This window comes from Camelina sativa, chromosome 15 (genome assembly GCF_030686135.1).
Source record: "Camelina sativa cultivar CO46 ecotype springtype chromosome 15, ASM3068613v1".
NCBI classification, from domain to species: domain Eukaryota; kingdom Viridiplantae; phylum Streptophyta; class Magnoliopsida; order Brassicales; family Brassicaceae; genus Camelina; species Camelina sativa.
Window position 1 is genome coordinate 26565795 of NC_141894.1, and position 130954 is coordinate 26696748.

Genomic DNA, 130954 nt, shown 5'->3' on the forward strand with positions numbered 1-130954 from the left:
CAAAAACAGTCACTAAACAGTCGCAAACTACTTAGGTACGACTGATTGGCGACTGACTTACGTAGTCGTTAAACAGTGTGTCGCTAAAATAATCAGTCGCCAAATAGTCGACACGGAGCTACTAATTAGCGACTGATAATTGTGGTCGTTCTTCCCTCGCCAAACAGTCGCTAAAGTTGCGACTGAATTTGCAACTCTTTAGCGACTGATCTGGTTACTCATTTGCGACTGTTTTGGTTACTGTTTTGTGTACGTTTCGGTGACTGTTTTATTATCATGCTTTTTAAAAAATTCTGGTAAAAACGAATTATTTGATTTTGTAATAACAAAACTGATTATTAAAACTATAACTAAAACATAACAAACATGAAACTAAACAAACACATAAGTTTAATTTTACATCCAAACATAACAAGAGTACAAGTCACAAATATTACAAAAGTTTTCATAATCATAAAGGAAGGAGGGATTGTGAAGGAACCTAACTTTGAACATCAAAAAAGTTTGGGTCATTGGTTTGAGACTCGAGGAAGGCGACATAGTTTGGGTTAGTCTTGAGGAAGCTCACCAAACGTGAGATCTCTGCTTGTTGCTCAAATGTAACCCAAATCCATAATTTTTTTTTGGAAAATGTCTAATTCTGTAATTGATCCAAATTTTAACATCCCTAGATCTTGTATTCTAGTATAACTGATAATCTTTATACTTCAAATTTTTCTATTTACAAATCTTGGTTTTTTTTCACCTTTGTGTAGTCATTTTTTCTTAGAGGGATGAAAGAAGACAACTAAAGAGAGATCAGGGACAAAAAGAAAGTAAGGAGAACTTTAATAAAACTGATTATAGTAATAAAATATGTAGTAGCGCTTTAAGAGGAAGAAAACAAATATCTTTTTAATGTGAACCATATGCATTTTTTTTTTGTTTACCTTTAAAATTAGAGTACAACTATTTGATATTCGTTGATGTCTATTGACTTATGTTCTAAATTTAGATAAAAATAATAACAAAAAAACAAAAAATGAGATGACAAAACTTAAAATATATGGTCGTTTTACTGTAAATTGTCAATTTTGGGACAAATCTTGTAGATTAAAGTAAAACGTGTGTCTCTTGATCTTCTAATATGATTTCTATCCTTGAACCTTTGATGTAACCATTTTCTATAACTGATTAATTAACTAGATGCTTGTTTGTTACCTTCTAAAATATATCATTTTAGTTGGCTTCAATCGTGAGCGTCACACATCTATTTAAACTCGCACAGTAGATTTCATAACTCACAAGAAACTTAGATTTTCTGAAAATAACACTCTCTTCTCCTTATTAATTACCACTGTAGGTTTTACAATCACGGTGGACACAATGAGTTCCTCAGGAGAAGAACGAGGTGTTGTTGTTGCAGAACCCGAGCCACCAAGAGGAAATAGAAGCCGATATGCTTTTGCTTGTGCAATCTTAGCATCCATGACGTCTATCATCCTTGGTTATGGTTCGTCTTTGTTATGAATTCTTATCATGCACTAACAGCCCATGTCGAGGTTTGTTCGGTTTTACGGTTTAGATTATCATCTTTACATTTTATGGATGTTGCAGATATAGGAGTGATGAGTGGAGCTGCAATCTTCATAAAAGACGATTTAAAACTCTCAGATGTACAACTTGAGATTCTTATGGGGATTCTGAATATCTACTCCCTGATCGGTTCAGGCGCGGCCGGTAGAACTTCAGATTGGATTGGAAGACGATATACCATAGTGTTGGCAGGAGCCTTCTTCTTTTGTGGTGCTCTTCTCATGGGGTTTGCCACAAACTATCCTTTCATCATGGTTGGTCGTTTCGTAGCTGGTATCGGTGTTGGTTATGCTATGATGATTGCGCCTGTTTACACCGCTGAAGTCGCTCCTGCCTCTTCACGTGGTTTCCTTAGCTCTTTCCCTGAGGTAAACTAGACTCCACCTTTCTTATTATATACTCCCTCCGTTTCAAAATATAAGATGTTTTAAGCAAAACACTCAGATTAAGACGTTTTTACTTTTAACAAGTTCAACCAATCATAAACAATACTGCATAATATAAAATACTAAACTAATCTAAAAGTTGCATTGAAATTTGAAAGCATCCTATATTATGAAACAAAAAACTTCTCCAAAACATCTTATATTTTGAAACGGAGGGAGTATATATTATATATACATGGAGGTTGATGATACTATGTTTCTTTTTTATGCAGATATTTATCAACATTGGTATACTTTTAGGATATGTATCAAATTACTTCTTCTCCAAGCTTCCCGAGCATCTCGGTTGGAGGTTCATGTTAGGGGTTGGAGCGATTCCCTCGGTAATCCTAGCCATTGGAGTGTTGGCAATGCCGGAGTCTCCACGGTGGCTAGTCCTCCAAGGTCGCATTGGAGATGCTTTTAAAGTTCTTGACAAAACCTCAAACACTAAAGAAGAAGCCATCTCGAGGCTCAATGACATAAAACGTGCAGCTGGAATCCCTGATGATATGACAGACGATGTTATAGTCTTGCCGAACAAGAAGACTGCCGGTAAAGGCGTGTGGAAGGACCTTCTTGTCCGACCAACCCCTTCTGTTCGACACATCCTCATAGCATGCCTTGGCATCCACTTCGCCCAACAAGCCTCTGGAATCGATGCGGTCGTGCTTTACTCTCCGACCATCTTCTCAAAGGCTGGACTGCGATCCAAGAATGACCAACTCTTGGCTACAGTGGCTGTCGGAGTTGTCAAGACCCTCTTCATCGTGGTAGGGACTTGTGTGGTTGATCGGTTTGGACGTCGTGCCTTGTTGCTTACTAGTATGGGCGGAATGTTTATTTCGTTGACCGCGCTTGGAACTAGTCTTACAGTAATCGACAGGAACCCCGGACAAACTCTCAAGTGGGCCATAGGGCTTAGCGTTACCACAGTGATGACCTTTGTGGCAACATTCTCAATAGGTGCAGGCCCCGTGACGTGGGTTTACTGCTCAGAGATATTCCCCGTGAGGCTAAGAGCTCAAGGTGCAAGTTTGGGAGTGATGTTAAATAGACTGATGAGTGGTATTATCGGAATGACATTCTTGTCTCTTTCTAAGGGTCTCACCATCGGTGGTGCGTTCCTTCTCTTCGCCGGAGTTGCGGCCGCCGCATGGGTCTTCTTCTTCACTTTCCTTCCGGAGACACGTGGTGTGGCTTTAGAAAATATGGAGAGTCTCTTCGGGAGCTACAACGCAAACAAAAAGAACAATGTTATGAGCAAGGGCAAAGAAGTAGCTGATGAACAATGAAAGTGAGACCAAATTTGCTTCCATTTCATTATTTGATCAATGGGACGTCGTCGATTTCAAAAGACTCTCAAACTTCATTGGCCGAGTGTGGCCAGTAAGAAGATTAATACAGAATTTTACTTGCCATGTCTAATAATCTATCATGTTGTATATAAGTTTTCTTTTGTAAATAAATAGTAAGAAACTCTTCGTATGTAACATAAATGCAACATAGGTTTAATTACTTTGTTTGGACGATTTATTAAGGTACGTTTCGTTATTTACAAGTTATAAACAAACAGTTTAACTGTAGTAGAAGATTCCAATGAAGATCAACGATCTTTATAATCTTCTACATAAACTAGGTTTTGAACCCACGCATGAGTTTATTTTATATATTTTGATGAAAATTATATATACTCATTCCGTTTCAAAATATAAGAAATGACAATTTAAAAAAAATTCAACCAATCATAAATAAAATTGCATAATAAAAAAATATTAAACTAATCTAAAAGTAGCATAGAAACTTAGAAACATCTTATATTATAACACAAAAAATCTTCTCTAAAACATCTTATATTATGAAATGGAGGGAGTATGTGATTGATGACAGTAATGAAATATTATCTTATAAAAAAAATTTAAATTAGTATTAAGTAAAAATTTAAATTTCAGATATACAATTTTTAAAAATATAAAAATGAGTTGTGTTATACATTCAGATCAGATCAAAAAAAATCATGAATTTAACTCGACGTCCAGACAAGGCGAATCAAACTGATGACCTCACATATCCTAAACCATTTATTTGACCACCAGAAAAACGAAATAATTTTGTAATCTTGAATTTATCTCGTTTTTCATATTTAATTGATCGCTACCACCTATGTTTTCGTGTTTTTATTCAATGTTTTCTTATTTTTCATATTCTTTCTTGTCATTTTCATTGTCAAATTTTATGGTAATTGTTATCGTTACTTTTATCCAGTTCTTCGTTATACTCTTCTTCTTCTTCTTCTTCCTTATCAAATTTTTCACATTCTTTCACTGAATTTTTTTTTTTTTTAGACTACCATACAATTTGTTAACCCATCAAACTCCAAGACCAAAATCATTTCTTTTCTCATAAAATTTGTGCAATTCATAAAAAGACCATCATAGTCAACACATGCATCCAATTATTGCTAATTTCATCCATATACTTATTCGGTTTAAGATCCATATGTATTGAAACTTCTCAAACCAAAATCCTTACTCGCGGAGAAAGTAATATGAACACATTATAGTTAAAATAATATTTGTGATTTTCGTCGATCCTTCTTCTTTAAACTCAAATAACATCAACTCAAGGTCTTGCAACGTCAATCCTTATTTCTTAGACTTAAAAATAAAAATTTTACTGCAAGAATATCAAATCGTATTTCTTTGATTTCAATAAATTTTACCTTTTTCTAAAAATTCTTAATAATATAGATTACTACTATATTTCCAAAAATGTTAATTAGTGAAATATCAAATTCTTATTGGTTGTTTTAAATCCTATATGGACACCTTTAGGAGTTTATAGCTTCAACTTTTTATTAGTATAGATATAATATTTTAAAATTTCTATGGAGGTTAAGTAATTGTAATATTTTCAACATTCTATGAAGTTTAAATATTTTTAATATTTGAACCTTTTAAAAGTTTCAATAATTATAATATTTTAAACTTTTAAAATTTATAAATTATAATTTTTTAGAAACCATTTATAAGCTAATAAATTTTAAAAATTTAAAGATTATAAGATTTTGAAACCTTTTAAAAGCTAAGACTTTTAGAAGTTTCAATATTTATAATATTTTAAACTTTTAAAAGGTTTCAAAATATAATATCTGAACCTTTTAAAAAGTTCAATATTTATAATATTTTAAACTATTAAAATTAAAAAATTATAATATTTAAAAACTTTTTAAAAGCTAAGAACTTTTAAAAAGTTTTAATATTTATAATATTTAAACTTTTAAAAATTTTCAATATATTAATATTTTTTTTTCAAACTTTTTAAAGTTTTCGTTTGATCAAATAAAAGATCGGATCAAACAAATAAACTTTTTAACTTGGACGTCTGATAAATCAAGCTTTCATGTTCATTCGCTGTTGGAAGCATATTAATCTTTATTTATACTGGTTCTGAACCATTGTCTAAAAGATTTCTAGCCAATATGGGACGTTGTACATAGTTCTTTTATTTCTATAAATTTAAAATTTTCCTTTTTCTAAAAATTCTGAAAATTTAAAAAATGTTAATGAATGACATGTCAAATCCATATAGGTTGTTTAAAATAATTCTTAATATAGAAAATTCTGGAAATTTAGAAAATGTTAATGAATGACATGTCAAATCCCAATAGGTTGTTTAAAATTCTATGTGGACGCATTAAGGAGTTTATAGCTCCTACTTTTATTTAGTATAGATGTTAGTTTTTTCAATTTAGCCTTTAACATGATACACATATTAATTGTATCGATAAATGTTGACACATGTCAAATTTAAACATATTCTGAAAATAAAAAAAATTATACGCAAGTTTTCTAAAAAAAATATACTTATTTTTATTTTTATTTTTGTCACCATTCAGTCAACAAGTTCGGACGAATTTATTGAAGTATTGACTATGGATCGGAACCTATGTGATTTATTGGAGTCGAATTCTGGTAGAGTCGGTCGCATATGTGGTGTTATAACCACTTGAATAAAAACATCTCTCTTTCATAAATATTATTCTATTTATTAAACAATTAACCTAATTCAATGGGAATTTTTTACTTAAAGCAAGAAACTCCTAATCTGTACTTTCTATTAATAAAAATGCAACATAGGTTTTGTTGATATGAGAAACCAACCATTTTGTATGTTAATTAACTAGTTAAGATCTGGGTAGGTTTTTGGTATAAATCGGTACGAATAGCAAAGAAATGACGAACTGGATTTATATTGATGAACTCTTTTCCTGTTTTTGTGTTACAAGTAGTTTTTCTGAGTATGTTCTCTCCGTTTCTACATCTTTTTCGCAATATTTAAGTCGCTCAATCTCATGCCCGAATCCCGAGATTTACTCCATCGATCTCTCCTCGTTCAACATCGATCTACCGTGATTCTCTCAATCACTTGACTTCGCCACTTCTTCCTAATCACCCGAAAAGATTCTGAACTCATAAAAAACATGGCCCTAAGGCCCATTAAACCTATTATTTGACGGGCCGGCTACTGACCTAGAGTCAGCGAAACCCAACTCCAACAGGTTTGATTACTTTGTCTGGACGATTTTATTAAGGTATTTTTCCGAGTATTGCAACTTTAACTCAAAAGTGGGTTTTTCTTGTGGGACAAAAAGCAATTTAAATGTAGTAGTATATTATATTAATGGAGACCAATGATCTTTATAATTAGTCATATATATATATATACTTATATATATATGTGTTTAAGATCTTAGCGTTGTTAAATAAACAAAAAAAAATCTTATGTTATGAAATATATATAAGAAAAAAACTTTGTTAATGATAGGACTTTGATTTTATTGAAGCTTAAGTAGAAATATACAGTTTCTATTTACTGTTGGTCAGTTGGTGCATTGGCTTATAAAAATGTAGTTTCTGAACATTGCATGGGTTTTGTTGGGTTATGAGTCTAATATGTTATTTTCGGTTTGTTAGGAAAAATATAACTAGCAAGTCTACTAAAATACATCTACGTAAGTTCTTGACTTCAACCCGAATTTATAAGAATCTACAAAATGTTTATTCATGACTTTTGTTTTCATTTTATGGTTTCTATGAATTGTTTATAGATAGAGAAAAAAAAAATATTTTTCGTACTGATTACTAGCTATATTAATCATTGCAAAAGATAATAACACAAAAGCACAAATTATGCATTAAGATTTAAGAATCGTGATCCCTAAAAACCCTAAAGAGAAGACATGATGCAAAAAGAAGAGAAAACAAAATTATAGTATATAAAAGACACACATGCAAACCCTAAAGATACCATTACAAGTCACTTTATGCTAAATGGTCCTTGGGGATCGAGCTGTCCGCATAGAATAAGATAAGTTGTGTAGAGAACACGATCCTTACAACCGGTTCGATGCTCAACAATTGCCTCACAAAAGAACTTGAGTTGCTCCAAAGTACAACATCCCAACATTTGCCCTAACAAAAGAAACAGCCAGTTAATTTTTTCCGTGCTCTCGTTTATCACAGGCCTCATGTCAGTCTTGCATGTCCCGCACGGAATCAGTTCCGGAGCTAACCATTTAGCCGGTGCTCGAGTACGCATCACCTCCTTGTTATCCCTAATGTACACATACAATTCGGAAAACTTCTCCATCAGATTGTAAGATATCGTATGAGTCCTATCGCAAGGATTGCAGTGGACTTGACCAGAGATCACGTTTATATTATTGGCAGTCAATTCACTGATGGTATGATGTACGGCTAGCTTGTTCGTAGCCCATGGATACGGTGGTATGATCACCTTGTCATCCACAGCCACAGCCACAGGCACAGCGACAGGCACCTTTTTTTTAACCGCACCCGCTTTTCTTAATTTACGACGTGCTTGCCCTCCTGGTTTCCGACCTCTGCGGGGAGTTTCCAAGGCCACGGTTTGAGGAGGGTGAAGGAGTTGTCCGGAAGGTTGATAATGCAACGGGACCGCTAATCTGGGAGTTTGCAAGGCCACGGTTTCAACCTGGTTCAGTTGAGGGAGGTGAAGGGTTTGTACGGAAGGCGATGAATATAGCGGAAGAGTCTGTTCGGGAATATTCCTAGGGTTTGTACCGTTAGTGATCAAGTCTTCAATTAAAGACGTCATGTGAGGTGGTTGAGTAGGAGGAGAAGGTTGGATAACTCGTGGAGGACCGAATGATGTCAAGAGTTGCATGAAGGACATATGGCCTTGTTTCTCCACGGGATCTTGTTCTTGAGGAACCAACCGGCCTTGTCTGTTCACAGGATTTCTTCGTTGAGGTAACCCTAAGGACAGATCGAGATTGAGATCAAACTCAGGATCACTATTTTCGTCAGCCATGATGGTGCAGAAGTGGAAAAGAGAGATTTAGGTTAAATCTGTTGTTAGGGTAAATTGGGAGATATGAGTACAACGTAGGGAAACAAGGATGTGAGATCTGGAAAAGCTTTAGTTGACATTTACATTAAGGGGTATATATATAGTTGTTTGTTAATGAATGATAAGTATCTGACAATATATATTTATTTAATTTACTATTCGCGAAAACGTAGGAGCCTGTACAATTTTCAACACTATCCACATTGACTATTAATTATTTCTTTTACTGTATTAAGTTTTTTTGTCATTGTCAAATCTTGCATAAACTTATCCATATATATTGTTAAAAGGTATATATATACTGTACGTTAATTAAAGCATGAAATGATGGTACGGACAAATAGATAAAAAAAAATAAACCCAAAAGATTCCAAAAGTACCATAAATCCTAGATAAAATTTAGAAATTAGAACCTTAAAACTTCGTACCAAAAATTATAGAATTAACTAATATATATAAAATAATTATACTCTCTGTTATATAAAAAATATCATTTTGACACAATTTACATAAATCAGAAATATATAATTATACATGTTTCTCTCTATTTAATAAATGATTAATGGTTCAATTTCAATAAACTTTGGGTTAAAGAATAAGTTAGAAAATTTAGTGTATAAAACATAATGAAATTGTAAAATAACATTCTTTGTGAAACACAAAAAAAACTCTATCATAACACTCTTTATAAAAGAGAGAGTGTATATTTTTTTTGTTCAATAACTTCAATTTCAAGTAAATTCATACATATCTTTTACAAAAAGAATTATTACCAACTTACAGTATTTTGCGTAGGCCTGAGCAAAATACCTGGATCCAAAGATCCAATCCAAACCCAATCCAAACCTGTATCCTAAAATTTTAAAATAGTCGAACAGTTTCAAAATTTTAAACCCAAAAATCTGAACCCCGTCCATAAAGTATCATTTGATTAAAAAAAACAAACTAACCATCTTTCAAAACTTTTCACTAAAAGTGAGTTATCCACACGAGCAAGTAAAAATTTCATAGATTTCTAATGAGATAAAACATGTGCTTACTAATAATGATATTTTTGGGGGTAAAAACAATTTTAGGCTGTAAATGGATACAAAAAAAATGGGTTGAACAAAATTGGGTTGAATAATATTCAACTCATTCATCTCCAAAATAGTGCCTGAACAAGTTGAAGATTTTTGTTATAGGATTAGTTATTTTTTCAACTTTTTAAGTTGAACGGGCTGAATAGTTTTTTCCAACCTCTTCAACCTTTACAATGCAAATAGTGAAAATTGGTTGAATAATTTGAAGTTTTGATATGAATGTGTTCTTCAACTGCTTCCAACATGTTACTGAAACGACCCGACCCGGTTTTTTTTAACATAATAATAATATAATTAAATATCTCATAATATTTAATTACAATCCAACTAATAAACCAACAACATAACATAATCAACCAACCATAATACCATTAACATGCACAGTGAAATACATATAACAATAATCACCAATACAATATTCTTCCTAACCATTCTATCCACCAACCTAACATGCTTCTACACAAGGTTCCAACATAAATAACATAACCAAGGACACACAATCGAGACCCTAGATCATCCTCCTTCTCATCGCCATGATTTCACGCTACACATGCATTACCTGCACCATAAACACAATGAGATGCGTGAGTATTACCAGAATACCCACTGAGACGATCCTCCCGTCTACGAGCTATACACACAAGAAAATCAAGAGTACAACCACAAAGAAAACATAACAAACTAGTCATTGAACAGATCACTCAATAACACATTCACCACACCTACATATCATCACAGAAAACAAGTCATACAACCCAATCACTCAGATAAGCTCATGGTCACGCACTCACCTTAGCAAAGTGATTCAAACAACAATACTACCAGGAACTAGACAAGACCACGATCTCAGTTAAAATCCTCGATGGTCTCAACTCGTGTCTGAAAAAACGTGTCCCATGAAACTGCCAATAACTCACAGATTTTAAACCCAAATTCACTTCTGTAAAAAGGAGAGTCTACCAAAATGTCTTAGCTACAACCCTACCAAAAATCAATACCTTCTGAAATGATTTGAGCAGTCGGACCCTCCTTCTCCCAAACCTTGTCAGTTCTTCTCTCTTTACTCTAAGGAAAAGGCTTGATCTCCTTCTCTTTCTCCTTTATACCAAATAAGATCTCTCTCTTTCTCTCCTTCTCTCTGATCCGAACAATGTCCACAACAGCCACCAAGCAAAAGAGAAAGCTTCACTTGATAAATTATAGGGTTTTTGGTTTAATTAAATTAAATGAGATTTACCTACAATGGAATTAATTAAATTATCCTTTGATTTAATTAATAAATCGATCAGGTTAATAAATCATTAGTCATTAAACCAATCTACTTCAATTCTCGATATAAAATCTAATACTCCCTCCGATCTGAAATAAGTGTCGTTCTAGGAGTGATTTTTTTTATTTATTAAGTGTCGTTCTCTCTTTTCAATGTAATAATACTAATTAAATAACTAATATAACCTTAACTAAATTAACACAAATTACTAAACCTGAAAATAACAAATCTTTAAAATACAACACCAACAAGGATATATCAAGAGACATAATATGAAGAGTCATCTATGAATATATATTGGGTTAGTGGGTTAGTCATAAACCTGAAAAGCAGCAAAAAGGAAAATCATCTACAGGTAGAAGAAAAACAAAATAAGCAAACTAATGTCAATGTGGTGCATACTTCTTTTTTTTATGTCAACAGAGTCCCTGAGGAAGAAGGAGACTTTCATTTGAGCAAGGAGAATACTGATGTGAAGCCAAAAGGGGTGCATGACTTTGATCTCAACAAACGCTTGTATTGGGAAGGAGACATTCATCCTGAAAAAGAGATTCAAGACCTGATACTGATGTTTCTTAAAATTTATTTTCTAAAATGTTTTTAGATTTTGCTGTTGAATTTTCTACTAGTAGTCTCTTCTTCATATGATCCCCAATAAGTTTTTCTATGGTTTGTTCTCCAAATAATAAAAATAAATAAATCCAGTTTCTAAATATCATAGGTTCACATCTCCATACCAGAAACAAGCAACGACAAACAGAGAAATTAAAGCAATATAATCTTACCTTAATACATGTAAAATCTGACCAATTTGATCTAGATATGATTGATATCCAAGCCATCTCCTTGAAGAACATAGAGCATCAATGACACGGCTGCAATAAAAGCAAACTTTTGCATATGTCTACATGTATCTTTAAGACCTGCAAGTACCTGCAAAATTTAATTTTCTATTCCTGTTCCAGGTTTAGACAATCTTTGATAGCATTTGTAGAGTATAAACTTGCGGCAAACATCTAGAGACTTAAAGAAAATCTATGCATTCACCTTGAGGGCTCTGAATTTTTCTCATAAGACAAGTTACATCCAAAAAAATATTGATAACATATAAATGAGACAAAAGCTAGAATATAAACCTGTAGCGAAAGCAAACCTTACTCTCTAAGCTGATTTCTCACATTTTCTACTATAGTAGAATTACATTTTATTTGCTTAGGAAGTTGAACCTCTTGCTCCAACTCTTCTTTCCTCATGTGTGGGATTTTATAATTATTAGACCCTCCAATTCTCATTGTTTCTTGCATGCAAAGTTGCAGAGTTAAGAAAATGTGGTTTATCCTTCTCGCTGGATAATCTTCATAAGCCGTTTTTACAGCGTGAATAAGCTCTTCAACATTCTTCGGACATACCTTATGTTGTAATGCTTGGATATCCCTAAAAAATCAAAGATCAAGAACATTCAAGTCTGGAGAGTTTGGCGATTGACACATCAAACGAATATCAAAACCATTCTATGAAGTTGCTGCTTTGAATTCTACATCGCTTGGATACACATGCGCTCTTGCATTATCTTGTTGAATGTAGATAACTTTATCTACATACTCACGAGGCCATTTCTCACGAATATTGGGAAGAACTTCTTCTATCAATATTCTTCTCACATCATCTCTCTTGACCTATGTAATTGGTTTTATTTCCATTGTCCCAGCTTCTCTATTTCTACTCCGTCTTGTTGCAGGTTGAATTGTAACAAAAGACCAAACCCCAATCTTTCCTAAGAAAGTTTCGTTTCCATCAGCATCAGATCTCGGACGAGCCATTGCAACGAACACCATAACTTTGCCAATGAAGTTCTTACTTTGGCATGTTCGTATGGGATCATCATCTTCATGAAGTAGATAGTAATTCTCAGTTATTTTGGTCATATAGAACCACTTTTCATCAATATGTACAACGTTGTACATATCAATAAATTGTGGTTCATGAATCAAAATCTGAGGATCCGATATTTTAAGGCAAAAGTGTAACCTTGCTACCTTATTTTCTTCTCTAAGATGTGGTTTTAATGCGTTTGAATGACGTCGCAGAAGACCTTCTTTCACACGTCTGTGTAGTGCTGAATAACTAATTCCAAGGGCTTCAGCCAATGTCCTCAAAGTCGTCCACTGATGTAGAGGTGTATTGATGGTCTGCTGTATGTAGTGGGATTTTCTTACACCTACGTATTTTTTTCCTTCTTTGAGACACATCAACAGATTCACCAGCAAGAGTGTCTATAGCTCGTTTACATATCCTTTGAACCGCCTGAATATGCACCGAAAGTAAATCCAATACCTCTTGTGTGGTCCGTTTACTCAGATTTCCTCTCACACTCCTTTCAAAAAAGCGTTATAGACTGTCCACCTTTGACCAATAGTGTAGTTCTTTTTTTTTCCAGTTGTGGCATTACCATTTGCTTTAGGTCCTGCTCCAAGCAGTTATTGATTTACAAATTAGCAGATGCATCATCAAATCATAATGCACAATCAGTATATATAAAAAAATTTACGAGAGCACTTACCTTGGTCTTCAACCAAGTTGTCATTATGTCCTGCTCCAAATTGTAGAAACAGAGATCAACAATTGTAATCGAAAGTGTATGTGCAATGCTACAAACTAGTTTTAAATCATAGTTACGAGCTATTCAAGTTAACAAGAAGACTAACCTTGTTCTCCAACAAAGTGATCTTGAGTTTCTTAATTTTTGTTTGCTCCTGGTCCAAAATGGAGAACACGGATTGACATAAATAACAGTACATGGAAAAAAAAATAAAGATTCAATTTACCTTTGTCTCCAATGTAATCTGCACTTTCTTCATACAACTCATCGGCATGTAGGTCTAAAATATCAGAAATTGATTCTTCTGTTGGATTGACATTGAGATGGATTACGACGGTACTTTCAGACGATGCTATAATTCCTACAACTGATTCTACATCTTCTTTCATTGATTCCACACCCGAATGAATAGATTCACCGTCATCTCTTAAACCTCCACATTCAGAATCATGATCATTACTATTCGCGGGAATGATATCCAAATCAAATGAATGTTTTGTATTTTCTGAAGGCGGAAAGTTTAGATCGAAGTTAGCCATGGAAGATGATCAATCAAATTCCATGTTACTCCAAATATAAAGAAACGTGAAAATATTTGAATTTTAGTTTTTGCCCCCATTAAATATCTTCTTCTACTTCTATTCTTTTTCTTTCCCCATGAATTTTTTTTCTTTCCCTCCACTTCTATTCTCATCATCGTAATCAAAAACGTGTATACTCTATTGAATTGGAGTATTTAATTTAGTAAAAGTTGTTAATTGAAATTGGGAAGAATACTAAAAGGCCAAATTGCAATGATTAACTTTGTATAATCTGTGAATTCTACAAAGGTACAGACATGAGAAGATTAAGAATCAGAAATAGAATTAGAGAAAGCAGAGACAATACCATTGATTCTTCTATCGACTGATAAAGCATCACCAACTTCTCAAAGAATCCATTCAGAAGAATGTAGACATCGCTCTTTTCGGTTAACATGCTTGATGAGTAATACATGAAATGAAATATCAGATTATTCCCTCTGCTGCATCAGACGCTCTCGAAAGGCCAAGACCGCCTAACTTTGCATTGAACTTTCCATCTAAAAATACATTTGTACACTTCATATATAAACGGCATTTTGTCGCCTTCATTGCAAGAGCCAAGCATGGTTATAAGGTTCAAATGATGAAGGTGGAAGCTCATCAGAAAATTGGCTGAGCTCGCTGGAAATCAGAGGAGGCGGAGGAGGAAAAGAAGAAGCTCACCGCCTGAAATTCAATTTCAAATAAAAATGAATGTTTTCGATTTGCTTCAGGAACCTCAAAATTTTTGCAAAAATTTTGAGTGTATGTGAAGCCGCTGAGATGCATGTGAAGGTTGCAGACGTTGTCTCGAATTGAAAGATAACCGTCGGAGAATATGTGACGGTGGTTGGAATCCGCACCAGATTTTGATTTTGCAATAGGAAAAGAGGAAACTTAATTTCTCCATGTCCAGGGCGAAAGAAATCGATCGGAGAAGTTTGTCTTGTTTAAAAAATAAAAACGGAGGAGTTGAGTTTATGACAGAGGTGATCGGAGAAAAAGAAGAAAATTGGAGATGAGAAAAGCTGAAAATTAATTTATTGAATAAAAGAGATAGCGAAAAATAAAATTGTAAATTAGTTTTAATCCTGAAGACAAAATAGTCAAATTGTACACTTACTTAATCTAAGAGAATTTTTCCAGAACAACACTTATTTCAGATCGGAAGGAGTATTATTATTTTCCGGGACACGAACGATAGATTTAAATTAAATGGCAGAATCTCTAGATAAGTGGTCTAGTTTTTTTTATAACTAATACATGTTTTCTTCATCAACGAAAATTTATTCTTCTTTTTATGTATCATTCTAAATTCTCAAACTAACACCTTAGGGTCATCTACATCATTTTTAGACACTTCTTCTAAGAATTTGTTCAGTGATCGTAAAGTCACTTATATAAATAAATAAGAGAAATACCCTAAAATAGCACAAACAAAGTTTAATGGACAATTATAGCACACATTCCATAAATTTCCAAAAATAGCACTATTTAACATATTAAAATATTTAAAATTAATTTTTAGAATTTCTTTTTATGTTTGGGTTCACATTTTCACATTTAGGGTATAGTTTTTGAGGGGTAGGGTTTAGTATTTTGAATTTAAGATTTAATTTAGAAGATTAATTAGTGCTATTTTTAGAACTTTAGAGATATTGTGCTAAGTTTGGAACAAAAACTTATTTTGGTGCTATTTTTGAGAATCTCCCAATAAATAATTGGTGAAACAAAGTAAACAAACTATTTTTGTGAAAAAAATATTTTATTGTTTATATAACTGTATCTTTTTGTTCATATATAACTGATAACTATTAAGACAGAAAAATGCAGAAAAACACATTTGATTATTGGGGTATTTCAATTTTTTTTTTTAATATCACTTAATGATTTTAAATATATAGATATATATATATAATGATTTCTGAAAATATAATGGGAGATTCTCAAAAATAGCACTAGTTTAAGTTTTTATTACAAACTTAGCACACACTCTTAAAAATGACAAACTTAGCACAAACTTATATATCACTAATAACAAATTTAAGGGATTAAAAATAAAATGTTTAAATTGGGAGAACCCGAAACTCCATGTTCTTCCGGCGAGAGTATACGGTGAGAGAGAATCGAAGAAATATGAATCTGGCGAACCCAATCGAATCTGAAGCGGAAGTGAAACATAATTTGAAATCAAGGAATCAGAGGTGAATCATTAGTGAAAAATTTGCGTTGGCGACATCAGAGGCGAACGACGAGCTCTGGTTCAGATCTCGTCGAAGATCTTCGAGCTCTGGTTCAGAAAGATGATCAAGCCAAAGCTTCGTTTTCATCTGGTTTTGAGATCATGCTTCTTCAAGTGTTTTAAGGATGATGATAGTTTTGTGTACTGATTAGTAGAATGGGATCCAATTTGGCTCGATTTCTATGATTCTAAGGCTGCCAAGGTTGTTTAGATTTTTCATTTCATAGTTCCCCATAGAAATGATAGTTCTGCTGTAAGATTCTCCGAGAATTTGATGTTGAAAGTAACGTTGCTTGATCACAGTCACATTACAATTTTTTTTTTTTCATCTAGGTTTGCTTTAATCACTAGTTGTGGTTGAATCTGGTCACATTGGTAGATGGGTTGCAGAAGTCTACTAGATAATTTATATTTTTGGTTTCTTCCTTACTGTTGGTAAGAGGATCCTCGAAGGTGAACTTCTAGTTTAAAGAGTTATGGGCACATGAATATTCTAAACTCTACCATGGAAAATTATTGTTGAATGCTTCATTCTTCGGTACCTTATTTCATCATGAGTGTCTCACATTTGCAGGTTTTTGACATGAACGTAAAAGTAGTTACACCAGGAGATGTGGGCGCTAGTGCAAGGGATGGGACAAGTCTAGAAGATGGGATCCAAGCCATAAGAAGGAATCCAAGCTGGATTTATTTGGTTTTGATTCTCTTGTGAAGGACATAATCTTGGTTTGAAGAGGTACTTTTGATCTTATTTTCTTATTAATAATTTTGTGTTGTCTTTACTAGTGTTAGTGTCTCTCATTATTAATAAAACAGTAAGGAATCCTCTTTTACCCAGCTACGTGGAAATGACATCTTTTACCTTAAACCACGCTTTATACTTCATCAATTCAGCAGTTTAATTTTTCGATAATGTTGATTTTTTCTTGTACATTATATATGTCATTTGCTTTGGGAAACACATTTTCTCTTACTTGCCTTACAGGTTCATCTTATGATGTGATGCTTGTTAACGAAATTGAAACCTGTAAGTTAAGATAGATGGTCAGCAGTAACTATTGCATCAAGAAAATGTATGATGTGTAGTGATAATGGTGAAATTCAGGAAGGATTACAAGAAATTCAGGAAGGGTTCTTTAAATTCATGATGAGCTTCATAACAAGTTTAGATTTCATGATGACTTTAATAAAAAATCTGGATATTGCTAAAGACCATGATAGCATAAAAATGAAACCATTACCCTGTACTAATGAAACTTTTTTTTTGTATTTTACAATTATTTTTAGTAATGCTGAGATTTTATGTTGAACGTTTCCTTGTTTTATGAATTCAAATATATTTTCATAACATCGTTATTTATAGATGCTTCCTTACTCCATTCAAACTTTTGTTGATAGCTCCTTAAGTCACTTCTCCTATTCTTGTAACTTGAAAAATCAACACCGAGCATCCATCATTACTATGAAATGTTGAAAACTCAGCATCCATCATTTCGGAAGGACATCTCATATTTCAGGAAGGCCTTCATCATGATAAAATAAAATGAAAACAAAGAAAACAAAGCATACATGCTCCATAAGGACCCGAAGCGGGATCTTTGAGTATTGTACTAGCATGTAACTAGTAAGACAAGTTTTTCATTCAAATATAATATAAAAATAAATGTATATATATGGATATTGCCCGGATAGGTGATTCTTTGAAATTTAGGAAGGTTTCATTAAACTTCATGATGACCTTCATAAAAATTTAGAAAGACACAAAATCAAATCATTAGTCATATGTATATATATATATATATATAATATCATGATGTGCACAAAAAAAATTAATATCCCTCACTAAATGGAGTAGTTTGTAATATATCAGCAAAACATAAATTAAAAAAGGGTCAAAACTCATTTCTTTAAATTTAGGAAAGATTTCACATTATTTAGGATGATATTTTTGAATTTTATGAAGGTCTCCCTAAATGTCTGATGGTCAACTTTGTATCTGCAGTTTGTATCTCTCTCAAAAATTGTAGCAACTATTGACGAATATAAGCATTAGCTATAAGTTCTACAAGTTGCTAATACGATTGGCCCCTTAAGCTGAGATCCAACATCACATTGAGTAGGAAGATCATAATACATTCAAGTTTAAAACTTGTAAATATGCTATAACACCAAACCTGCAAACTACAAGCTGAACCAAACCAAACCAAACCTTGTGGTTGAGACGTTTTTTTGATCTTGAACTTCCACGATTTGGACAGTTTCTCTTCCATCATCTGTTGATGTAAATAGTGGTCTCTAGGAAGCATTATGTCGAACACTTGGTGTGCAAAATGATTAGTCGTGAACTTTGCTTACTGCTTACCACTCTTTAACCATTTCCATAGACATTTAAAACTTCTACTTTCTCTTCTTGAGGAGTTGACGAGATATTAATACCAAAACTAGAGTGGAAATCCTCTTCACAAACAGTTGGAAATGCATTGTGAAATCAAAGGCATGGCTCCATATTAGAGATAGTTACGTGATGTTGAGATGCATCCTTTTGTGAGATAAATTGATTATAGCCAATCGATTATTTGAGATGGACCTTTCCACCATAGGCGAGAGAAAGCTCATGAAACACAGCAAAGAGAGAAGCGTCAAGGGACTCAACATGCGACTGTCTTTCTCGGCGAGAAGTTCACGGAGATCCGACGACTCCGATTCAAGAGCAAAGAGACCCATCGAGAGAGGGAAATATGTGATTGGCAAGCTACATCGAGTTGTTCAAATGGACTGCAAGGTAGAACTCGTCAGGAGATCGAAGCTTCTCGAACCACCTGTAATTGATGCAGTTGTTGTTGGTGTTCTTGTTCCTTAGAGACGAGGAGCTCGTGAATATCGACAACGAGAACCGAAGCAATTTCTAAAAAGATTATCATTAATTTTATTATTTTATTATTAAATTAATAATGCTAGTTTTGGAATATTTTACAATGTGTGCTAATTTTGGAAATGTGCTAATTTTGGAAAGAAAAATATAGCAGGGTGCTATTTGAGAGTATTTCTCCAAAAAAATGGATGGAAAAGAAAACACACATTTCTTAACCGTTGAATACTACAGATGTGACGTGGCGAACAATGATTAGATCAGGCATTGTGTACTTAATCTGGTGCTTATGCAGTGGATCGCAGCTCTCTCCCATCTTCTAAAAATTCTAAGTTGTAACCCCCTTTGGCCTTTGCTCTCTCGATCCCAGCTTCCGAGTTCTGACTCTGTTTCTCACAATCGAAACGGAGAGATCTGAATAACACCTTTGAAGATCAGAGATGGCGCAACCTCTCGTGAAGAAAGACGACGATCACGATGATGAGCGTATGCTTTTCCTATTCCTCCTTTTTTTTTCTCTTTTTCGTTCCACCATATCTGTTTCGCAATGCTCAGATCAGTTTGTTAGCTTCGAGATCTATGATTTTTGGGAATTTTATCCTAGTGTAATTGGTTTATAGATCTCGATTCTGTTAGTATTTTCTCTCTTTACAGTGTTCCTAAGTTTTTACGAATCGATTACTGCGTTTTCTGATTCCGAATTATGGCTGTAGAGTTATTATAGAATACGGGCATTATTTGTTATCATCCTGGATCCGGTCTATATGGTTGCTTATTTCGGTTGCTAATGTTTTGTGTGGCTCAGTGGAGTATTCTCCATTCATGGGAATTGAGAAGGGAGCAGTGCTTCAGGAAGCTAGAGTCTTCAATGACCCTCAGCTTGATCCTAGAAGGTGCTCGCAGGTCATCACGAAGCTTCTTTATTTGCTTAACCAAGGAGAGGCATTCACCAAGGTCAGTTTTATCCATGCTAATGGGAACTTTTTTATAGTGACATTGATCCTTTTCCCGAAAATTTGTTGTTTGGTATTGTAGTGTTAGAAGTGTGAATGCAATGTTATTACTTTATTACTGAAGTTATCATTTTCCAATGTTTATTGTTTTTTTGGGTTCGTGTGCAGGTTGAAGCTACAGAAGTTTTCTTTTCCGTTACAAAACTTTTCCAATCAAAAGATACTGGTTTAAGGAGAATGGTCTACTTGATCATAAAGGAGTTATCTCCATCAGCGGACGAGGTATGTTGTACCTATTTGGCTTAAAAGCGGCATCCTACACTTTACTGTAGGTATAATTTCTGATAAGTTGTTTGTCTGTTTATTTTTATAGGTTATTATTGTTACTAGCTCCTTGATGAAGGACATGAACAGCAAGATTGATATGTATCGTGCAAATGCTATCCGTGTCCTTTGCCGAATTATAGATGGAACTCTTCTTACACAAATTGAGCGGTACTTGAAACAAGCTATTGTGGATAAGAATCCTGTTGTTTCAAGTGCAGCTTTAGTCAGTGGACTTCACATGCTTAAGGTGTCCTTTACACGCCAAATAAACTATGCTCTCCTTTTACGCACCAAATATATTAGCCTGTTTCGTACGACTGATACAAGTGCATTGTTGTTTCCAGACAAACCCAGAAATTGTTAAAAGATGGAGCAACGAGGTTCAAGAAGCTGTCCAGTCTAGAGCAGCCCTTGTTCAGTTTCATGCCTTGGCTTTGCTCCATCAGGTACAGTGCTTGATCTCGTATTTGGAAAGTAAATTGTTTCTTCTTTTCTGATATTTGGGATCTAAGTTTAGCACTCATTGAATAGTAGCATCTTTTATGCAAAGGGTTTTGGAGCTTACTACTAAATATATTGATTATAAACATAAAAAATAAGCTTCTGTAGTTTCTTTGTAGTTATATGCTTATATATAATATGGTCAATGATATGAACATATTACATGTTTATGTATACATACGCTTTATTTTTCTGCCATTCTTTCATGGGACCATGCCACAGATGTAAAGTTCAACCCTGAGCTGCTTTTTTATCAGTATGGTTCAACCTGTATCTGAAGGCATCCTCACGGTCACGGATTCTGCATATGTAAATTACTATTAGGCTCGAGTTACTACATATCATGTGTCGCTGCTGTAGGGTCTTGTGAATGTTTGCCCTTCTCTACTAGAAGGTATTGAGAATTGATCTAATGAATTAAAATTATTAATTGACATATCCAGATACGTCAAAACGATCGCTTGGCTGTCAGCAAGTTGGTTGGTACCTTGACGAGGGGAGCTGTCCGCTCTCCTTTGGCCCAGTGTCTATTGATACGATACACCAGTCAGGTTTGTCCTTGTAATTCATATAAGATGATACATGGGTGAAAGTCTTTATGTGATATCTAACTATAGTCTCTACTATTCAGATAATCCGAGACATGTCCAACCACGGCCAGTCTGGGGAACGTCCATTCTACGATTTCTTGGAGAGTTGTCTGCGCCATAAGGCAGAAATGGTGATCCTTGAGGCTGCCAGGGCTATCACTGAGCTTGATGGTGTGACAAGCCGAGAACTGACTCCGGCAATCACTGTGCTCCAGCTCTTCTTAAGTTCCCCTAAACCAGTGCTGAGATTTGCTGCTGTTCGGACTCTTAACAAGGTTACAATGCTTTTTCTTTGTTTTCTTGCATGAAACATATCAATAAAAAGTATTCTCTTTAATTCCTAACAAACACTTAAAGCTTGTTTCTGAGCTTTTTAATATAGCCTCATCATTTTTTTTATCGAGGATAACGAGATACAAATAGGCATTGAAAACTCTTCTCTTTCTACACTGTATACTAAATGGAGGTTTAAACTACACAGGTTGCAATGACTCATCCCATGGCTGTCACCAACTGCAACATTGATATGGAGAGTTTAATTTCTGATCAGAATAGAAGTATTGCTACACTTGCTATTACCACACTCCTGAAGACAGGGAATGAATCTAGTGTGGAACGGTTGATGAAGCAGATAACTAATTTCATGTCAGATATTGCCGATGAATTCAAAATTGTGGTTGTGGATGCCATAAGATCATTGTGTTTGAAATTTCCACTGAAGTATAGATCACTGTAAGTGAAGTTTTAAGTTTTGTTATTAGTAGTTTCGGTTTGTAGCATTACTACTTTTTCTGACGACTTCAAGATGTTAAGACTTTTATGGGACACTGGTATATAATAAATCTGCCTCACCCTTTTGGATTTGTAGGATGAACTTCTTAAGCAACATTCTTAGGGAAGAAGGTGGATTTGAGTATAAAAGGGCAATTGTAGATTCTATCGTAACCATTATCAGAGATATTCCAGATGCAAAGGAAAATGGATTGCTCCATCTTTGCGAGTTCATTGAAGATTGTGAATTCACATACCTTTCTACACAGGTAATTGTTTTTTGACATCTTTAAACTAGCATTATAACTGCAGTTGTTTATGTTTTGTTTGTTATCTAAATACTTTTATCCTTTCTCTTGCGTAGATCCTTCATTTCCTGGGAATTGAAGGGCCAAACACCTCAGATCCAAGCAAGTATATCCGTTATATATATAACCGTGTGCACTTGGAGAACGCAACTGTACGAGCTGCTGCTGTTTGCACACTTGCAAAGTTTGGGTCTATGGTTGAAGCATTGAAGGTATAGTAGTTATCTTATTTAGCATTATTAAATTTTGTTTCTTGTTTATCATTCTTGATTGTTGACAAAGATAAATATCAATGAATGTCCTGCAGCCCCGGATTACTGTCTTGCTGAAGCGCTGCATTTATGACAGTGATGACGAGGTTTGTGACTAGTCCTATTGACAATTGATGGATATTTTGTATCTCATTGTGTACCGGTTGCATTAGTTTACATGGATTTCTCTGTGTGCATGCATGCTTCTACATTGGTAATACATTCTTTACTGAGTAGAGACACCAACTTCTGTTCAATAGTGCCTTTAATATGAGTACATCCTCTTTTGTATCTACAGGTTCGTGATAGAGCAACACTCTTTTTGAGTATACTTGGTAATGATGGCCTCGTTGGCACTGACAATGATAGCATAGAATTTTTATTTGGTTCCCTGGAGGCCCCTCTTGTCAACATGGAGACAAGTCTTAAAAACTATGTGAGTTTCCCAGATCCTCATTTTCCACTCGATATATAGTCATTGGGACATCAGTTATCTTATATATCATTGATTCTTCAGGAGCCCTCTGAAGAAGCTTTTGATGTTGACTCTGTGCCTAAGGAAGTCAAATCGCAGCCACTTGCAGAGAAGAAAGCCAAGGGTAAAAAGCCCACTGGTCTCGGTGCTCCACTACCTGCACCTGTTTCTGGTTTTGATGCATATGAAAGAATTCTTTCATCTATTCCAGAATTTGCTACCTTTGGAAAACTTTTCAAGGTTTGAATAGAAATTTTCTGCACATCGCATCTCTTTTCACTTTACTTTTATCCACTAATCCTGATTGGTCAAACGTGTTTCATTCTCAGTCTTCTTCACCTGTGGAGCTAACTGAAGCAGAAACAGAATATTCAGTCAATGTAGTAAAGCATATCTTCGAGAGTCACGTTGTGTTTCAGTATAACTGCACAAACACAGTACCAGAGCAATTGTTGGAGAGGGTAATGAGCATGATGATATGCCAAATGATCAATTAATTTGATGCCACCGAAAAGCCATTGTTTGTTGACGATTTGAATCTTCTGTTTTGTAGGTCAATGTCATTGTCGATGCTTCAGAAGCAGAGGAGTTCAGTGAATTATCTTCTAAACCACTAAACTCACTCCCTTACGATTCCCCTGGTCAGACCTTTGTGGCCTTTGAAAAGCCAGAAGGAGTCCCTGCTGTTGGAAAGTTCTCAAACACATTGACTTTCATTGTTAAGGAGGTATGTTAACACCTGCTTGATAAGCTTTCTCTTTCATCCACTTTTAGTAGACGGAATCACATGATCACGGTTATTCTCATGGGTTCGAGCAGGTTGAGCAAAGCACAGGTGAACCATTGGACGATGGTGTGGAAGATGAGTACCAGCTCGAGGACCTTGAAGTTGTTGCTGCTGACTACATGGTGAACGTCGGTGTCTCCAATTTCCGAAATGCATGGGAAAACATGGACGAGGAAAACGAGCTTGTAGATGAGTATGGCCTTGGACCAAGAGACAGCTTAGGGGAAGCTGTAAAAGCTGTAACTGATCTTCTTGGCATGCAGTCTTGTGAGGTTAGGCGTGCTTCTCCCTTACTTAAATACTGTTTTGTTAACATCATTGAAAGCTCTCCCCTTGTTCTCAAGTCATAATTTTTTGGTTCAGGGTACGGAGACAGTGGCGAGCAACGCAAGGTCACACACAAGCTTACTATCAGGTTTGTACATAGGAAACGTGAAAGTGTTGGTGAAGGCACAATTCGGAATGGACAGCTCAAAAGAAATTGTAATGAAACTGGCTGTTCGAGCAGAGGACCCATCTGTCAGCGATGCGATTCACGCACTTGTTGCCAACGGCTAAACATATTAAAGTGTTCTTTGCTAGAGAAAGACATCGAGAGAATCTATAACTATATGATTTGTTTGTCTTAAACCCTTTTGGTATTTTGATGTTGCCTCAACATTTTTGGTGTTTGCTACGTTTTACCATTAGTATAAATATTCTTTTGAGCATCAGTCGTTGTTGATCTTTTCTTTAATAAAGGACAACATTGATTAAGAATATTTATATGAATTGGAGAAAAAAAAACCAAAATGATTGACCTGAAAAAAAAAGAGAGTAGGAACTAGGAGACTTGTGGAATGAGGCTTTTGCTACATAATTCGCAAGGAAGGAAAAAGAATGAAACAAGAAATGAACATGATAACGAGAGGCAGATACAGCGAAGAAGAGCTTTCTGATCCGTTCTTCTCCGTTGCTTTATCTGAAGTCACATATTTATTCATTTCTCCTCTTATGCTTCCATCTCCTGCTCTTGGGTAGATGCAACTGTTATAACCTAAAAACAGAAAAAGCCAAAAATAATGAAATAACTGTTAGTGTATGGCATGTGTAATTAGACGAAATGTGTGACTCGATCGCACTCTTAATGTAGACATGAAAACTTTAGAAATATTATGTCAAATAATCTGTATCATATATTCCTATTTAACTTCTTTCTACGTACCTAGATACTGTACAAATATAATAAGTTCAGAAGAGAAAAGAAGAAAAAACAAACAAAGTACAAATATAAGTTTATTAGCTTGTATTAAGAACAAAATCAGAGGAACCCTAGCTAGATATATAATTACAAAATGAGATGAGAAAAATAAAATAGAAATATATCATTATTTGGGTTTATGGCTTTCTTATTCGTTCTTTGTAACAGATCACATGTAGCATGACTCAAGAAGATCTAATGAACTCATGAATGTCCCTAATGTTGGTTTAGATCTCACATGCAGCTTTCTTGAACCATAATAATAATAATAAAAAAATTGGCTGTCACAGTCTCATGAACTCACGATTTATAGCAAGTCGGACATGAAAGATGAAGAGGAAAATAACTTACTAGGGTTATTCGAAGTGATCCTCGCGGTTTTAGAGAAATCGCAATCCGTAGGGTTTTCAGGAGACTTTTGGAAATAGAGATTCATGGCATAGGCTGTATGAGACATGAGATTGTTAGGCTCGAAACAAAGCCCTCCTGGCATTATTGGGCCACAGTCGATTCCCTGCCCACAAACCCAATCTAGACTATCTTGCAACTGTTCTTCAGTCGCATCATCCTTTGGCACACACCATCCCATCGATGTTGCTTCACCCAATGGCGGAGATTGTGACGTCTACTATCATCACAAATAACATTCACTAGAAATGGTTGACTATCTCATAAATAAGCAATTCATGTCGTCTAGCAATTGAAAGATTCCCATTGTAGTTTCATGCAACTATGGTTGCCTTAAATAGCAAGAATATATATCCGGCTTTTCATATGCCGCGGGGGATTAGATCAATGCGGATGCGAGATCCCATGGTTATTATTTGGTTATATTATCTTAGTACCTGACTACTAGTAGTTTTAGTGAGGCCAATGTCGTAGGCCATCGAAAGGTCAGGCTTGAAAAGGCCAAAAGAACGCTCAAAGGAAGGACCCGGCTTGAGATTTTCATCAAATAGAGCAAAAATGTAAGTGTCGATGGATTTGCCGGGCATGAGCGGAGTCCCAACCATGGACCTCAAGTGAGCAACAAGGTTCCCATTGTAAGCCTTAGCATTCTCAACACTCGGACCCACCTCGTTACTGTCACCGGTCGATGGCCAACCAGTTTCAGCCACAACCACTTCCAGTTTTTCGAATCCCATCGATTTCAAAGCTGAGTGCACGGCATCAACCTAGGCAAAACCACATGTTTGTATCAGTATAACGTGTTTCGGTGTGTGCAAATGCTGGTTCTATCTTACTATAATGAGTTTGATTCTTTCTAAGTGGAAAAAAAAAAGTAAATTTAAAGAGAGATAATTAGTTCCTCAATACAAAATCTCTTTTTTTTTGGACAACATTTTAAGGGGGGATAAAGTTATTAGTAATAAATAAAATTCCAACGTTCAAATACAGACTTTTCACATGATTTACAATTGTAATAAATAATTGAAGATCTCGGTGCAGCAATATGCATGTTATATAATAAATGAACCATACCTTGAGACTGAGACCAAATAAACAAATGCATAGCTGTTTATTTAATTAAATGATTATTAATAATGTACACTATGTCATATGACGTTTGAGCTGGATTAATAATGTACACTAAGCGGTCCACCAATTTCAAAACCAAAGACTTGCCCACTTCATAGATTGAATAGCAAGTTCAAGAAAATGTTATAATAATATTGGTCATCATTTAATAAGAATAATGCTCTATTTTGTTTAGTACAAAACCGAGAATGAGAGTTTAGATATTACAAATACAAGTGTAAGTAATTTTACCTGTGCATCGAACATGTTCGTGTACTTGATTCCAGTGTTAGAGTCGACCCGTCCAGCGTTAGGCTGGAAAAGGCAAAACGCTAGCGTTTCGGGTCTCGGGTCGCTTTGATACGCAAAGAAGGGGTACGGGTTGATGGCAAAAGGTGACCCGGTATCGCTAAGGAACTGTAGAATACCCTTTAAACCAGCCTGATAACTGAGAGCAAACGAACCAGCTGATGGCGGTTCGGAGTTGCCAAGCACCGTCATTGCGTGTACCGTAGACACCTTGATTTTTCCGCCTAGTGAAACCGCCTCAAGAGAATTTTGGATATTTTGCATAGCCGGGAGAAGCTGGTTCACCAGATTCAGGTCATTCGACAATAGTAACTGCACCAAAGAAATATTTAGTGATTTAAATTACTTCCATACATTTTAATTTAAATAACACATATCTATGTGGTTGTTCAAGTCGATGGACAAAGTTTACAAAAATAACATCAAGAAAACAAATTCTTGAAAGCGGGTTGAAACCGTGAAAGATTTAGGGATTTTATCAAGAAAACTCATTAATAATTTGTGAGATATATTTGATTGAGAGGAGGAGTTCACCTCATTGCCAACATTGATGAGGATGATGTTCGAGGCAGGATAGAAAGGGAGTACGTTGGAACTAATCCACTGAGAGGCGACGTTGAGATCCGAGGCTACAGACGGGAGATCACCATTGGCTACTCCGATAACAATGCCGATGCCCGTGCCAGCCAAGGATTTGATGATGGAGGGATCGGCATTGTATAGCCTCACTTTTTGGATGGAGGTGGATTGGAGGAGTTTGGCCGTTTCGGACGGTGATGGGAGCTTGTCGGCTAGTAAGCCGTAGTTTACTCCGATAAACGACTGTGCATTTGACGGCGGAAAAAAGAAGAGAATGAAGAGGAGAGGGAAGAAGATGGAGAGAACCATGGAAACAGAGGAATGTAAGAGGAAGTGAGATTTGAAATGTTAAAAGAGTAATAATGAAGATAGAAGGTTAGGTTAGTGCAAGGGTTAGAAGAAATGTAGTTTATTAGTTAGTGTAAGGGTTTTTACAGAATCCCGAAGCTCACATGTGCTGATTTAAACTACAATCCACTTGCTGACTTCTCTGCCACGGGTTTCCCCGTTTCTTACAATATTAGGACCTACAATATTCATATTATGGAGATTTCTTTCAAATTTTGTTATTAGGTGTTTCATGTTTGGTAGGGGATTATAATTTGTGAAACAGCCAACTAAACACCAACTAATTAAAACAAAGACTGATTTTGTTCTTTATTTTACATTTTAACGGGATACAATATTAAAAAGAAAGAAGAAGATAATAATTATCGTTCAATCGTTTTCTCTCTAATCTTTGTAATTTTAAATATTTTTTGGACAAGTCTCTCTCTAATCTTTATTTGATTATATATCTTCTTCAAATTTAATTATACTTTCATTCATATATTGTTTTCAGAGAAATTTTCCTTAGTTAGATTCATTGCTAACTTTTGGTAAAAAAAAAGATTCATTACTAGATGTGGTTAAAGATTTTCTCAAATGTTACAGAGCAAAAATCGTTTCTTACAGTTAGATTGGCGCCCCAATGTATTAAGAAGCATAGAAGATGTGTCTTAACCTAGTTGCAAGAAAACATAAATGGATACGCGGAAAAAACCGTTCCAAAAGCATAAAGAGGAATTGCAGTGTATAACCCCAAAAAAATTAATAATTCAATGACTGACTATATTAACCATTAAAAACTTATACTACCTATATTTTCTGTAAGAATTCCCAAACTAACCCTCAATCACACCACCTCCTACCATTATCTACCACCACCACCTCCATCAACCACAACCACCGGCCTCCGTCCAGCCACCACCGTCGTTCAGCCGTCCACCACCAACCGCCGTCCAGCCTCCGGCCAACTCCATCCACCGGCCAACGACCAACTCCGATCACCGGCCACCGGCCAACTCCGACCACCGGCCAACTCCGACCACCGGCCAACTCTGGCCAACGGCTACCGGTCAAGTCCGGCTGTCAGCCACCACCAACTCCAACCTCCGTCCAGCCACCGGCCGTCGTTTACCACCTCCACCTCCGGCCGCCGTTCAGCCAGCCACCACCTCCGGCCGCCGGACACAAGAGATCGACGGAAGTAATGTCGGGGGCATCAAGGGCATTAGAGGAGTTTATAGTGAAGTGGAGTATTTGTGGGGAAGTGTTGTTCATGGCTGGACGGAATCAAATATTCCAGCCCACCTCTCTTGTTACTCGGTCGCTAGGGATGATTGGTTGTGCGACTCAGTCACTAGATGAGGTGGGGTTTGGTGTGTTTGTGGGAGTTTTTTTTGTAAGGAGCAATTTCTACGCCGGTTGTCTTGTCGGAATTATAGGGTTCCGGTGAGATAGTTTCCCGTGGATCCTGTGTGAGGATTGGGAATCCGGGTGCGGTCATTTCAGGACGTCCTGGCGAGACGTATAGGACATTCGAACTGTTGACCTTGCATATACTAAACCATTTCTTTTACCACCAAACAAACGAAACACTTTTAGAATCATTATTTAATCTCGTTTTCTTATATTTAATTGATCGAACCTATCTATGTCTTCGTGTTTCTTTCCGTTGTTTTTTTACTCTTCATATTCTTTCTCGTAATTTCCATTGTCAAATTTCATGATAATTATCATCATACTTTTACCGTCCGGTTCTTCGTTATACTCTTCTTCTTCCTCTTCCTCGTCATCATTCTCATATTCTTCCACTGAATAATTATTTTAAACATTTTTTTTAGATAACCATATAACTTGGTAACCCATCAAACTCCAAGACCAAAATCATTGTCTCTTTTCTCGTAAAAATTTATGGATCATCATAGTTACCACATGCACTCAATTATTGATACTTTCACATGTATACTTACTCGATTTTTGATCCACATTTATTGAAACTTCTCGAATCAAAATCTTTGATACTACAAAATTGCAAATTACTTGCAGAGAAAGTAATATGAACACATGTATAGCTAATAAATAATGTGTTTGTCGTCGATCTTTTTTCTTTAAACTTCAAAAATTCACTCAAACAACATCAAATCAAGGTCTTTCAACGTCAATCCTTCTTTCTTAGACCCAGAAATATAAATTTTGCTGAAACAATATCAAGTCACCTATAAATTTATACACAAAAACATGTTTAACAGCTCATAGGATATGTAAAGCATAAAGATAGATAAATAAGATATTTTCAAAATATTAAACTTTTAAGTTTTAGGTAACATTTTTCATGTTTCGTAGAGTTTCTGATTTCTAAACGTTTTAGAAACAAAAAACGGGGAGAGTTTCCATGGAACCTAACTCAAAACAAAGTAGCTTAAATGTACACATTATTTGGTTTTATCAGATATAAACATTATTTGATGTCATAAGGCAAAATGGTTCTATGGTCTAGCGGTTAGGACATTGGACTCTGAATCCAGTAACCCGAGTTCAATTCTCGGTAGAACCTTCTTCTTTTTGTTAAATCTTTCCTTTTATTTTCAAGCTTCCCACGTGCGAATAAAACAGTCATCATAGAGCTTCACCACACGTACGAAATCAGATCCAAGAAAAAGGAAAGAAGTAAAAGTTGGAACTGAGAAACAAATGTAAAACGAACCCAACCTTTTTCTTGTTTTCTGGTCTTTCTTTCAATAAGAAAGAAACCAAAAAAAACAAAACCCAATCTCCAAGAATTACAATTTACAAAAAAAATCCTCGTTAAACCAAAAACCAAAATTAAGTAAAGGAAAAAAAATGAACTACAAATTCTAACTCCACCAATCCTAACCCCAAGAAACATAAAAAAAAATTAAAGACAAAAACAAAGAAAAAAAAAAAAAACAAATCCTCCCTTCTAACATTTATGCTACCTTTGAGGACTCTCTTTGCCTCTGTTATTATCGACACAAAGAATCGACTGAAACGAATCATAAATTATCCTCTACTACTCCATAAGCAGCAGGTTCAGGCACAATCTCACTAGACTGCCGTCTTCTCGACGATGAGTTCCCATTGTTATTGTTCCTTCCACTGCTTCCTTGCGACCCCGAGTTCCTCAAACCATTACCACCACCACCACCATTATTACCACTTGTTGTTGCCCCTGCTTGAACCGCTGTTACATCTGACGCGCTCTGCCTCCAGCTCCCGAATATAGCAGCATTCCAAGACCCTCTTGACGAGTTTGTTCTCAACCGGGAAGAGCCTGAACCCGAGTTGGTATCTTCTCTTACTACTTTCAGTGGGTTCTCAAGTGCGTTCACAATGTGTCTCATTAACGGTCGTCTTGTTGGTTTTGGGTTTAGGCATGACTTTGCAATGATAGCCATTGCCCATACTTCTTCTAGAAGGTCTTCGTCTACCATTAATGATGGGTCTATGATCTTGGTTACTAGTTCCTTTTCGTTTGTGCTGATGTATGGCAAAGCTTCTTCCATGTACTCTCTTGCTATTGCGTTGTCTGGCGAACTGATCCCGAGCTTCCCCGTTACTAGCTCTAGTAATACTTTGCCGAAGCAGTAGACATCATAGGAACATGTTGCATTTGCTGCACCTAAAAGAGAGGAAAACAATCAGATGTCTTCGAAAAATCCCCAAACCTATTCGGTTAATCTTACAAAGCAATAGATTTGGTTTCTTTCATTCAGATACTACATCCACGAACCGGCTCCTTTGATACATTCCTAGAACCTATTAACTTAATGTTCTATTATGAAAGAAGCAATTGAAACGTTACACTTCAAAATGTAGATCGTTTTTAAACTAAAGTTCATATTATGATGGAAGGTTTTATGATCCGAAGTATATATACCTGAAGATGATGGTTCAGTTGATCTGCAATAGTGGGAAAAGAAGATGGAGACGCATTAGTAAATATTCAAATTATAACACAAGGACCAGAAGGTTTGTTAATGTCATAAGCACTTACTGTGGTAACCGAAGTAAACGAGAAATCCTGCTTTGATAAGCATCACCTTGAGCATATGCCTCACTTAGGCTTCCCAGACGTACCTCAAATTTATCATCAAGAAGTATGCTACTTGCCTGTACGTCCCTATACAACATTGAACACACACAAATGAATACTCTCGGTTTTGTGCTTACTAGGAAAACATAGCAACAAGTAATTTAGGAGCAGATAACATCAATGGGCTGCTACATCAATGTAACTTAGTGGAGGATTCAAACCTAGTTCACACATGCTACATATATATACTATGTCTTGCTATGTCAATATGCTTTAAATAGTATCAAGATTATATTACAAAAAGCTGAGAAGGAGACAAGTAGTACCTATGAACTAGAGGTGGTGAACACTCATGATGCAAATAAGATAGTCCCTCTGCTGCACCAAGAGCAATTTTCAACCTTGTTATCCAATCCAAAGACTTCAATCCATCACCTTCGTTGTCGGGTTTCCTGAACAAAGCACTAGCCAAATCACCGTTTCTCATAAACTTGTATACCAGATACTTTTGGCTCTCATTCTCCAAGCAGTGTCCTAAAAAGGGAACCAGCCTCTGGTGTGCAGCCTTACTAAACAACTCCAGTTCTGATATATACCCTTCACTTTTACTTTCCCGCACATCAATCTTTTTTATAACAATAGGTACACCATTTTCCAAGAAACCACGAAACAAACTCCCAGAGTGGCCACGTTTTATCAGACTGCCATCATTGAACTCCGCTGTTGCCTGGAGCAGCTGCTCATAAGAAAAAGCATTTCCAAGACGTGACAAATCAAAAGTCTGTGCTCCTTTAGGTGGTTGTTGTGAAGCTTCCCCTGCAGGCTTAGGCCTGTCAACATTTCCACTTTGTGCCGCTCTGCGTCTTCGGCGTATACACACAACCAAAAGAATTGGCAAGATGACAAATATCAGAATAAAACCAATCCCACCTGCCACTGCTGCAATTATAATTACAGTTCTGTGGCTTATCCCTGAAGAAGCTTTTCTTGATGTAGGTTGTGTAGAGTTAGGACGTCCAAAATCATCAAAATCTAACCCTCTAGATTTATAGAATGCTGCACAAATTGCTGACGGCTTCTGTCTCCTCTCATTTTGAAGACAATTGCTTGTAACAGACACATTTTTCCCTACCACATAGTCCGGAACCTTACCTTCGAAGTAATTACCCGAGAGGTTTATCTCCCTGAACCTTCTAAGAATCGCTGTGAGCTCTCCATAGAATGTGTTAGATGAGATATCAACAACTGTAGTAGTAGCTATCTGGTCTGGATCAGAGCTAGAATTTGGTAGCATTCCTGTGAAGTTGTTCTTAGCAATGTCAAGTATCCGTAATCTGGGTAACGACCAACAGAGATCAGGTACACTACCGGAGATAACATTCTCCCTAAAAACTAGACTTTGTAGTTGGCTCTCAGCACTGCACAAATCTACTGGTAAAGTTCCACTTAACAAGTTATCGCCAATCGCCATTAGCTGCAACTTCCTTAACTTACTCAACTCCTGAGGAACTGAACCAGACAATGAATTGATGCTGAGATCAAGGTCAACAAGATTGACAAGACCACCTAGCTCTGAAGGAATCGGAGACGAGAAACTATTACTTGAAAAATTCAGATGGATAAGCTTCGATAACGTTCCTAAACCTGGAGGGATAGGTCCAGTAAGGTAATTAGAAGAAACATCAAGAGTCAAGAGATTCTTCAGAGAGCTAAAAGATGGAGGAAGAGTCCCAGTGAGTGAGTTCTTAGAGAGATCAAGCTCTGATAGATTCAACAACTGCCCTAAACTGCTGGGAACTAAACTCGTAAGACTGTTCTGAGACAGATTCAAAGTCTTCAAACTAGTGAGGTTACCAAGAGTAAAAGGAACAGCACCACTAACAGAGCAAGAACTAAGATCCAACACTTGTAATGCCAACAAAGTAACACCAAACCACTCAGGTATACTCCCAGGAAGTGCTAACCCAGAGGCGTTGAAGTACTCCAAACGAGTAAGATTACGAAGAGGATCAACAGCGAATTGTGGGTTTTGCTTACCAATTCTTGTTCTCCTGAACCCTGAAACGTTGATCCCAGTGATACTACCATCCTCACATTGTATCCCTCTCCACACACCACAAGGATCACCTTTGATTGGCCAATCTGTTCCTTTTAACCCTAAAGAAGACCTGAGGTTAAGCAGAGTGAGTCTCTCACTAAATCGAGTCCGTGTTTGGCCAGCAACAACAACAGAGTCAAACAGTACCAAACACAAGAAAAAACCCAATGCGCTTCTTCTTTGATCAACCATTGCTTATCAAACTCAATCCAACGACCCATCAACACACACACTCATCACTCACAAACCCCAGAGAGAGAGAGAGAGAGAGATTTAAGCGAAATACCCAAATCCCACAACCCTAATAAAAATCAAGTCTTTCGATATTTAGAGAAGATGAAAGAGACAGATATCGAACTGGGTTTGCTCTGTTTCTGGATCCAAATACAGCTCCTACCTTCACAGACATTAAAGCACCTCTCTTTCTTTCTTTCTCTCTCTTCCCTCTCTCTCTAAATCCTAATTTATGAGAGAAAAAAAAAAGAATTAAAGTAGAAAAATTCACTAATCCTTAAAATCAGACAAAACACACATAAAAGTGATTTGTTTGTTCTGTGCGAAAAAAAAAAATCTTTAAAGAGAGAGAAGAAGAAGAAGAAGAAGAAGAAGAAGAAGATCGAGATTGTTGAGAAAACAACTGTAGACTGTGACACTCCTCTCTCGTCTTTAGAAGAAACTTCGAAATTAATTCTTTTTATTTATTTTAATACTGTATGAATCTGATTTGATTAATAACTTTTTGAAATTCAATATTTAAAAAAAAATAACCAAGTGTGGTTTGACTTGGTAACCCCGCTATAAGGCTTAGTTGGCGCAATTACTATTCCTATAAAAAGGTTGGGAACAAAAGTTTTTTTTTTTTTTTTTCAGATTTTATTATTATCCCTCTGTATATATTTATTGTCATCCCTTCATATATTTAAGGAGTAATATATCTCTCCTCCTAAATTTCACCATACTTGGCCGATTGAGAGAATCTTTTTTTATTGCTTTCTAAAAATCTTCTGTTAATTCCTTCAAAAAGTAATTACGAAATATAACTATACAAAATCACTGTAACGTCAATTCAATTCACAAGCACACAACCAAATCAGCTAGCGGAGTATAACATTTAACTGGCAGTATATAAATATATTCTCCAACATGGCAACATGGGTCCGCCAAGAAGTGGTTGACTCTTCCCCTCACTCAACGATTTGCTTCGTCACATTCTTAGCTAAGGAAACTTCAAATCTCTTGCTCGTCTTCAATTCATTCAACAGAAGTTTATGTATCTTGAAGGCACAAAATCTCTTATTCATACAGTTATTGATGTGGGTTTCTTTGTCAATGAAAGTAGTATACGAGTTCTATGCTAATCTAGGTAACATTGAATATCGTGAGAACGGTCTCATTCTAGCGTATGTTCATGGGATTAATGTTTAAATTTTCACCAGACATCATCAATCAAATGTTTCTGGAGGACAACTTATGCTCCGTCCAATCCAGTGATGGTACTTACACTTATGTTTCTGACATCAAAATCGATTAAACTTCCCAAGTCCAATCCACCATATCCGACAAACCCACAAACTAGAAACTGAAATTGAATCGCTGATATGAAACAAAACCAAATTATGAATCTTGGGAGAAAAAAAAAATAGAACCTTTGAAACTCGATTTAAGCTTCTACTCACTGAACATTGGAGGCGAGAGAGTGAGCAAGAAGAAAACTTGAGCAGCTTTCTAAACGAACATGATGAATTGAGAGACATTGTTTCAACAAAGAAAACTTTGGATTGAATCAATTCAAGATTGAATCAAGTTTGGTACAAATCAGGAGATTTATAGAAGTGAAAAAAAAAAACTAATTCTAATTCATAGGAAACTAAAAGATTGCAGAATGGTGCAATGAATGAATTGACAAGTCTGTCTCTCTTTATCATAGCCCAGATGGTTTGTTCCTAATCCGGCTTGAACGTCTCACTGGTGTAATCATCTCTTCTTCTCTATCACCCTGTGTATAATCCATAAAACGGGTTAGTGTTAAAACGATGCAAAAACTTTTGTATTTAAGTGATCATCACTGATTTGATGATGGTACTTACACTTTTGATAAGAAATTGGTCATGATGTTCTTCATTTTCTCATAAGTTGTGAAACTTCCGTAAGAAAAGGAGCCAACAGAGTACTCTGATGCTGAAGAAGCCATTGATTCTCTCCTCAACTTGCTACTGCTACTGTTGGTATTCTTCTTGCCTCCTTCGGCCTCGAAGTTAAGTGAAGAAAGCTTTTCTTTTGTCAGATTCTCTACTGGTACATCCTCGATGATGGTCTCAGCGGATGCAGCCACAGATTTTAACTTCTTAACGTACATGTAGGCAACCGCTGCGAGTAGAGCCAGCATAGTCGAGGACAATACTATCGTAGCCTTGACTGAATCATTATCAGACCTTACTTCAGGATGAACATCATCACTAGTTTCTGTTGCATTTTCTCCAAAAGCTTCTTCTGTTCCACTTTCAGCATCAGCTTTGGCTAAATCACTATCAGCCTTGTTAGAAGAACTTACTTCAAGATGAAGAACATCATGACCAATTTCTCCAATACCTTCACTTTCAGCAGCAAGTATCTCACTCTCTTTTTGCTGGTGGAGATTGATGGCAACGGATTCAGCATGCTGGTTAATGTAGATAGCTTCTGATTCAGCTTCTTCCAGCTCCTCCTGGTCCTTTTTGGATGATCCTGTCTCAAGCTTTTCTTCAGGAGTCACCTCAGACTCTCTCTGTTCTTCAGTGTTCCACTCGAAGCCATTTCCGGAAAGAGCATTCAAGTTCCCTTCAACTTCACTCAGCTCTATATCTGTGTTCCATCTCACCTCAGTCTGTTCATCAGATTCATTAGTTTCTGCATCCCCATCTGATTTCTCCTCTCCTCCACTCTTTAGCTCAGATCCATTGACAGAACCATCCTCTCCATAGACATCTTCTCCATAGACATTGATAGAACCATCCTCTCCATAGACATCTAAAAGATTGGTTTCAACTGTGCTCGTCTCTTGTAATGGTTCTTCATTAACAGAACCATCCTCTCCATAGACATCCTCTCCATAGACATTGACAGAACCATCCTCTCCATAGACATCTAAAAGATTGGTTTCAACTGTGCTCTTCTCTTGTAGTGGTTCTTCAATGATTTTATCTCTTGTTGGCTGGAAAACAGTATTATCCTCCAGAGTATACGTCAAGTTATGAAATTGCAACTGACCATATTCCTCATTACCTCCTCCAAGACTTGAGATCAGCTTATCCATGTACACAAGTGATGAATCTATCAAAGTCCAAAACTTTTCACTCAACTTGTCCAAGTTATTAGCTTTTGCAAACTCTGTGATTTCTTTTGGGATATGGAACTCGTTGAAAGTTGAGATCATCGGTGGAGAAAAGGTCGCTGAAACTAACAAATACGCCATGGCCAAAGCCAAAAACCAACCAAGGAACTTGAATTTCCTGAAACCAGACTGTTTTGGAATCTGACTTGTTTCTTTAACGCTTTCACAAACCATTTCTTCATCACTCTCTGCTTCCAATTGCTCCACCTCTTCAGTTTCATCTTTTACTACTGCCTCAGCTCCATCCTTGTCCTGTTCCTCACATGTATCAGATTCTTCTACAGACAATTCAGTTTCCGAAGAAGAGCTTTCAGAGATGAAAAGTTCCTCAAGCTGCTTCCACTCATCATAACGCTTCTCGATTCTTGGATTCGGCTTATAATGAAGGAACTGAGGCCTCGGCGACAGATAATTCTTCTTCGGATCATAAGGAGGCAACAATGTAGTATCAACTTCACGAGCTGCAAATTCAGGAGATGCGTATGGAACAGAAGGACGAGGACTGATCCTGAACCTTGGATCAGAATATGTAATCCCTTTGTTCTCATAAACTTCCTTCTCATCAAAATCAGTCACAGTCATGTCATGTGACCCTTCAAACTGCATCTTATCATCAATACAAATGGAGTGTATGACATCTGAAAACGAAACACATGACTTAGCACGGTGATGACTTCTTTTGTTGTCTTCCAAGATAAGACCTTTAACATCAGAGAAGGACCGAGACATTTCGTTTTTATCAGACAACACTCTCTTCCTTGGCGATGGATTTATTTTAGAAACTGCTGAGATTGTTGGTGACATGAAGTTCTTGGAAACTTTTGGAGTTGTAACAGCTTTGGTCTCGTTCTCTTTGTCTTCTCCACCAAAAGAGTTCCTCCGAGTAAACTCTGACGAACATCAAAAAAATCACAACACCTCAATCAGCAAGAACATATCAAAGATTCTGAACTTAAGATCTACAAGAACCAAGATTAGCCAATAGAATCAATCTAAGAGTTAACGAACACATCTATTAATCGAAAAAGAGATACCTTTACCTGAGAAAGACTAAGTTAAACCCTAAAAATCAAAACTTTTGAGGAATTGAGCAAACCTTTTCCAGATATAGACTAAGTTCAACCCTAATCTAAAAATCGAAACTTTGGAGGAACTGAGCAAAACCTTAATCTGCAAAGACTATGTTAAACCCTAATCTAAAAATCGAAACATTGGACGAATTGAGAAAGACCCTAACCTGAGGGGATATTGACTTTTGTATTCGCCGGAAAAGGATTGCCACCAAAGCTCCGGCGTAACGGGTCACCGGCTTCAGAGTTTCTTGGTTTAGGGTTTGGTCTGTTAGGGATTGGAGGAGAAAAAGAGGGATTTTTGTTGGTTGGAGAAGCCATTGACTTATACAAATTGTTCGGAACCCCTTAATTTGTTAACAAATCTGAAATCTTTGGGTTGTTAAAAGAAACAAAGAACGAAGAAAATTGCAAGAGAGAGGTCAAGAAAGCTCTAAAGATTGAGAGAGAGGTTTGAAAGTGGGGAGGAAGAGAAAGAGAGAGAGAATCGTAACGGCTAGTTGCAATTTTTGGAAAGATCGATCTGAGGATTTAAACGACGGCTACTCGATATTTTTGACCGTTGCTGAATATAAAAAAGGGTGTTTCAAAAATTGTTGGATCTGAGTCTGACGACCCAATCGTTAAGGCCATCTTTATAGGGACATCTTTATGGGTGTTCTTGGGCTTATATTTATTCAAAATAATTCGAAATTGGGCTTAGATCATAAAACATGTTCCTATTTCGGAACTGTTGTTAGGTGTGTTCTTCTATGACGTGTCGCAATGGTATTGGAAAGAAGTATTTGGGGGTCGAGAGTTTTATTTGGTTTCTTCTTCCAGTGAGTCTTGTTGTTTTGGTCGGTCGAGAGATTTTTCTCGTTTCATCTTCTTCCATCGACGACGACGATTTGCTCAGAAACAAAACAGTTTCTCATCGGAGAAGAATCTCGTTTACGATTCTCCTTCTCCTAATCTCGTTTAGTACAAGGGTCTCTGGTTCGATTGACGAATCTGGAAGAAGAGTGATTGAAGCGAGAACTGGGCAAGACTTGATTTGGGTTGTTCAGCTTTCCGATCTCCATTTCAGTGTTCATCATCCCGAAAGAGCCATTGATTTCAAAAACATCGTTGGTCCTGCTCTGTCTCTTATCAACCCTTCTCTCGTTCTAATCACCGGTGATCTCACAGGTTTATATCTCTCTCCTTATATGTTCAAATTTGTGGATCATAGGTTCTTAGGTTTTACTTATACTTCTTATATGCAAGTCTGAAGCTTTATTGATTTGAGTTCAATCTTTCCCCCAAAAATTATAACTTATTGATTTGAGTTCGATCTTTCCCCCAAAAATTATAACTTTAACTTTGGGAACCATTGTGGTTAGATGGTTTTGTTTCGTGAAGATTGCTGGTTGATTCTTTTTCTTAATTTGGTTAATCAGATAGGAAAAGCAAAGACATGTTAACAATGAAGCTAAATGAAGATGAGTGGTTAGAATACGAGAGTGTGATGAAAGATGTTGTGAAAGAAGTGGGTTGAATAAGAGCATATTCTATGTAGAGAAGAGAAATGTTGCATCCGCGGATTCTATCATCCGGTAATGCACCTTACCTTACTATGCTTCCTTGCAAATATTTTCTATATACATATCATCCAAATTCAAACTGATCTTCTTTATGTAAATGGTAAACCAGAGGAGCAATAGAAAACAATGAGAAACTACGAGCGCAGTTTTCTTCTGCGGTCACAACCACATTAAGCGATGTGGATTCTGCAAACAGCGATATCATCTCATCCATTGACCGTAAGTAATCTAATTCAGTTTTCCTCATTCATGTATAAATCAATCAATCAATGCTCTTATATATTTGACTCTAATCATTTTAAATTTGCAGAATCTTTACAACTCGATAAAGACGTATCAGTGGATGTTAATTCCACAATCGCTCCTTGTTCTGAAAACTTGAAAGAACTAAGAAGCCACCATGATGGCAACGTAGTAGACATCAAAGAAAAGACAGGAAAATGGCTTGGTCACGAGTACAAGGTAACACGATCTGTTCAATTTTATTTTATTCATGATAACATGATTGAATTGGACAAAATTGTTTATTTATCAAAATTGTAAATAAATAGGTGGATGAAGCAACAAGCTCAACGCCAAGGAAGAGAGAGTACAACATTCCAACGGTAGGATCAATAGAAGAACTGAAAACGCCTTCATTGGGTGCTGAAAGTACTTCCAACTGGTGGTATCAGTTTACCGACCTTTCCGTTGGATTCATGTTTTATGTCAACATCCTTTGCACGTCACAAATATGAATGATAGTAGCATGATCATAGTTTTCATGATCATAGTTTTCAAGAAGCAGTTCATTCTCAACAGTGTTTTATTGTTTCATACAAATATTATATTAATAAATCATATGATCTTACACTAGTTCTCCCTATAACTAACTTTTGAGCAAAAGATCTTAAAGACTGATCTTAGATTATTTTCCTAATTTATATAATCTAAGAACACTAAAAAAAGATATCCCTATAAAGATGCCCTAATATAAAGCTTTTAGACATCAGTCATTTGATAGATAATATTGATTTTAAGATGATCTCAGCCTCGTATGTGCAAGTACTTAAAAAAGAAGAATTTTTTTTTTTTTTTGGCAAACATTAAAAAGAAGAAATTATTTTACAATTTTACGACTTAATATGTGATGCTTCTTGCTGTCGAAAACAAATCTTTTATCTTATAAAGTACTAGATAAGGACCCGTCCGATGTGCGGGTTTAAAGTTTTATAAACAACGTTATTTGTAAGTTTTATTTTTGCTATAATATACGGATTTATATTTATTTACAAATATTTTATGTATGTTACTATTAAAAGCATATTTTTTACACCTAAACATACTGTATGGTATAAATATATTATTTACTTTCACTTTTGCATAGTTTGTAACATCACAATGGCTCCACCTTCTAGAAAAATGTTTGTATGAACACATTAAACCAATTATTACATGTCTTTTAAATTTCAATTTTGCATAGTTCTTCTAATTACTAAAATTATTGGCTCAAAAAAATTTTGAATAAAAAATATATTACATAGTATACTAATCAATGATGTAACATCACAATAGTGTATGACCAACAATGGAGAGAACCTCGGCTCCGCCCTCCTCCCATATGGAGAGAACCTTGCGTCCAACCTCCTCCACCATGGAGAGAACATTGGCTCCACCTTCCTCCCTTGGGAAGATAATTTTGCGTCCAACCTCTTCCACCTTTCTCCCTTGGGAAGATAACCTTGCGTCCAACCTCCTCCACCATAGAGAGAACCTCGGCTCTGCCCTCCTCATGTGTAGAGAGAACATGTTCACGTGTTTTTAGCTATCTCAAAATGACTTGCTCCGACAACCAATGAAACTAAAGACCCTTTTCTAACATCATAAAATCTTTTAATAGTAACTAATGTTAAATTTTCCAATGTATTCATGGAAATTTCTTTGACACACCATGATGCAGCGTTTGTCTCTGGAACGCCCGACTGCCACCTTGCTTAGTGAGCCTCATGTCCACTCCTAGTTCATGGGCTCACCTTCCTCAGTAGGCTCCACGTCTACTTCTGGCCCACTCATATCCGACGGCCGGTTTGTTACGTCCAGGAGGCTCTAAATACTTACCCCTATAAATCACTATATGATCTTTTCTTATGTTTTGTCCTCACTCGCATAGTTCCGACAATCACCCATCCTCAAACTATTTCAGCTCAAGTATGCTTAACTCTGGAGTTCTCTCAGGATTCTTGATCGAAAAGATAAGTGCACTTTGGTGACATAGGTGGCCAAATCAATTCTTTTAAACCTATCAGCAAACCAGGGTGTCACAGTCTCCGAACTCCTATTGATCTATCAACAACAATTTATGTTTTTCCAATCTATCTATCTATGTTTGTTGTAATCTTGTGTTTGATTAGTCTACTTTATCTAACTATTAAGTTGATGAGCTTCTACTCTTTATCTCCCTTTGGGATTGAACGAATGGTAACAATTATGTTTGCACAAAAAGGATCTATGACCAACCAATCAAGGTTGAAAAAATAGAAGCAAATTAATTTGACATAAATAAAGAAATAATAGAAAATTATAATCACAATAATAAATGAATTCCAAATAATTCAAAGGTGAAAAAATAAATTAAATAAAACAATCTAAAAATACTACATTAAATTTTAAAATACAGTATTCGAAAAAGAAGACACATATATTAATCTCTTTTTGGGTTAATATATTAATCTTACCTATTACAAACAGAAAAAGGAGAAAGTATGAGAAAATGTTGGTTTACAAAATAAAAAGAAATTGTCTGTCCATTAAAATTTTTTTACCAATAGAACAAAGTTGAAAACAATATTTTTGAATAAATTATTTTGTTAGATGAAAAGTATGAGTCAGTCTATGTTTATATAGAAGTGAGTATTTACAAAATTTAAAATTAATAATTAACTGTATATTTCCTTAATCTTATTTCTATCTTTTTGTAGAATTAATAAATTAAAAATAAAAATAAGTAAATAATATTATAATTTCGAATTTTATGATATATATCTATATATATAATCTCCTTATAATTATTTTAAAAAAACTATTAATTTTTGTAATTTTTTTTGATAATTATCTTTTTACATTATTAATATTGTTTAAAACAAAATATTTTGTTTTTGTTGTAATCTCAAATCCTTACTATTAAATATTAACTTTTACAAATGTCAAAATCTCAGATTGATATAAACTTAACACATGTCAAAATCTTGTTAATGACTAACTTTCAAAATCCAATTTTATATAATAAGATAAGTCACCTGGCCAGTGGATTTTGCCACATCAGATTTTGTATTTCTAAATTAAAAAAAATTACCCATTACTTTCGAACAAAGAAAACATTTACACGAACTGAAACAATAAAAAACGTTTACAAGTCTAAGAAAAACTGAACGAAAATTAAAAAAAAATGGTTACATGTTTGGGCTATTATTAATAAAGCCCAAGTCCATAAAAATGATTTGTAAACACAAAAACTATTTACTTCTTCGTCTTCTCCATGATGCTTCATCGAGTTGTATCCCTAATTTTCCGCCCACTAACACTTCCACGTTCAAGGTGATTTTACAACCGATTCCTCTTTTATTTTAAATCCCAGTTCAGTTTATTTTATCTGTTATATCTCCTCTAACCTCTCTCTTCCATCGTTTTTTTCCTGCTCATCTACACTACAGTTACAATTCTCAGTCATGTGAATGTTCAAACTTTTGTTCATATTCATAGATTTTATCTTTAACTCATATTAATTATGATTTTTATATATTCATGTCAGAGCTTTAATATCCCAGACATGGAATTATTTATCCAACAGATCAAGCTAGAGTAATTTCTCAAGGTTATTCTCATATATGGGCTGATAGATCCATATATAGAATTATGGATTTGCAGGTTCAGATTCCAAATTACAGTCTCCACTCTTTCACCTAATTTTTTATCTAGCAATTGCTTATGGATCGTGAGGTTTTTACATCTTTTGTTTATCATCTAACTGTAGGGGTTAGTCTCCAACATGAAAGAAAGAGCTTTCCGCCAATGGAGTTTCAAATTGTCTCCTAATCTCAATTTGTATCATAATCAACTCATTTTATGCCATTTACAAGACATGATATCCTGTTGGTACCTCTACCTCACATATGGACTTCTTCTTATTAATTTCCCACTGTCTTACAGGTTCTAGGAACAATTGATCTGTGTTGTTGGGTAAAATTTGATTTAGTTCCTTCATGTAACCTTTCCTCAAGTCTTCGCAGAAAAATAAAAACAAATTTAATTCTCTTTGTTTGTTTTACGCAGGAGAATAACAAGAAGAAAAGAGAGAACAACAACGGTTAGTCATTTTTACTTAATGCAATCCAATCTTTTGACGATGAGTGATGCAATTTCCAGCAACTACGAAATTGAGATGATGGAGATCAGAGACAAGGGACCTCCACCGGGAGATCCACCGGATACCCCTGGAACATGGGTAAGGAAGGCGACAGGGGGTCTGAGTGGAGATAGGCCTTCTCCGGAGGGGGTTATACCGGATGACTATGTAACAGAGAGGTTGCGTGTGGAGTTTCCGGATGGGCATCATGGAGAACCGGTGATCACCATTCATAATGATGTTCTGGTTGCCATGAATGGACTGTGGAAGCAGTATATGATTGTCAAGGTGCTGGGTCAAAATGTTCCGCTCCCAGTTCTAAGCAGGAAGTTTTGGGAACTGTGGAAACTGCGAGGAGGGATGACTGTTCTCGATCTTCCGAGACAGTTTTTCATTATTCGTTTTGAAGTTGAGGAGGAGTATATGGCGGCTGTCATAGGGGGACCATGGAAAGCGTTTGGTAGTTACCTCATGGTGCAAGCATGGTCGCCGTCCTTTGATCCACTAACGGACGATATTTTTACCACGCCGGTTTGGAATAGGTTGTCTCATATTCCGTTCAATCTCTATCATAGATCTATCCTTCTGGGAATAGCTGGTAGTCTTGGGAAACCGATCAGAATAGATCCGATGACCCTGAATGTTGAGAGAGCACGTTTTGCTCGCATATGTGTGGAGGTTGATTTGAGGAATCCGTTGAAGATGTCAGTGGTCATTAATGGTGAGCGTTATTTCGTAATGTATGAAGGCTTAACCAATACTTGTTCTGGTTGTGGGGTATATGGACATTTGGTCCATGGATGCCCGCAGAGAGAACCAGAGAAGGAGGTGGTCGCAGTTTCCCCTTCGGTGGTAAGGCGGTCTAGTGGGAGAGATAAGGACGAGGATGGGTTCACGGTGGTGCGTCGATCGGGAAATCGGTCGGAGAAGAAGAACAAGCGAGTTTCCTTTTCAGCAGGCAATTTGGGAGGAGGTTTTGGCAGGAATCTGCAGGAGATCCCAACAGTTAAGGAAAGTGCAAGAATTACGGTCTGAAACAGTTTTGACGGGATAGGGGAAAATATTTCTTTGCTACCAATAAGGGAAGGAGTTGGATCTCGGGGGGAGAATAAGGAAAAAAAATATGTTCAGTTGCCCCATAATAATGGCAAGATAATATTTAGCGTGAAGCAGGGGGATTCGAACAGGGGAATTGCTAAGGCAGGTAATGGCGCGAGAGAAGGTTTAAAAGATAAACGGGCCAGAGTCAGAAAGCCTAGTGGTGCAAATGGGCCGGGATCCATAATTAATCGGCCTGCCAGAGGTTTAATTTTTGGCCCAGTTCAGGAGGAGACCCGTTTGTCTACCTCGGGTAAACGTCCCCGAGTCGAGAGTGATGGTGCTAGTCGAAAGGATGGAATACCAAATATCAGGAGTGGAGATTCCGATGAATCGACTCCGATTGAGACTTCTGACGGAGCGGATACTTAGAGACCGTTTCAATTGGAGATGGGTTTGAATCTGGGGCAAGGGGATTCTGTTGACCGTTGGGTCTCATCAGACGGGGATGTAGAGTTGAGGGTTGATTAACGGTTGGCCTCAGTAGTTCAATCATTCCTATTTGTAATCTTGATGATGAATATTCGGATTTGGAACTGCCAGGGGCGAATAAACCCAATTTTGGAAGATTTATACGGTATATGTTGAAGAAGTTCAAGACCGATATCTTAGCTTTGTTCGAGACGCATGCGGGAGGAGATAGAGCGGGAAGAATCTGTCAGGGGTTGGGATTTGATAATTCATTCCGGGTGGATGCGGTGGGTCAAATTGGTGGACTTTGGTTACTTTGGCGTTCGGGGGTTGGTCCGGTTAAGGTTGTGGAAGCTACGAATCAGTTTATCTACTCAACAGTGGGGGAGGGTACTGATATTATGCATCTGGTGGTGGTATATGCTGCTCCAACGGTTAGTAGGCGTAGTGGATTGTTGGATAAACTGAGGGAGAGGCTACACGGGATTTTGGACCCGATTGTTTTTGGAGGCGACTTCAACACAATTATGCGCTTAGATGAGAGGACAGGCGGTAACGGGAGGTTGTCTGGACTCATTAGCGTTTGGAAAATGGGTAAATGCGTCTTCCCTTATTAACATGGGGTTTAAGGTAAGTAAGTTTACCTGGAGAAGAAGGTGTGTGGAGAGTACTTATGTGGCTAAAAGGTTAGATCGTGTTCTCTGTAATGCTCCTGCGAGACTGAAATGGCAGGATGCATCAGTTTCGCATCTCCCTTTCCTTGCCTTGGACCATGCTCTGTTGTTCCTTCAGTTGAGCCCTGAGGTAGAGGTGGATCCGAGAAGATGACCTTTTCGTTTCGAGGCAGCTTGGCTGCAACACGAAAGTTTCAAGGAGATGTTGAGGAACTCATGGGACACTCAAGTTACCACTCCGCAAGCATTATTTCGACTGCAGAAAAAGCTTAAATCTTGGAACAAAGAGGTATTTGGGGATGTCCAAAAGCGTAAGGAAGAGTTGGTGAGAGAGATCCAACAGGTTCAAGATTTGTTGGACATTCAAAAAAACGGATGCCTTATTACAACAAGAGGTAGAACTCACTAAGTAGTTTGATGTGGTCCTTGAGCAGGAGGAAACCATTTGGTTTCAAAAGTCTTGTGAAAAATGGATAGTCCTGGGAGATCGGAATACTACCTTTTTCATACCTCAACAATAATTCGGAGAAGGAGGAATCGCATTGAGATGTTGAAGAATGCAGAGCGACGCTGGGTTACGGATGCTAAAGCACTTGAACAGCTGACACTGGATTGTTACAAAAGGTTATATTCAATGGATGATGTTGACCTGATTGTTGATCAGTTGCCACAGGAGGGTTTTGTGCGTTTGTATCGTGAGGAAGTGAGAGTACTGGAGAAGTATTTCATTGAGCAGGAGGTGGAGGGTGCTATTAACAGTATGGGTAAATTTAAAGCACCTGGTCCGGATGGTTTCCAACCGGTGTTTTACCAACAGTGTTGGGAGACGGTTGGAAGCTCAGTGAAGAAAGTGTGTACTCGACTTTTTTGAAACTGGACATTTACCAGAAGGATTTAATGATGCACTTGTTGTTTTGAATCCCAATGTTGGAAATCTGGAGAGGATAATACAGTTTCGACCAATAAGTCTATATAATGTGCTCTTCAAGGTCATCATGAAAGTCATGGTGCTACGTTTGAAGCAGGTAATGCCTAAGTTAATTGGCCTGGCTCAATTCAGCTTTATCCCAGGGCGGTTAAGCATCGATAATATTGTAGTGGTACAGGAGGTGGTGCACTCGATGCATCGTAAAAAGTGTCGTAAAGGGTGGATGTTGCTGAAGCTAGATTTAGAGAAGGCCAATGACAGGATCCGATGAGATTTCCTGGCAGATACACTCAAGGAAGCAAGGTTTTCAGATAGATGGGTGGATTGGATTATGTCCTGTGTCACTGGTCCGTCAATGAGTCTTCTGTGGAATGGTGAGAAATCTGATTCGTTTAAACCGTTGAGGGGACTGCAACATGGGGACCCCTTGTCACCATATCTGTTCATGCTCTGTCCTGATAGATTGTGTCACCTGATTGACGGTCTATTAATGCGGGGGAGTGGAAGCCTATCACGTTGTCTCACATTTGCTTTGATGATGACTTGATCTTGTTTGCTGAAGCATCTGTGGCACAAATACGCGTGATAAGGAGAGTGTTAGAGAGATTTTGTATGGCTCAAGGCCAGAAGGTCATCTTGGAGAAGTTGAAGATCTACTTTTCAGGTAATGTGAGTTGAGATTTGGAGAAACTGATAAGTGATGAGAGTGGCATCAAAGCAACAAAGGATCTGGGCAAGTATCTTGGAATGCCATTCCTACAAAAACGGATTAATAAAGAAACGTTTGGTGAGATTCTCGAGAGAGTTTCATCGAAGCTACAGGCTGGAGAAACCAATGTTTGAGTTTTGCAGGCAGATTGACATTGACGAGAGCTGTTATGTAATCGATTCCGGTTCATACCATGAGTACCATATCCTTACCAAAGTCGATCATGGACAGCTTAGATAAAGTGTCAAGAACTTTTTTGTGGGGTAGTACGGAGTTAAGAAGCGTCAACATCTCGTCTGTTGGGATCGTGTTTGTCGTCCTAAGAGTGAGGGTGGGTTGGGGATACGGTCCTCGCAGAATATGAATAAAGCACTCCTCGCAAAGTTGGGTTTGGCGTATGTTACATGATCACTTTAGTCTCTGGACTAAAGTGCTACGGGATAAATACTAGGTGAAGGATATTTGTGATTGTACATGGCTGGTGCCTAAGGGTACTTGGTCCTCAACGCGGAGAAGTGTGACTACCAGTCTCGGAGAGGTGGTTGTACCGAATGTCAGGTGGGTCGTCGGAGATGGCAGGAATGTCAGGTTCTGGGCTGATATGTGGGTATTCAGATGTATCCCTTTTGTCAGTGAGTGAAGTGAATCTTCCTTTGGGGGCAGAGCTCATCCCAGTTTGTGATGTATGGCATATTTGCAGGGGTTGGCGATGGGACCAAATTGAACCGTATGTCTCTGCAGAGAGGGTTTTATAGCTGAGCTCAGTGGTTATTGATAATGTGACAGGTGCAGGGGATCATCTATCATGGGGAGGTCAGTATGATGGGAAGTTTTCGGTCAAGTCTGCATATTCCTTGTTGACATGAGAGAGCAGTCCTCGACCAGATCTTAGTAGCCTATTTTCACGAGTTTGGAGGGTGCGTGTACCGGAACGAGTCCGGATTTTCTTATGGTTAGGCATGAACCAGGTACTTATGACGAATACAAAAGGCAAAGACGACACTTATGTGGTTCCGGGATTTTTCCAACTTCGATGGTAGGTTTGCTACGTCCCTACAGATCACCACATAAAATATGTCCTTGTGTTTTGTCCTCACTCGCATAGTTCCGATAATCACTTTCTGGAAGGTCACCCATCATGAAACTACTTCAGTATAAGCATGCTTAACTCTTGAGTTTTCTCAAGACCCTTGACAAGAAAAGATAACGTAGGTGGCCAAATCAATTCTTACAAAACTCTCTGCAAACCGGGGTGTCACACCAAATTCCACACTTTAATGTCCAATATTTCCGTAGTATATATATATATATGTATATATATATTAGAAAATGAGGCATATATATTATGTATTATTTTTCTGTTATATTTGTTTTTTGTTAGACTACTATTTATTGAATAGTACATGATGTTATACATTTAATATTACGACACAAAAAGTGTACTATGTTTTTATAATTTATTATTTCATATTTAGATATCCTACTATATTAATTGAGAAGTACAAATATGAAACTAATCTTAAAATGTGTAGAAAAATACATTCAATTGCCATTAGAAAAACTTAATTAAGATTAATTAATTAAATAAATAAATATAATTAATTAAAAAATAAAAACGCTGAGAGATCAAATATAAAAAAAAATCTAGAAAAAAGAAATCTATTCAAATCAAAACTAATTTGTACTTGAGAAAAAAAATTAACTGCTAAGATTTTTTAAAGATACGGATAAATTTTTTTCAAGTAGAGTTTATTTTTTACTATAATTTTATATTGTCATGCCATTGATTTTAAATAATTATTAGTTAAAAAATATTTTCTCTCTCTAATAAATTGTGGACGAAAATTACAATTTTGTTTTTTTTAATAAACAAATCAGAATTTCAAAAACTAAGATTTTATATCCAAGTAGTCAATATAATTATTTTTAATAACTAGATTTCAAATATTTTGTTAAAATTTCAAATTATGATCTCATATCATATTTATTTTATTTTATTTACAAAGTGTTTGGAATTTTCATATAATACTTATCATTAATAAAAGTCAGAATTTTTTTTTGCATATGTTGTGATTTGAATTTTTAAAAACAAAGCTATATTACTCGATCTATGAAAATAAAATATGTGTTTTAATTTTCATATTGGTGGGTTGGTAAAACTAAATTTATATAGCTTCAAAAATAAAATACTATAATATTCTAAAATAATTAGAAATTCAAAAAACATATATAGATTTACAGAACAATTAAAAAATATTATCTTAAACAAAATAATTTTTTATAAAAAATTAACAATAACTTTTATTATTCTATTATATATTTTTTTTTTTAAATGTTGACCAGTGCTTAGTAAGATTGATTATTTGTAAAAACATATCTAAAATTATATTTATGATTTCTCATGTTTTATTGAGCATAAATATGTGGATCAAAGAGAAACATTTTAATTTCATCTTTTCACTTTTAAATTCGTTTTGAATTTGATAGAATCTTTTTCTCTTGTTTGGGCAACCAACCATAAAGGTTTATTTTAATCAACTTGTGGTTGACAAAAAAACAAATATTGTTTTGAATTCTATAAACAAATTTAGAGAAAATTGTAAATTTTTTTTATAAAGATTTTGTTTCTATGTATATATATTTGAAGCCAATAAATTATTGTAAAACTATTTCGTTAGTATGATGAAATTTGAAGACAATGTTTGATAGTAAGATTAAGATATCTAATTTTTTAGACATTTATACCCATAAGAATTTGTTTTGGATTTGTTTTACACTTAATAATATTCTTATGTAACTTTTTTTATAATGTGTACTCTTTTAATATTAGTACGATGATATGTATGCAAACACAAAAAAAAAATTGAATTAGCCACAGCGTAAGTGTAGCATGAGAATTACAAATTTTAGAAATTGAGCTTATAATTAAGGAGAAACGGAAATCAGAGAGCTTATAATATGGCCTTGAATGGTAACTAGTTTTTAAGTTGATTTTGGTTTTTGATTTTTTGAAAATCTATTTCTTTACCATTCAAGATTTTCAAAAATTGGATTCCCTAAAGATTAGGAAAACTAGTTTCTAAGTGGTTTTTCTAAATTTCAAAGAAAAACTAAAAACCATAAATTTGAGATTTTGTGGAAAACCTTTTTTTCCAGCGTAAATTTTTATTTTTGACTTTTAATTTATTAATTTTTAAATATACAGCAAAAACCAAAAAACAAAAATTTAAAAACAAAAATTCAAAAACCAAAATCTAAAAACTAAAAACCAATGAAAAACTTATTGCCATTCATAGCCTATGGCAAAACCGCCTACTCAATTAAAAATCATGTGATTATAATATAATACAGGGAAAATAGCCATTTCATACCCGTACACACTCTGAAAGTGCGAATTGCTACCTGTACAAATAAGGAGTGCCAATTTATACATGTACCCTAAGACATTTCAAATTTCATACCTATACTCACAAAATTGAGCTAATTTCACAGTCAACGTTAACAGATTTAAGTCAACCGTTAGAAATGCTGACTCAGAATCCACGTGTATATTGACTGCCATCGAAAATGCAAAACGTCGTCGTTTTGTTTTCTTCAAAAAAAATTGTGTGGTGGTTTCGAACCCACGACCTCTTCTATGTTAAACATAGGACTTAACCAGTTTATCCCACAACAACTCTCAAAAGAATCATACAAACTTATTGATATAAACCTAAGATAGCATCCATCGAAATCGAAAAAAAGTTGTAGAAATCCTCACTCCCACGGGTCGAACTCGCGTCCTCAGATACATACAGTATAGGACTTAACCAACTGTTCCCACAACAATACTTGGTTATAGCACACAAATTTATCTTTATAAACCTATAAGATATCTAAGTCCCAATTAAATGAATTTGAATTGGGGGAAAAATAAAAATCCTAGGGTTCTTCTTCTATCAAATATAACTGATAAATTTATAAATTTATATTTAAATTATAAATTTATAATTTATAACTGAGAATTAAATATAAATTTATAAATTAAATATAATTGAGAATATATTTATAAATTTATAAATTATCAGTTAAATGAAATGTTTAAAGTTTAAGGTTTAAAGTTTAAGATTTATAAATATTTCATTTAATTTTTAAATATAAATTAATTTAATTTAAATATAATTATATTCTCAGTTATATTTAATTTATAAATTTATATTTAATTCTCAGTTATAAATTATAAATTTATAAATTTAACAGTTATACAAATTTATCTTTATATTCTCAGTTATAAATTATAAATTTAATATAAAATTATAATTTATAGCAGAGAATTAAATATAAAGTTATAATTTATAATTTCATTTAATTTAATTTATAAATTTAAATTTATAAATATATTCTCAGTTATATTTAATTTATAAATTTATGTTTAATTATCAGTTATATTTATAATTTATAACTTAAATATAAATTTTTAAATTTATCAGTTATATTTGAGAGAAGAAGAAGAACCCTAGAATTTTTATAGGTTTATAAAGATAAATTTGTGTGTTTTGACCGTGTATTGTTGTGGGATCAGTTGGTTAAGTCCTATACTGTCTGTATCTGAGGACGTTGGTTCGACCCGCGGGAGTGGGGATTTCCACCATTTTTTCCGATTTTGATGGATGCTACCTTAGGTTTATATTAATAAGTTTGTATGATTCTTTCGAGTATTGTTGTGGGATAAATTGGTTAAGTCCTATGCTAAACCCAGAAGAGGTTGTGGGTTCGAACCACCAGTGTGTGGATATTCCATAAGTTTTTTCTTGAAGAAAACAAAACGACGTCGTTTTGCATTTTCGATGGCAGGCAATACACACGTGGATTCTGAGTCAGCATCTCTAACGGTTGACTTAAATCCGTTAACGTGGACTGTCAAATTGGCTCAATTTTGTGAGTATAGGTATGAAATTTGAAATGTCTTAGGGTACATGTATAAATTGGCACTCTCTATTTTTACAGGTAGCAATTCACACTTTCGGAGTGTGTACGAGTATGAAATGACCCTTTTCCCATATAATACAAATCACAATATTATCAATACAATAAAAATTAGATGTGATTTTCTCCAGTGTTGACATATCAGCATTTTGGAGAATCCTAGAGTTGACACCTCAGTTAAAACAGGTAACCAATCAAATTATAAGAATTAATACAGCTTAACTTTTATATCCAATAATATTCATATCTCCTTCCATATCAAATTTTTAAGTTAATTTGCTGCATTTAAAAAAATAGACCAAGCCTAATAGGCTAACAGTTTTACTGCAGGAAATCTATGAACACATTTGGAGGCCCAGGAGTATTCTGATTGGGACAAAATTTTGTGGAGAGATTTAAGGTATTACTGAATAGATAACAAACGGTGGGATTGCTTTTCCAACGGTTAGTTCTTCATTTATTTGTATGTTTCAGAGACTATTTGGCAGAGTAAAATAAATTGTGACAAGTTGCATTGTTTGGTTTGGCAAACGAGGTTGGATTGAGCTGAAGCTCAGCATGAGTACTGTGATGCATGAATATATGTTTTTATTATGGAGAACCAAGCTTTAAGTCTCCAACAAGTTAAGGCTAAGGTGAGGGTGGTATTTACGGATATGCAATGATCTCTTTCGTTATATACTCTTCAACAGTTGTTGAGTATATGCTCAATAATTGTCTATGTTGTAAAACTTAGCAAGTGTGAATTACTGATTTTAATAGTGATTTGTACTCCTTAGCTTTATGAGAAGGGACTACTGAAATGTCTGTCTATACATGTTGGTCTATTTGGAAATGTTCTGGATTTATAATGATAGTATATAGATTGTATGAGCTCTAATGAGAAAGCTAACACACTTAAAATTACAAACATACAAAAAATAAACATAAAAATATATAACAGAAAAAATACAAAAAACAACCCGCGGCGTAGCGCGGGTACTATCCTAATACACCATAAATCTTTTAGGTTGGTCAATTATTTACATTTAGAAAAAAATCAGAGGGGAATATATATTGCCAGAAATATTCGATTAACATTTTGGTCAATGTTCAATAGAATAAATTATTCAAATCCATTTTGCCTAAATAACAATCTATTTTTAAGTCAACAAAAAGAAAAACCTTTAAATGGCCTTTAATTTTGCAAATTTAATATTGTGATAAAATATAAGAAATATTAGAATGACAACTAAATAATATTTTGTAGGGTCTAAATAGAAACAGTGTAGAGCAATTATTGAAAGATAAAAAAGAATATTTATATAGTAACACTATATATATATTTATATTTCTTTCATTTTAAATTAAGTTTTATTTGAGGACTTAAATTTTATTTTATAATAAATATTAAAAGCTTTTGATTATTTTTTTTAATGTACCAATGAGAAAGTTTGTAAAGGATATATATTAATAAAGGGTAAACCATAAAATTGTTTGTTTTCTTAATATGTGTTTAAAAACCTTAAACGACCCTGAATTTAAATCCGAAAGAATATATTATCTGTATTTGTAGCACCTCTCACTTTTTATAACTCGTCTCACGCCTTCTTAGATCCATTTGAAACCATTAAATAATGTACACTTTAAACTTTTTAAAAAATATTCCTTCATTTCAAAATATAAGATGTTTTAAGTAAAAACACGCAGATTCAGAAATGAATATTTTAAAAAAGTTCAGCCAATCATAAACAAGATGTTTGGTTGTTGCCCTAACGAAATCGACTTTAATTCAACATAGTCATTTTATCTCAAAGGCAGCTAATATGGAAGTTGATGACCTAAATGAAATAAACTTTAGTTTCTTCTTTTTTTTTTTTGAATCTAACTTTAGTTTCTTCTCTTGTAAGACTCTTGAATTATTTAAAAAACAATGAAACAGTTTAATTTATTTCTTTCTAATATCATCTTTGAAAACACTTCTTCGTACAATTAATAAGAATGTGTTTCTTTATCACTGAAAGTAGTTGTTAATTAACATGCATATGCTTTAAGTGGAACAGAGCAAAACAGTGGTACAAAAGGATTTTAAATTGTAGTTAACATGTATATGCTTTTAGGTCACGAATGCTAACTTCGCTATATCTTGATAGATGTGAGAGATTGTGAGTATATGACATGCATGTTACATATGCGGCAAGCAATGCCAGAGTTACAAGTCATCTCTCCTACTCCAAAAGCATTATGTAGTCAGTTTCTCAGGATCCAATAACTAGCTTGGATAAATTGATCCGACTATCAACAGTTCTTGATACTATAATATAAAAACTTCCATCAAGTATTTACTGTAAATATCCCTTTAATGGATGGAAGATACTTTTCTTACGTTACATACATCTGTATCTTCCCCACACGGCCATACATGACCTACGATGTCTAACTAGATTCTTGTTTCGTTAATCATCCATCTGAACATTATTTTTGGTATGGCTCATGTATATCCGACCATACATGCTTTTCGAAAATGTTTCAATGTCTCCATGCCTTAAACTCTTCTTAGGTTACTCATGCATTGATTTTAATTTGCATAAGTACTTGACACTCTCTTTCTCGAGCATTAGATTCTTAATTTGACTAATCGCGTGGGCTTATTTTCATTATGACTTGAGCAACAAATAATGTTCAAGAAAACAAAGCTAAGTCTCATTTCTGTTTTTAAAAAATGTTGTTGTTTTAGGACCTCACTTGGCCCCGTCAATAAGGATGCCTCCCTATCAAGTGATAGTGGTTTTTTGTATGCATTATTTTTATTTTTCTTTCAAGTAGCATACTATCTACAGGCACAACCTTTTAGTTTACGGATGACAAAGATCTTTACGCTCCTTAACAGTTGAATTGCTCTCTTTTAATCCATCTGATCCAACAGTACATCTGACTCATAGGTTCGACGAATCTAACTTATATATTTACCAAAAAATATTATTAGTCATAGATACAAAACATTGTTAACTTATATAGATTAATTTTTATTTTTGAATATTTGAATACCTTATATATATATATTAGGTTATTGACCAGTAAAATACAAATAAATTTGTATATATAAAGGTGAACTATGCTTTGATGTAGAAAACAAAAGTTGGTGAGAAACATAAAAGATATAATATAAAAAAGAGAGCATTAATTTTTGACTCCTCCTCCTCCTTAGCTTCCGGCAATTATCTCTTTGTTCTCCGGTGCATCTACTCTTTCAAATCAGGTCTCAACTTATTTACGCACATCTATCCAAAATTCCATGTTACGTTAGCAAATACAGCTTCCACATTAACGTACATAGCATAAGTTCGTTTCATTTGTTCGTTTTCTTTTAAAATTTTTATCATAATAATACAATATTTTATTCAATTTTAGTTTCCCTCTTAGATCTTGATTTCTAATTTTCAGATATAATAATCTAAATTAAAAATATTTCTCTTGTAGATCCGACGTCCTTTGTTATTATAATGGATCCCCTTATGGTCACAACAGAAGCTGAGGTCGTCCCTGCCACCGTTACAGTCAAAACAGAAGCTGCGGTCGTCCCTGCTATCGTTTCGGTCACAACACAAGCTGAGGTTGTCCCTGCTCCTGCTACTGTCACAGTCACAACAGAAGCTAAGGGCATCCCTGCTAAGCGATCAAAGACTACAAGGTTTGTTGATATATAGATGTGGGATTATGGGGTATGTTAAAAGCCCCACTTTTGAAACAGAACTTTAGATCCTTAATTTCATATATCTCTATATTGTTCAAAATTTTGTATATTATGGGTCTCTACTTTTTTGTTTGACTCCAGGAATGATTTTCTAAAATTTGGTTTGGGTAGCCTAGTCTAATATGTTCCTCTTCCTTCGTTTTAACATTGTTTTTAGTGAATGTCCTTTTTCCCTTCTTTTATTAAAAAAAAATTAACAAAAAAATGTTTTTCTTCGTTTAGAAATCTCAGTTTTATTTTATTTAAAATACAATTTCCACAATTCATTTGATTTCTATTTTTAAAAAATTACAGCTATTAGATTTGATGTATTTAAATAAACATAGCTTTTATAGATAACAAAATCCTAACTATCTTTTTTTTTTTTTTTGGTATAGTGGTATAGACCAAAAAAAATGTATTATACCTCTTATAACACTATTATACTATATTTCAATATTTCATCATCAGATTTCAAATAATTTATCATAAGTTTTTGTATATTTTTTTCTTTCTTTGAAATATTTTCAAAAGCTTATAAATCTAGGGTTCCCATTTCTGAATCTTGCCTTAGGTGTCCACCCAAAGCTCTAGATTTGTTCCAATCATACATACTGTTATTTTATTTTACCATCTTATGAATTACATTTACATATTAACCGGGTAAAAATGATTTTGCAGCTGCTTACCTCTTCCTAGACGTCAATTCTATCACTCTCAAAGCGATCAGGTGATTCAAGTTCCTTGACAAACTTCTTTTGAATATTCTTTGACTTGCAAGTTATGATATTTCTCATGAACTTTTGTATATACTTAATTGGTCTCATTTAAATTTGAATATTGGTTAGTTGTGTCCATGTTGTCTCTTTTTTTATTGTCACTAACCAAGCATGTTTTTGTTGTTACAAAGCCAATGACACTTGATGAAGTACTCTCTGACCAAGATAGCAAAAATGAAGTCGAGGCTAAGGTTGAGGCTGAGGTTGAGGCTGAGGCTGAGGCTGAGACTGAGGCTCCAAATCTGGTATATTCCATGGTTAATAAACAACCAACAACAAAATGAAATATGAAGTTACTTGCTACTGACCTTTGAAATTTTGTAAAAACTGCAGAGGATTAATGATTCGATGAAAGAGAATGAAATTATGAATATATTCATTCAACTGTGGAACTCTTTTGTTAAAAAGAATAGGTAAGATTAATTTGTACGTTGAACTTATAATGTCTATTGAAATGTCTTGATTAATGGTTTTGGTTAAAAACTTTTTGGTCAAATAAAAGTTATAAATTATGTTGCAGGGTTCTGGCAGATGCTCATATTCCTTGGACATGTGAAGAATTCTCAAAATTATACAAAAAAGAGTTGCACGATAACTTAAAACTTGACATGTAAGTATTATCATTCCAAAATTCTATAAATACACCAATATAAATATACATACACTATATTAAATTTGTTTTGTACGTTTATTGGAATTTTTTAATTAATAATATCAGGTGCTGGCGATTATTCATGATGAAACAATGGGATTATGGAATTCTTGACGCAACCACCATAACCAAATGCAATACCATCATCCAGAAATATCCTGCCACCTCAGATATGGATGTTGAGAAAAATGATCATAAAAGCAATAAGAAGTAATTCAAAAATCTCTGATGATTTAAACGATGTTGTTTATTAGATTGCAACTTTATATATTTGTTATTATTTAGGAGCAAAAACATATACCATTTTTTAAAATGTTATTTTTCTGTTTTGCTAGTGAGGACAACAGAAAAACTACACATGCATCAGGTAGTGAATCTAGTATGTGTAGACACGAGGAGAAATATGAAATGGATGTGGATGTAAAAGCTCTCAACACTGAATCTTCACAAGTTGTGGACAGGGCCACCACCCTTTTTCAAAGGAGCTTAGGCAAAAGGCCGGTCAAACAAACACCGAAGATGAAAGAAATGATAGATACAAAACGGTATACTTTCATTACTCGTGGAAGTAGTAGCCGAAGAGGTCGTGGTGGTGGAGGTCGAGGTGGTCGTGGTTGCGGAGGCTCGGGCGGTCGTGAAAACCTCATCTAGTGATCTCTAGTTGGCTAGTTCTTTCGTTCTATCTTTTCTTGTTTTTTTTCAACTTTTAAGTTTATGTTGTTTCTCCATATCTAAGATTAATTGTATGCTTAATCACTTTTCTCTCTAAAATGCTCTGTTGAAATTCGAAATGTTTGACCCAAAAGTCATAGCCATGTAACAATTATTAAAAAAAATTGTTTTAATTATGAATTGTTTTCCTTCTTGTAATTTACAAAGCTTCTTCTCCACTTTTCATTTTTCAGTTAGTCTACTTTCTTTGTGTTATTTTATACAGGCTTAATATGTTAAAAAATCTTGTGTTAAAGTTACTTGTCTCTAACGTTATTTACATCAACATCAAGATACATATAGTCTTTTTTTTTTTTTGATCAAAATACATATAGTCTATGTTTTTGTTTTTGTCAATGTTCTTGAATATCCAACGGTATGTTCAGACATTAACAACAACAAAAACATTGATGATAGATATCTAACAAAAATGAAAATAACCATTGTGTATCATTTTTTTGAGGAGAAAATATAATGGGGTGTTATTGGATGGGTGATTTCTAAATTCATATGGAATTGTAAATTCTAGAAATTAAAACACATGGATTTTGAAATAACATGTTTTATCCTTGGATTTGAATCCTTCTATTTTACACTTTCAAATCCATACAAATCCATTTAAAACATAATGTGGATTTTGAAATCCAAAAACAAATCATTAAATGAATAACATGGGATTTTAACAAGTATTTGTAAATCATAGAACCAATAACACATCATTTTGATAAGTATTTTAAAATCAATGATTGAATAACACATGATTTTTGTCTGGATTTCCAAATCCATTAAAATCATAGAACCAATAACCTCCTCTAAGTGTTTAACTATTTGTATACAATGGGGGGGAGAGGGGAATCTTCTAATAGAGGAAATAAATAGAATGAAAAAATTCCATATTAAGAGGAATTAATAAAATAGACAAAAATCTTATAAGAAAAAGGAAGAAATAAAATGGAAACTATCCTAGTGCAACGGAATATCAGGATAATGAGTAGTCAAGTTGTTCAATTGAAGAGAAGAAGTGCTAAGAACTTGATGACTTGTGGAACAAGAAACAAGCTGTGAAGACTTAAAGGAAGAACAATTCTTCTGTATTTATTAAAATATCAAAGCCGCCTCTTAAAGGAGATATAACAATCCTATTTATACTTCCTATGATAGCTAGGGTAACATGCTAAGATTTAAAATAAGGAAAACCTAAGTAAGTATGAATTGGAACAAACCTCCACTCTCGAATAATAAATAAACCGACAAGTGAAATAAAAACCCATTAGTAAAAAGCAAACAAAGTCCAACACATGAGAGATGTATATATTCTACATTAGGTCCTCCAGGGTAACAGAAAAATTCATCTCAGAATTTTCCATATTGTCATCACCCATATATGGAACCAAGTGTTTGATGTGTAATACATTGGCTGTCTTCATATGTGGAGGAAGGCGAAGACGGTAAGCATTGTTGTTTTCTTCTCCAGCACGTCAAGCGAACCTATCTTATTAGCCTTGAGCTTATTATAAGTACTTGGTGGGAAACGATCTTTAGTAAGGACAGCCCCCACTTATCGCCCACCTTAAACTGAAGATCCGACGATGCAGATCCGCACTTATCTTATACTTTTCACTTGCAACTTATTTAAGTTGGATCAAAACTTGACGATGAAGCTCAACAAAGTCTTCAAACAAATCACAAGCTCTACCATGGCCACGAGTACGATCTGCTGCAATGTTCAAGTCGAGAGGGCTAAGAGGAATCAGACCATCGACAATGCAAAACAGGCTGAACCCAGTAGAACGATTTACAGCATGATTATGAGCAAACTCAGCCTGACACAAAATGTTGTCCCATGAGCGAATGTTATAACCGACCAAACACCGTAGAAGATCCCCGAGAGCATGGTTTGTGACTTCTATCTGATCGTTGGTTTGAGGATGTCTAAGCTAGTACGCAACATTCGCCATAAAGATCTCCAAAAATGACTAAGAAACCTTGAATCACGATCAGACACAATAAAGCAAAGCAATCCATGCAGCTTGTAAACTTCACGAAAGAACAAAGTAGCAACCTTTAATGTGTCTGTAGTCTTTTTGCAAGCCACAAAGTGAACCATTTTGGAAAAATGATCAACGACCACAAAGATGGAGTCATTTATGTTTGAGGAAGACCAAGAACAAAATCTATGCTTATATCTGTCTACGGCTGATTTGGTGAATTCATGTCTCAGAAAATCCTATAAATAGAAGGTTTTTAGTTTTTTTTTTCTAAATTTTTTTCCATAGTAATATATTCTATATATGTGTGTAATTGTTTATACCTTCTCGTCAAGCAAAAGTATGACAATTCCAATAAATTCCTCTTTCTTTTTATTATCATATGAAATCTCAAAATCGTAGGAGGCAGACAGACTACTTGTGTTTGTGTTGGTTTTCGGTTTTTGGGGTGAACTATTTTCATTCACCTCCTCTTAATTAATCAATTAAAATACAACAATATGTCAACTTCTGTCATATTTAAAAAAATAAAAATAAAAAAAAAAACAAAAAAACAGAAAAAAACAACACAAATTAAAAAAAAAAGATTATGCAAATTTTTATTAAGAAAACTATGTAGGTTTTGGGTGACAAAATAGAAGTTAGGAAATATAAAAAAAACCAAAAATAATTAATACTACTAAATAAATCAATTTTAAAATTTTCTGACATTATATATAGGTTTTTTATTATAACATATAAACTCTAACCACCATTTTATTAACTTAAACCGACATATAATTTTAAATTATAAAATCTAAACCTAAAACCTAATCAGTTCCTTTTTTATATCCAAACCAACATATAATTTTTTTAATTGTAAAATCTAAACCCTAAACCCTAACCACTCTTTTATAAACTCAAACCGTGTGAATGTAAAATCTAAACCCTAAACCCTAAATCTTAACCACTGTTTTATAAACCCAAATCGATGTATAATTTTTTAATTGTAAAATCTAAAACCTAAACCCTAACCACTTTTTTTATAAATCCAAACCGACATATAATTTTATTTAATTATAAAATCTTAACATAATCTCTCTTATAAACCTAAATTGATCTAATTTCCTTCATAAAAATCTACAGAAGGGAAGTATCTTTAGTCAAGTGGTTACATCACCATCTCTACGACCGATCCCACCGGAGTTCTACTCCACGAAGTCGCGTTACTCCACATAGTAGGGATTGACTATGAATCGGGTTTTGTCGATTCAATGATGACAAAAAGAAAAAAAAAATACAAAACAAAACAAAACAAAACAAAAAAAGAGATTTGAGAGTAGTGGAAGAAGATGAGAAAATGAAAGAGAATAAGATAATGAATATTTATAGGAAGAGAAATGATGAAAATTTACATTTAGAAAAATGAAAGTTACAACTCTAATTTATTGTTTTGTTTTAATACAATTGATTTATACAACTTAGTGGAGAAATAAAGTTAATGCATAATTTATAGGGGGAATTTATATGATTTCAGTTTTATATTATGTGAGGTAAATGTGAATATTAATTGTTTCTAAATTTGTGTTTTAATATAAATATTTTTTTTGTTAAAATTGCATTTCATGCCAAGTGGACCAATAAGGAGAGAGTGAAACCTTACTTTTACTTTTATATATATGATTCTGAACTGTTTTGAAATATAATTTTTTTTTGTGGGGTGTATTGTAGTTATATTTATGTACATTGTGTTTTTGTAACAATTGTGTAAGGGTTACAAAAGTAAACGACTTCAAATTGGTAGACCATATAATATTAATATAGGTTATAGCTAAGATTAATTATTTGATAGATTATATGGATTAATTATTTGATAGTTTATATAGATTTATGATTAGTGGTTTATGACCCTTCAGTGAATGTGGTGATCGTTGATAAGTCTTTGCAAATGGTAACGTGTGAAGTTTTGCTCCCAGGAACTGCTCATTGGATAGTGGTTTCTATTGTCTATGCAGCAAATGAGGAGGGCACGAGAAAAGAGTTGTGGGAGGAGTTGAGGAACTTGGCGACTTCTCAATTAGTGGGACATAAACCGTGGCTGGTCCTCGGAGATTTTAACCAGATTCTCAACCCATGGGAGTACTCAAAGTCCCCGACAAGTAATGTAAACAGCAGAATTAGAGAGTTCTGGGATTGCTTGACTAATTATGACCTGGCAGATCTTGTTTACAAAGGTAACACTTTCACCTCGTGGAATAAAAGCCTTTCAAATCCAATGGCAAAAAGATTGACAGAATTCTCGTTAATGAAAGCTGGTCAAGCTATTTTCCCTTATCCTCTGCCTCTTTTGGTGAATCAGATTTCTCAGACCATGCCTCTTGTGAAGTGGTCTTGGAGACTGTCTCTCAGCATATAAAGAGACCTTCCGGTTCTTCAATTACTTACTTCACAGCCCTAACTTTGTGCATTTGATCAGGGAGCAATTGTTCTCTGTCAACACGGTAGGTTTGGCAATGTTCAGGTCCTCCAGAAAGCTTCAGGCTCTCAAACCTTTTATCAGAGCATTCAGCAAAGATAACTTCTTAGATCTGGAAAAATGGGATGTTGAAGCTCACGATTTAGTCTTGACCTGTCAGAGAAATACGCTCCAAAACCCCTCAGTCCTTAATGCCTCAGCAGAGTTGGAAGCCACAAGGAAATGGCACATTTAGTAAATGCGGAAGAGAAGTTCTTTTGTCAAAAGTCGAGAATCTCCTGGCTGTTAGAGGGGGATAGCAATACTGCCTACTTCCATCGGATGGTGGATTTATGCTTCTCAGTGAATAGAATCCAGTTACTCATTGACGACTCTGGTGGTAAAATTGAATCTCAACAGGAGGATCACTGCTCTAGTTACTTTGAAGCTCTACTAAATGAAGATATCCTAGCTCCCCATCTTGAACAGAGTGACATGGATCTGCTTCTCCCATTAGAAGTTCGCAGGATCAAATCAGGGAATTGAGCTTAATGTTCATAGACCAGGAAATAGCGGATGCTTTCTCCTCTCTTCCAAGAAACAAGGCCAGTGGTCCGGACGGTTACTCAGCGGAGTTTTTCAAAGGAATGTGGGAGATTGTGTGATGCGAGCGCTGGACGGCTCGCGGTACGGACGGAACGTCGGTTCCTTGAGATGGTCGGTGTATCGGAAACTTTCCTCGGACCAGACGGTAGGGAACGAAAGAGGAGATGAAATGAGCGATGGAAACATAATTTGGGGGAAATCGGACGAGTGGAACGCGGATCCGGTCAAGCAGCTGCTTGACCGCGGTTGTTTGGATAGATGAACGCGGTAGCGGATGGACGGTACGGTCGGAAATGGACGGCGGCTAGCGAACCGAGTGAGAAACTCGACCTCGGTTCACTAGGGAATGATGGAGTCAAAGCGGAACACAACAAACGGTCGGAACCGAACGCGAAATGGTAGAGATGGACGGAAGGTGGATCGATGCGACGACAAACGGAAGATGGCTCGGCCCGTGATACGGTCGAACTAGAAGGTCTTGAACCCGGTTCACAAACTTTCTAGGGTTTCTCAAGAGCCAAGTCCCGGACTTGGGATAAGGAGAGAGGTGAGACTAGAAACAAAGATTCTCTCTTTGGGAAATTTAATTCTATATTCAAGTCTACCTTTACAAATGAGAGTTTAGGCCTTTATATAGGTAGGCTTACATATGGGAGACACTAAAATCCTAGACACGCGGCCAAAGCTAAGGAACACACATGTCCCTAAAAGCAAAAGCAAAAGCAATTCCAAACAAAGACCAATCAAACGGTCATAAGAGAGTTCAAAGGAAATAAAAGAAAGGAAAGGAAGGAGATAGAAACGCCACGTCATTGGTGGGACGTGGAGGACAGAATCTTCACTCTCTTGGCTCCTAAGTATGTCAATGAAAGTTTTCAAGTCATGAGCCAAGCGGGAACGAAGTGGAGATGAACTAGAAGCTTCTCAAAGTTGGTCGCACTCTAGGCTCTTCTTTGGTGATGCTAGCCATGAGCCCTTGGTGTAAAGGTTGGAGCTTGGCCTGAACTGCCCATTAGGTGACTTGTCTTGCTCCTCCTTGATGATCCTTGGGGACTGGTTGGTGCTGCACATCACTAGGAAGGCCGGTCCCAAGTTTTCCTGCGGGTGGTACGAGTGGCCGAGTGGTGTCCGAGAGGTGTCCGGGCGTTGTCCGAGAGGTGTCCGAGAGATGCGAGTGTTCATGACCGAGTGATCAATCCCATGCTCACATCATTCCCTCCCTCTTATAGAATTTTTGACCTCAGAACTTTTCTCTCCACCTGGATCAAAAAGGAAAACCAAATCAGCATCATCAAAAGTCCAACATCGGTCTAATTTTACCGGGATCAAATGGAAAAAGTAAGGCTTTAAGAGAAAAGGATAAGACTTCCCCGGTAAGGCCAGTGGCATTGGTCGCTCCAACCACTTCATGAACCTTGGTTGCTTTCTGAGACTCTCCAGGATGCCACACAAAAAATTGATCCGCACCAAAGTTGCAAAAATTTCTCGCCATAGGACCTTGTGCGGTAGTGGTCTTGGCGCTAAAGGTGGAGAAGGGTGGCACTGTATTGGCAACTCCCAGCTGGAGCATACTACTTGAAGTAGTCAAGAGTAATACCGAATGAAAAGACCCTTTGATGGCCATCTTCGGTGGCTCAACTTGCTTGAAACTCCCCATTAGCAAACTGATCACACGACCAGTATCTTCTTTGGCGTCGCGCGTCCTGGTTGGAGATTCACGCACCGGGTCCTGCTCCAAACTTGGCGGTCGATTATTCGCTCGGTCTTGATCAGGAGCGGTAAGGAGTTTGCCGCGGGTCGCTTGATGGCCTGGACTTGCACCTCCGAGCGTAATGGCTTGATGATCGGGAGGCTCGGCTGGCGTCTCATTGATTCGTCCCGGGCCAATGACTCCTTCAGGACCGACTTATTGATCGAAATCCAGCCCTAAGCTCAGCGCACGGTCAACTTGCTCCGTTGGTGTGGCGTTCTCAATCAAGTCAGATCATCTTGTTCCGGCTGGTGAGGAATTCGCGGGTCCAACGTTGGTGAAGACACAAGGGACGAGTTTTGGTTCTGTGATGATTCTCCATGGGTGTAAAATGTCTCTACTTGTCCCAACATTTCTCCAAGGTGTTGGATTTGAGATTGGATAGAGATCAACTCGTCCATGAAACTTGTTGCTTCGGGAGAATGCACCGGCTTCCTTGAGGCTCGTTGCTTTGACTTAGTCCGAGATCCCACAATGCTCGCCTTGGCTTTATCTCGGCCGCGGCTAGAATTGTTGACCGGTGATGCGCGTGGACACCAGCTTGGAAGACCTTGATTCCAGGTGCGGTAGGCACTAGACTTACTGGATGATCCGTACTATGATAAGGTCGGAAATCTACTGGTGCAACTCGGGTACACCTCTTGCTGCTCTCTGTGTTTCCAGGGTGGTGCGTAGTAGCAACCCGAGTAGTCGCCATCGGAATCTTCGTCACTAGGTTGCCATGGTTCGCGATGAGGTGCAGTTTGTGAAGTAGACGGCCAATAGTAGTCCGATGATCCATGCTCGTGTTCCTCTGGTTCCAGGCCTTCTTAATAGTCCTCCTCGTACCGTGATGCATCCTCGGTAATCTCTTGTTCCGAATCAGTGCCTTGTGGTTCTTCGTACCACGGTTTGTCCTCGGTAGCTTCTGGTTCCGGTTCACTGTCATGGTGTTCTTCGTACCATGGTTCATCATCGGAGTAAGAATCGTCATGCTCCATACTTGACCAGGGTTGAATCAAGCATTAGCTATCGATCATGGCTCGGGAACTAGGTACGGTCGACGGTACGGACGAGTACCGGTGATCAGCAATGGTACGGACGGCCAACGGTGGTCGTCCATCAGTACAGACGGCTGATACGGACGGCTGGTACGGACGGACGATGATGTATGGACGGTGGTTCGGACAGCTCGTACGGACGATCGATGGTATTGGTGGGGAACAAAAGAGGAGATGAAATGAACGATGGAAACAGAATTTGGGGGCAATCGGACGACTGGAACGCGGATCCGGTCGAGCAGCTGCTTGACCGCGGTTGGTCGAACGGATGAACGCGGTAGTGGATGGACGGTGTGGTCGGAAATGGACGGCAGCTAACAAACCGAGTGAAAAATTAAACCTCGGTTCACTAGGGAACGATGGAGTCGAAGCGGAACACAACGAACGGTCGGAACCGAACGCGGTACGGTAGAGATGGACAGAAGGTGGATCGATCCAACGACACACGGGAGATGGCTCGGCCCGTGATACGGTCAAACTAGAAGGTCTTGAACCCGGTTCACGAACCTTCAAGGGTTTCTCAAGAGCCAAGTCCCGGACATGGTTAAGGAGAGAGGTGAGACAAGAAACAAAGATTCTCTCTTTGGGAAATTTAATTTTATATTCAATTCTGCCTTTACAAATGAGGGTTTAGGACTTTATATAGGTAGGCTTACATATGGGAGACACTAAAACCCTAGACACACAGCCAAAGCTAAGGAACACACATGTCCCTAAAAGCAAAAGCAAAAGTAATTCCAAACAAAGACCAATCCAACGGTCATAAGAGAGTTCAAATGAAATAAAAGAAAGGAAAGGACGGAGATAGAAACGCCACGTCATTGGTGGGACGTGCAGGATAGAATCTTCACTTCCTTGGCTTCTAAGTATGTCAATGAAAGTTTTCAAGTCATGAGCCAAGCGGGAACGAAGTGGAGATGCACTAGAGCTCGCTGCCTCGTTAAAACCCCTTCGGTAAACCCATTGGGAAACACCCGAAGTAGGAAAAGAGTACAGCTCCTTCTAATGACTTAGGGGTATCTTCACGCTTGCGTGATGGTGAAAACACAAAAATCAAGTTTCTCAAAGCTGGTCGCACCCTAGGCTCTTCTTTGGTGATGCTAGCCATGAGCCCTTGGTGTAAAGGTTGGAGCTTGGCCTGAACTGCCCATTAGGTGACTTGTCTTGCTCCTCCTTGATGATTCTTGGGGACTGGTTGGTGCCGCACATCACCAGGAAGGTCGTTCCCAAGTTGTCCTGCGGGTTGTACGAGTGGCCGAGTGGTGTCCGAGAGGTGACCGGGCGTTGTCCGAGAGGTGTCTGAGAGATGCGAGTGTTCATGACCGAGTGATTGATCCCGTGCTCACATCATTGTGGGTCCTGAAGTTTTGGATGCAGTTAAAGAATTCTTCACCTCATGTCAGCTTCTGAAGCAATGGAACTCTACCACCCTCGTGCTTGATAACTCTCCAATTTAGATGTTTTAAGCATCTTTTTTTGTCCATATTTTGCATTTTTTATACTTTAACCTTAGCATTTTTAGGTCATTAACTGTAGGAATTCGTATTTAGGCCATTTAGGGTGTTGCATTCTTGCATTTGCATACCTTGGATGAAAACAGGAACTTTAGAGCCTAAAAAGTGCAAAAAGAAGGGTTAACAAGTTGCAGCTATCACAAGGAAGGAACTGGTTACATTTATAGGGTTTACATAGAAGCATCAAAAAGAAAAAAAGAGACACCCGACCATACCACCTCATAATTGCCACATAGCACCTGGTCGAGTTCATGACGAGACCTTCAAATATCGACTCGAATGAAGATTTTACGGTGGGATTCAGCTTCTGAGTTCTTCATCAAAGTTATAGGAAATCGAGTTCTCTTTCCAAATGTGGTGATATGAAGCCAATCGGATGTGCGGTTAAAGATTTATTCCTGTTTTAGTAAGCGTATATACATCCAGATCGAAGAATGGATCCATCCGATCACCTATCCGATCATGCACCCAAAGTGGAGCTCGAGTTCCACCTCGTGCAGAATGTCGTATAACTGCTGAGGTGGCTAGGTCAACATGTTTCCTTATAAATACCTCCTCTTAACCCTATTTTCGACAGACAAGAGGCGAAAGCCGCTTCTACTCTTTTCTTGACATTTCTTTTCATGTTTTTGTTCTTCTTTCAACTTGAATTCTGTTTACATTTTTCTATTGCTTCTTTTTAATAAAACGTTTATCTATTTCTCATCTTTATGATTATGCAATGTTTATTTATTTATGGGTTTATGTTATTTCCCATGAGATCTGAGTAGTGAATCAAAAGTTTTTAGGGATGGGATAGGCAATTTTGTGTTCTTGATCGGTAGGATGTCTTAGCTTGGCTGTTTATGTTTTATAAATTCCTTTCTAGATTGGTGTTCTTAATGCTATCAACAAACCGAGAGGGTGAGATTAGATCTATGGTGTTTTACCATTGAGAGATGTAGATGAGATGCTTGAATAAATCAATGCTAGAGATTTACTCACTTAGCCTAAGAGATTAGATGTGTAAGGAGTTTATTGACAATAATGAATCGGCTTGTATTGCATGCTTAGTCATGTTTCTCCAACGAGAGTTGGGTAGGGAAGTGATCAAGGTTGATTGTTTCTATCACGAGAGTGTTTTAACAAGATTTTAGAGATTCACTATCTAAAGAATATTTGCTTGAGGCATGTAGGACATCCATATTGGTCAGGAACACGTAGGAGTCAATTACCCCATCCTTAGGAGCTTTCGCATCTTGATTGTTTACTGTTTTTATATCAACCCGACCACCAACCCGATCTGGTACTCGATCAGCTGCATCGTGTGGTACTTCGAGTTGTTCTTGATTTTTGTTCTTTCTGTTTTCTTATTTTTGTTCACATTAGGTTGATAGATAAAACCCCCATTATTACTTGGTTTGACTTGCTTGTTTCTGATTGCATCTTATTTGCTAGCATAACAACCATTTGGATTGATAACCCTTTGTACTACAACTGCATAGGGAATTGATACCCTGGGTGAAAATCCTGTTATCAGTGCTTATCACGAAAATTCCCAATGCTTCAAGAACTTCAGACTTCAGGCCTATTTCATGCTTGAACACCCTCTATAAGGTGATCGCAAAGCTTCTGACGTCAAGGCTTAAGAAGCTGCTTGTGGAGGTCATCTCTCCAGCTCAATCTGCTTTCCTTCCTGGTAGATTGCTAGCAGAGAACGTACTTTTGGCCATAGAGATAGTCCACGGCTATAATAGAAAGAACATTAATTCTCGAGGGATGTTAAAGGTGGACATGCGAAAAGCTTTTGACACAGTCAGATGGGACTTCATCGTTTATGCCCATAAAGCATTAGCAGTTCCTTATATTTTTCATAAACTGGATTTGGCAATGCATTTCAACTCCCACATTCTCTATGTCCATTAATGGATCTAGTGGTGGCTTCTTCAAAAGCTCAAGAGGTTTAAGGCAAGGTGACCCACTCTCCCCTTACTTGTTTGTGCTAGCTATGGAGGTGTTCTCAAACCTGCTTAAATCACGATTTGATGCGGGGTATATACACTACCATCCTGATACCTCTGACCTCTCTGTCTCTCATCTGATATTTGTCGATGATGTCATGGTGTTCTTTGACGGGGGTAGTTCTTCTCTCCACGGCATAACAGAAGCTCTTGATGACTTTGCCGCATGGTCTGGTCTACAAGTAAACAAGGACAAAACACACTTGTATCTGGCAGGTACAAAACAAACAAAATATATCACCATTGCAAATTATGGTTTTCCCATCGGTTCTCTCCCAATAAGGTACTTGGGATTGCCGTTAATGAGTAGAAAGCTAAGGATTGCTGAGTAAGAGCCACTTCTTGAAAAGCTCAGAAAGAGGTTCAGATCATGGTCTGTCAAATGTCTCTCTTTTGCGGGTCGGGTGCAGCTCATATCTTCGGTGATTACAGGCATAGTCAACTTCTGGATATCAACGTTTATGCTTCCGAAGGGCTGCATCAAAAGTATTGAATCTCTGTGCTCTAGATTTCTTTGGTCAAGAAGTATCGATGGTAGCACTGGAGCAAAGATTGCTTGGTCAAGGGTTTGCTTCTGGATATCAACGATTGGAGCTCATATCTTCGGTGATTACAGGCATAGTCAACTTCTGGATATCAACGTTTATGCTTCCGAAGGGCTGCATCAAAAGTATTGAATCTCTGTGCTCTAGATTTCTTTGGTCAAGAAGTGTCGATGGTAGCACTGGAGCAAAGATTGCTTGGTCAGGGGTTTGCTTACCTAAATCGGAAGGTGGTGTCGGCTTAAGGCGTTTTACAGATTGGAACAAAACTTTGTGCTTTCGTTTCATCTGGCTTCTCTTTGACGAAAATGAATCTCTTTGGGCTCATTGGCACAAGCACCATCACATAAAAAGCGAATCTTTTTGGGAAAGTGAAGAAACCACGAGGGACTCTATGTGAAGAGAATGGTATCTAATGGTTTGAGCCCTGAGGAAGGAGCTTTGCTAACTAAGGATGTTAGTGCAATTCTATTGAACCATCCTGTTCCAAGGAAGAAAGAGAGGAAGCATGAGGTGGTTGTCTCTAAGGAAGTGAGTGCAATCATTCAATGTAGGACTGCCGAGAAGTTACCAGATCCTGGAAGCTTGGTACTTAATTGCTCTATCTCCACAGGAAGGTTTGCACACTCACTTTGTGATCTTGGTTCTAGTATCAACTTGATGCCACATTCTGTTGCTGTGAGACGTGGGATGACAGAATTTAAGCCAACTCAAATTTCTCTTATCTTGGCTGATCGCTCCCGAAGAATTCCTAAAGGTGTTTTAGAGGATATTCTAGTTAAGGTTGGGAACTTCATGATTCCTACTAACTTTGTGGTGCTGAAGTATGATACAGAGCCTAAAGATCCTATCATCTTAGGAAGATCTTTATTGGCTACAGCTGGTGCCATCATTGATGTGAAGAAGGGACACATAGCACTGAATGTGGATGGATTGAGTATGAATTTTGAGATGGATAAGCTGAGGAGGGCTCCTACTATTGATGGACAGACTTTTTCTGTTGAGAAAGTTTCTGCAATACGAGCAACAGGCTCAGTGTCGATCGACACAGAGGAGGCATCGATCGACACTCCTCCACGACCGAGACAAAACTTGTACAAAGTTGATGCTCCAAGTCATAAACTTGTTCCCAAACAGAAGAGTCACCAATCCACACTTCAGAGTCCTCAAGTAAGGCCAAGGTATGCATCTTCCTTACCTAATCCTCCTCAAATCATCAACAGGATTTTCAAAGATACAAAAACTGTTTTGCAGTTAACCAAGCCACTAAATATTGTAGAGCGTTTGTTTCTTCTGTTGGTGATTTTGCAGGGCTTAACAGAAGCAAACCCATCCCTAAATCCCGCCATGGTCCTATTCCTCGCATACTTGGCAAGCCTAATGCACCTAAAGCTTATACACCACCTTGGATGAAGAGGTCATTCACTCAGAGGCATTCACTGCCACGTTCTGATCCACGGAATGCATGAGCTTCAGCAAAGTCAAGCTAATGACTGAAAACAAGCGCTTAGTGGGAGGCAACCCACTCATAGGTTTTTCTTTTCCCTCTTGAGTCATTTTTATTCTTGTTTTGAGTCAGTTTGAATTAGTTTTGAATTATGAACTTCAATCTATCATGTTGCGTTTAATAATGTGTTTGAGTGATTATTAGCAGTGCTAACATCCAAGGATTGAGAGGGACACAAATTAACAGCAACTAACTATGGATTTCTGGGCAAAAACTCTGCAGACGCAGAGAGTGTCGATCGACACTGAAATGGGGACATTGTTGTTTAAGTCATTACAATTTTCAATATATTTTTGTTTCTTTTTGCTTTCCTCTTACATGATAACACTGGGGACAGTGTTGTTTAAGTCTGGGGGAGGTTATCTACTAACTATGTTTTTGTTTTTGAGTTTCAGTTGTGTCAGTCAAAACCATAAAGTTTGAGTCAAATTTTTCAAAAAATTTCTTTGTCTTTGGAAATTATGATCTTGATTAATGATTTCTCTTATTTGACTAACTCTCTAATGATTATTTGTTTATGCTTGATCTCAGAACTGAAGCTTAGAAAGACTATGAGCCTTATCAACAATCCTGAAAGTCCTTATTCAATGGATATCTGATTGATCTAACGTTTTTTCAACCTTTATCAGGATTTTAACCGGACTTAATCGCTTACTTTGGGGTTGGAAATCAGTGGACTAGACTTCTTCTTCGGGCCATACAAGACAGTGCAATTTTTCAAAGTATGTCTCCCCTCTCTCGTCCCTTCAGTGCTTTAAAAAAAAAGATCAGAAAAAGGGATAAAAGATGAGATGATTTTGATCAGTTTAGAGAGGTAGGTAAATTACATGTGACCTCATTATTCTACTCTTGAGTCAAATGATCACACAAAGCTTGGAAGCGAGGGGTAGGTAAATTACCAATTACCCCGGTATTCGCTTACACCTTTGATTAAAAACAAACAATTTGGGAGTAATCAGCCCTTTGGAAGTGAGAAAAGGGAGAGGAAAGGAGATGTAAGAAGAATGTCTTGGCTTGAAGAGAGTCCATATGCCACTGATCAATACACCCAAGGTAAGAATTCACCTTATTTGTGCTTTAATATTGACTAATGAGATGACAATGGAGATTTCACAGATTCCAAAGGATTGTGGGATTTGAGTAAGGAATGTTGATGCTTATCATGGTTGAGTATAAGAAGTAAGTTCTTGAGTCAGGTAAATGAAGAATGCAAATAAGAATCATCATGCAGTTGAGTGAGTTCCCTGTTTTCAAACCTCTTTCACATGTTTAATCTTATGTTTTGCTTGAGGGCAAGCAAAGGCTAAGTCTGGGGGAGTTGATATATCATGGTTTTTGTGGTTTTTAACCATGATATAAGGAGTCTTTTAGAGTCTTTTGATTTGTTTTCTCGGATGTTTTTGAATCTTTACAGGTTTTCTAGGATTTTGGTATGAAAAGAGCAAAGTGGAACAGTTTGGATCATTTTGGAGCAATAATCTGGAGGAAACGAACTTGGAGTCAGAACAGAGAGGGAGTGTCGATCGACACTGCCTTAGCATCGATCGACACCATGTTCAGCCGATGAAGAATCACAAATTTGGAAGTTTTACAAAGTTGCCCGAAGTTTTCCATATTTGCAACATAAGTCCCTGACGTGTTTTAGGACATATAAATAGTATTTTTAGGTTTTGCAAACCCTTAAGTTATTTTCTAGCAAGTTTTATTTTTTTCTGCAACCCTGTGAGATTTTGAGAGCTTTTGGGAGAGAGATCTGAACTGCTTTGAGAGAAGAATTCTTGAACTCCCTCTTTACTCTTTTAATTTCAATTGCTTATTATTCAGAATTATGTCTTGTTCTTCATTAAATATGTCAGAGTAGTTTGCTTGTTAGATTCAGGGTTTTTTCATAGGGTTTTTATGAATTATTAGATCTGTTTATTTAGGATTCATTATCTATCTAGATCTTCATCTTAGGTTGTTCTTCATATTAATTCTTGATTGATCACCTAGAATTAATACTTTAGGAAAATAAATTGATATGAGAATATAATTGATTTTCCTGATAAAACCTTTTGATGAGCAAAATTATTTCTTGCAAAGAGATTTGATTTAATAATTGTGTGAACAATCTAAACCTGATTTTATTGCTGATTTTTAACCTAGAATTTTACAAAGAGATTTGGATTTTCTGGTTTTAAATTTAGATATTATTTGCAGTGAGAACTTATTTAATTTACAAAAGTGTTTAGAGTTCTAGATATGTTCTTAATTGCCTGAATCCTAATTTATTGATCGATTTAATATTTCATAATTTCCTGAGAAATTCTCTAGACCTAGCTTTTTGATCCATTGAATTTACAACAACTTTTATTTAATACTTTGCATTGCTATTTCAATTTTAATTTAATTCGTTTAGCATAATTTAAAAATTTTATAATTTATTGTGTAGAATTTGAGTCCTTGTGAAATTCGACCCCTAAGTACTACAATGATCTCTTAATTTGAGAGAGTAGCTCAGGGTTAAATTTGAGTATATCAAGTTACAATTTATAAAATCCAGTGATATAATACGGTAACTAAGACCAATTATATAAGGGATCTAAGGACTAATTATAGTCTTCCTCTCAGGAAACAATAAGATTTGATTTATGATTTTTAATTTTATTTTTCCATCAATTATAGACACATATATTATTAAAAAAACTAATAATATCCAACTTAATATAATTCTCCTTAATAAAATACCTTATGGTATCTCCAATATAAAATACTCACGCTTTATATCCAATTTTATTATTTGTCCTTCTCTTACTATATTATTTATATTAAATTGTCATTAGTATAACTAAGGAATATTTCATTCAATAATTGAAGGAAATCTATACTATTAATTTGGGAATACACTTAAGTGTTAAAAAAATCATATCAAATATCCATGTTGCCAAACTGAACCAATTTACATATTCTGAAAAAGAAAATAAACAACAAATTTGGACAATGACTTTCCGGCGACTTCCGGCCAAATGGCTGAATGGAATTTTTGGGTCGATAGTGCAATGAAAAACTGGTAACGAGTACTACAAGATGGTATACTCATACGTCCAAAATGAAGTTGATTTGAATCAGAAATAAGAGTGTGAATTAAACTCCTTAGGGTGTTTGCGAAAAAGTCCCACATCGGAAATGGGAGTGATTTTTCACTCCTTTATATATGATTTCACACTCTTCTAGTTTCAAAAAGTGTGTAGAAGGAAGAGGGAAAGTTCCCACACGCGAGCCAAACCGAACCAGGCCTAGCCTTGGGCCTTGGGAATTCTCGCCAAGTATTTTTTGGATCGCTTTAGATCCATCTATTTTTTTGGAAAGACTTGGCGTGAACTCCAAGCGACTTGGGCAATAATGCAAGAATCTTCTGAGAATATTCTCTCGAGATCCTATCTCATTTCACTATATATAGAGTCACAGCCTCTCATTATTTCACACACTCAAAAACAGAAAGACTCGTACTTCTAAATACAGCTTCTCTCTCTCTCTCTCTCTCTCTCTCTCTCTCTCTCTCTCTCTCTCTCTCTCTCTCTCTCTCTCTCTCTCTCTCTCTCTCTCTCTCTCTCTCTCTCTCTCTCTCTCTCTCTCTCTCTCTCTCTCTCTCTCTCTGTTCTTAGCTTAGTAGTTTAGAGAGTATAACACAGATCTGTTCGTTTTAGTTCTTTTATTGGTGATCGGTTATATCGTGATAGTTTGTGATCGGTTATATCGTGATCGGTTATATCGTGAGATTCATAAACCGTAATTGTCCGAAAGCATTTAGGGCTAATTTATTGAATTAAGAAAAAATATATTATATCTTACCTGTGTAATTTATTAAACTGTCGTTGTAATTTATTTCTGATTTCTTTATTTCAGTATAATTAGTATTTTTTCTCAATTGGATTTTTGCACTCTTAACATTATTATTATCTACATTTTCGAAAGAAAACCCGAATTACATACATTCAGATAGTACAAATTTATGAATGTTTGGCCATTAAATAGCCGCAATCCTTACAAAGACTGTTCGACCAGAAGTCACATTAAAGTGTTAGTTTCTTGTCTCAAGTCGTTTTAATACCATTTATTAACATTTCCCACTTCCTACCTTGACTTGACCCCCATAACTGCCAGCTTTATCCTTTAATTGTAACCTCGCAAACCACACATTTACAAGCCTGGATAATGCTTGAAACTTGGATAATCGTCATTTATCAATAGATGCTGCATGAGTATAAAAATATGTTACTGGTGTTGTGCGTTTCAAATATGAATGTGGTTTAAGCGCCTTATGCAGAAATTATGTTAATTTAATAGAAATGGTTAATTGAAAATGTTCGATGGTAATCGTGCGGGCATTTTTAATCGTGCGGGCATTTTGATGGGAGAAACTTTCTTCATTGGAGACTTCGATACTCGTGCGTGTTTTATAATGTTCGTAAGGAATAATGAGTGCAAATGGTTGCAAGGTTGAAGGGATTGAACAGGTTGAATAATTTTTTTCAACTAATTTTCACCATTTGTATTGAAAAGGTTGAAGAGGTTGGAAAAAATTATTCTGCCCGTTCAACTTAAAATGTTGAAAAAATAAACTAATCCTACAGCAAAAGTGTTCAACTTATTCAACTACTATTTTGGAGATGAATGAGTTGAATATTATTCAACTCAATTTTGTTCAATCCAATTTTTCAATTTTAAGCAACCATTTCCACCAATATGTGTGCGCCCACGACTCTAGTGATCATCTACATATCAATTGTTTCGATTCTGCATTTTTAATTATTGGTCAAAAATTATTAAATTTTAGTTTATTCAAATTGAATTGAACTTGAAAAAATTCACATGTTCTATTTTTTGGTTTGACGTTTTGAGTAAAGCATATGGAGCGCGCTCGTTCTCAAGTGGATGGCTTTATAATCAATCACAAAAGATAATAAAAAGCTATGGATTTCATCCAAATCCTCACTAAGCTACAATCACATTTTTGCAAGAAAAAGAGAAATCTTCCTCTGTTCGCTTCCCATTCATAACTTTCCTTTTGTTCAAGTAGATTTTTTCGGATCGCAAATATTAAGTATAACTAAATATGATTTTAAATGAACAATACTTTGCAAAAACAAAAGTTTGTAGATAAACTTTATAAAAAACAATCTTGATATTTATCCTTTTAATTTCTCATAAATAATTATTAATTTTCTGTTTCTCCAAACGAAAAAAATTGGTTTAAAAGGACACCACACCACATTCATATGAACAAACAAATATGATTGGGCTATTATAGAACCATAGTCTCTAGAAGACTACAGGGAAAAAAAAACTATACTACCAAACTCTCACATTAAAGTTTTGAGTAAATACATTCGACCAACTTTAGTTTTGGGTAACAAGAAACAACATAGGTTTTTCTGATATGTGTTTAATTTCGTTTTGGATTTTGATACCCCAAAAGGATTTGAGTTGGCAAATTTATTATACTCACTTCCTCCTACTTGGACTTTGACCCTTAATAAATTGCTAGCCAAAGATCACATCACACATTTATTTACCTTTATCATTGATATGTCACTCGTGAATAACAAAAATACTATACCTTTTTGGCTGCTATTTATACACACGCACACAAACACACCACATCACACCACAAAGGTTAAAAAAAAAAAACAAATAACACAAAACCAAAAACACTTTTGTTCTTCTCTCTCTCTAAAAACACAAGTTTTCGACAGATCAACTGTTCTCTTCTTCATACGTGTTCATCAATGGCGTCACTTCACTGATTCAAAAGTCCTATCAAACCCCACTTACCCATTTCTCTCTCAATCTCTCATTACACACACACACATCTTCTCTCAATCAGAAAGGTTACATTTTTTTTTTATTGGAAACCACAAGCCATGGAAGCTGCTAACGAGCCCGTCAATGGCGGATCCGTACAGATCCGAACGGAGAACGAAAGACCAAAGCTTCCTAATTTCTTACAAAGCGTCAACATAAAATACGTCAAGCTAGGTTACCATTATCTGATTACTCATCTCTTCAAGCTCTGTTTGGTTCCTTTAATGGCGGTTTTGGTCACAGAGATCTCTCGATTAACAACTGAAGATCTCTACCAGATTTGGCTTCACCTCCAATACAATCTCGTAGCTTTCATCGTCCTCTCTGCTTTAGCTGTCTTTGGCTCGACCGTTTACATCATGAGCCGTCCCAGATCCGTGTACCTCGTTGACTACTCTTGTTACCTTCCTCCAGAGACTCTTCAGGTTAACTATCAGAAGTTTATGGATCACTCTAAGCTGATTGAAGATTTCAATGAGTCGTCGTTAGAGTTTCAGAGAAAGATTCTCGAACGTTCTGGTTTAGGAGAAGAGACTTATCTCCCTGAGGCTTTGCATTGTATCCCTCCACGTCCAACGATGATGGCGGCGCGTGAGGAAGCAGAGCAGGTAATGTTCGGTGCACTCGATAAGCTTTTCGAGAATACCGAGATTAACCCTAGGGATATTGGTGTCTTGGTTGTCAACTGTAGCTTGTTTAATCCTACACCTTCCTTGTCAGCTATGATTGTTAACAAGTATAAGCTTAGAGGGAATGTTAAAAGTTTTAACCTTGGTGGGATGGGGTGTAGTGCTGGTGTTATCTCTATCGATTTAGCTAAAGATATGTTGCAAGTTCATAGGAATACTTATGCTGTTGTGGTTAGTACTGAGAACATTACTCAGAATTGGTATTTTGGGAATAAGAAGGCTATGTTGATTCCGAACTGCTTGTTTCGTGTTGGTGGTTCGGCGATTTTGTTGTCTAATAAGGGTAAGGATCGTAGACGGTCTAAGTATAAGTTGGTTCATACGGTTAGGACTCATAAAGGAGCTGTTGAGAAGGCTTTCAACTGTGTTTACCAAGAACAAGATGATAATGGCAAGACTGGTGTCTCTTTGTCGAAAGATCTTATGGCTATAGCTGGGGAAGCGCTTAAGGCGAATATCACTACTTTGGGTCCTTTGGTTCTACCTATAAGCGAGCAGATTCTGTTTTTCATGACTTTGGTTACAAAGAAGTTGTTTAATGCTAAGCTGAAGCCTTACATTCCTGATTTCAAACTTGCGTTTGATCATTTCTGTATCCATGCTGGTGGTAGAGCTGTGATTGATGAGCTTGAGAAGAATCTGCAGCTTTCGCAGACACATGTCGAGGCATCGAGAATGACACTGCACAGATTCGGAAACACTTCTTCGAGTTCAATCTGGTATGAGCTGGCTTACATTGAGGCTAAAGGAAGGATGAAGAAAGGAAACCGGGTTTGGCAGATTGCTTTTGGAAGTGGGTTTAAGTGTAACAGCGCGGTTTGGGTTGCTCTGCATAATGTCAAGCCTTCGGTTAGTAGTCCGTGGGAACATTGCATTGATCGATATCCGGTTAAGCTCGACTTCTGATTCAGTTAAAAAACCATTAGTTTGTCATAAACGTGGTTAGACTCTGCCCTGGTTTATTGTTCTTTGTTCCTGTTTTAAAAATGGTTCAGTTCTTGTACTCTTTAAATGTGATGCTTCTTGACTATTATACCCTCACCTTTTGTTCTATGGCATCTCGAATCGATACACAGTTGCGTAGAACTTTATGTATACCAAAAAAGATTGGTACTTTATTAGAATCATGTAACAAAGTAAAAGCAAAGGTAAAAAAACTCTTTGACAAACCTAGAATCCTAGATTTGATCTCAAACACATTATTTGGACTTGATTTGTGTCCAAGCAAAAGGAATCTTTACAATAGTAAACCGACATTTCCAAAAAGAAAAGGACACTCGATTATTTGCTGGCAATCTCGAGATCCAAATGTGTGTTTTAGTGTCCCTATCTTCTAGTTGGCGATTATGATAATGATCATATGACGAACCAAACATAAAATCTATTGGGTCATTATCATCATTACTACGTCAGGTTCCCTAATATATAATAACAAGATTAGTATGCCAATTTATAAACCAAAACCTTGGGTTTAGAAATTCATTGAAATCTCTACAAATACAAATCAGAAACAAAAAATTAAAACGCAAAAGATTTGTACTATTAAGGGGATGAATTAAATTATAGTAGGTTTTATGGTTGGTATTATAAAAAGTAACACATCAGTGCCGGGGCCCTTGTACCAAGCAAGCATATCAAGCACAAACTTGTGGCTCCAAAAATATTTTGAAGATTAAAGCTACTTTTGTGAAAGCAATGCTAAAATATCTTCTTCTTTTTTTCTTTTCTTTTTTTTTTTTAATTAGAAAATAGAAAGCAATGCTAAGCTAATTTTTGAACAAAAATCCAAAAAAACGGGCAATTTTTTCTTTTAGTGGGAAAAGTTATATAATATAATGTAGTTGAGATGACCCATGTAAGGTTGTGTCTTACCGCAGAGGCTAAAAGGTCGTGTGGTAATGAATCAATCGAGTTTGGTACATGGACTTTTAAAGTCTTAGACCACCATCCATATGCAGCATATGATATGCTATAGAGAAATAGAAACAAAAGCTGGTACAGTGTTCAAATTTGCTCAAATTTCCCTTGTGGTACAGTGTTCGACTCGACGAATTGCCCTCACTATAGAACACGACTTGAGAGTTATTGCAAGTGGACTCTACTCCATGGTCGGTTAAGGTTTAAAGCATATAGAGATATACTTTCATTCAAAGGTAAGTTTTATGCGAAAAGGCTCCTTCTGGTCGATTAAAGAAAATACTGCAGCAGGTTCTTGGATGTGGAGAAAACTGTTGAAGTATAGGCACATTGCCTCCGATTTTGTCAAATATGAGGTTCGTAATGGGAGATGCATCTCTTTTTGGCATGATAAGTGGTCCAGATTGGGTTGTTTACTGGATATTACAGGCCAGCGTGGTTGCATTGATATGGAAATACCGTTACATGCCACAGTTGCAGAGGCGATAGACCATAGAAGAAGAAGGCACTGGGTGGACTATCTCAACCAAATAGAGTCTGTTCTGGATGAGATACGTTCACACGGGACAACTGATGCGGTCGATGTAGTCTTATGGAAAGGGAAAGGTGGTCGTTTCACTACGAAGTTTACGACCAAGGAGACTTGGATGCAACTTCGGGAGTCTCATGGTCATACAGACTGGGCAAGAGGGATCTGGTTCTCTCTAGCAACACCGAAATACACTTTCATATCTTGGCTAGCAACTCTGAATAAGCTCTCAACGGGTGACCGCATGCAAGCCTAGGGTGGTAATTTTAACACATCATGTGTCCTCTGCTCGTGCACTCTGGAAACAAGAGACCATCTATTCTTTTCCTGTCCTTTCTCAACTGAAGTATGGGCCGGACTCACTGCAAAGCTCTTAGCCAACAGGTTCTCAACAGTATGGGGATGCGTCTTATCGCTACTCACAGATACCACACAAAGCTCAGACACCTTATATCTCTTACGCTATACTTTCCAGGCCACAGTCCATACTATCTGGAAGGAACGTAATGGCCGGAGACAAGGGGAAACCCCAACCCCTGTTCCTCTGCTTATCAAGCTCTTGGACCGGAATGTTCGCGACAGACTGCTCTCTATCTATGCTCAAGGAAACGGCAAACACAGGGCTGCAATGGAATTGTGGCTAGGCACAAGATAAACTCCAGTTTTTCTATTCCTTTATTATAGCTGTTAGATAGATTTTAATTTTTAAACAACTTAAACACTCTCAAAAATGTTGATGTAAAAAGCTTTTTTCGAATAAATTTTACATTTTATTCAAAAAAAAAAAAAAAAAGGTAAGTTTTATGTTGTAAAGGCAAGTTTTATGTTGCTGATATGATTGGACGGGGACATCTATGTTATCGAGTCCTCATTCAGTGTTACAGAGATCAGTTCAGTCACACAGTCTCATGAAACTTTTGATGAGAAGATTGGTTGTATCAGGAGACGAGTTGTTACTGGTGCAACGGTTTACGCCAGGAAGGTATGGTGATGCATATATGCATGCATGGTGCAGATTTTTTAGGCTCGAAGAGGAACACCAAAGGCGATGGGTTCGGGTTAATGACTTGGAAATGACTGGAATCTCTGCTATTCCTCAAAGGCGCTTCCGGGAATGAAAGGGAACTGCATTGTGTTCATTGAACCAAAAAACATCTATGAGAGAATCCTTTTCTTTGACTTAGGAGCCAGAAAGACCAGTGCGGCGGTTACAGAATGCAGAGGCTATATGGGTGCATTCGGCGAAAATCAAGAATCTGCGCGGTCTTGTGGAATTGTGACGAAGCAAAATCCTGTAGTTGGCACCTATCATATATTAAGTAAATTTGAATCAGTTCATTAACCATGTGTTCACATTTATGTATCTTTGGTTTGGATGATTGTATTGGCTAGGATACTTCGTTGGAAAGTTTTAATTCAACTTTACTACCCATTTATAGAATTCTAGATTAAAAAAAAGCATCACATGTCATTTACTAAAATCAGTTCATTCAACAACGATATATAGTAATCACTTCAAGTTCTAAGTTAATTCATTTTGCTCCTTTGAACACCTTTACAATTTCTGTGATACGCTGCTAACATGTCATTTTACAAGTCCATGGTATATTTGAGCAAATATGAAGTCCTTTAGAGTCTTAGACCATTTACAGTGGTGATTCTCAAACAGTTGCTAAGACAGTTGTTCATTTATTAAAAACAAATAAACAATAATTAAAGAAGAGAGAAGACAGAAAAATAAGGAGAAAAGTGAGAAACGATTCTTACTGAGAATCTATAGAACCATTTCTCACCACATGTCACATGATTACTAGTTGAATTCTTTTTTCTGATTTAATCTTTAAATAAATAATTATATTATATTAAAATAATATATATTGAGAACTTATCTCATTTTAACCAGTGGACATGTCCTTAAACCACCATCCATATGCTATAGAGTCTTAGACCACCATCCACATACCTGTTGGATGTCTCCAATTTTTTAATAATAAAAGTAAAAAAAAAATAAAGTTTTAATCATAAACATCGGAGACCTGTGTCTCTACCCAGATAATTTAGATACTTAGAGACACGCTAACATACTTAGGGCATTCCCATCCGTTATACAGCCATTGGGTGTCAAAAAAGTTAAACAATAATATTTTTAATTTTATTTAATTATTTAATTATTTTTTAGTTTGTCCAACCAATCAAGTGATGACAGCTGTAGATGCTGTGTCTTAATTGTGCTGGGTAGAGACACTTTCCACACATCTTTCTACATTTTTCTTATTTTTTGAATTTTTTTATTCTTCTAATCCTCTGTCAAATATGTGCAATGGGAGTGCACTTAGAGACATACTTAGAGATACGGTAACGTGTCAAGAATCCATTGGTTACGTTTTGGTGTTTTTTTTTTTTTTTTTTTTTTTCTCTTTTCTTCATTTGCTTCTCTCTCTCTTTCGATACAAACAAAACAAAACAAGGAAAGGATAAATCGATTTATCAAAATTGACGAGAACAAACAAATCAAAGTTCTGATCGGTTTCCAGACAAAATGGATATCTCCTCGTTGTCTTCTTCTTCTCTGTGACAGGAATAATAGTTTGGTTTGGTTATATTTTGGTTATTATCCGGTTTAGTATGTATTTTGGTTTGTTTATCTGGTTTAGCAAACACGATATATGTAAACCTTTCTCATTAGTGAGAATCAATCAATGAAAATCAACAATCTTCTTAATCTCTATTATCTCTATATCATCATCATCATCTTCCACCATTGAATCTCTGTTCTTCGGGTCAATCCTTCTCCCTTAGTGATCATCCCCTGGGCTTTGATTTACCCTTATCTTGTTCTCACGGTGAGAGCTGATTTGGGATATACTTTTACTGTTTCATTGGTATCAGAGCAGTGAGTTCTTCGAACTGGTTTTCATGGCAGATACACAACAACAATCGATGATCAAGTCAGATTATAAGCCAAAGAAGCTTCCTTACTCATGTGAGGAGGTCTACGAAAGAATGGACAAGGGTTTGTGTATACTTTGTGAGGAACACGACATCCCTGGTCATTATCAGTTGAAGCACAAGGGAGTCAGAATTCTCATGAAGGAATGTGAAGATGATGATCAAGTTTCTGATGTCTTAGAAGAAGTTCATCAAATCCAGAAGGTTGTGAAGAATCCTGACACGTTCGCGGAAACGGTGAAGAATTCATATCCCTTAATTGAACCGTTGAAGCCTGCCTCAGTTTTACAGGGTGTAGATTCTGTTGCTGATGTGCTGAATGACCCTAAAATGGATTCATATGTTGAGGAGGTCGAGAAATTGCCTCAACAATTAACTAGTGGTAATGGCAACATCAATGCACACCAAGTGTTTGATAAAATTCCTCTAAGAATAACAAGTAAGGGGAAACGGAGAACAAGTCTTAAGGGATGGAAATTCAAGTTCAAAGCCAGTTCAAAGAGAGGAAAAATGGTGGGTTTATCATTTGAGGATGCAGCTGCTTTGGTTAACGAAGATCCTAAAGAGACAATTTGGGATTGTGTCTACAAAGAGTTCACAAAAACTATGACGGCTCATGGGAAGAAAAGAATGGACCAATTTAAAATAGCTCAAGCTGATCGTGTATGGGAGCCACGTGGTTTACCAACTAAATTGGAGCTTTGGGATTGTCCAGAAAAAGAATCAAGGTCATACCAAGCATCGCATCATATTGAAAGGTTTTCATTTCCTCAGGTACTAAATTCTGACTCGGAACAAACTAGAAATAGTGTATTGCAGTTACATATTGGTGTGGGTTTGGTTGATTCAGGACATATAAGAAAATATAGGTTGAAGTCACATGTTGGTACAAACTTGATTGAGTTTCGAGTCGGTCATGGCGGTAATATGTTTATTGCCACTAAAATGCTTGTTCATGACAAAGTGATGGTTGTAGCTCAGAGATTGACAAGTTTACAAATCCCTAGACTATCTCTAGCTAACCATGTGTGGAAACCTGGTGGAGTATTAAATGAAGATGATAAGTGGAAAGGGATAGAGAAATGTTACAATCATGGTATGCTTATGAGGTTAATGCGATGGCTTCCTAGTATGTGGTTGCAAAGAATCAAGTCCACGGAGCTTTACAAGTTAGCAATATGTTCTTTGGTTGGTCTAAAAACGTGGTCAAGGTTATGCTCCGGTGATATATCGTTAGTTGAAGGTTTTGTGAATGCAAATTCTGAGATGGAACAACAAGAATTGCTAAGCACTAGAAAGAAGAAGCAAAAGTGGTCAAAATCTTGGCGATTCAAGTTCAAAAGAAGGTCAGAGGCACACAAACTAAAAGGTAATCAACTACTTCTGGATCAAATGGCTGAAAATATTGAAGTTAACTCTAGGGATGGTGAAGAGCAGCCTCTTGTCTCTGGGGACAGCCAATCTAATCTAAAATTTATGCGCTATCAAAATTGGATAAAGATGTATGTTCTGGTTAACGTAGAAAAAGGTAGGGTACACCATGTGTGTGATGTTGCCTCTGTATGCTTATTACTAGATGAAGTTGGTCATTTCAGTTCTGAAACATTCTCACTTGGTGAAGTTGTTAAGATATGGAGAATTTTGAAAGCTGGACATGTTCATAGAAAGGGGAATGTGTGGCTAGAAAACTTTAAGCAGATGCTGGAAATTGGTGTTCGTAGAAGATGGTTCCCATTGTTGATGGAAAATCATGTTTCCCCACTCACAGTCATACCCTACGGCTTGACGTCATCTTCAAGAGAGAAGGGTTATTTTAGTGTGTACTTGGTAATGGGTTCAAATAGAGAATCATTTCTAGCATCTCAGAACATGATGGAAATCGGGGGCAGAATTTTTGAAACAACAAAGGTGAGACAGAATCTGAAAAGCTGTCAAAGTGGCTCTCTTCTAGAGTTCTTAAAGACACATGAAGCTATAGTAGACAGATCCATGCTCCCTTGCAACAACACTATGTTTGTCACTTATCTCAGAAACTTGGAGAAGAGCTACGTTGTGTCTACCCTACGAATTGAAGATGCTCTCAAAGAAGCTGCGGTTGTTAACTTCACAGTGGACCGATTTGAAAGGCATATGGTTACAATCCTTTCCTATGGAATGTTTCACTCACCAAGACAACCAGAAGATGGGAAATGGTCATGCTCGATGTGGGGTGCTCTACACTTAAAGAGTGCTGCAAAGAATGACACAAAGATCTCTATTAATTGCGTTTACGGATCACTGCCACGACCTCCAGATTTCAGGACACTAGAGAAAAGTCTTGAAAGGCTGAGCAAGCACCAGAAAGAAACTAAACTATTATTCGCCAAGAACCACAAGTTGCTGAACCCTGAAGCCAGCCTTTACACCAATTTGACGCAGTTCAGTACTGAGCTTCAAAGTCGCAAGATGCACGCCAGATACGATATGATGCGAGTTAGGTATGCTTCTAATTCTCTTGCTGAACTTTGTGCTTATGAAGTGTTCCATTTCCAAAGGCCACCAGAGATCTATATCAAGGGTTCATCACCAAATATAGAGATTATCATCCTTGAGGACAAGGATGTTCTCAACAGGGGAGTATTGTGACAGGAATAATAGTTTGGTTTGGTTATATTTTGGTTATTATCCGGTTTAGTATGTATTTTGGTTTGTTTATCTGGTTTAGCAAACACGATATATGTAAACCTTTCTCATTAGTGAGAATCAATCAATGAAAATCAACAATCTTCTTAATCTCTATTATCTCTATATCATCATCATCATCTTCCACCATTGAATCTCTGTTCTTCGGGTCGATCCTTCTCCCTTAATGATCATCCCCTGGGCTTTGATTTACCCTTATCTTGTTCTCACGGTGAGAGCTGATTTGGGATATACTTTTACTGTTTCATTCTCCGATTCCACTTACTTCTTCTCTGTTAGGTAAGAAGCTTCTCTGTTATGTGTTTGATGAATGAAGATGATTCGGAACCAAAAAGGTAACCTCATCAAACGTGTCTTTGATTCTATTTTATTTGTAATTTGTAATTTACAAATCGGAATCACTTTGGTGTTGAGATTGATTACTTGATTGTCTGCTTTGTGAGGTTTGCTATGTATTGATATTTGATACTAATCATTGTGTTTAGTTTGAGTGTTGAATTCGATTAAAGTTTTGAAATTGCTAGGGATGTAGTTAGAAATTGGGTTCCTTATGCTTCTTTTATGAGTCTTATTTCCTTTTTCGGTAGCTGATGGGTTTGTCTCTTTCAGAGATGAGCCAAACAAATGGTGATTCTATTCTCTTAAAATTTGCTTTCTTGAAATGGAACTTGTTCAGATACAATGCAAAGATATGTTATTGGAGGAGTAAGATGTGGCCAAAGCTTTAGTCAAATATGCAAATCAGGTCGGCATTGAGGTGTTGGTGGTTGGTTCCTCCTCATAAGGTGGCTTTCTCAGGTGTGTTTAATCTCTTCTCTTTGCTGTGAAATCTTTTAACTAGAAATGGTGGATCAGATGTCAAAAATTGAGTCTTATTGACTTTTACGGTTCAACAAACCTACAAAGATTCGAGGAACCATCAACGAAGACTGCACCTAATTTTTCCACGGTTTATGTCATAACAAAGGAAAGCTTTCAACAAAGAAAAGAGCTTCTCGTGCTGCACCCTCTGTTTCTCCATTACGCATGCAGCTTCAACAAGCTAGCTTAAAGCCACATCCACCGTTGCCTTCTCCTGCAACTACTAACACAAGATGTTAAAAACAACATAGCTTTTCTAAATGTTTCTTTCACTTGTCAAATCTCCTGTAGAATACTAAACCTTTTCTGACTGTATTAATATATATTGGTTTCTGGTAGCTGAGAGACACTTTCTAGTAGCAAAAGTGTCAAGGACGTGGGGATAAATTTAGCGACCGGATGCAGATCTCTAAGATAGATGGGGGTTCAATCTCGGATTTCCTGTTGTGACCGGATAAGGATCTCGGAGTTGATAGGGGTTCAATCTCGGGGTTCATGTGTGTTGACCCGTATGGTTAGTTTTGTGCTGGTCGAAGGGGGCCAGCGTTGTGTTGACCCAGAGGGTTAGTTTTGTGCTGGTCGAAGGGGGCCAGCGTTGTGTTGACCAGTGGGGTCAGTAAATTGTTAATCGGTGTGGTAAGGATTGTGTGAAACAGTGGGGTTAGGATGGTGTTGACCGGTGGGGTCAGTTTAGGCTGACCAGTGGGGTCAGGGTGGTTTGGGGCTAGTGGTGTCCTGGTTGCTAGTCAGAGGGGGCCAGCGTTGTGTTGACCAGTGGGGTCAGGAAATTGTTGATCGGTGGGGTAAGGATTGTGTGAACCAGTGGGGTTAGGATGGTGTTGATCGGGGGGGGGGGGGGGGGTCAGTTTGGGCTGACCAGTAGGGTCAGCATGGTTTGGGTCCAGTGGTGTGCTGGTCGGAGGGGGCCAGCGTTGTGTTTACCAGTGGGGTCAGAAAATTGTTGATCAGTGGGGTAAGGATTGTATGAACCAGTGGTGTTAGGATGGTGTTGACCGGTGGGGTCAGTTTGGGCTGACTAGTGGGGTCAGGGTGGTTTGGGGCCAGTGGTGTCCTGGTGTCGGTAGACCGGATGATTAGGTGGTGCGAACCATTGTGACGATTGTTGGAGGTGTATTCAGATTCGAGGACAGATCTATTGTTAGAGGGGGAGAATTGTAACACCCGTCTCCCAGAAAATAATGAAATATTGGAGTTTATATTAGAAATTGGGTGGAATCGGTTTAGTATCGGTTTAGATAAATTCTGGTTTAATTTGATTAAACCATGGAACCCTAGATTTTTCTATAACTCACGCCTCTCTACTCTCTTTTGGTGGTTGTGGTCGTTCCTGTAGAGAGAAAAAAAGAGAGCTTGTTTGTGGAGAAGAGGTGTGAGGAAGGGGAGGTTTGATTTTTGTATGTAAAGCAAGGGAGACAGAACTGTTAGGTTTTGGGGAAAATAGGTTTCGACATAGAAAATTGTACCCAAAGGTAATGAGTTTTGGTGGAGTTATCGATAAGCCTTTTATCTGGATTCTGTTTTTTATGGATCTGGATTGAGTTAATAATCGAGAAGTTATCTGCTGTATCGTGAGATGCTTCGTCTCAGACGCGAACCGAGACCAGCGGATATTGTAACTGAGATCGTGACGTCTAGGGCTAGCTTTTCACCGGAGGGATTTGATAGTTAACAATTATTTTTTATTTTAGGGTCGTCTTTGAGACTATTTTTTTTTTTTGATGTTTCTGTCCAGTTTGTTTGAAGGTTGTTTTTGGTTGTGTGATTTGTTGTATGACGTTTTTGGACTGTTGCATACACAAGGATATTTTCTCCTGGTTGTTTTTGTTGTCAGAATCAGCTTGATTAGGTGAGTGCGTGACCATGAGCTTATCTGAGCAATTGGGTTGTATGACTTGTTTTGTGTGATGATATGTAGGTGTGGTGAATATGTTATTCGGTGTTCAGTTTAATGGCTGGTTTGTTATGTTTTATTTGTGGTTGTACTCTTGATTTGCGTGTGTATAACACTCGTAGATGGGAGGATAGCCTCACTGGGTATTTTTGGTAATACTCATGCATCTCATTGTGTTTGTGGTACAGGTAATGTGTAGTGTGGAATCATGGTGATGAGGAGGAGGATGATCTAGGTTCTCGATTGTTTTGTTGTGTTTATGTTATTTTGTTGTTGGAACCTTGTTAGAAGTATGTTAGGTTGCTGGTTTTTAATTGGTTATAATTGATATGGTATTTATATTAAGTTGGTTTGGTTTGTCTTCCGCTGTGCATGTTGATTTATTATTTGTTTATTGTTTGAGTTGTAATTAAATATTATGGAGTATTTAATTAGATTATTATTATTGAAAAAATGGGTCGGGGTGTTTTAGGAACTAAGAGTGTTGAGAGTTACTCTGTATGTATACCTATGAGTAGTTTCTAACGGCGACAACAACCTTTGTTTATCAGATTTTTGCTCGCTTATACTTGCCAACAAATAATCATCTCCAAAAGAGGTCTCAAATCTCAAGAGGAAAACTGGAATCTTGTTGTTAATTGGGTTTGACAAACACACATCATTGGGCCTTATTGGGCCAGACAAAAATAGCAAAGGAGAACAAGATGATTTAGGTCCAGATGCACACTCTTGTTGTTGTTGTATCTCTTTGATCTTTGTTCTTCTTGTGCCAAATTCTATAAACTAAGAAAAACATCACAAGTTAGTGGTGTCTGTAACCTCTTTCATATAGTGGAGCTTGGGAGCAAGAGTCCTCCCCTAAGACATAGCAGTTATCCGTGAACTCGGTGATCAAATTTTTGTGTGTTGTTTCCTTTACAAGCAATTAATTCTTACTCTTTTAACTCAACACTCTTTTAGTATGCAGTGCTCTTCCCCGCCAAACCGAGGGTTGCCATTGAAAATGGGAAGAAGGCTTTTTCCCTAAGCGGCTGAGATAACATTGTTGAGACAGAGCAGACTACCACAAGGTGTAGACAGATCGGATGTGGATAATCTCAAAAAATGTCTCGAAACGACTAGAAATTAGTTCCAGTATGTCTTTGGGAAGCATCGACCAGTCTGACATGGTTAGATTCACTACTTTGAACAGTGTATATTCAAAGAAGATGAATATATAGTATAAGTCTTTTTTTATGCTCTTAACCAAGATAGTCAAGGATGTTAGAACAAATACAATTTTCTAATCTTATCTGTCCATAGTATTATATTATCTAGAAAGAGAAAAGTAGAGTAAAGCAATAGAAAGACTAAGACCATCAACAATGGAGGTGTTGAATAAATAATTAAATTGTTGAATGATTGCAATGAGGATGTTGAAAAAAGAAAAACTCTATGTGTATTAAAACTTGTTGAATTGATTCAATATGTTGGATATTAGGCTTGAGATTATTATCCGTTATCCGCGGATATTCGTATTCGTATCCGGATCCGCTCCGAAAAAATGGATATCCGGACAAACGGATACGAATACAGATAGTGAAATAGCGGATAAAACGGATACATATAGTGCTAAATTTTAAAACGAATAACGGATATCCATTTTTTCCCGGATATCATGTATTATATTCGGAGACGGATATGGATAATACTAAATTTTAAAATGAATATTTGTTTTTTCACGAATATCCGGTATTTATATACGGATATCCGGTATTTTTTGTCCAAAATATGTGGTATTTATACAAATACACTATATTTTAGTTTAAAATACGTATTATTTTTAAAAAATAATTTTTTACGGATATCCGCAGATATTCACGAATAATCGAATATTTAACGGATATCCGGATAATGGATATCCAAAATTTTTGGATACGAATACGAATAACAAATTACGGATAAAACGGATACGCGATAGACAATAAAATCTATATAAGAATCAACACAATAAAAAAATGAAGGTGTTTATCTCTAGAGCTTGACACCTTAGCTTCAACATTGAAGCAGGTGTTGACACGTCAGTAAAAAACTCTATCCTATCAAATTATAACATTAATACAGCTCACCTAATTTTACTCATGCGTGGACTAAAGAAAATCTATAATATGAAAGTAGGCTAACTCTCTCCCTCAGCATGCTACTTCAGCGTTTTAGAGAAACCTAGAGCTGACACCTAATTTAAAACAGCTAGCTAATCAAAATATAACAACTAATACAGCTCAGATTTTTAAACCAATGTTAATTATTCTCGGTTTAATGTCACCTTGTCTTTACTCTGGCGGACCGAATCAAAAAAAGTAAAAAATCTCGCTCTTCTTCTTCTTCTTCACACCATATGTTTTTCTTCCTCAACCCATAGAGAGAGAGAGACAGACAGAGAGAGTAGCGCAAATGCGTTCACGTTATATCAGATACTCCGTGTATCACCACCAACATATCCTTTATAATTGTCTCAAGCTAGAGTGTAACTGTAATGGATTTGCCATAATTTTCACCAGAGTAGAAATGCAATACATTGGCGAGTTAGGCTCTCTCTCTCATCTCTTCTTTCTCTCTTCTTCATATATCTCTCTTTGATTCTCTAATTTCAGTCAATTTTCTATCACAAAACCAGAGAAGAAGTTTTTGAGACGGAGGTAATTTGAGTAGAAGCAAAACACCAAATATGTCTCCTTTCATGTTAGTTTCCGTGATCAAAGATTTGCACCCAACTCACAAACTTGGTGAAGATGGATTTGGACCCGTCTTCAAGGTAATCTCAATTCTGACATGCCAGATCTTAAAGTTTCCTCTTTTAAGTGTATCTTTAACCATTTTGTTATTTGTTTTAAGTTCTTTGTGTGTGGTTTGTATTGTATTGATTTCTGATATTTTTGTGTAGCAACTCTTAGTACAATAGCTTGATCCAGAGTATTGGATATGATGAGATTATGTTGAACATTGCTATGGTATATTATAGTTGAGGTTCTTTGAGGATTTTTTTATTGGGGTGTATGCAGGTAGGCTCATCGCATATTAGAAGCAACTTCACTTTCTCAATCTAAAGTCAAATTAATAATAAAACACAAAAATCTCACAAATCTTTTCAAAAGCCTCTCGATGTTGGCCCGGCTCAAGGAGGTGGTGGGAGGAGCAAAATCCAAGGACCCACTCCAAAATTCAGAGGAAACCTTTGAACAAAGAGGATCCAGAAAAAAAAAAAAAAAAAAAAATCTGTGAAAGAGGTCAAAAAAATTTGGTTCACCTATGATTTAAAAAATATTGAGACGGGATGTTGGTTAGTGAAGTTTGTTTGTTTTTGTGAGGATTTTTGCTTATTATTTTCAAGTGGATTATTCTTTTTCAGATGTTGTTTTTTGTATTTGGGTGTTTTTTTTTTTTTTGTAATTTCAGATATTTTGATGATGGTTGGACATTAATGGATTTGGATTTCTAAGGTAAGGTCCTACCCAATTCCACTTTGAAGACCTCGATCAAAAATACACTTGATTCTATCTGCTACAACTTTAGTCACAAACATCAATTGGTATCCTACTACTCTTCAAACATCTATTGCAGAATATTAAACAACGGTTGAGGCGACTGCTATTAAAAACACATAATTTAAAAATCTACCCAAAACATTCTATAAACAAACGTCAAAATACAAAAATATAAAACAAAAAAATAAACAACACAAACTAATACAACAATCCGCGCGTAGCGCGGCCACCCATCTAGTAATAAAATGAATAAATGTCAACTGCAATTTTTTGTTGTATCTTTTTGTCGAAACGATGAACCAATAACCCCGAACTTTTTTCAAATGAAAATGAATATTGGAACTTAAACGAAAAAAAAATTAAGTATGATTCATACATAATAACAAATTAAGGAAAACATGATTTGCTTTCTTTTCATATGACTTGGTACATAAGTTACTTTCCCTAGCTCAATTAGTTCAAGCCAAGAATAGATTTTGTATGAATATAATCAATTTTATTAAAATTTAAAATCCACCGCCAACTCCACCACCGGCACCACCACCACCGCCAAATCCTCCACCAGCTCCTCCGCCAGCTCCCCCACCAAATCCTCCACCAGAACCTCCACCAAATCCTCCGCCAGCACCTCCTCCTGCACCACCTCCGAATCCTCCACCTGCACCACCCCCAGCTCCTCCACCGAATCCTCCTCCGGCACCTCCACCAGCACCACCGCCTAATCCCCCACCAGAACCGCCACCTGCGCCCCCTCCAAAACCTCCACCATGTCCTCCTCCAAGACCACCACCCCCACCAGCACCACCTCCGAATCCTCCACCCGCACCTCCTCCGGCGCCACCACCAATACCTCCACCGTGGCCTCCTCCTAGTCCTCCACCAGCACCTCCTCCTAAACCTCCACCATGGCCTCCTCCGAGTCCGCCACCAGCACCTCCTCCGGCACCACCACCAATACCTCCACCGTGGCCTCCTCCTAGTCCTCCACCAGCACCTCCTCCTAAACCTCCACCGTGGCCTCCTCCGAGTCCGCCACCAGCACCTCCACCAGCACCTCCTCCTAAACCTCCACCATGGCCTCCTCCCAGTCCTCCACCCGCACCTCCTCCTAGACCGCCACCAGAACCTCCTCCAGCACCACCACCAATACCTCCACCATGGCCTCCTCCGAGTCCTCCACCAGCGCCTCCTCCTGCACCACCTCCTAGACCACCACCGGCACCTCCTCCTGCACCACCTCCTAGACCACCACCGTGGCCTCCACCAATGCCACCTCCTAAACCGCCACCATGGCCTCCACCTATACCACCACCAAAACCTCCGCCGGCACCTCCACCGCCACCAATTCCTCCGCCAAAACCTTTCCCACCACCAAAGCCACCGCCAAGTCCACCACCACCACCTCCTAACGTCTCCTTTTCAAATCTCCTACACTCCACAACCCCAATTACTAACACTACAAGCATCAACCCCACAAAGCCAAACGATACTTTCCCCATATCTTTTAATAAGTGTTGTAGTATCGTTACTCGATCAGTATACAATTGTTTTAGCTCACTTGACCTAGCCAGTAACACTATATATAGTAAGTAGAGAGAGAGATCGAGAGAGAGATAGCATTTATGAGATATAGTTGAGAGACCTTCAAGTTCTTCTTCATACCGCGTTTCTCCGCATGTTCTCATGTCCCAAATCTCTCATGTTCGATTTTTCAAAGAAGCAATTAATGAGCGACACCAAGTGCCTCTAACTGGTCATCCTTTATTTAATTCCATGTTCACCTAGTTTACGTACTGAATGTTGTATATACAGCTTATATATATATAGGTTATAGCACACTCTCTCCTATTGTTCGTATAATTCAATTGCACTGATGAAACAATGACTTTTATAAATTAAGAACCTTCAGAGAAATTTCGAAACAAATAATAGTTCGAAAAAAACTACCGAGGAGAGACAGTGGAGAAGGTGGGGATCTTATATAATTAAAGAACATTCTTTTTTGACAAGTTTTAAAAATTTGTCATTTGACATTCTATTATTATGACATGTGTCATTTTCTCTTAAATATTTTTACCATATTTTTTCAATTAACTTTATATGATATACATTATATTATTTTTATTTAGGTAAAATATAATTTGATATTATACTTTTGATAAGTTCTAAAAAGTTGTCATTTGACACTCTCTTCTTGTGACAAGTGTTATTTTCTCTTAAATATTTTTAGTGTATTTTTTTCAATTGACTTTATATGACACATATTATATTCTTTATATTTATGACAACATAAAAGGATATTTTTGAAAAGTTAAACAGAAAAATGTATTTTTGAAACTCCCCAAATAGATAGATATATATATATATATATATATATATTTGATTATAAATATTTAGAGAGAAATAACTAAAGTATATATCTTATAATTTGTTGTGATTGAAATTCCTATCATATATTATTAGTCATAGTAACTATTTATATTTGAAAAAATAATAAATGTATATATTTATGAACGTTCTCACATATTTTATTAAATTTCATATTCTATCACATATTTTGTAACTCTCACATTAATTTGATTAGATTAAAATTCTTATCATATATTTATAGTTATATTAACTAAAAAAATAATACTCAAAACAACTAATAAATGTATTCTTGGTGAACCTTTTTGCATATTTTAGTAAATTTTATATTCTATTACATATTTTGTATCTCTCATATTAATAATCATATTCATCTTTAAGGTACTAAATTTCATTTTATTGAAATTATTTACTTCTGTTATATGTTGACACTTTTGTAACTTCCATAATATTATTAGTATTATAATGAATGACTAATAACAATTAGAAACATAATAAATATTAAAGTATATTAATATGTATTATTGCATTTTGTAACTCTCATATAGCTTATGTAACTTCTTATAGACATAAATTGATATAAGGATTAGTGCATTAACTAACTCCAAATTTTCCTATAAAAAGAAAGTCACACATCTCAATAACCCTCGTATCTCAAAACCTCACATAAGTTTGTAAATTTTTGAATTCAACTAACATTATCTTAGTGTATTTCTTTATTTTTGTATAATAAAATAAAGTTTTCTCAAACTCATACTTTAAAAAGCTCACAAGTGGCACTTATTCCTCTCAAGATTATATACATAAAAAAACATATTCTAAGAAAATATCTTAACATTTTAGCAATGTCCTTTTAGTTAATATATATATATATATATATATATATATATATATTTCGTTGATCAATATTTTATATACTTACCATAACATTCTCATTCCTCAAATAATAATTTGTCGATAATAAAAGAATAAAACATTAATATTAAAGTTTTGGAAAATTATAGTTATGGTAGTTTTATTTTAAAATAATTTCAAGATATAATAAGTATGAAAATATTATAATATTTATTTGTTGAAAAAAAATATAATATTTCGTTTACAATTTTTGTGCCAGAAGATCAAATCATTTTTTCTAAATAATTTCAATATTTTTAAAAATATGATGTTTTATTTTCCTTTAATTTGAATCATAACCAAAAATAATTTCAAGATATAAAACAATATGATATTTTATTTTTCCTTTATTATAATCATAATCACAATTTATTTTATAAGTATTAATTTTTTAAAATGTAACCCCCATAATGTTTGCCAGAAAACAAAAATCTAATTGATGTAAAAAAAACACTCATCATTTTAATACACTTCAATGTATTAATTGGAATACAATATATGTTTTGTAGGACAACATATTTTGTAAGTAAATATATTACGTATGAAGTATCATTTATCAATATTGTATATAATTACCATAACACTGTAATTTTCAATAATTTTTCAGTAATTCAATAATAAAATATTAGTTTTATAATTTTAAAACAAAAGAAAATTTATTCTTAAACAATTTCAAGATATTAGACAATAATGATGTTTTGTTTTACTCTTATAATAATAATTATCACAGTAATTCTACCTCTCACAATTTTTTTAAAGTTTCGTAATAATATTAATGTTAAGTATTATTGAATGTATTTTAAAATAACTAAACATATTTTGTTACGTTTATTTTATCCACGTATCGCGTGGGATTTTTTATAGTGTTAAATAGTTTTAAAATATTTTACTTTCTTATACATTTAGAGCTTCTCAACTACTTTGGTTTTGGTAGCCACATTGAATGCAAAATCCCCACTATCATTTTCATTATCCTCCGCTATTAAGTCGTAACTGCGACTCCGAGTATTCCAGCCTTATTCAGTTATTTGTATGAGAGGGAAAAAATAATAATCTTAAGAGATAGTAATGGACTTAATGGTAACCTACATTTGAATATTAAAATAATACTATAAGTTAACGTTTATGATACCTTTAAAAAAATTATCAACGTTGAATTTATATTTAACAAGAATGAGTATATCTTTTATATTTATACCTTTAAAAATTATCATCGTTGAATTTATATTTAACAAGAATGAGTATATCTTTTATTAATTGGTGATATATATATTATTGAAAAGGTTCAGAAAAGACTTCTGTAACACATATTTTAAACATCAATGTAAAAAAAATTAAAAAAAAAATTAGATAGACAAAAATTAGAATTGAAAAACAAATTTTTTATTAATGAATCGGTATTCAAAATCATTCCATTCTGCGTTGAAAACGGAAAGTGAGTCAAAATTCATCAAACCGGCTCCAAACCAAATTATTTTAACCAAACTTTAATCTGACACTCAATGATGTCACAAAGATTACAGCTGTCTAAATATTTTCTTCCCACTTACACATTAGTAAGACCACTCAGGATCGCTTAATAAATCATAGATGCTTGTTGTTGGGTCTGGCATGGTCATAACTCCACAAGATACTAGAGATTCAAGATTTTCACCGAATGCCCCCATTAAGCCTCTGCATTCACTAAAGGCAGTACTAGTCCTTTTGGTTCTCAAGTCAAACAAAAGGATTGACTCCTTCTCATTAATAATACCATTTCTCTCATCAATGAAAACAATGCAATTATCTTTAGCACCCGGAAGTTGTTGTACCGAGCAGCAGAGATTTGTCCGAGCTCCAAGAAAGATCACTTGGTCGTTCAAGTCATCAACTTGAACCCACTTCTTTCTCCCTCCTTCATCCAGCCTAAAAACTCTAAACCATGTATACATATTTTCAGGATGAGACTCTTCTAGTGGGAACAATGCGTACATATCTTCTTCATGAGACTGACCTGGTGTGAACCATTGCACCAGCAACAAATATTCTCCCGACTTCACTAGAGCCTCTTTCGTAGACTTATGAGTCGACCTTGTGACCGAGGGGTTCTTAGAAACTTGCAGAGAAGGTTCGATTACAAAGACATTTCCATATCCACGTGTATCAACCACATAATTTTTTTTTGAATGAATAACATATCTCGACATTTTTTAGGAGAGATCGAAATTTCTGTCCATCTCATGTCAAGGCTACTAAATATCATCAAATCGCTTTCTATACTAGCTAGCAATCTGAAATCTGTACAATCTTCAGTATTCAATCCAAGATATTCAACTCTTTCGGAAGAACTAGCCCATTTAACTCCGGAACGCAAACAAAACACTGTCATCACCTCCAAGTTTATATCTGCATTGAAGATCATGTAGCTTAATCGAAGGCAAGAAAAAAAAACATTTTTGTGCATTTATTGATGAGTAATATATCAAGCTCATTTACTGAATGTGATCAACACAACATAGAATTCCAAAATACGTAGTTTCGCAAGATTATCACAAAAACAGTCAGACAATGACATGAGAAATCAAACTCATGCATTAACTAGATTACATATATAGTAGAATTTTATATGCTGGACATTGAACACATTAATGTATCATGACGTTCGATGAATCAAATATCACCAACTTTGAGTAACCTCTCTGTTGGCCCTTACTATGAACACATTAATGTATTAAGTGGTACGAACATTCTATAAGTTTAAGAATTAAATTAGTCACAAACACATTAAAAGAAAAACAACAAAACATTAAAAAAAGCTCATGCAACCGATCTTATAATAGAGATCAAAACTAACCTGGTAGTGATGACACAAAGGGACAATTTGAGTGGTAAGGGAGTTAAACAACATTAGAGTTCTGTTGGGTGTGATACCACCATAGCTTACTAATGGCGATGGCAGCAACATTATATTGGTTTCCCGGACTTTCTTTCATGTATCTCTGCCAATAAATAATCATCACCAAACGGAGTCTTGAATCTCACGAGATAAATTGGGAACTTTTTTAGCGTACAATACTCATCATCGCTACCAAACCGAGGCTTTCCCCTATAGTTGTAGCGATAGAGGACAAACATAGGGATATGACTTTTGATGCCTAAGCAGCGGGAATCACGCGGGGAAGGAACAACGGTTCGCCAAGGGCTGCAGACGGATCGGAAGAGGACAATCTCGAAATACGTCTCAAAACGACCAACAATTAGTACTAGTATCGATAAGAAGGAGCAATACTTAGGAGGTCAGGAAAATGAAAACAAAGAATTATGTCAAGGTAAATTTTATTTTTCTCCTTTTAACAAAATATTATAAAACAAAAGCTGGAGTATAAATTTTATATAAATTAAAGAAAAATAGTTTATGAAGTAAAATTAAGAAACATGTCATGGTAAAATTTATTTGTTCTTTGAACAAAACCAACATACGGGCAATGTAAACTGGTCCAGGATGACTACTGTGGGGCAATGTTTGGAGGATAAAACAAATTTCGATTGAGCTGAAATTTGGTGGGGAGCTTCGTGGTGCTACAAGCTCCATATACAATAATGGGTTTTTTAAAGGAACGGTTGGTTTATGATTTAATCAAGTGTTTGTATTGTGGTATGGCATAGACGGGTTTGTGGTAAGGTTGGGGTGTGGAGCGACACAAAGGTGGTGTCGGTCGACAGCAACCTATTGTTGTGTGTTTGGGTCCTACGAAGACAGCTGGAGTTAGGTTTGAATGAGGGGAGGTCGATGAAAGTGATGTTGTGGGCGTCGGTGTCGACCGATACTAGGAGAGTGTCGATCGACACCATGTGTGTTGCTTCGCAAGTGGTGCGATGGGTGACGTTCGACGCCAGGCGGAAGTGCCATTCGATATTAGAGAAATTTATAGTAAATTGGAGTATTTGTAGGGAATTGTCCGTGGCTGGACGAAATCAAATATTCCAGCCCACCTCTTTTGTTACTCGATCGCTAGGGGTGGTTGGTTGTACGAATCAATAACTAGATGAGGTGGGGTTTTGTGTATTTGTAGGAATTTTTGTGAGGAACGATTTCCACGCCGGTTGTCTCGTCGGAATTATGGAGTTCCGGTGAGATCGTTTCCTGTGGATTCTGTGCAGGGATTGAGAATCTCGGTGCGGTCATCTCAATAATATTCTTTATATACTTGTGCAGCAAAGATCAATTTAATCATTTGATATTGTTATGGATAGCCAATGAGATAATTTGGGTGATGAAGAGAACACAACTTCAGGAAAACAAACCAAATTTGATTTGTTTAGTTTAAAACCGAAATTTATTAACCGAAAAAAGAAAAAAGGAACATATTAAAAAAAAAACGGAAAATAAAGACACAACTTCCCGGAAGTACGTAGTAAACCAAATCGGTTGAGTCTAAATCCAAATTTCTTGACAAATAAGAAAAGAAATAGGTTTTTAAAGATCAAGTTTTATGAAGCTAGAGTGATGTTATGGGAGAACTTTTCATACAAGAAAAAACAGCGTAGGAACATGTGCAATGGGGTGTTAAACTCTCAACATAGAGATAATTAAGTTTGTAATTTTTCACTTTTCTCTAGGACAATCGTTCCTGTAGCAAACTCTCTCTTCTCTCTTCTTGAAGACATTTTTCACTTTTTCAGATCTAGTTTTTTCTCTTTCGTTTGTTGAGCTTAATTGCAGGAAGTGATCCTTGGGTGAAGCACGGTGGTCGCCATCCCCTTCTCTCCGGCGGTGATGAGGCGTGGTAGATCTGCCTTTTGTTGCTCATCTTGGCTTCTCCCGTTGAGTTGAGAAGAGCTCCTTCTCTGGTCAAGGACACCTAGGTGTCAGAGAGGAGTTCTTCTCTCGGCTTGGCTCTCTGGGTTGACGGCTGTGGTGAGCGGCGGAAGACAGAAGGCGGATCGGTGGGTTTCACCGCTTGTCGCAGCGATTAACGGCGGATCTTTAGAGATCCTGCTGGCTTGTCTTGGGGTTCTGCTGTAGATGGTTTTGATTGAGCTACAATCCGTCTACACAGCCGTTTCAGGCTTTCGCTGGACCGGATCTGAGGAGGGTTTGTCGGGAGAAAGCTCCAGAGGCGGTGGTCACTGGGAATCGAGGGTTAGTTGTGGTTTTCTCTTGTTGCTAGGTAGGGGACTTGAGGAATAAGGGCGCAGTTGTCTAAAGCCTTTCCTATTCTGGGAGGGAAGTTTCGGGCTTGGCTTGCCGTTGATTCTAACACGGTTCCTGGATTCGTTTGCTCCGGTTCTGTTGTTCATTGTCAAAGGTGAAGTCACAAAGAAGTCTCCCTCGTAAACGCCAGATCTAGTAGGTGGGTTCATGTGGCTGCTCTACCCGGTCCGTTCAGATCTCTTTTTCCGGTGCTATTGCTAGTTGTTTTTTCCTTTTTGTGGCCGTGTGTAGCCGATTGTATCACTTTCCGATCTGCCCTATTGGGGTTTTTTTAATGTTAATATTAATATTTAAAAAAAAAAAAAAAAAAAAAAAAAAAAAAAAAAAAAACTCTCAACATAGTTATGCTTGCTTCTTTTATTTTTTTTGGTTTTTTACTTTTAATATTATTGTAGCGTTGTACAAGAACTAAACCACGTGATTAATCGTGTACTGTCTTAAGAAAAAAATATAAATATATTGATATTATATTATTTTTCTAGAAGTCATGTGTGCATCTGTTAAAAGGACAAAAGAGAAAAATAAATAATAATATGTGCATCTGTTAGAAGTCATGTTCTTTTCAACAGAAACATTTGTAGTAAAAGATGGGTTCTTTTCTTTTTCTTTTTCTCAGTACTCCTAGCTCCAATGGCTAACGTAAAGCTTATTTACTATTACCTCATTACCCACCTTTTCAAGCTCTGCTTGTTCCCGTTGATAACATTTGTAGCCATCAAAGCATCAAACCTCAAGCAAGAAGATGTCCAAAATCTTTGGTTCCATTTCCAACACAACATTGTAACCCTAACCATTTTCTCTGCGGTTGTCACTTTCGTGTCAGCCATGTACTTCGTGACCCGACCTAGACCTGTTTACCTCGTCGACTACTCCTGCCATCTCCCGCCCCAACATCAAAAGGTCACTGTCCAAAAGATCGTCGATAATGTCAATAAGAATCGAGAACTAGGTACTTCGACGACTATACTGGCTGAGGACTCTTCGTTGGACTTCTTTTTTAGAGTTCTAGAACGTTCCGGTCTCGGGGAAGAGACCTACCTACCAGATGCGATTTTAAACGTTCCACCTCTCCAGACCATGGTGGCTGCACGTGAGGAGACAGAACAAGTAATCTTTGACGCCATTGACAACCTCCTAGCCAACACCAAAGTCAACACGCGCGATATTGGTATAATCATCGTGAACTCAAGCCTATTTAACCCGACTCCTTCGCTCTCGGCGATGGTAGTGAACAAGTACAAGCTTAGGAGCAACATCAAAAGCTTCAGTCTGGGCGGTATGGGTTGCAGTGCGGGTGTCATAGCTATCGACCTTGCCAAGGACTTGTTGCAAGTACATAAGAACACTTACGCTCTTGTGGTGAGTACAGAGAATCTCAGCCGCAACATGTACATTGGTGATAACAGATCTATGCTTGTTACTAACTGCTTGTTCCGCGTTGGTGGAGCCGCGATATTGCTCTCTAACAAGTCAGGAGACCGAAGACGTTCTAAGTATAAGCTACTTCACACGGTCAGGACACATACTGGAGCTGATGACAAATCTTTTAGATGTGTGCAGCAAGAAGATGATGAGACTGGCAAAACAGGAGTCTCGCTGACCAAAGATATAACGTCTGTGGCTTCGAGAACCATTACCAAAAACATCGCCACTTTGGGTCCATTGGTTCTTCCAGTAAGCGAAAAGATTCTCTTTTTCATAACTTATATCCACAAGAAATTTTTTGACGACAAGATTAAGCATTATATCCCTGACTTCAAGCGAGCCATTGATCATTTCTGTATTCATGCGGGCTTGAGAAGAACTTGGGGCTATTGCCAATAGACGTAGAGCCGTCAAGATCAACTTTGCATAGGTTTGGTAATACATCTTCGAGCTCTATTTGGTATGAGTTAGCCTATACAGAGGCGAAAGGTAGGATGAAGAAAGGAAACAAAGCTTGGCAGATTGCTTTAGGGTCAGGGTTTAAGTGTAACAGTGCCGTTTGGGTGGCCCTACGCAATGTCAACCCTTCGGTTAATAGTCCTTGGGAACATTGTGTTGCCAAGTACCCGGTTAAGCTTGATATTTGATTCTCTCAAAAGTTAATAAGGTTGATCATTAAGATGCATTATATTGGTTCAAATTTATATATCAATCAGTCCTCTACTTGTTTATCTTTCTTTATGATTCGATGGTGTGGTTACGTACGGTCTCTCTTGTTCGTTATTATCAACTAAGACAGTTTAATAAATAAATAAAAACTCTTAAGCATCGGCATATTCATTTAAAACACATCAACTAAATCACTAACACAGAAATATTTCAAGTAAAAAGTTGTTGATGAAAAATCAGCCCATCTATATAATTCGTCAGTCTATGTGTTTAATATTTTTTAAAAAGAGAATATGATGATATTTTTGAGACATGAAACAACACGGTATTTATTCAAAAATGACAAATATATTTGTTAATTTAATAGTTTTGTGTTGCTTCTCGTTTATCTCAAATGCGTTAAATTTATGAAATTCGACACTGTTGACTTTTATCGTTTAAAGCAACTTAAGAGTGGAGATCTTAGTTATATTAATTAACCATTTCGAATTACCGATCGACAACATTACGTTTATGATGTCTTTCATCAACATGCACTCCACTTCTATTATGCCTAATACATATTGTTTTATGTTTGTTTTGTTTTCAAAGCAAAATGCAAAAGTATCGATTTAGTGGCAGCCGTTTAGGATTTTGAATATAAATATAAAGTTTATTTTGTGATTACATCTTTACTTTAAAGATTTTCTATTAGTAATTTAGTTGAAAATGTTATAAAGAATCAACATTGATTTTTTTTCTTAATTAATAAATTAATGATCAAGAGCTTTATATATAATGGATTGGCATATATTTAAGGGATAATTCCAACAGTTTACAACCAGCTATTACAAAACACACTCATCACACCCAAGTACAATCTACTCTATGCACGAGAGAGCCCTCCCAACTTGTGTGTATTCTACGGTTTCTCCTTTTGCCGAACTTGTGAAATAGGTCGATTGTAATCAATAATTGTAAGTTACATTAAATTTGGTTCGTCTATATGAATTATGCATGATTTAATGTGCCACACTCCTTATGGTCTAATAGGAGAACTTTTTCTACTAGAGACCTCTCCCAACTTGGGTACCCTACGGCTACGGTATCTCTTTTTGCCAAACTTGTCTAGTAGCCCGAATTTAAGTTACATGATTTTGTCAATAATTTGTCCCCAAACATTTAATCACGTGATTTGATGGTCTACACTACTTAATTACTTATTATGGTCTAACTAATAGAAAGTGAGTGTTATATGCTAACGGGACAAAGCGTACGTACCCCAAATTACAGGTCTCATGCATGTGACAAATGTGCGACATACGCTTGACTATATTTATTTGATGATTCGTGAATTTACTGTTCCAGAATATTTCATTGCATGATCTGAAATCTTCTATGGTAACAAGACCATTATTCCTTAACGAAACAATGAAACGTTCAAAAAAAGTTTAGCTGAAATAGCCTTTTTGGTTTTTAAATTTACTCAAATAACATGCTTTTATTCTTCATTTCTTAATTAGCATTGACAAAGAAAATAAATACACTGTTGAAAGAAACCTACCTCACATTAATTGTTATCACAGCTGTTTAACCCCTAAATATCAAGGTATTGGAAATGATTTCAAGTGATTTTAATTTAAAACATTTCAAGCTCGAGATCCCGTTATCATCTTTCGTAATCGACCATCTTCCAATTGAAGTCTAGTAAGCTTTGCACTACTTTTTGCTTAGGTCGATTGTTCTTTCTACGGTTTTATATCATTAAATTTCACTTGATTTTGCTAAAATTTTGTTTATGTCGGCCAATTTTGTTTATATCTAGTTATGGGTTTTTAGCTTGGTCTTAATAAATTAAGGTTCCCGCATTTCTTAAGCTCATATTTCCGATTTTATTTTACTTTATGCTCATCGCTTTCAAACTCTTATAAGAAACTATAATATTCTTGGTTTTGTAAAATTTGAGTTTGTCAAGAACAATATTTGTTCTTCGATTGAATGTGTCTCTTCCAGATGATCATAAGTCATTAATTACATACTCCCTCCGTTTCAAAATATATGATGTTTTAGAGAAGTTTGTTGTTTCATAATATAGGATGTTTTCAAATTTCAATGCAACTTTTAGATTAGCTTAGTATTTTATATTATGCAGTATTGTTTCTGATTGGTTGAACTTATTAAAAGTAAAGTCTTCTTAATCTGCGTGCTTTGCTTAAAACATCCTATATTTTGAAACGGAGGGAGTATAACATGTTTATAAATCAGGAATCTATTTAATTATAAACCAGTTAGGCCTTGCAGCTTTATTCTATAAAAGCATGTTTGTATATATGTCTTGCATGTATGTTACTTGTTGATACAATACGTTTTTATCATGATCAAAGGAAAATGGTTTCTCGATGGTCTCTGTGCCATGCGTTTAATTATCAACTTTCCTAAATTGCTTAATAATAAAGCAGTTCATAAACCGGAAAGAATAAAGATTCGATAAAAGTACTAAACCGGAAAAAAAAAAAATCTTCTCCTCTCTCTCTCTCAAAGCGCCGTTTCTACAGTAACCGTTCTTCGATCTCTATCAATTCCGACCGGCGCTGGCTTCTCCGGCGTCGGTCGGCTCTTTCTCCTTAATTCCGACGTTTATGATATGGGCGATTCAGATGATGATGCTTAAGCAAACTTCTGTTTTAATTTTCCTAATCATGCTTAGTCAAACTTTCGTGAGCTGCTATTTTCAAATAGTTCAAGTATAATTGTTGTATTGGGAAAAATCATCAATGATTATCTGGTAGTGATCGCCTGTGTTGGACCAAAAAAAGTTTACATCCATCCAATACAACACTCGCTTCTTTTCTAACGGACAGACATATCGGGATGTTATAACTCTTCACGCGTCCAAAACATGTATGTTATGTTTTGGTTAATTTTGTTAACTGGTTTGAACCAAGATGAACCGTTAAATCGATTTTACCATTATTAAATCGATATATTTTTTTTTTTAAACATAGAGAGCTAAACCCCAGTTCCCCCATCGTCTTCTTCTTCAGCTCTTCACACTTCTTCATCTCTTGAAGTTTCTAAACTCAGAATTATTGTAGAAGAACAGTTGGGTTTTGTTCCTCATGTCTAACACAATTCAAGGTATGTTCTAGAAACCCAAATCTCAAGGTTAGTTTTGAAGTAGTCCTTTCTTTTTTCAGTCAACATCAGATTTGAGATTTAAGCTGAAATATTTGGGCAATTGGATAATCTGAAAACTTGTTTCTCTCATGTATTTCCCCCTTGATGAATTCTTTCTATTGCCTTTGATGCTGTAGACTTTTCACTTCCTTAAGAAAACAACAGCACCAACCACAAGAAAGGGAAGCAAAAGAGCACCATCTAAACCAAGGAAAACGATTGTAACTAGCAGATCGAAAGGTAAAGCAACAAAGAAAGCACAACCAACTGGTTCAACTCTGATTCCAGAATCATCTCCACAAGAAAAAATGCCATGGAAAGAATGGGGAACAAAGATGGTTAAAAGTGACAACTATAGGGTTGCATGTCAAAGAGCTGTTGTCGTACCGACACTCTACTCTGATGATTTCACTCTTGGTGCGTTGAGATCATGGATTTAACCTTCACTTTTAATCTAGTTTAGGATCAATCATGGATTTCATGGATTTAGAGACACAACCACCCCCAGGGCAACCACCTGATGATTTACCACAGCTGGAAACAGATTATAACATGCCTCCTCCACTTGCTCCAGAATGGAAAAGCTACAAATAGAAATTACAAGTCATAGGTAATATTTAAAGTTGATTACTTTGATTTCATTAAATAATTGTTTTCCTTTAAACTGTTGCACTAGCCTTGACCTGCATTTTAAATTGATTTGATGGTTTTCATTTTAAATCAAAACAGTTGTTATGATCGTTTTCCTTTAAATTATTTTCCTTCATATGATTGCTTTCATTTTGAATCAAACTCACAATCTCGTTTTGTCTTTCTCCTTCTCTTTCTCTCTTAGAAGCGACCAAAGACTCCCCCCCAAGAAATAGGCTGCTCGTCCTTTTAAAACGAGACTTAAGGTTTCCAAACTAAACCAAACTAAACCGATCGATTCTGAAACAAACCAAACAACCACCAATTTAGTGGTGTCGACCGACACCCTCCTTGGTGTCGATCGACACCCACCCAAAATTGGGTTTGGGATGTTACACATATGTAGCTTAGGGAGCTCCAAGATGGCTTAAATCACTTTTTGAATTAGAAGGAAGGAATTAAATTTATGTTTGTCTCTTGTTAACAGGTTTGACTCTGTTTAAATATCTTTTTTTAAATAAGAGGTTTGATAGACATATTTCCTTGTCTTTCTTCAGATATTTTCTAGTCCTAAGTTGACTTTCTTTTTTCCTCCCCTTCTCTTATCCTTTTTCTATCTTATCTCGCTATTTCCGATCTTTTTGTTTCTACTGTAGTAGATATTTTCTTCTTTGAAACTACTGTTGGGATAAACATTGCAGTAATTTTAGAATTTTTATAACATTTTTCTAGCCTTTCTTAACCCTTTCTCCTCCATATATAAATAACCCCTTCCAGAGATTTCAAAATTCATCGTCTTTCCTGCTTAGTGAGTCTAATGGAGAAAGATCTGTGGGATGAGCTTCCATATTTAGCATTAGGGAGAGACGATCTAGAGCTTTTAATTCGAAACTCATATTATGAAGAAGTCCAAACAAGTAATAAGTTAAGCTTGATCGCCAGACCACTTAATCCTATGGATCCGAATTTGTTTGAAGTGGCTGACAATCTACCTACAGTTTGGGGTCTATCATCATCAGTTCATGGCAGAGTCTTGGACGATCGCTTTACCTAGTTTCGATTTCAATCTGAAAGAGATTTAATATCAGTCCTACAATGTGAACCATGGAGATTTAATAGATGGTTTGTAACACTGCAAAGATGGGATGACTTACCAAGATTGGATTTCTTATCATCCATAGACCTTTGGATTCAAATCAGAGGTCAGCCTTTACACTATATCTCTGCAAACAGGGGCGGATACAGAGCATAGAGGGGTTGGGCACTTGCCCGACACTGATTTTTTCAAAAAAAAAATTTATATATAATTTAGATATATTAACTTTGACTCAACTAAATAGAAAAGTTGTTCCACCGTATGTATTAAAACAAAAAATTCTAAGACTCCAAACCAATTCCATAATTAATGTTTCAGCCCAAAATAATTAAACAGAAAAAGCCCATAAATATTTTCTTAGTTGTGCAATGATAGATTAGTCCTAGTAATCTATCGTTACTTTTTTGACAACGATAATAGGCATTGACCTACTTTCTTTCTTTCGACAACTAAATTATTTTTCTGCTGTTACTTTTTTGGCTTTTCCTTAGTTCTCAAGCCATTAAACATGTCCACCGTAAGTACTTTCTTATTAATTTATATTGAAATTGCAGTAGAAGAAATTAAATTTTGTTCACTTTTAGATGAAATCTTGTTCGTTCGTTGTTTATAACTTTGTAAGGCATGTTTGCTGTCTATTATATGATAATTCATTGATATACTAAATTTGTAATCTAAACTTCGTTTTTACTATGTTAATAATTTAATATAATCGTGTTTCTGTTAGATACCAATTCATAGTTATTTCAAAGAAAGTTTGAAGCAACATCTGAAAAAGCTCTTGTAGATCTGCCTTGGGATCCAGCAGATAGAAAAAGAATATTGGAGTATCATCCTAATGAAAGAGATGAGGTAAGACGAAAATATTTGATTAGAAGTCCTTGTCAACCTAGAGGTCATGATTTTCCTAAAACACTATCAGGAGAAAAGTTAAGAAGATTCAATCCAGAATGGTTTGATCTTTATAGCAGTTAGTTGGAATACAATGTGAAAATAGACAAAGCTTATTGTTTGTTTTGCTACTTGTTTAGTGATTACACAGAAAATAAAGGTGGAAGTGATGCATTTGTTACAAAAGGATTTAATACTTGGAAAAGTCCCCAGAGTTTAAGAGATCATGTGGGATCGTTGAATAGCTTTCACAATAATGCATTAAAAAATGATGATGCTTTAATGAAGCAAAGTCAATCAATTGTTCATGCTTTTTATAAGCAAGATAACATAGTCAAAAATGAATACAAAATCAGATTGAATGCTTCAATTGATTGTTGTTGATATTTACTATGACAAGAATTGCCTTTTAGAGGTCATGATGAGTCAATGGAATCAGCTAATAGGGGGAATTTTTTAGAGCTTGTGAAATATACTGCAGGACAGAATGAGCTAGTAAGCAAAGTTGTGTTAGAGAATGCTCCAAAAAATAATCAGATGATATGTCCTGAAATTCAGAAAGATATAGTGTATTGCTTTGCAGAGGAAGTTATTAGATTTATAATTCAAGAAGTTGATCATGATGTATATTGCTTGTTGGTGGATGAATCTACAGATGTTTCTGATGAAGAACAAATGGCAGTGGTTTTTCGTTTTGTTGATAAACATGGGACAGTCAAAGAAAGATTTATTGGTCTTGTCCGTGTTAAAGAAACAACTTCTGCATCTCTGAAATGTGCTATTGATTCATTGTTTGCCAAACATGGTTTGAGTATGAAACAATTAAGAGGACAGGGCTACGATGGAGCAAGTAATATGAAAGGTGAATTCAATGGGTTAAGATCTCTGATTTTGAGAGAAAATAGTTCTGCTTATTATATCCATTGTTTTGCTCATCAGCTTCAGTTAGTCGTCGTGGCAGTTGCTAAAAAGCATTTTGAAGTTGGAGACTTCTTTGATATGATTTCTGTTTTGGTAAATGTGGTTGGAGCTTCTTGTAAGAGAAAGGATATGATTCGAGAAGAATATCAAAAAAGAATCGAGGAAGGAATCAGCCTAGGTGAAATTAAGACAGGAAAATGATTGAATCAAGAATTCTCACTGCAGAGACCCGATAATACTCGTTGGGATTCTCACTACACAACATTACTGCGGGTGGTTGATTTATTTTCTATTATCATTAAAGTACTTGAGTATATCGAAAAGGATGGTTCTGATAGTACCAAAAGACGACAAGCTAATGGTCTTCTTAAGTACTTTAATACCTTTGATTTTGTGTTCTACCTGCAATTGATGTTGATTATCCTTGGTCTCATGAAGTTTATCAGTGGCTTTACAAAGGAAAGACCGAGACATTTTGAATGCTATGAGCCTAGTGAAATCCACCAAGCAGCAATTATGCAAGCTCCGAGATGATGGATGAGATTCTCTTCTTACTAAAGTTTTTGCTTTTTGTGAGAATCATGACACTGAGTTGCTCATTATGGATGCCGAAATTGTTGACCCAAGAAAGCCAAGAAAAAGAAGCAACATGACCAACTTGCATCATTATCAAGTGGAGTGCTTTTACACTGTATTGGATATGCAAATTCAGGAGTTTAATGATTGTTTTGATGAGGTAAACACTGAATTACTTGGTTGTGTTGCTTCTTAAGTCCTATGGATTCGTTTCATGAGTTTGATCCGTTGAAGGTTATGAGATTATCTGAGTTTTATCCCGAAGATTTTACTTATGTCGATCTAATATCACTTGAACACCAACTTGGTTTGTACATCGATAATATCCGGGAAGATGAAAGATTTGCTAGTTTGAAGAGTCTGGGGGATCTTGCACATGTGATGGTAGAGACAATGAAATATCTTTCGCATCCTCAGGTTTATCGACTTCTGAAGCTAGTTTTGACTTTACCTATAGCCACCGCAACGGTTGAAAGATGTTTTTCTGCAATGAACATTGTGAAGACTAGTTTGCGCAATCGTATTGGTGATCAGTTTCTAAATAATTGTTTAGTTTCTTTTATTGAAAAGAAATTATTTGATAAGGTGACAAATGAAGTAGTGATGAAAAGGTTTCAGGATATGAAAGAACGTAGGATAACTTTATAGATATGTTTTGTTGTAAAACTTATTATTATTATTTTTTTTGACAACGACTTATTTTCATATTGTTATAATTTTTTCTTTTAAAAAATTAATGTTATTTTGTACCCTGGGTTAAAATATGTTCTGGATCCGCCACTGTCTGCAAAAACCATCTACAGTATAGCTAGATCCCTAGGTGGAATTGTGAAGCTTGACTATGAAGATTCAGTTAGAAACCAAGTTTCATTCATCAGAGTGAAAATCCAGGTTTCTATAACGGATCGCTTCAGGTTTTTTAGAAGGACGAGATTTCAGTCATAGATCTATGCTTGGATTCCAGTATGAGAAGATGGAAAAAATATGTATGAACTGTTGCAGAATCATGCACCCTACCTCTAGGTGTCCCTTTGAACCTATAAATCTAATCCCTTCATAATCAAGGTAATCAAGCTCATCAAAGGAGAAATGAAGAGCTATAAGAGTCAGATTCCGCTCCTATTTCACAACCATCAAGCCATGACACTCAAGTCCTTGTTATCAAAGAGGTGATTCAGGAGATCCATGAACCTCATCCTAAAAAGAAATCAGGTCGTTACTTTGCCATAGCCTTTCCTCATTTTGATATTTTGGGAAAAGAGGAGTTTACAAGGTCAAATTTAAATTGTGGGGATCTTCCCAAGTTTCAATCTAAATTTGAAGTAGAAGAATGTTCGAAAAGAAGGCTAGAGGTTAATCCAAAAAAAGAACTTCCAATGATGAAAAGATCAAGCTTGCCAAATCATGAAAGGGAGGTTAATCAACATCCTCCTAACCCTCCTTAAACACTCTACTTAGTTCTATCAAGAATAACTTTCTGGAGTGAATATTGTACTTTCAAAATAGGCATGATGGCCTTAGTTTTATGAATTCTTGGAGCTGCGTATAGCATCAATCTGGAAAGATTCAAACTATGCAGTAAAGCTAGATGACATATAATAGACTAGAATGAGGTGCGTTGACGTGAACTGCTTAGATGATTTGTACTTTACTGCATAGCTTGTAAGCTTTCATAACCTTTTGTTTAATCACTTTTGTTTTTCTTTGTGCTTACGTATAAACTGTATTGTCTTTTGTAAATGTACGTTAACAATAGCTATGCTATTGGGTTTTAATAAAATGTTCCTTTTGTGAAAAAAAAAAGACAAAAAATTGTAATATAAAGTATTTTAAAAGAAACTCTACAAAATTTGTAATATATAGTATTTCAATTGGAATATTCGGTTTTGGTTTTTTTTGCTTAGAGCTAGTTTAGATCTTCATAAACCACTTAAATCAAACTGGAACTGACAAAACCAAAATCAAACAAACTGAAGCAAACTAATCTGATTAGAGTATAATTAAAACTTTATGAAAATCAAATCAAACAAAACCCAAAAAATCGAAATCATAAAAAAAAAAAAAATCGAAATGCCCACCTAGTCCTGGGCGTTCGGGTATTCGGTTCGGTTCTGGATATATCTATTCGGTTCCGGGTATTTCGGATATAGGAGTTTAAGATCCATTCGGTTAATTTACTATTTCGGTTTGGGTTCGGTTCGGTATCGGTTATTTTCGGTTCGGTTCCGGGTATCCACAAAAATATAACTTTCTCTAAACTTGTTAAATTTAAATAAAAATGTGATGAAATTTTGTTAAATATATCTAAAATTTTCTGGATATTTTGGTTACTTGAAATATTTTAATATTTTGGTCTAAATTTATATGATATTGGTTCAGTTTTGGTTTCAATTTTTTAGTTTAAACGTTATTCCATTATTAATCTAAAAATGCATTGAGTTGTTAAAATATCTCGGTGGTCTAGTGGTTGCAACTTTCCTTCAATGCTGAGAGATCTCGGGTTCGAGTATCGAAAATAACAGTTTTAACATAAATTTAATTTTATTCAGGTATATTCGGATAACCGAATGGATATCGGTTCGGTTCGGTTAATAACCGATATCCATGGATACTTCAAACACTATCCATTCGGTTATTTCCCTCTAACCGAACCCAAACCGGAACCGAAATTTCGGTTCGGTTTCGGTTCGGTCCATTCGATTCGGTTAATCTGCCCAGGACTATGCCCACCATTGCAACTTACAAGCTTCTCCCCTAATAGAATGAGGTGCGTTAACATGGAAAAAAAAAAAAAACGCATTTATTAAAGTAAGATATCTCTTAAACTTTATGGACAAAGAAGATATTTACAACCTGACGACACACATAACAAAGAAAATAATATCTAGATATATATGTGATATATGTGTATGTACAGTTATTGTTGTGATATTATTGTTGCCCATTTGCATTAGACATGGTAGAGGAATGTACACGTCATTTCTCAACTAAAATAACTTTTAATCTTAAATTAAAAAATTCCAAAATAATTGTCATTCGTCGATGCAATACAAAATACGAGGTTTCTTTTTTAACACCTTCTTCTTTGTGTAGTACAAATAGAAGATTGTGTGTGTGAGAGAGATTTACATATCTTCTGCTCTTTCCGACAAAAAGCCCATCTCTTCTGTCTGATTATATTTTCTGAAGGTTCTTTTTTTTTTTCTTCATCAAGAAGATGATACTAATAAGTTTTTGTTAGGACTTTTTTTCTTTTTGATCTCTTCGGAGAATACAAGAAAAAAAAAAAATCGAACTTAGTTTTATTTCGTTGTTTGGACAGTGTACCTCCACGTATTCGTCTCTGGTAATAATAATCTCCATCACAAATTCTCTCTTATTTTCATTACTTTTTTTTTTTTTGTCTGATGATAAAGTTGTTCATCAATTGCATCGGTTTAACTGTAAGTATAATATGTGATTCTCTCACCTTTGATTGATGAAGCTTAGGTTCAATTTTCTTGTTTATTTCAGTTTTGAGATTTGTGTGAAATTTTGATGAAACTAATGTTGAGATGACTGTAAATAATCCACTTGTTTGATGAATTTTTGAATAGAAATGTAGATATTAGGGTGGAATCTATCAGCTTGATGATGCTCAAGTTTAGTGTTTTTGTTTGTTTTTGGATTATTAATTATGGTTGAAATAAATGATTTTTACTTCTCAGGTGGATTAGATTTAGGCCTCTCTACTGGAGAAGATCTGAAGGTACAATGTCTGAACAGGTTATGGTGTTGGGTAAAGGTAACAAAGGAATCAGCAAGACTTCCTCAGTTCATCCATACGAATCACCTTGGTTAGGTCGTTGGACTCAGATGGGTAATGAAGTAAAGTTTCATGATCAGAGTGATGGTGTTGAGTCCAAGTGTTGTAAGGTGTTGATTAGGCCTGAAGATGGTAATGTTAAAAAGAATCATGGAGTCGAGGTACTGCCGTTTCCTATGTTTAAGGTTTCTCATAAGAAAGAAAGCACGAAACCGAAGCTTCAAGCTTCAACGAAACAGTCTTTCTACGAAGATGTGGGTTCGAGCTCGAAATCTATGGCTAATAGAATGCCTTGGATGTATCCACAAGGAGAGAAATACAGTCCTGATTTCCCAATTCAAGAAAAGACTACACAAAACTTGCTAGAGTTGATAAGACCAGTGAGGATTTACGCAACAGTTGACTCGGTTAACCTGCCAGAAGAAGATGGTCATCAGCTATTCAAGGGCTCGACGGTTTCCATGAAACTGAAAGGGAAGATTGTTGGTGGGTACCTTGATCTGTTTCCTAATCTTGACCACTGCCATAATAAAGGAGGAGCAAGGCTTGAATCTCTTGAAAGCTCAAAGAATACTGAAGAAGAAGATGGGCCAAGAAATAATGAATCATCGGCTGAGACTGATATCTTAGAGATGGATAAACTTCAGACGATACATCTTTCTGGTATAGTGACACCTTAAGGATACACCTACTTGCTCTCTGTATCTTTTTCATACTTTTCTGATTCTCTTTCGTCATGACAGGCTCCATTTCTTCATCAACTAAGGTAAGAAAAGACGATTCAGGCATTCCAAGGAATGAAATACCTGACATGAATGAAGAACCGCCTCTGGTTCTCGATAGAGAGAATTCAGTAGAAGGGTATCAGGGAGAGACAAGCAACTCGGCTACTCAAAGTATGAATGCAGAACATTTCCTGTTCAGAGAGTGCAAACGTGTGAGATTGGAAACAGAAGCGGAACCAAGCAGTAGATGGGTCAAGCGTCTGAAGACAAACGCCTCGGATTCTAGCGGACATGATGAAACCAAGAGCCTGATGAATATTAAAGAAGCATCACCAGGCCAAAAAGGGAACAACAACCTATTCCTTGAGATCATGAAATCTGGAATCAACAATCTCCAACCAAGAAATCAAGAACCTGTCATTTCACAAATCAAGAATCTAAACCAGGGAGTAGGAGAAGAAGATATTACGCTTCTGCATCCATGGATCCAGAGATGGTGCAAGAAGAAAGCTACATTGACAGATCAACTAGGAGGGCAAGAAGCTAGCTTTGAGCCAGAGAACCAAAAAGAGATCGAGAAGAAGCATTTTCCAAGTATTGCAGCCATGGCACTGATGGGTAAGGCTCTGAGCGGTTTAAACCCCTATGCTCTCAGAAAGACCGACTCTCTCATGGTCTGGAACGCTCGGGATTTGAGGTAGAAAATCAAATCATCATCCTGATCTTCCTTGTTTATCATTACATCGTAGAGACAAGAACAAGAGAGCAAGCTTGCTACAATCAAATTCGTGTAAGATTTTGACAGGTTCCTCTACAAGTGTCAGTGTGACTATTCTTATAATAGTTTCAGCAATGTATGAATATACCTATTTGCATCATAAACCTTCTTTGTCAATCGCTACAGCACCACTATTCTGATTTGTAACTGGTTGTAAGTAAACCCATTCTCTGAAAATGTTGATTGAAGGAAATGGATCACAACATCTAAACATTTAGAACATAATGAAAGGAAACTTAGTTGTGGGTAGCCCTAGTGTAAATCTTCTGGCTACAGTTAGTAGAGACCATCTTGATCATTCCCTTAGCCATCAAATCTCTGATTGCTTTCCTAGCAAGCGATCCATTGATCTGCATAACACAAACACACACACATCTCATCAAATCTCATCAGGTCACAAACAGTAAAACAATTAATAGAACCTACAACAGCAAAAACCCATCAAGCTAGCACATCGTATAAGGAGAGCTAATCTAACAAAAAAAAAGTTTGAAACTTTATCCGAAGACGGTCATAGAGAATAGGAGTGATCAGGTTGAACTCCGGAACTTCAGAGATAAGCTTGTCGTAAGTTGCTTGATCGAAAATAACCATGGATGCTGTTAACCTTTTCCTTTTGCTTTCCCTTGCTCCACTTCTGTTGAATTCCAAGAAATTAATGACTGATATGCTCAAATTGTAATACCCTAAAAGTACTAACAGACTTGCAGTTGTAATACTTTAGGGGTCGAATCCACAGAGACTCTAGTTCACACAATAGACTTATTATTTTTTTAATTATGCTAAATCAAAATATTAAACTAAAAGACAATGCAAAAACAGAATTTAAAAGTGTTGTAAATTCAAAGGATCAAAGAGCTAAGCCTAGGGAAATTCTTAGGAATTTATGGGATATTAAATCAATCAAATAATTAGGATTCAATCAATTAAATATCAGATCTAGAACTCTAAACACACTTGTAAAATAAATCAGTTCTCACTGCAAATATTATCTAAATTTAAAACCAGAAAATTCAAATCTCTTTGCAAAATTCAAGGTTAAAAATCAGCTTTAAAAACAACTTTAGATTGTTCACAAAATTATTAAATCAAATCTCTTTGCAAGAAATAATTTTGTTCATCAAAAGGTTTAATCAGGAAAATCAATTATTTTCTCATATCAATTTATTTTCCTAAGTTATTAATTCTAGGTGATCAATCAAGAATCAATATGAAGAACAACCTAAGATGAAGATCATAGAAGATAATGAATCCTAAAATTAACAGATCTAATAAACCATAAAAACCTTATGAAAAACCCTAAACCTAACAAGCAAACTACTCAGACATGTTTAATAAAGCACAAAACATCTTTCTGAATAATAAGCAATTGATATTAAGAAGTAAGAAAGGGAGTTCAAGAATCTTCTCTCTACAGATGAAATCAGATCTATCTCTCCAAAGCTCTCAATATCTCTTCTGGTTGCAAAATAAAACTTAGGTCTAAACAATGACTAATAAAATCCTATAAATACTCTAAAACACGTCTTGGGCCTTAATTGCAAATAAGGAAAACTTGGGCTTATTTTGTAATTCTTCTAAAGCTTGTGGAGACAACTTCCGTTTGTCTTTGTGGCACCTGCATCGATCGATGCTGATATTGCATCGGTCGACGCAAAGTCTTGATCACGTCTCCAAGCTTCGTTGATCAGCCTTCATGCTTTGATTATGCTCCAAATCATCCTCTTTTAGCTCCTTTGTGTTCCATCCGTGCCAATGAGTACCTAAACCTATAAAGACTCAAAAACCACCTAGAAAACAAATCAAAAGACTCAAAAAGCACACTTATACCATGGTTAAAAACCACAAAAACCATGATATATAACCTCCCCCAGACTTAGCCTTTGCTTGCCCTCAAGCAAAACAGAAACTTAGGCCTGTGAAAGAGGTTTGAAAACATGGAATTCACTCAACCGCAGGTAACTGTTTTTCGCACTCTTCATCGCCTTGATCTTCAGAACTTACTTCTTATACTTTGTCAATTGAACAACATCAACATTCCTTACTCAAATCCCACAATCCTCTGGAATCTCTAGTCTCACCATTGTCATCTCATTAAATAAATTGAAGCAAGTACAGGTGAGTTCTTACCTTGGTGTATCTATCAGTGGCATATGGACTCTCTTCAGGCCAAGACATTCTTCATACATCTCCTTTCCTCTCTCTTTTCTCACTTCCATTTTTTTTTCTTTTCTTATCAAAGGTGTAAGCGAATACCGGGGTCATCTGTAATTTACCTACCCCTCGCTTCCAAGCTTTGTGTGATCATTTGACTCAAAAGTAGAATAATGGGGTCACTGGTAATTTACCTACCCCTCTAAACTGATCAAAATCATTTCATTTTTTATTTTATTCTCCTTTTTTTTTTTTTTTTTTTTTTTTCTGATCATTCTTTTTTTTTTAAGTACTGAAGGGAAGAGAGAGGGGAGACATACTTTGAAAAATTGCACTGTCTTGTATGGCCCGAAGAAGAAGTCTAGTCCACTGATTTCCAACTCCAAAGTAAGAGATTAAGTCCGGTTAAAATCCTGATAAAAGTTGAGACAACATTAGTTTGACCAGATATCTTTTGAATAAGGGCTTTCAGGATTGTTGATACAGCTCATAGCTTTTCCAAACTTCAGTTCTGAGATCAAGCTTAATCAAGATTCATAAGAGTGTTAGCTAAAGAACAGAAACCATTAGTTAGAGATCCTAATTCCAAAAAGAAAAATTTGAAAAATTTAACTCAAAAATATGGTTTTGACTGACACAACTGAAACTAAGAAAGAAAAAGCAATTAGTTAGTAACTAGCCTCCTCCAGACTTAAACAACACTGTCTCCAGTGTTATCAAGCCTAAGATTGACTAAGAAAGAAAAATCAAATTGAACAAGTAGTAAACAAATGAACCAGTTTCGTGTTACCAACTGTTAGCCTTTGTGTCGACCGATGCAAATGTTGCATCGATCGATGCACAGCCAAATCATGCAAAAATCCGACGTATCCTGTTAGCTGCATGTTAGTTGTGTTTCTCTCATGGTTTTCAGCACTGTTAAGAATCACTCAAACACAACATTAAATGCAACATGATAGATAATGGTTCATAATGCAATACAAGTTCAATCTGAAACAAATGACAAACTGACTCAATGAAACATAAAAATGACTCAAAGTGAAAGAGAAAAAGGATAAAAGAAACCGTAAACAGAAGTAGGATCAACCCTCAGAACTAGCATCACCATCAGCAGCGTCAGCATCGCTACCACTAGCTCCAGCAAGGGGAGGGGAGCAAGAACGGGATCTGCGCCTAGCGGGCCGGAAGCAAGCCAATCGAGAAATCGCGTTCCAGAAGGTACGCATGGTGGATGTCTGGTACTCCTAGTAGTCTCCCTGGCTCATAGTACGAGAAGGCTGCGGTGGCTCAGGAAAAGCAGGAAACTCAAATGCTGCAGTGCCAGATGAAGAACCAATCTCAAAACCCCCAGCAGGGTGATCATCAGCAGCAGCAGCACTCTCATGACGGGAAGGTGATGGTATAACAAAATCAGTGGCAGGAGGAAGAAAACGCAACTGCTCTGCATCCTCTCCAATGGTGGTGAGGTCTGGTCGCAGCAGCCTGATCAGATGAGTACCAGTAGAATCACAAAAACGCCATAGCATCTTCCTCTTCATCCAAGTAGAGTTCCTCAAATGCTTCTCATCAATAACACTCCTCTCAGTACTAACAGAGATAGAATCAGTAGCAATACGCAGTCTCTGAAAGATATGAGTAAGCTGACTCCCAACATACTCTTTCTTCCCACGCCCAAAAGCCTTGACCTTCAGAGAGATCAAGTGATCAGCAAACACTGCACCATAGTTAACCCTCTCAGGATCAACCCATCTATCATCCTCAGCCATCAAATCATAAATCCCATATGCCAACAAGTGCAACTCACTCACTCTCATCTTCCCAGCCTCCATCTTACATAAAATAGTGATCACTGGATGCCTCACATCAGTTAGTGGAAGCTCGGGAATCATAGTCACCAGTACCAAAGTAAGACCAGAGATGCGAGACATCAACAAACTCTCCTGGAAGTGAAACTCCCTCTGGCTCTCTGCTAAAACCATAAATGTCACAAAGATCAGGTAAAGAAATCTCATACCGAACTCCTCTAATGAAGAAAGACAACCTTCCTTCACTAGCTTTTGGGACCTGCTCGTCTTGGTACAGAAGGTGGACTGAGGCCATGAATTGTCGGACCAGCTCCGGATACAAGTCATAGTGGCGAGTGCACATGGTCCCAAGTCCAATCTTCTCCAGAATCCTCAATACCTCATCATGAATCCCAAGCCTCTGCATAGTTACAGGATCAACAAACCGAGTCGGCAGAATCTAAACCTTAAGCCAAGCATTGTAGAACATAGTCACATATTCTCCCCAAGCATCAAGTAGCGGTCTGTTGATGTACTCAAGCTTCTTAACCTCTTGAATTGGACGTCCTGGCCAAACATGCTGTGGTGGAATCCTTTGTCTTTCTCTTTTTGGCCATGGCTCTTGACAATTAGCTTGAAATGGTGCATCAAGAGCTGGAAGTGGTTGGATTGGTCTCAGTGAAACCAAAGGAGGAACCGCCGGCGGTGGGAGATCGGTCTGGCGCGGCGGAGCGACGCCGGAATTGAAGCGGCGAGCTCTCTTCGTTCGTGGGCCGGACGACATTGTTCCGAATCGCCAATCTGATGAGGGAATCGAATAGAGGAGTAAAAACCGAGTGGAATGGGGCTTGGAATCGTTGGATTTGAGCAAGAAACGAGTGAGATACGGTCGATTGAAGTTTGTGTTTCTCTCTGGTTCGAGTTTGGGAAAAACGGTGAAGAAGACGAAGTCGAGAGACTTTAATCGCGACTTTAAGTTATATTGCATCGATCGATGTAGAGGTTGCATCGGTCGATGCAAGTGTTGGGTCGATGCAACTGGGCTTTGGTCCGGCCCACTACCAATTTGATTATTTCAAACCCATCAGCCCGTGTAATCTTCGATCCATTAAGAGCATTGAGCTTTGCATCGACCGATGCACCAGTTGTGTCGATCGATGCAGAGCCACTTCCGTTTTGTTTTCATGCTTTCTGCATCACTTAAACTCAAAACTAAAAATTAATATGTTAGTAAATCCTAAAAATAATAATAAAAATAAAAATAATTAAATCCTACCAGTGGGTTGCCTCCCACTCAGCGATTGTTTTAATTCATTAGCTTGACTTGGCAGCGGATTAGGCAGAAGGTGCATCATCCAATCGGACAATGTGTCCGTCTGGTATCCTGGCTTCAGTCCAATAGTGTTTCACCCTCTGTCCATTGACAGTAAACTTCTCTCCCTTGGAGTTAAGCAGCACAATAGCTCCATAGGGGCGGACTTCTTGGATAGTGAATGATCCGGACCAGCGAGAACGAAGCTTTCCCGGAAACAACTTCAAGCGAGAGTTGTACAGATAAGCCTTGGTTCTCTCGTTGTATAGCTTAGAGTTCTCAAATGCATGATGTCTAAACTCATCCAACTCATTCAGTTGAACCAACCTTCTCTCTGAAGCTGTCTTGACATCAAAATTCAGCAATTTAACAGTCAAGGCTGCCTTGTGCTTTAACTCCACTGGAAGATGACATGCTTTCCCATAAAGTAGATGTAAGAAGAAGGGAATGGTCCCATAAAATCAATGCCCCAGCAATCAAAAACTTCAACTTCAAGGATGAAATTTTGTGGCATCTCATGTCTCTTACTAATCTGTCCTCTTCTTTGACAAGCATCACATCTAGACACAAACTCATGAGCATCCTTAAAAACTGTTGGCCACCAAAACCCTGCTTGAAGAACTTTGGACACTGTCTTGAAAGTAGCAACGTGTCCAGCATAATCTGATCCATGGCAATGAAATAACACATCAGGAACCTCAGTCTCAGCTAGACATCTCCTGTAAACTCCATCTGAACAATGCTTATACAAGTATGGTTCATCCCAATAGTATCTTCTAAGCTCTCTCAAGAACTTCTTCTTAGCATATCCTGTAAACTCGTCTGGTTCCACCTCTGCAGCAAGGTAATTCGCGATATCAGCATACCACGGTTGATCAGTAGAAGTTACAGCAGCCACATTGTCATCAAACTCGTAACCCGATGATCCCTGAACCATGCGTCGATCGATGCTAAATGATGCATCAGTCGATGCATTCGCCAAATTCTGTTCATCCGAGACGCATCATCGATCGATGCACCAGCTGTGTCGATCGATGCATTACCAAGAGTCTGCAAATCTTCACGAGACAAAGTAGCTTGAGAACCAATATCAACAAAGTAAACATTTTCTTCTGGCAGTGAATCATGAATTGGAACATCATCTTCTATCTTAATCCTGGATAAATGATCAGCTACTCCATTCTCAATCCCTTTCTTGTCCTTATCCTCAATGTCAAACTCTTGAAGAAGAAGAATCCATTTTAGTAACCTTGGCTTGGCATCCTTTTTCTGCATCAAGTATTTGAGTGCAGCATGATCTGTATGAACTATTACCTTTGATCCAACCAAGTAAGAACGAAACTTCTCAAAAGCAAACACTACTGCTAACAGCTCCTTCTCCGTTGTTGCATAATTCCTTTGAGCATCATCAAGTGTTCTACTAGCATAGTATATAACATGAAGTTTCTTATCCTTCCTCTGTCCTAGCACTGCTCCCACTGCAAAATCACTGGCATCAAACATTACCTCAAAAGGTAAATCCCAGTCTGGTGGTTGAACAATAGGAGCACTCACAAGCTCTTGCTTAATCCGTTCAAAAGCTAAACGACATTCATCAGTGAACTCAAACTTGACATCTTTGCATAGAAGAGCTGAAAGTGGTCTAGCTATCTTACTGAAATCCTTGATGAAGCGTCTGTAGAAACCAGCATGTCCAAGAAAACTCCTTACCAACTTCACACTATCTGGGGGTTGGAGACTTGTCATCACTTCTATCTTAGCACGATCCACTTCAATACCAGCCTCTGAAACCCTGTGACCAAGCACTATACCATCTCTAACCATAAAATGACATTTCTCCCAATTAAGAACTAAGTGCTTCTCCTCACATCTAGCTAGCACTTTGCAGAGATTATCCAAACAGCTCTTGAATGAAGACCCATAAACAGAAAAATCATCCATGAAAACCTCCATGTAATCTTCAATCATGTCTGTGAAGATGGACATCATACATCTCTGAAATGTTGCAGGAGCGTTACAGAGACCAAAAGGCATTCTGCAATATGCAAAAGTACCATATGGACAAGTGAAGATTGTCTTCTCCTGGTCATCAGGATGAATCGAAATCTGGAAAAACCCGGAGTAACCATCCAAAAAGCGGTAGTATGGATGGTTAGCTAACCTCTCAAGCATCTCGTCAGTGAAGGGCAGCGGGAAGTGATCTTTCCTTGTTGCGGCATTCAGCTTTCTGTAATCAATGCACATCCGGTGTCCAGTGATGGTCCGTGTCGGAATCAGCTCATTCTTGTCATTCTTCACCACTGTAACTCCACCCTTCTTAGGAACAACATGAACTGGACTAACCCATTTGCTGTCAGAAATTGGGTAGATAATCCCGGCATTCAGCAATTTCATGATCTCCTTCTTGACAACATCTTGCAGATTCGGATTTAGCCTCCTCTGATGCTCAATAGATGTCTTAGCTCCTTCCTCAAGATGAATCCTATGCATGCACAAGTCCGGAGAAATTCCTGAAATATCATCAAGAGAATAGCCAAGAGCTTTGCGAAACTTGCGCAGCTTGCTTAGCAATAAAGTGAGCTCTGCATTGTTTAAGGAATCATTAACAATAACATGATAGGAAGAATTCTCACCTAGAAATGCATACCTTAGCCCTGCAGGAATTGGCTTGAGATCCAGCTTAGGAGCTTTCTCAAGGCTCCAATCTGACAGTTTCTCAGCTTGTGAAGAAGTACCAACCAATTCCTCTTGTGCAACCAACTTCTTCACTTGTTCATTAGCATCAAGTAGCTTGACATACCCAGCAGCAATATCATCTAAATGCTTAGCTTCTTCAGTAGAAGCAACCAATGCTCTCTCAAGAGGATCTTCAGGATGCAGCTCTCTGAAAATCTCTTCAGCAAGATTAGACAGTGTATCCACATAGAAAGTTTGACCATCTATTGTTGGCCTCTTAACCAGCTTATTCATGTCAAAAAGGCATCTGCAAGTCTCCCACATTAAGGCCAATCTGTCCTTTCTTGACATCAATAATAGCACCAGCAGTGGCTAAGAATGATCTTCCCAAGATTAGAGGATCCTTAGGCTCTTCTACATACTTCAAGACCACAAAATCAGTAGGTATCAAACAATCACCAATCTTAATTGGAACATCCTCAAGGATACCATCAGGAATGCAAAATGAACGGTCAGCAAATATAAGAGTAATCTTGGTGGGTTGGAAATCTGTCATCCCAAGGCTGAGTGCTACTGATTTAGGCATTAAGTTGACACTGGAACCAAGATCACACAAAGATCTAGCAAACCTCTCATTGAAGATTTTACAATCAAGAACAAAACTACCTGGATCAGGAAGTTTCTCTGGGATCTTGTTCTGAATGATGGCACTGACTTGGGCTGAAATCATCATCACTCCTTGCTCAGCATTCAAATCCTTGGTTACCATTCTCTTGACATATCTCCTATGCATTGGAGAAGTCTTAACTGCATCAACCAATGGCAACTCAATAACAAGCTTGTCCATCATAGCCTTGCACTTAGCATCATCAATCTCCTGCTTAGACTTCCTTGGGTTCTTGGGAAAAGGAACTCTAGGCTTGGACACTCTCTCAGCAACTGGAATCGGAGCTTTCGTAATCTCCTTCTCGGTCTCGACGTTGCATCGGTCGATGCTATCTCGCAAAGTCAACTCTTCTACGACCACTGAGGGTTGCGTCGGTCGATGCTTTGCAGCTGCATCGGTCGACGCTGGTTCCGGATCTTCGAACTCATCATCCTCATCGATCAGGTCCTGCAATTCTTGGGATCTCTGCTTCTGCTCAGCTTCAGACTGTAACTACTTACCACTCCTTAAGGTCACAGCATTACAGGAGTGCTTAGGGTTGGATTCAGTTCTTGATGGCAAGTATCCTTCTTGTCTCTTCACAGCTCCAGCAGTTTGTGCAACTTGGCTCTCCAGCTTCTTAACTTGAACATTCAATGAGTCAAACTTGCCAGTAAGCTCACTGTAGACATTGTCAATCTTCCCATTGAATGTTACTGTCAACTGCTCTTGTCCCTGAAGAATCTGCTCAAGCATTGCTTCCATCCTACTCTCAGTTGTCTTAGGAGGAGGAGATTGGTAAGAAGAGTTGCCATAAGTCCTGGTGTATCCACTGTTCTGCTGCTGCTTCTGGTAATCTTGCTTAGGAATGTAGCCTGTAGAATTAGACTGATAATTGTTGCGCTGGTTGTTTCCACTGAAAGACCTGTTGCCTTGCTGATTTCCAAACTTTTGGCCTTGATTACCATACACAAAGTTGACATCTTCTTCTACATTCTGCTGCTCTGGCTCAAAAACTTCAACATCTTCAGCAAAGTGGACAGACTTTTTACCAACAAGAAGGTTATGCACTGTATCCAGCTTGGCATTCACTGTAGCAAACTGATTTGAATCATACCCTTCATATGCTATTTTCCGCTCTAAGTCTGTATTCTTAGTACTGTTACTTGATGCTAGCCTTTCAATCAATTTTTCAGCGTCATCTGGGTACCTTGTCTTGAAGTACCCATCACTAGCAGCATCCAAAGCCATCTGATACCTCCAATCAATACCACTGAAGAAGATACTGATCAACTGCACCTCTGAAAACCCATGATGCAGATAGTCTCTCTGGTATGCTTTGAATCTTACCCAAGCAGCTTTGTAAGATTCAGTTGGTCCTTGTCTAAAGGTGGAGAGCTTGATCCTGAGCTCATCAGACATGGCATCATCATAGAAGTAATTCAAGAATGCCACCTTGATGTCATGCCAGGTTGTCAGAGATCATGGTTTCAGCTGCCTTAGCCAATGAGAAGCTTCCCCACCAAGAGAGTAGGGGAAAAGCTTGCAATAGAGGTAGTCTTCAGTGACTCCATTAGCCTTGATGCTTGTGACTATGTCCTCAAAGTGCTCTATGTGGTCTAGAGGCTTCTCATTTGGCAAGTTTTGGAATGGCTGTTGTCCAACAAGAGCGAAGTAGGCAGGCTTCAGCTCAAAGTCATTCCTTGGGAATGGAGGAGGGACAATTGCAGAGCGGTTCTCATAGAACAAGTCTGGTCTGTTGAAGTCCGTAAGAGTCTTGACAAGCTCTCCATTGTTGTCCCGTCTAGGCTGAAGGTTCTGCTGATTGTTACCATCCAAATCGGCTCCATTCGCACCAGCCTCGACATTGCGTCGATCGATGCCAACAATGCGTCGATCGATGCCTTCTTGGTTGCGTCGACCGATGCCGACGTTGCGTCGATCGACGCCATCTGCATTCTCATCAACGACAGCAGGTTCTTCCTGAATAACTTGCCCTGCAGCATCAAGTCTTTGGCCAAGTTCGTTGCGCACATGACCCTCTTGATCTCTCAAAACTCCAGCCTCATCAGGTCTCAGTATGATAGGGTTGACCATCTTTGCTGATTTGGCTGCTTTGGTGTTTTCACGCTCTAGTTGTCCTAACTCTTGGTTTGTAAGCTTAACAACTGGACCAGTAGGATTTTTCCTGGTGCTAGGCTTAGGCATGTACCTGAAACACACACGAGAAAATAAACAAAAGCGTGTGAGTAAAACAGAAAAATAAAAATTTAGACAAAATCAAAGATTTTAATCTAATGGTGAATCAAAAGAGTCCCTGGCAATGGCGCCAAAATTTGATATGCTCAAATTGTAATACCCTAAAGGTACTAACAGCCTTGCATTTGTAATACTCTAGGGGTCGAATCCACATAGACTCTAGTTCACACAATAGACTTATTATTCTTTTAATTATGCTAAATCAAAATATTAAACTAAAAGACAATGCAAAAACAGAATTTAAAAGTGTTGTAAATTCAAAGGATCAAAGAGCTAAGCCTAGGGAAATTCTCAGGAATTTATGGGATATTAAATCAATCAAATAATTAGGATTCAATCAATTAAATATCAGATCTAGAACTCTAAATACATTTGTAAAATAAATCAGTTCTCACTGCAAATATTATCTAAATTTAAAACCAGAAAATTCAAATCTCTTTGCAAAATTCAAGGTTAAAAATCAGCTTTAAAAACAAGTTTAGATTGTTCACAAAATTATTAAATCAAATCTCTTTGCAAGAAATAATTTTGTTCATCAAAAGGTTTAATCAGAAAAATCAATTATTTTCTTATATCAATTTATTTTCCTAAGTTATTAATTCTAGGTGATCAATCAAGAATCAATATGAAGAACAACTTAAGATGAAGATCATAGAAGATAATGAATCCTAAAATTAACAGATCTAATAAACCATAAAAACCTTATGAAAAACCCTAAACCTAACAAGCAAACTACTCAGACATGTTTAATAAAGCACAAAACATCTTTCTGAATAATAAGCAATTGATATTAAGAAATAAGGAAGGGAGTTCAAGAATCTTCTCTCTACAGATGAAATCAGATCTATCTCTCCAAAGCTCTCAATATCTCTTCTGGTTGCAAAATAAAACTTAGGTCTAAACAATGACTAATAAAATCCTATAAATACTCTAAAACACGTCTTGGGCCTTAATTGCAAATAAGGAAAACTTGGGCTTATTTTGTAATTCTTCTAAAGCTTGTGGAGACAACTTCCGTTTGTCTTTGTGGCACCTGCATCGATCGATGCTGATATTGCATCGGTCGACGCAAAGTCTTGATCACGTCTCCAAGCTTCGTTGATCAGCCTTCATGCTTTGATTATGCTTCAAATCATCCTCTTTTAGCTCCTTTGTGTTCCATCCGTGCCAATGAGTACCTAAACCTATAAAGACTCAAAAACCACCTAGAAAACAAATCAAAAGACTCAAAAAGCACACTTATACCATGGTTAAAAACCACAAAAACCATGATATATCAATGAGAAACGTAAAACATAAACATAAACCCACGAGACTTAGGCTAGAAACAAAGTCCAAGAAGTGTTGTGACGGTGTAAAGGACCTTCTTTTTCTGCTTGCCGCCACCTGATTTGCCTGGTTTAGAGGATGGTGGTGGAACTTTATCCTTCTTTGGTGCCTAGAATCAGCCAGAGAAAACAATTTTTAGATTCATCATTTCATACGAAAACATAGAGAGTCAGAGTGTAACACCCAGACCCGCCTTACGGTCTGGTCAATGTGTTGACTTCTTGGTTTGGCTCAAAACCGCAATCTCTAACATTTAAATAACGAACATAACTAACCTGAGAAAAATAAATAGAAAGGAGGGGTGAGTAATTAATTACTCAATGAGGGGGTCAACACTGCCCACTGAAATACAATGACAACAAACTACTCACATTCAACAATAATTGCATAGCATAGAATCAGACTCCACTTTCTTGATATACATCTAGCAAGCATAACGGTTTCACATAATCACAACCTAGTACATACCAATAATATTTAAACCATATTTCTCACATCATCATAGTCAATCATTTATGTGCATTCATCAACAAACAACGCTAAACCGAAATCTCATCAGCTTAGCATGGCACGAAACCAATCTCAGGCTCGTCCAACCACTCGACACGAAACAAATCTCATGTTCGTCCAATCACACTACATGAAACAAATCTCATGTTCGTCCAATTACCAGGCACAAAACCAATCTCAGGTTTGCCCATCACGAGATACGAAACAAATCTCATGTTCTTGTCCCAGTACATAATCTCGTATCATCTCATATCATCAATCATCATGCATCATATTATTGTACCATGTCATCACACTTCTATTATCATAGATCTAATCATCACATCATAACACACAATATCAAACAATAGACATAACCAATCACATAGTTCCAAGCCTATACAAGCAATTCATAAAATTATGCTTAGAAAGTAACCAATGTATTTCCGCAAATCCCGCCCTCACCTTAGCAATTTGGTTGATTCTCAAATAGAAGCCAGCAACGACAGAATCCAATCCAACAGCAACCTTAATCTCTTTCTGCAACCTTTCTCGACGGCTTGACTTGACGAACTGAACGGCGAAGTGGAGGGCTTGGCAACACAGATCTCTCCGGTGAAGACGTTTCACACGGCGGCACAGGCTGAGCCCGGTGACAATCTCTGGTGTCTCCGGTGTGTGACGGTTACTAACGGTGTAGCTACGGTGGTGGTAGATGCCTTTGGTTCTCAACAATTCTTCTTCTTCTTCTCTCTCTCTCTCTCTCTCTCTCTCTCTCTATTGGCGGCTTAGACTAGGTTTTACTCTTGTTCAAACGAAGAGGGAGATGATTACGCTTATACTTATATACGGCCTCACTCAACGACCAAACCCTTGTCGTTTCAATATTTTTTCAAAGAGAACTGTTGGGAGAGAAGATTGACAAGGAATTCAAAAACAAGGCTAGATGTTCTAACTGGAAGGGCGCAGCAAAAGTGTCTTATCAAGACATTATTTTCATAGAGAAATCGTTTGGACCAAAGGTTAGTAATTTCATAACTTATGTATTCTTCTTTGTTATCGTTTTTTTTAGTAATTGTTTTAAGGTTAGTAATCGTTTTTTTTTTGTAGGATGTCGTTTATACATACATTTCCATCTCAAGAAATTATGACATATTCGAATCAATAGAGTTTCTTAGGCCTGATGAGATCAATGATGTGAGAGTTAACAACTTAGATGATTTGATCCGATCTGATTCTGATTTTAAAGACCATGTGTGGGGACATGTTGAAACTGATGATGTTGATGATGAGAAGATAGAGGATGCTTTGGCTGACAAAGATGATCATGTTGAAAAGGAAAGTGATGGAGACAATCAACTTTCCGGGTTGGAGAGTAGCGACAAGAAGCAAGATGCAAATGTGAGAGCATCAAGCACAAAGAAGAGAAAGACAAAGCACATTGATCATGGTGTAGAGACTCAAAAAATGCAACTCCTATGTCAGCGAGCCGCAACCACTCATGGTTTTGATGAAGAAATGAAGTCATTCATTAAAGGTATGTTTGAAGCTTCTTTCAAACCTTTTAAGGAAGAAATAGGCCAGCGATTGAAGAAGATGGAGGAGGATGTATCAGAAGTGAAGGAGATACTATCCACTCTTGCATCAACCTCGAAACAAGGCACACCACCATCCAAAAAACAAAAGAGCTGGTAAGTCAATAAATAATATATATGCTTTGGTGTTGTATATGTAATGGTGCCTTACAAATTTCTAATTGATT

General features: G+C 36.6%; 13 protein-coding genes, 2 long non-coding RNA genes, 1 other non-coding gene and 4 pseudogenes across 34 annotated transcripts; 13 read left to right on the top strand and 7 right to left on the bottom strand.

The window, feature by feature from the left end:
* Positions 1-1287: 1287 nt before the first annotated feature.
* On the top strand, positions 1288-3447 carry LOC104748740 (putative polyol transporter 2). Its single transcript, XM_010470337.2, has 3 exons — positions 1288-1492; positions 1597-1943; positions 2234-3447. The coding sequence occupies exons 1-3, from the start codon at positions 1366-1368 to the stop codon at positions 3293-3295; spliced, it is 1536 nt and encodes a 511-aa protein (XP_010468639.2). The 5' UTR covers positions 1288-1365; the 3' UTR covers positions 3296-3447.
* A 3807-nt stretch (positions 3448-7254) lies between these two features.
* LOC104748741 (uncharacterized) lies at positions 7255-8416 on the bottom strand. The gene has a single exon (XM_087486869.1). It carries the CDS (start codon positions 8352-8354, stop codon positions 7320-7322), a length of 1035 nt encoding a protein of 344 aa, XP_087342995.1. The 5' UTR covers positions 8355-8416; the 3' UTR covers positions 7255-7319.
* A 3483-nt stretch (positions 8417-11899) lies between these two features.
* Positions 11900-12709, bottom strand: LOC147927153 (uncharacterized; annotated as a pseudogene).
* A 3225-nt stretch (positions 12710-15934) lies between these two features.
* Positions 15935-17497, top strand: LOC104747419 (uncharacterized). Of its 3 annotated transcripts, none has more exons than XR_015581738.1 (4): positions 15935-16351; positions 16483-16602; positions 16724-16885; positions 17135-17497. It is a non-coding gene; the product is annotated as an uncharacterized LOC104747419 (long non-coding RNA). The 3 variants fall into 3 exon arrangements; XR_015581740.1 differs by having other exon boundaries at positions 16012-16351; positions 16483-16584; XR_015581739.1 differs by lacking the exon at positions 16483-16602.
* A 1629-nt stretch (positions 17498-19126) lies between these two features.
* Positions 19127-24691, top strand: LOC104747421 (coatomer subunit gamma). The gene is made up of 17 exons (XM_010469046.3): positions 19127-19504; positions 19824-19972; positions 20140-20253; positions 20345-20545; positions 20643-20744; positions 21243-21350; positions 21431-21664; positions 21871-22121; positions 22258-22429; positions 22525-22680; positions 22776-22826; positions 23018-23155; positions 23237-23434; positions 23524-23655; positions 23748-23921; positions 24014-24253; positions 24345-24691. Exons 1-17 carry the CDS (start codon positions 19459-19461, stop codon positions 24537-24539), a joined length of 2661 nt encoding a protein of 886 aa, XP_010467348.1. The 5' UTR covers positions 19127-19458; the 3' UTR covers positions 24540-24691.
* Positions 24692-24776: 85 nt separating this feature from the next.
* Positions 24777-28036, bottom strand: LOC104747420 (glucan endo-1,3-beta-glucosidase 7). Its single transcript, XM_010469044.3, has 5 exons — positions 27583-28036; positions 26992-27360; positions 26067-26396; positions 25573-25846; positions 24777-25017 (listed from the first exon to the last, which is right to left on the bottom strand). The coding sequence occupies exons 1-5, from the start codon at positions 27934-27936 to the stop codon at positions 24833-24835; spliced, it is 1512 nt and encodes a 503-aa protein (XP_010467346.2). The 5' UTR covers positions 27937-28036; the 3' UTR covers positions 24777-24832.
* Positions 28037-30433: 2397 nt separating this feature from the next.
* TRNAQ-CUG (transfer RNA glutamine (anticodon CUG)) lies at positions 30434-30505 on the top strand. The gene has a single exon. It is a non-coding gene; the product is annotated as a tRNA-Gln (tRNA).
* A 138-nt stretch (positions 30506-30643) lies between these two features.
* On the bottom strand, positions 30644-34902 carry LOC104747422 (putative LRR receptor-like serine/threonine-protein kinase At2g16250). Its single transcript, XM_010469047.2, has 4 exons — positions 32332-34902; positions 31967-32092; positions 31850-31872; positions 30644-31591 (listed from the first exon to the last, which is right to left on the bottom strand). The coding sequence occupies exons 1-4, from the start codon at positions 34293-34295 to the stop codon at positions 30966-30968; spliced, it is 2739 nt and encodes a 912-aa protein (XP_010467349.2). The 5' UTR covers positions 34296-34902; the 3' UTR covers positions 30644-30965.
* A 996-nt stretch (positions 34903-35898) lies between these two features.
* On the bottom strand, positions 35899-39165 carry LOC104747423 (uncharacterized). The gene is made up of 3 exons (XM_087489500.1): positions 38711-39165; positions 36193-38363; positions 35899-36099 (listed from the first exon to the last, which is right to left on the bottom strand). The coding sequence occupies exons 1-3, from the start codon at positions 38862-38864 to the stop codon at positions 36025-36027; spliced, it is 2400 nt and encodes a 799-aa protein (XP_087345626.1). The 5' UTR covers positions 38865-39165; the 3' UTR covers positions 35899-36024.
* Positions 39108-40963, top strand: LOC104747424 (putative metallophosphoesterase At3g03305). Of its 2 annotated transcripts, none has more exons than XM_087489499.1 (5): positions 39108-39713; positions 39965-40120; positions 40218-40327; positions 40419-40570; positions 40660-40963. In XM_087489499.1, exons 1-2 carry the CDS (start codon positions 39296-39298, stop codon positions 40060-40062), a joined length of 516 nt encoding a protein of 171 aa, XP_087345625.1. In that variant the 5' UTR covers positions 39108-39295; the 3' UTR covers positions 40063-40120; positions 40218-40327; positions 40419-40570; positions 40660-40963. The 2 variants fall into 2 exon arrangements, 1 of the variants encoding a protein (XP_087345625.1); XR_015582780.1 differs by having other exon boundaries at positions 39377-39701.
* Positions 40964-43617: 2654 nt separating this feature from the next.
* On the top strand, positions 43618-54109 carry LOC104747425 (uncharacterized). Of its 7 annotated transcripts, none has more exons than XR_015581423.1 (6): positions 43618-43681; positions 43896-44011; positions 44118-44188; positions 44294-44323; positions 44417-44450; positions 53594-54109. XR_015581423.1 is itself a non-coding variant. In XM_010469051.3 (5 exons), exon 5 carries the CDS (start codon positions 44469-44471, stop codon positions 45522-45524), a length of 1056 nt encoding a protein of 351 aa, XP_010467353.1. In that variant the 5' UTR covers positions 43618-43681; positions 43896-44011; positions 44118-44188; positions 44294-44323; positions 44417-44468; the 3' UTR covers positions 45525-49787. The 7 variants fall into 7 exon arrangements, 3 of the variants coding, with proteins under 3 accessions (XP_010467353.1, XP_087342916.1, XP_010467351.1); XR_761153.3 differs by having other exon boundaries at positions 53605-54109; XR_015581422.1 differs by lacking the exon at positions 44294-44323 and having other exon boundaries at positions 44118-44235.
* A 2628-nt stretch (positions 54110-56737) lies between these two features.
* LOC104748742 (uncharacterized) lies at positions 56738-59207 on the top strand. Its single transcript, XM_087486792.1, has 7 exons — positions 56738-56944; positions 57668-57716; positions 57897-58010; positions 58099-58178; positions 58286-58375; positions 58484-58627; positions 58753-59207. Exons 1-7 carry the CDS (start codon positions 56757-56759, stop codon positions 59066-59068), a joined length of 981 nt encoding a protein of 326 aa, XP_087342918.1. The 5' UTR covers positions 56738-56756; the 3' UTR covers positions 59069-59207.
* An 18887-nt stretch (positions 59208-78094) lies between these two features.
* LOC104747426 (3-ketoacyl-CoA synthase 9) lies at positions 78095-80093 on the top strand. Its single transcript, XM_010469052.3, has one exon. It carries the CDS (start codon positions 78413-78415, stop codon positions 79946-79948), a length of 1536 nt encoding a protein of 511 aa, XP_010467354.1. The 5' UTR covers positions 78095-78412; the 3' UTR covers positions 79949-80093.
* A 3786-nt stretch (positions 80094-83879) lies between these two features.
* Positions 83880-93387, top strand: LOC104747427 (uncharacterized). Of its 8 annotated transcripts, XM_087486877.1 has the most exons (5): positions 83880-84331; positions 84412-86914; positions 87399-87454; positions 87796-87917; positions 90081-90253. In XM_087486877.1, the coding sequence occupies exons 2-3, from the start codon at positions 84429-84431 to the stop codon at positions 87400-87402; spliced, it is 2490 nt and encodes an 829-aa protein (XP_087343003.1). In that variant the 5' UTR covers positions 83880-84331; positions 84412-84428; the 3' UTR covers positions 87403-87454; positions 87796-87917; positions 90081-90253. The 8 variants fall into 8 exon arrangements, 6 of the variants coding, with proteins under 6 accessions (XP_087343003.1, XP_019092920.1, XP_087343000.1 ...); XM_087486874.1 differs by lacking the exon at positions 90081-90253 and adding an exon at positions 88026-88318 and having other exon boundaries at positions 83954-86914; XM_087486875.1 differs by lacking the exon at positions 90081-90253 and adding an exon at positions 92934-93387 and having other exon boundaries at positions 84181-86914.
* A 372-nt stretch (positions 93388-93759) lies between these two features.
* Positions 93760-95171, bottom strand: LOC147927154 (uncharacterized). The gene is made up of 2 exons (XM_087486878.1): positions 95059-95171; positions 93760-94979 (listed from the first exon to the last, which is right to left on the bottom strand). The coding sequence occupies exon 2, from the start codon at positions 94913-94915 to the stop codon at positions 93923-93925; it is 993 nt and encodes a 330-aa protein (XP_087343004.1). The 5' UTR covers positions 94916-94979; positions 95059-95171; the 3' UTR covers positions 93760-93922.
* A 3059-nt stretch (positions 95172-98230) lies between these two features.
* On the bottom strand, positions 98231-98863 carry LOC104748743 (putative F-box protein At2g16290 pseudogene; annotated as a pseudogene).
* A 3632-nt stretch (positions 98864-102495) lies between these two features.
* On the top strand, positions 102496-103943 carry LOC104747428 (3-ketoacyl-CoA synthase 18 pseudogene; annotated as a pseudogene).
* A 2487-nt stretch (positions 103944-106430) lies between these two features.
* Positions 106431-107798, top strand: LOC147927155 (uncharacterized). The gene is made up of 3 exons (XR_015581499.1): positions 106431-106845; positions 106950-107082; positions 107259-107798. It is a non-coding gene; the product is annotated as an uncharacterized LOC147927155 (long non-coding RNA).
* Positions 107799-109885: 2087 nt separating this feature from the next.
* LOC147927156 (uncharacterized) lies at positions 109886-111883 on the top strand (annotated as a pseudogene).
* Positions 111884-114131: 2248 nt separating this feature from the next.
* LOC104747429 (protein PHOTOPERIODIC CONTROL OF HYPOCOTYL 1) lies at positions 114132-116736 on the top strand. 3 transcript variants are annotated; one of them, XM_010469056.3, is made up of 3 exons: positions 114132-114581; positions 114943-115703; positions 115784-116736. In XM_010469056.3, the coding sequence occupies exons 2-3, from the start codon at positions 114989-114991 to the stop codon at positions 116464-116466; spliced, it is 1398 nt and encodes a 465-aa protein (XP_010467358.1). In that variant the 5' UTR covers positions 114132-114581; positions 114943-114988; the 3' UTR covers positions 116467-116736. The 3 variants fall into 3 exon arrangements, with proteins under 3 accessions (XP_010467358.1, XP_010467359.1, XP_010467357.1); XM_010469057.2 differs by having other exon boundaries at positions 114567-114678; XM_010469055.3 differs by lacking the exon at positions 114132-114581 and adding an exon at positions 114667-114724.
* Positions 116737-130954: the final 14218 nt, after the last annotated feature.

What these genes read in the sequence shown, in the direction of transcription:
- LOC104748740 (XM_010470337.2), top strand. Translation starts at nt 1,366, where the DNA reads ATGAGTTCCTCAGGAGAAGAACGAGGTGTTGTTGTTGCAGAACCCGAG. An exon ending in GTCTATCATCCTTGGTTATG is followed by an intron (nt 1,493 to 1,596) that starts GTTCGTCTTTGT and finishes TGGATGTTGCAG; the next exon opens with ATATAGGAGTGATGAGTGGA. An exon ending in TCCTTAGCTCTTTCCCTGAG is followed by an intron (nt 1,944 to 2,233) that starts GTAAACTAGACT and finishes TTTTTTATGCAG; the next exon opens with ATATTTATCAACATTGGTAT.
- LOC104748741 (XM_087486869.1), bottom strand. Translation starts at nt 8,354, where the DNA reads ATGGCTGACGAAAATAGTGATCCTGAGTTTGATCTCAATCTCGATCTG.
- LOC104747421 (XM_010469046.3), top strand. Translation starts at nt 19,459, where the DNA reads ATGGCGCAACCTCTCGTGAAGAAAGACGACGATCACGATGATGAGC. An exon ending in CCTTGGCTTTGCTCCATCAG is followed by an intron (nt 20,745 to 21,242) that starts GTACAGTGCTTG and finishes TGACATATCCAG; the next exon opens with ATACGTCAAAACGATCGCTT. An exon ending in CAGAGCAATTGTTGGAGAGG is followed by an intron (nt 23,656 to 23,747) that starts GTAATGAGCATG and finishes TCTGTTTTGTAG; the next exon opens with GTCAATGTCATTGTCGATGC.
- LOC104747420 (XM_010469044.3), bottom strand. Translation starts at nt 27,936, where the DNA reads ATGGTTCTCTCCATCTTCTTCCCTCTCCTCTTCATTCTCTTCTTTTTT. An exon ending in TCATCAATGTTGGCAATGAG is followed by an intron (nt 27,361 to 27,582) that starts GTGAACTCCTCC and finishes TCTTTGGTGCAG; the next exon opens with TTACTATTGTCGAATGACCT. An exon ending in GATCACTTCGAATAACCCTA is followed by an intron (nt 25,018 to 25,572) that starts GTAAGTTATTTT and finishes TTCTGTTTTTAG; the next exon opens with GTTATAACAGTTGCATCTAC.
- LOC104747422 (XM_010469047.2), bottom strand. Translation starts at nt 34,295, where the DNA reads ATGGTTGATCAAAGAAGAAGCGCATTGGGTTTTTTCTTGTGTTTGGTA. An exon ending in TCACCACCTCTAGTTCATAG is followed by an intron (nt 32,093 to 32,331) that starts GTACTACTTGTC and finishes AATGTTGTATAG; the next exon opens with GGACGTACAGGCAAGTAGCA. An exon ending in AACTGAACCATCATCTTCAG is followed by an intron (nt 31,592 to 31,849) that starts GTATATATACTT and finishes CCTCTCTTTTAG; the next exon opens with GTGCAGCAAATGCAACATGT.
- LOC104747423 (XM_087489500.1), bottom strand. Translation starts at nt 38,864, where the DNA reads ATGGCTTCTCCAACCAACAAAAATCCCTCTTTTTCTCCTCCAATCCCT. An exon ending in AAAAGTCAATATCCCCTCAG is followed by an intron (nt 38,364 to 38,710) that starts GTTAGGGTCTTT and finishes GATGTTCGTCAG; the next exon opens with AGTTTACTCGGAGGAACTCT. An exon ending in TGACCAATTTCTTATCAAAA is followed by an intron (nt 36,100 to 36,192) that starts GTGTAAGTACCA and finishes GATTATACACAG; the next exon opens with GGTGATAGAGAAGAAGAGAT.
- LOC104747424 (XM_087489499.1), top strand. Translation starts at nt 39,296, where the DNA reads ATGACGTGTCGCAATGGTATTGGAAAGAAGTATTTGGGGGTCGAGAGT. An exon ending in AATCACCGGTGATCTCACAG is followed by an intron (nt 39,714 to 39,964) that starts GTTTATATCTCT and finishes TTGGTTAATCAG; the next exon opens with ATAGGAAAAGCAAAGACATG.
- LOC104747425 (XM_010469049.3), top strand. Translation starts at nt 44,210, where the DNA reads ATGCCATTTACAAGACATGATATCCT. An exon ending in TTTACAAGACATGATATCCT is followed by an intron (nt 44,236 to 44,416) that starts GTTGGTACCTCT and finishes TGTTTTACGCAG; the next exon opens with GAGAATAACAAGAAGAAAAG.
- LOC104748742 (XM_087486792.1), top strand. Translation starts at nt 56,757, where the DNA reads ATGGATCCCCTTATGGTCACAACAGAAGCTGAGGTCGTCCCTGCCACC. An exon ending in AAGCGATCAAAGACTACAAG is followed by an intron (nt 56,945 to 57,667) that starts GTTTGTTGATAT and finishes ATGATTTTGCAG; the next exon opens with CTGCTTACCTCTTCCTAGAC. An exon ending in AGACTGAGGCTCCAAATCTG is followed by an intron (nt 58,011 to 58,098) that starts GTATATTCCATG and finishes TAAAAACTGCAG; the next exon opens with AGGATTAATGATTCGATGAA.
- LOC104747426 (XM_010469052.3), top strand. Translation starts at nt 78,413, where the DNA reads ATGGAAGCTGCTAACGAGCCCGTCAATGGCGGATCCGTACAGATCCGA.
- LOC104747427 (XM_019237375.2), top strand. Translation starts at nt 84,429, where the DNA reads ATGATCAAGTCAGATTATAAGCCAAAGAAGCTTCCTTACTCATGTGAG.
- LOC147927154 (XM_087486878.1), bottom strand. Translation starts at nt 94,915, where the DNA reads ATGGGGAAAGTATCGTTTGGCTTTGTGGGGTTGATGCTTGTAGTGTTA.
- LOC104747429 (XM_010469055.3), top strand. An exon ending in TCAGACGATACATCTTTCTG is followed by an intron (nt 115,704 to 115,783) that starts GTATAGTGACAC and finishes TCGTCATGACAG; the next exon opens with GCTCCATTTCTTCATCAACT.